This window comes from Nomascus leucogenys, chromosome 8, assembly GCF_006542625.1.
Source record: "Nomascus leucogenys isolate Asia chromosome 8, Asia_NLE_v1, whole genome shotgun sequence".
NCBI classification, from domain to species: domain Eukaryota; kingdom Metazoa; phylum Chordata; class Mammalia; order Primates; family Hylobatidae; genus Nomascus; species Nomascus leucogenys.
The window spans coordinates 88185-228792 of record NC_044388.1 but is presented as its reverse complement, the minus strand read 5'-3'; the positions used below and the strand labels follow the sequence as shown (position 1 = coordinate 228792).

General features: G+C 49.6%; 3 protein-coding genes, 1 non-coding gene and 1 pseudogene across 11 annotated transcripts; all 5 read left to right on the top strand.

Annotated features, from left to right (window-relative positions):
• Positions 1-7117: 7117 nt before the first annotated feature.
• On the top strand, positions 7118-14456 carry LOC115836302 (annotated as a pseudogene).
• ACVRL1 (activin A receptor like type 1) lies at positions 13665-28068 on the top strand. Of its 2 annotated transcripts, XM_012508353.2 has the most exons (11): positions 13665-13750; positions 14254-14452; positions 19221-19286; positions 19826-20077; positions 20286-20497; positions 20700-20799; positions 21165-21311; positions 21954-22229; positions 22787-22984; positions 26002-26132; positions 27758-28068. In XM_012508353.2, exons 3-11 carry the CDS (start codon positions 19226-19228, stop codon positions 27890-27892), a joined length of 1512 nt encoding a protein of 503 aa, XP_012363807.2. In that variant the 5' UTR covers positions 13665-13750; positions 14254-14452; positions 19221-19225; the 3' UTR covers positions 27893-28068. The 2 variants fall into 2 exon arrangements, with proteins under 2 accessions (XP_012363807.2, XP_004088654.2); XM_004088606.3 differs by lacking the exons at positions 13665-13750; positions 14254-14452 and having other exon boundaries at positions 19187-19286.
• A 30358-nt stretch (positions 28069-58426) lies between these two features.
• On the top strand, positions 58427-104352 carry ACVR1B (activin A receptor type 1B). Of its 2 annotated transcripts, XM_030816521.1 has the most exons (10): positions 58427-58614; positions 81876-82115; positions 82939-83187; positions 87931-88161; positions 89672-89794; positions 90986-91153; positions 92173-92329; positions 93772-93896; positions 99124-99254; positions 101250-104352. In XM_030816521.1, exons 1-10 carry the CDS (start codon positions 58524-58526, stop codon positions 101373-101375), a joined length of 1641 nt encoding a protein of 546 aa, XP_030672381.1. In that variant the 5' UTR covers positions 58427-58523; the 3' UTR covers positions 101376-104352. The 2 variants fall into 2 exon arrangements, with proteins under 2 accessions (XP_030672381.1, XP_030672380.1); XM_030816520.1 differs by lacking the exon at positions 89672-89794.
• On the top strand, positions 94611-94717 carry LOC115836421. Its single transcript, XR_004031505.1, has one exon. It is a non-coding gene; the product is annotated as a U6 spliceosomal RNA (small nuclear RNA).
• Positions 104353-106687: 2335 nt separating the features above from the next.
• GRASP (general receptor for phosphoinositides 1 associated scaffold protein) lies at positions 106688-122850 on the top strand. 6 transcript variants are annotated; one of them, XM_030816516.1, is made up of 10 exons: positions 106688-106878; positions 107801-107896; positions 113609-114527; positions 116454-116503; positions 118138-118192; positions 118297-118399; positions 120648-120741; positions 120838-120904; positions 121096-121162; positions 121654-122850. In XM_030816516.1, the coding sequence occupies exons 3-10, from the start codon at positions 114282-114284 to the stop codon at positions 122157-122159; spliced, it is 1188 nt and encodes a 395-aa protein (XP_030672376.1). In that variant the 5' UTR covers positions 106688-106878; positions 107801-107896; positions 113609-114281; the 3' UTR covers positions 122160-122850. The 6 variants fall into 6 exon arrangements, with proteins under 6 accessions (XP_030672376.1, XP_030672378.1, XP_030672374.1 ...); XM_030816518.1 differs by lacking the exon at positions 107801-107896; XM_030816514.1 differs by lacking the exon at positions 107801-107896 and having other exon boundaries at positions 112978-114527.
• Positions 122851-140608: the final 17758 nt, after the last annotated feature.

The window sequence follows — 140608 nt, the reverse complement described above, 5'->3', positions numbered from 1 at the left end:
GACTAATAGGGTCAGATAATATATGATTTCTCCCAGAAGGGCTCTGAAGGCCACTATGGTGGACTGGAAGGGACTCAAGGATAACTTCACTGTCTCCCACCTATTTGATCCCGAATAAGGCACTTAAATTTCTCTTGCCTCTGCTTTCACATCTGTTAAATGGAGAAAATGGGGCTATTGGAAGGATCCACTAGCTAGTATGGGTGAAAGAGTTCCATAAACTGTAAAGTACTATCAAGAGGTGACGTATTAAGGAAGAGCCCCAGGGAAGTGAGTTGGATTAAACTGCTTCAGGGCCTCCAGGATGGAGCTAGATGTCTTTCCTCCCCACCCACTGCTGAAATCATGGCATAGGAAGCCAGCCTTGGCATTGGACATCATAGACAGAGAAAGAAGCTACATCAATAGTCATGGATTAGCATCGTGGCAAAATGCCTCCCTGGGAGTTGGCCTGTGACCTTGGACAAGTTACTTACACTTTCTGAGCCTCACAGGTGTCACGTGCAGAATAGAGGTAAGAGTAACATGTTCACCATAGGGCTGTTATAAGAATTGAATGAGATGATGCAGCACTTGGCATCGTACCTGGCTCTATCTATCTATATCTATATCTATACATATTTTGAGACAAGGTCTTGTTCTGCTGCTCATGCTGGAGTGCAAGGTTGTGATCATAGCTCACTGCAGCCTTGAACTCCTGAGCTCAAAGGATCCTCCTGCCTCAGCCTCCCAAGTAGCTGGGACTATAAGTGTGTGCCACCACACCTGGATAACTTTTTAATTTTTTTGTGGAGATAAAGTCTCACTATGTTGCCAAGGCTGGTCTCGAACTCCTGGGCTCAAGCGATCCTCCCACCTCTGCCTCCCAAAGTGCTAGGATTATAGTTGTGAGCCACCATGCCTGGCCCATTTTCTTTCTTTCTTTCTTTCTTTCTTTCTTTCTTTCTTTCTTTCTTTCTTTCTTTCTTTCTTTCTTTCTTTCTTTCTTCTTTCTTTCTTTCTTTCTTTCCTTCTTTCTTTCTTTCTTTCCTTCCTTCTTTCTTTCTTTCCTTCTTTCTTTTTTTCTTTTTTTTTTTTTTTGAGATGGAGTCTCATCTCTGTCACCCAGGCTGGAGTGCAGTGGCTTGATCTCAGCTCACTGCAACCTCTGCCTCCTGGGTAGCTGGGATTACAGGCATGTGCCATCACACCTGGTTAATTTTTGTATTTGTAGTAGAGACAGGGTTTCACCATGTTGGCCAGGCTGGTCTTGAACTCCTGACCTTAGGTGATCCACCCACCTCAGCCTCCCAAAGTGCTGGGATTACAGGCGTGAGCCACCGCGCCCGGCCTACGTTTTCTTATTTAATCTGCACAGCCTTCCTATTTTGCAGTTGAGGAAATTGAGGCTATAAAGGTTAGGCAACTTGCCCAATGTCACCAGTTGGTAAGTGGCAAAGCGGTGCTTGGAGCTCAAGTCTGTGAGATTCCAAAGCCTGCGCTCATTCCACTGTAGCACATGGCATCTGCTTAGAGCCAGGGAGGATTAAACTTTGAGCCTCTGATTCTTTGAGCCTCTCCCTCCACCTCCAACCTGCTCAGGGGCAACTACTGTACCTTCAAGGCCAGGGAACTAGCCCTCTGTGGTTCCCTTGGCCCCTCTGTCCTGGCCATGGTGGATCTGGTGGAACCCACATTAATGCCTGGGTTCCAGGTTGGAGCATGTTTTCCAGCAGAGGGAGCCTCTCCGCCTTGGAGAAGACCCACCCCTCCAATCCCTGGCCATCTCCAGGACAGCTAGAGTCCCCGGACTTCACTCTAGCAACTCCCCCTCCCAGGCGAAGCCATTTCTCTCTAATCCTCTAATAGATCATGACAATAGCCTTCCCTCCCCCTCCCAGAACCCTTTCAGGCTGATCAGAGGGAGAGAACCTTGAGGCCTGGAGTCGCTCTGGCCTGTGCCTCCCAAAGTCAACCTCTCCTCTAATATCCCTGCCTCCCCCTCCCTCATCACAGCTCCTGAGGCTTCCGAACTCAGCCCCTGTCAGCAGAGGCCAGGAAATCCATAGTGAGGCCCCTGGCTGTGCAGAATTCAGGCACGGCAAAGCCTTTGGAGTCAGACAGACCTGGGTTTCAGTCCTGGCTCTGCCTCTCCCAACCTGAGTCACCTCATGTGTAACATCAAATGATGAGACCACAATTGCTGCCACCCAGGGCTGTCTGTAGCCCGAGGACTGAGGGGTCTGAGAGGCATTGGGCACCACCTGGCACATGGTCAGGGCGTGGTGGGTCAACAGCAGCCTGGGATTATACCTGATCAGCAGCGAGTGAGGGAACAGCCCAGGGTGCAGCTCCGTGGAGGAGGCTGGCGGATGTGTCCTTGGGGCCCCATGGCCTCCCCTGTGATTCTAGGAAACTATTCTGGGGCCCAGGAAATGAAAACACACATCTCTGCATCCCCACCCTAGGCCCACTCCCAGCCCACCTCATCACCACAGTGCTGGCGGCTGGGGGAGCTTCTCCCGAGTGTGCACATGTCCACCCTCCACCTGGGAGGCAGAGGGCTCCTATACCTGGGACTGCAGAGTCGGCTGTCCCGACACACACTGGGATGTCAGCCAGGCTTGTGTGGACTCCTGGGGAACCCTACTCACTCCCGTGTGGGTAGGGACCATGTCTGTGTCCCTAGCCCTTGGCTCAGCCTGGGGCCCATCCCAGGCTCAAACCATGTGCATAGGGAAGAAGCTTGTTCAGGCTCCTCTAAGGTCCTGGATGCTCAGGGGGGCCTTTATCATCTCCCTCCTTCTCTCAGGGGCTGCTCTTATCCACGGACCGGCGGTGGGCATTCCAGGGCATGCCCCAGGAAACCCCTCGCCAGGAAAAGGCAAGGGAGTACATATATGTAGGGAGGACAGAGGACAGGTGCGGGCCCACTGGTCTGTGTCCTCTTTTCTCCATACTGGGGAACCTGGATAGGATGCCCCCTCTCCAGCAGCCACACCTTCCAAGTGGTTAGGACCACACATGCGTCTTCCACCACATCAACCACCAGGCCAGCCACACCCTTACCCTGGCCTGTCTGGACCTTCCACCTATCAGATCTCAGCTGGTCACACTGAGAGAGACCTCACTGGCCACAGCTCACACAGAAGTTTACACTTGCTCTCCTCTCTCCTTTCCCACAGGGAGACCTTTTCATCCCTAAGGAAAATACCCAGATCTGAAGGAGAGGGCTTGAGGACAAGGTTTAGGCCCTCCGCAACACCCCCGCTCCTGCCAACTTCTACTCCAGACGGTTAGACAGACACATGCAGACAAGCCGTCAGCAAAGGGCTTACAGGTACAGACATCTACACAGGCCCATTGGCCCACAAACACCCAGTTGCACGTAGCGAGGCTTCACATGCAGGCACACATATACACACTTGTTCACACAGGTGCACAAACACTCACTGACCAGGAAAAAATAAAAACAGGGCCCCCTTTTCCCTAGATTCCTGGCTCATGCCCTGCTCTGCCCTCTCTGCCCCACAACACCGCATCCATTGTCCCAGCCATCCAGCTCCAAAAATTGCCTGTGTGACTGGTCGGAGTTTCATGGTCCATCTATCTGGGCAGGAATTGGGGTGCTAGGGGGGCCCAGGCCCTGCCTTTAAGTCCTCCCTTCAGAGCTTGGTGCCCTTAACTGTGAAAGGCCATGATCCCTCCAAGGGAAAGGAGAGCGGTGAGCAGGTCTAAACCTCACTCCTTATTTGTTCCTGTTTACTCCAGACCTGCCTTGGATACCCCAACCCCTATTTCCTACATCCATGCCAGTGCCCTGCTTTTGGGGGACAAGGGGCAGAGGCCTGTGGATTTGGGGGTCCTGGAAATAAGCACTCACCTGAGGGCCCTCAGTCCTAGGCCCTCTGGTCCTGAGAAGGGCAGAGCCTGGGCACGGATGCTGGAGGGGTGGGAACGGGGCAGGATTTATGGCATTTCCCCTCCAGCTGGAAACAAAGGCAGATTCCTGTGTGCAGCATAAGCAATCCGGTCCCACCCACCGGAGTGGCTGGAACTGAAGGAAATCCCGCTGGCTCTGATCTCTCCCAGACGTGCAGCCCCCCTTCCAAATATTTTCTCTCAGCCGGGGCCATTACCTACTCTCAGATGCTGGGAACCTTTTCTGGTCCACACTGCGGATGGTCGCCTTAATGCCTCAGACTCGCTCCCCATGCAGTAAGTGTTCTCTCAACACCACCCAAGAACCTGCCAGGCTCCCACCCCCTTGCCAGTCAACTCTGCCCTTCCTCATCCAAGCAAACTCAGACTTTGCTGTTCATTGGAATGGGGAAGTCTTGATGCCTTCAGGAACTCCTATGCCATCTGGAATGCTCAGCACGGCCGTCAGAGCATCTCCACCTTCAGGAGTTCCAGCTGAACACCCCCCATAACAAGATGGTTCATCTTAGGTAATTGACATGTCTTCCCTCATTGCAGCTCGGGGAAGGGCAGGGTGCTGCTATCCTCAATCAGCACAGTCAAGAGATACTTTCTAATACCATAAATAGGAACTAGAGGTTGGGCTATACTACTTAAATTTATAAAATAATAATATAATGATCAATAATTAGAGAGAGAGGAGGCCAAGGTGGGAAGATCACTTAAGCCCAGGAGTTCAAGACCAGCTGGGCAGCATAGCAAGACATCACCTCCACAAATAATTAAAAAATTAGCCGGGCATGGTGGTGCATGCCTGTAGTCCCAGCTACTTGGGAGGCTGAGGTGGGAGGATCACTTGAGCCAGGGAGTTTGAGGCTGCAGTGAGCCATGACCTCGCCACTGCACTCCATCCTGGGTGACAGAGTACACAGTGAGACCCTGTCTCAAAAAAAAAAAAAAAATTAGAGACAATCTAAGTGGCCTAAATCCTGAACCTTTTAAATCTAGAGACAGCAGTGTACACACATTACTGAGGGTTTGTTGAAGTAAATGTCAGAAAAACTAGTATTTGGAACTTTGAGACAAAGTTTGGCCCTAGCAATGCTGTCTGAGGGTGGGTACGGTTGCTTCTCATTATAAACTCTTCTGCAAAGTTGTATTTATTTTACCCTGAGCTTATTTGGGATTCTTTTAATTTTTTTTTTCAAAACAGCTGCCTCCTTCTTTGCAGCCTCTTCAGGGGCTATATTCATCTGTATCATAACCTCTCATGTAGCCAGTAGTAGAAAGGGCAATATGTATTATTCGTCTTTGAGCAGACAAGGAAATAGAGGCTCCTCCACTGTGTACGGCCAAGCCTCAGGTCTCCTGACTCCTGGTTCAGTGCCCTTCCTCCTATCCCACACCTCTGCCCCTCCTTCCTCACAAACCAGTGTCCTTGTGGGTTTTACGGCCGGCTGGTTGAGGGCTTTTGCACATAGTTTGCTTAGTTTGAGAATGTGGTAGAGAAGGAATTATCAACCCTTTCCTACAGGAATGAAAACTGAGGCTCACACACAGGTTTTCCAACTCCAAGTCTGAGCTCTTTCCACTAACTCTCCTCTTCCTCAGTGCTGAGGCCAATTTGGAGGGTGACAGTTAGAGTCTATGGGAAGCCTGCAGGGAGGGGCAATGCACAGCTCACTGCACTGCCAGGCAGGCAGTGCTAAAACAGCTTCTCCACAGAGACCAGGCTTCAGGCCCACCCACCTCCATGGCATCGTGTGGACACCGTCCAATCTTAAGACTCTCCTGCCCTGACGTGGCATCCCTTCCTCAAGAGGTTCCATCCTGAGAAGAGTCATCCTGAGGGTGGGGGTGGGGGGGAGTGGACGAGCCCATCTGGAGGAGATCTGGAAGAGCTGGAGAGGAAGAGGAAGATGACTTGGCGGCTCAAAGTCTGGGAATCTGCCAGCCTCTTCCTGAGTCGTGGGGCAGAACTCTGGCTACCCCCCACCCTCCCCAAACCTAGGCACCAGCCAAACTATCTTTCTTACCTGAGTTCTAGTGACCAGTTCTGGGACCGGGTAGTATTCCCGAATCTTAGAGCCAAAAGAGAGCATATAAGGCAGGCAAGGACCTTCAGGATTGTCTGGTCGAAACCCCTCAGTGTACAGAGGAGGAAACTGAGGCCCAGATAAATGATTTGGGCCTGCAACCCAGGCCCCACCTCCCACAGTTTATGCTCTTTCAGGACACCATCATGCTTTCTGCCCTGAGCTGAGGAAGACCTAGAGAAGTCATTTCTTCTCCCTTTTCCTCCAGGCAAAACCCAGACTCCATTTGCCCACAAAACTGATCATCTCTCCTATGTGTTGAATAGATGGATAAATGGAATTTACAGACATCTGTCCCACTTCTCCCCTAATGGAGACCCACAGTTCTTCCTCCTTGGGTACCCTGTTCTACTGTTTTCATGTTTCTTGTGTTTAAAAAATCCCTAGGTTGGCTGGGAGCGGTGGCTCACGCCTGTAATCCCAGCACTTTGGGAGGCTGAGGTGGGAGGATCACTTGAGGTCAGGAGTTCAAGACCAGTCTGGCCAACATGGTGAAACCCCGTCTCTACTAAAAACACAAAAAAATTAGCAGGGCCTTGGTGGCTCATGCCTGTAATCCCAGCTACTCGGGAGGCTGAGGCAGGAAAATTGCTTGAACTTGGGAGGCGGAGGTTGCATTGAGCTGTGATCGTGCCACTGCACTCCAGCCTCCAGCCTGGGCAACAGAGCAAGACTCTGTCTCAAAAAACAAAAACCAAACCAACCAAACAAACAAAAAATCCCTAGGTTGTCTGATATAATTCTCCCACCCTGCAATTTCAATGGAGCAAAGCCCATCTCATGCCCTGCCAGTTTTCCTCCCTTGCTGTTTCTCCTTACCCTCCCTGGTGCAGAACCAGCTATATAGTTTGTGAGGCCCATTGCTGAATGAAAATGCTGAGCCCTTTGTTGAAACATCATTAAGAATATTAAGAGGCGGCTCAGTGCGCAGGCGCGGGGCCAGGCGCCTCCCGCGGCCAGGGGCGGGCGGCCGCAGAGCAGCACGCCCGGCCGTGGCTCCGGTAGCAGCAAGTTCGAGAACCCCGCTCCCGCTCCGCTTCGGTTCTCGCTCCTCGGCCCTTGGGCCTCCAAACACCATTTCCCGGCAGTTCGTTGCGCATTGCGCTCTCCCCGCCACCAGGATGCCGGTGACCGAGAAGGATCTGGCGGAGGACGCGCCGTGGAAGAAGATGCAGCAGAACACGTTCACAAGCTGCTGCAACGAGCACCTCAAGTGCGTGAACAAACGGCGTTGGCGCTGACCTGAGCGACGGGCTGCGGCCCATGTACCGCAAGTACCATCAGCGGCCCACCTTTCGCCAGACGCAGCTCAAGACCGTGTCCGTGGCGCTCGAGCTCCTGGACCATGACAGCATCAAGCTCGCGTCCATCGATAGCAAAGCCATTGTGGATGGGAACCTGAAGCTCATCTTGGATCTGGTGTGGACGCTGATCCTCCGCTACTCCGTCTCCACGCCCCTGTGGGAGGATGAAGGGGATGATGATGCCAAGAAGCAGATGCCGAAGCAGAGGCTGCTGGGGTGGATTCAGAACAAGATCCCCTGCTTGCCCATCACCAACTTTAACCAGAACTGGCAAGACAGCAAAGCCTTGAGAGCCCTGGTAGACAGCTGTGCTCCAGGTCTGTGCCCAGACTGGGAATCCCGGCACCCACAGAAGCCTGTGGAAAACGCAGGAGAAGCCATGCAGCAGGCAGACGATGGCTGGGTGTCCCACTCCTGAAGAAATCATTCGCTCGGATGTGGGCGAGCACTCACTTATGACTTACCTATCCCAGTTCCCCAAAGCCAAGCTCAAGCCAGGGGCTCTTCTCAAACCCAAACTCAACCTGAAGAAAGCCAGGGCCTATGGCAGAGAATCGGAGCCAAAGAAGCCGACAACCTGAAAATGCCAGTGGGCACAAACAGAAAGTGCCAACAAAGCTGCCCCGTCCAGCCAGAAGACCAGGAAAGAGCAGCCCAGTGAGGCAGAAAACTTTTTTTTTTTTTTGAGACAGAGTCTTGCTCTGTCGCCCAGGCTGGAGTGCAGTGGCGCAGTCTGGCTCACTGCAAGCTCCGCCTCCCGGGTTCACGCCATTCTCCTGCCTCAGCCTCTCCGAGTAGCTGGGACTACAGGCGCCCCCACCACGCCTGGCTAATTTTTTTTGTTTTTTAGTAGAGACGGGGTTTCACCGTGGTCTCGATCTCCTGACCTCGTGATCCGCCCGCCTCGGCCTCCCAAAGTGCTGGGATTCCAAGCGTGAGCCACCGCGCCCGGCCATAACTTTTAAACACAATCACTGCTCTACTCCAGCTCCACACCACAGAAAAAGCTGTGCAGTCCCGCACTTACACCCCCAAAAGGTGAAAGGGGAGCCTAGATTTTGACCACAGTCTAGCAATAAGGAAGCCACTCCCCGGGAAGGTGTCAGTAGAGGCCATGGAGGAGCAGCATTGAGGCACTCCTACTCCCTCCAGCGGGATGAGCATCAGTGGAGGTTGAATGGAGAACCTAGACTTTTTCCCCCACTGTTAGTAACGAGATATGTACCCTCTCCTCCCCTGCCAGAATGGTATCATAAAACGCCAGCTACAACAGAACATTTACAGAAGACTCAGAGTTTCATTACATGATACCCCAAATATCCAGTTTCAAAAAAAAAAAAATCACTTGTCATACCAAGAACCAGAAAGATCTCAAACTGAATGAAAAACACAGTTGATGCCAACGCGGAGATGATAGAGATGTTAGAATCGTATGACAAAAATTTTACAGTGGCCATTAAAAAAAGGCTTCAGTAGCCGGGCATGGCGGCTCACGCTTGTGATCCCAGCACTTTGGGAGGTTGAGGCGGGTGGATCACCTGAGGTCAGGAGTTTGAGGCCGGCCTGGCTGACATGATGAAACCCCTTCTCTAGTAAAAAATGGAAAAAATTAGCTGGGCGTAGCTGGGTGCCTGTAACCCTGGCTGCTTGGGAGGCTGAGGCAGAAGAATCGCTTGAACCCAGGAGGCGGAGGTTGCAGTGGGCCAAGGTCAGGCCATTGCACTCCAGCCTGGGAAGGAAGTGAGACTCTATCTCGAAAAAAAAAAAAAAAAAAAAAAAAGGCTTCAGTAAGCAATTAAGAACAATCATGAAACAAATGAAAAAAATCAAAAATCTCAACAAAGAAATAGAATGTCCCAGCAAAATAATAATAAAAATTTAGGAGATACAAAGAACCAAATGGACATTTTAGAACTGGAAATTGCAGTAACTGAAATAAAAACTCATTGGATGAGTGCAATAGCAGGATGGAAGGACACAGAAAATAATCCTTGAACTGGACAAAAACTGGTTGTTTTGTTTTGAGATGCAGTTTTGCTCTTGTCGCCCAGGCTGGAGTGCAATGGCGTGATCTCGGCTCAACGTGGCCTCTGCCTCTTGGGTTGGGGTGATTCTCCTGCCTCAGCCTCCCTAGTAGCTGGGCTTGCAGGTGCCCGCCACCACGCCCGGCTATTTTTTGTGTTTTTGGTAGAGATGGGGTTTCACCCTTTTGGCCTGGCTGGTCTCAGGCTCCTGACCTTAGGTGATCTGCCCACCTCAGCCTCCCAACGTGCTGGGATTACAGGCACGAGCCACCGCACCTGGCCTCTATAAGTTTTTTCTATGTTTAAAACTTTTAATTTCATTTTTGTACTTAATTTTTTTTTTTTTAATAAAACACACACATTAGCCTAGGCTTACACAGCATCAGGATCATCATCATCACTGTCTTCCACCTCCACATCCTGTCCCACTGGTAGGTCTTCAGGGGCAGTAATGTGTGGAACTGCTCTCTCCTGTAATAACAATGCCTTTTTCTGGAATACTTCCTGAAGGACTTGCTTGTGGCTGCTTTACAGTTAACCTTTTTTAAAAATAGAAGATGCACACTCTAAAATATAATAATAAAAAGTATAGGATATTAAGTACATAAACCAGTAGCATTGTCATTTATCATCAAGTATTGTTTATTGAACATAGTTGTACGTGCTGTGTACGTTTCTATGGCTGGCAGCACAGTGGGTTTGTTTATACCAGCATCAGCACAAACACATGAGTAATGCGATGCATTACTATGACATCAGTAGGCAACAGGAATTTTTTGGCTCCATTTATAATCTTATGGGACCATCATCGTATGTGTGGAATATTTTTGACTGAAACTTCATTATGCAGCAAATTACTATATTAGCAAATAAAATTGAGCTATATATAATGAAGAAGTACACATTATAACCAAGCGGGTTTATTCCAGGGATGCAAGGCCTGGTTCACTATTAGAAAATCAGTCAACATAGGCTGGGCACAGTGGCTTACGCCTGTAATCCCAGCACTTTGGGAGGCCGAGGCGGGTGGATCACCTGAGGTCGGGAGTTCAAGATCAGACTGACCAACATGGAGAAACCCCTTCTCTACTAAAAATACAAAATTAGCCAGGTGTGGTGGCAGGCACCTGTAATCCCAGCTACTAGGGAGGCTGAAGCAGGAGAATCGCTTGAACCCGGGAGGCAGAGGTTGCAGTGAGCCGAGATCACACCATTGTACTCCAGCCTGGGCAACAAGAGCAAAACTCCGTCTCAAAAAAAAAAAAAAAGAAGAAGAAGAAAAGAAAGTCAGTCGACATAATCTACCATATTAACAGACTAACAAAGAGAAATTACACAATTCATATCAGTGGATGCAGAAAAGGCATTTGACAAAATTCAATAGCCATCAATGGTAAGAACACACACAAAAAAAAGAGGAATGGGGGAACTTTCTCAATCTGATATAGAGTGGCTACTACAAGAAACTTACAGCTAACGTTATGATTAATAGATTGAGTGTGTTCTCCTAAGAGAAACAAGGCAAGGATGGCTGTTCTGACCACTCTTATTCAACATAATGCTAGAAGTTTTAGCCAGTGCAGTCAGGTAAGAAAAGGAAATAAAAGATATGCATACTGGAAGGTAAGAAATAATACTGTCTCTATTTGCAGATGCAGATGACTGTCTATGTTGAAAATCCCGATGAATCCATGAGGGGTAGAAAACCCAAATACCTCACCCCCTTGAATAAGTGAGTTCAGCAAGGTCACAGTATACCAGATCAATTGTAAAAATCGATTATATTTCTATATAATTTAATGAACAAATGGACACAAAAATTAAAAATAGCATATCCTGTTTATAATTGCTTTAAAAAAGTGTAAATGTAATAAAGGAGTTAATGCTGAAAACGACAAAAACACTGATAAACAAAAGAGACCTAAATAAATGGAAAAAAAAATCATTAAGAATTTTAAGATGGCAATGACAGCGCATTAAACCAAGCATGGGGCCCTGTGCATCTGCACAGGTCACACTCCCATGAAGCCAGCCCCGCACTAGTATCAAGAGTTATGTTTGAGGCTGGACCGGGTGGCTTATGCCTGTAATCCTAGCACTTTGAGAGGCAGAGTGGGTGGATCACCTGAGGTCAGGAGTTCAAGACCAGCCTGCACAACATGATAAAACCCCGTCTCTACTAAAAATACAAACATTAGCCAGGCGTGGAGGGGCGCATCTGTAATCCCAGCTACTTGGGAGACTGAGGCAGGAGAATCGCTTGAACCTGGGAGGTAGACCTGAGATCACGCCACTGCACTCCAGCCTGGGCAACACTGCGAGACTCCATCTCAAAAAAAAAAAAGAAAAGAATGATGCTTGAACTTAATACTCATAGCTGGTCCTGAAAGGTGAAGGTGTCCATTGCCCTGCCTTCCTGACAGACTGACAGACTCCGTGTCACCCGCCTTCCACAGATGAGAATCTCCTTGAGGTTTCACCCCACACAGAGTCTCCAGGCCTCTGCTTCCTGCACCGTTGGGAAATCCTTCTGAGTATCTAAATCTAAATCTTTGCCTTTGGGCCTGTTTCCTCTTGTTCTGTCCTCACTGAATATGGGGAACAGCTGGTCCCTCTGAGTAATTAATTCTTGTAGACTTGGACACAGTCTGTAATTCCTTTTCCCTTTTCTCATTGGGATGACTCTCCAGGGCTTTCTCCAACTCTGGATCTCCAACTCTGACACCTCCCCCAGGTTCTCTGTGTGCCTTGGAAGGCATGGGGTTCACAAGAGCCCCAAAGAGCACCAGTCAGAGGCCAGAGGGCTCAGTGCCCTGGGAAGATGGGGAAGATTCCAGCACTGATGAACAGACAGACCCCAGCCCCCCGGGTCCTCTCTTCCAACTCCCAAAATGTACTCTATTTTTATCTGTTTCACAAACTCTGTCCAGATAGTCTTCCATCCCCCGCTGATGTCAGAAGTGACTCTCAGCTTTTGTCCATCTCGAAGTTTCTGTGCTCAGTGTGCCTCTCAGACTGAAGGCTTCCCACTCTTGCTTCTCAGGACAGAGATCCAGGGGTTGGGGGAGGAAAAGTTGACCAGAAGCCGTAGCGGAGCAGGGAGAGAGAGTGTGAAAGACAGACCCACGGCCAGGCTCCCAGTTCTCCAGCTCGTAGAGAGCCCAAGTGGCTGCTATAATCTGAAAGAGCAGATATCGTAATCCCATAGTACTTCCTATTGGCTGCAGGACACAGTTGTGTCCTGACACTGAAATTTGGGTGTGTCAGGGTTCTGGGAATTCACAACGCTCACAATTCGTGAAGCAGCTGCGGGGTGGGGGATGGGGAGGGTTTCAGCAGAGAAAGTGAGGTCAGTCAATAATTGATGCCTGTCTGAGCTTTTAGCCATTATCTCCCCCAGCCTCTATTCCTGTCAAAAGGTGGGGCGGGGCAGGAGGAGGGGGTCCCTGGCTCATCTTGTGGAATCCCCATATTAGAGTAAGACACCTTAGAGGTCTACTCCTGCTTCGAATACCCACGTCTTTCCAAGTGTCTCTGAGGCCACCCCCTCCCCAGCCTTTTCATTTATTCATTTAATTACCAAACGCCTTCATTGAGGGCCTCCTCTGAGTCAGGCTCAGCCAGCCAGCATCTTTGCTATGAGCTGAGATAAGCATCATTTCCTTCTATTCTCACAACCACCCTATGAGGCTGGCACGGTTTACTATGCCTATTTAGCAGATGGGGGACTGAAGCATGGAGAGGTGTCACTAGCCTACGGTAACACAACCAGCCTGCATTCCTAGTAGGTAGTTTGACTTCAGAGTCTCTGTGGATAACCAGGCGGCTAGGACTAAGACCAGAGTCCTGCAGGTACTTAGATGATTGGAGCAAAGCAGGGCAGTGAGGTCAGTGCTCCCAGCCTGTGCAGGCGCACCAGGAAGAGTCTGTATCCCCCTCCCCTGCCGGTATGAAGCCATTCTGCTTCCCTCCCCAGCTGTCTTGTGTCAGCAGTGTTCTAGGGAGGCTCCATTCCCCACCTCTATCTAAAGCTCCATTTGCTGGGGTGGGGGCCCTGCCTGGAAGGGGAAGGTCCAAGGCTGCTCCCAGCGTGTCCCTCCATTCTGACCGTCCCTGGCTGGGCGGGGGTGTCTTTGTCACCCAGCTGCACAGCGGCCGGGAAGGGCTCAAACCATCCTCAGGGCTAACCCAAGGCCGTCCCTCTGGGCCTGTATACCCCTGTGCTGAGTGCGGATGGGGAGAGGCTGCTGAAGAGAGGAGGGGACAAATGGGGGATGAAGGGGCCCGAGGGAGGGGACTGAAGGATTTGGGCCAAGTCGGGAGTTCCCGAGGGCGGAGCCAAAACGTATCTGGATTTTGCTAGCCCCAAACTCTGCCCTCATTGCTCCGAGCCTCCTAGACCGAGGACCCCCGGGCTGAGGGTGGGGTAAGGATAGGTAGTGTCCCTCCCCGTCCCACCCTCGCCTGTCCCTTCCTCGGTGGCCCCTTCCCGGCGCCCCGATTCCAGGCGGCCCCGCCGCTGCTGCCAGCCGATCCCCCTCTACCCCCGCCCACTACTCCGGCCGCCAGACGTTGCCTACACTCTCGGCTCCGTCTCCCACGGCTGTGGGTCCGGACCCCACGGGACCCCCACGGGACCCCCACGGGACCCCCACGGCCTGAGTCCAAGGCCCGCCCCCTCGGGGAGGCGGATGTGGGAGGCCCGGCCCGGGTGCGGGCCGGCGATCCGGGAGCTGCGGGCGGCTGGGAGGGGAGGCCGCCCTGAAGGGCCGGGAGCGGCGCGGGGGAGGGTCCTGGTCCTGCAGTCCCAGCGAGGGGCGAGCGGCGGCCAGTCGGCGAGCTGGGCAATAAGGAAACGGTTTATTAGGAGGGAGTGGTGGAGCTGGGCCAGGCAGGAAGACGCTGGAATAAGAAACATTTTTGCTCCAGCCCCCATCCCAGTCCCGGGAGGCTGCCGCGCCAGCCGCGCCGAGCGAGCCCCTCCCCAGCTCCGGTCCGGTCCGGGGCCGCGCCCGGACCCCAGCCCGCCGTCCAGCGCTCGCGGTGCAACTGCGGCCGCGCGGTGGAGGGGAGGTGGCCCCGGTCCGCCGAAGGCTCGCGCCCAGCCACCCGCAGAGCGGGCCCAGAGGTGAGTCGAGGCCCGCGGACGGGACCGGGTGGCGGGCGGCCTGACCCCCGCTTCAGTGGGCCCTTCCTTCGGGCGGACCCCAGAGTCACGGCAGAGTGGTCGCGGTAGGCTCAGTCCCAGCTCATTAGAAACGCAAGCTGCCCCTGGCTGACCGCGCACAGCTACCCATGACTCTACCTGACACTTGGAGGGGACTGGACGGGACCGGACTGGAAATCAGAAACTTGGTTCTAGTCGGGTGACCTGGGGCCAGTGACTTCACTTCTCTGTTCTCCTACCCTCTTCATAAAATGGGCAGTGGGATTCTTGTCTTGCTCTACTCACACAGAAGGGATCACACGTCCTCCAGGCTGCTGGGTGGACCTGGAGTGAATGCCTACTTCCACAGCTGTTGAGCCTCCCCGCAGAGCTCACCCGTCCCAGACCAGTCCTTCCAGCTGTTGCTTGAGGAATCTGATACTATCAGTCCAACCCAGGAGTCTCACCCTAGCCCCGCATGGTCAGTCATCTCCTTGCCACGACCTTCCTTCAGGATCCAGGCCAGAGGGGACCCCAGTCTCCCTCCAGGCTGGGACCCCAGATTTTCCATGGAGGCCAGTGCTGCGAAACCCATGGCTGGGCTGGCTGCCCCAGCTCCTCTTTCCTTCTCCAAGGACAGGGGCATAATGGACAGTTACTCTCACCCTCTCTATGTATGGCCAGCTTCTGGCTGACTCAGGATCTGTCCTAATACCTGTCCTCTCACCTGTCCTCCCATCTCATTGGTTTGTTAGAAATAGCTACCATTGATTGAGTACTAACTATTAGACACTTAGATATATATATTTTTTTCTCATGTAATCCTGGCCAGAACCTAATGGAAGAGGGGTTACTATGCCCACCCTACAGAAAAGGAAACAGACATGAATATGGGACTTGTCCAAAACTCCTTGGATGGTGGGGTAAATGGCATGGTTGGGGTCTTGATAACATTTAAGTGCTTACTGTGTACTACTTATACTCTGCTAAATAACTGTACTACATTTTACCTAAGAGATAACACTATTATTATTCCCACTTTACATATGATGGGAACCCTAAGCCTCAGAAAGTTTAAGTAACTTGTCTCAAATTTCATACCTCTAAGTGGCAAAGGCAGGATTTGAACCCAGGTCACCATGCTTCAGAGCCCGCACCCTAACCTCTGTGCTACACTGTGCTGCCTCCATGGTCTGCCTGAGACCTGAAAATCCAGGCTTGTTCCACTGCATCACCCCGCTGTGAAGGGCGAATAAATCACATGGATGGATCGTAAGGGCAACCCAATATGAACAGCTGGGTCTGGTCCTCTGCTGTTGGGGTAAGGCCTACTGAAGTGCAGAGTGAGTCCAGAAAGTTGTGCTCGATATGGCGCTTCTCCAGCCCTGTGACAATCACTGCTGTGCTGAGCCACTGCTGTTGATGGGAGTAGGTTTTATCAATCCTTCAGGTGTGCTGGGGAGAAAAGGATTGATAAGCACCTTTCGGGCATACCACTACTCTGGCTCTCCCCACCTGAGGCTGAGACTTTGACTAAGCCTATAGCCAACAGATGATTTCTGGGCAGCAACACCATCTTTGTTGCCTGGGTCAACGTAGTGAGACCCTATCTCTACTAAAAATAAAACTGGGCATGGTGCTGTGCCCCTGTAGTCCCTTGGGACTCGGGAGGCTGAGGTGGGAGGATCACTTGAGCCCAGGAGTTCAAGGCTACAGTGAGCTATGATTGCACCACTGCACTCCAGCCTGGGCGACTGTGCAAGACCCTGTCTCAAAAAGAAAATAAAGAGCAAACAAAAACGCTGTCTGCATTTAAACAAATCTGAGTAGGGCACCCGTTAATAACAACAGTAGTGGGCAATTCGTTCATGTCCACCAAGACCCATGTCTTTTTCTTCCTTCGAGGGACTCATCTAACCCCAGACAACTGGAGGAATAACAATGACCAAAGGAAGGATTTATTATCAGCAATTTAAGTTTATTAAGACACGCTCAGTGACTATGGACAAGAAACTTAACATCTCTGAGCCTCACTTTCCCCCATTGGACTGTTGTGATGATTAAATCAGATAAACCATTCAAGTTCAGTACTTAGCACATAATTAGTACTCAGAGAAGGTTAACTGTTATTATTAAGTATTTCATAGTGTTTAGCTAACATTTGAAATTAGTTTAACGTCTGTAATTTCTGGCCAACAATAGTGATGCTTCTGTCAGCAGGAGATCTTTCACAAAGTTTTGCTTAGAAGTGAAAGGATCCTGCCAGGCCCCAGGAGTCTGTTTGTGCTACAGTCAGATTTCAGGGCAAATCGTACAGAGTCAGCTCTGAGTTTGGACTGGTCAGGACTCAGCACCCTCCTGTACTTGATCTCACACTGGGTCCAGTTAAAAATTAGACAGTCCCAATTTTACTCCATCACATTCCCAGGATTAGACCATAGATGGGTTCTGCAGATGCAGACAGGCCTCACTCCACAGTGTCACCAAGTCCCAGCTTTGGTGTTTACCCTTGGCTGTCCCTTCTGTAGTAGACGGGGAGGATCCTGCGTGGGAGTGAGTGTCCCCTCCCTCTGCATCCCACTCCCACTCACCCAGCAGGGCCCTGTACAGCAAAATGAAAGCAGAGGAACCAAACTTAGCGTTGTGCCCACACAAACTGATCAGAACTCCCTGGGGAACTTTTAAAAAATGCATGTTTCTTGCTGATTCCAGGACTGAATCAGAGTCTGGAGTGAGGGTGAAAGCAGTGAATATGCTTTTCTCATTGAGCACTTCAGGTGATTCTGATGCATGATAAAGTAGAAGGAGGGTGGACTGGGGCACGGCCAGAGAAGTAGAGGTACAGACAGAGGGTCCTAGAGGAATGCTGGATTTTAGCCTTATTGTTAGCCACTTTTTTCTTTCCACCTCAAACCCTCTCCTTTGCAGCTTTCTGGGCTAGCAAAGGCCGCCAAGGATGGCTTCCTGCTAGTACCCCAGTGGGCAGATTCAGCTCCTCTAGAGTGCTCTCTCCATCCCATCCCACCGCTGGTCCTGCCGCACAGTGCTAGCCAGAGTCCTCATTGGCTGCGGGAGGGGCAAGGGGCAGGAGGTCAGGCAGAGGCTGAGGACACAGCTGCAGCAGCCCAGGGCTCTGTTTCCTCCCCCAGCCTGGGCCTCTGGGGCAGAGGAAGCCCAGGCAGGAAGGCCAGGCCTGCCACCAGCCAGAGAGACCTATGAAGCCCCCCTGCTCCACCCCTAGCCATACTGCCCTCAGAGCCTCAGCATCTTGGGTCTTCATCTGGCACCATTCTTAAACTATGGGCCTTCTGAAGCCTCTGTGGCCATGTGCCCAGCCCTGTCAGGCTCACCATGTCATGCCAAAGGACAGTCTCCTGCCTTGTGCCCTGCCTGAGGATCCAGTCCCCAGACACACACCTGCACACGCTCCACCATTCAGAAAGTCCTGCTGCTGTCTGACCAGGGTCCTTCTTGCTGCAGCTTTAGCCGATATCTTCTGGTTCTAAACCTCTGAGAAATGAAGACTGCGTGGCTTCAGAAGCACTAGTTGGTGTGGGACCTGGATTGGGGACTATCACAGACCAGAATTACCCCCCCAACACTCTCCAACAAACTTCTGGAAAAGTTCAACCCTAGTCAGCCATGGAACGTCAAACATTCAGTGTCTAAGTGTGTTTCACTTCCCCCGCCACATCACTGGCCCTCCACCCACCCTTTCCTAGATGGCAAGGGGAAAGAAGGGGGCCAGGGAACGGCTCCAAGAGGGAGCTTATACTCTGGTGACCTTGCAGAGAGGTTCCTGTACACTTGGCATGACCCTGCACCGTCCAAGCTTTGCGTGGTTGTTACAGCCCTGAGGGCTTGGACATGGGCTGCCACCACCGGATAGGGACAGAGTGAAGAGAGCACTCGATTAGGAGTCTGGAAACCTGGGATGTACTCCTGCTGGTGCCAGTGAGTCCTGTCTGACCTGGGACAAGTCTTCTTCCCTGTATGAGCCTTACCCCTCTCTTCTGTAAAACAAGGAGCTGGATTTTGTGATTCACAGGATGTCCACCTAGAATTCTGTCATGTGGGTGTCCCAGGCACAAGGAACTAAGGGTAGCAAGGGACTAAGGGCATATTTAAAAAGCCCCTCCAGACCTTGTGGCTGCTGCAGCCCACCCTGAAAATATGCCCTTAGTTCCCTGCTGTGCGTGACTCCTGCCTGTTCTATCCAGACCTCAATCTAAACAATCTTGATTCCTGTTCCTGGCTTGGCAGGACCCTGAATGGCAGGAAGTGAAGACAGGAGCCTGTTTATGTTTGAGGCAGCCAGGGCTGGGGGGGCACTGGGAAAGGGTAGGCAGGGGTGGAGGCTGTGAGGGAGTGGGAAAGAGACACAGAACAGAAGGGGAGCTGCTGGAGAGATGCTCCTTCTACCCCAGTTGGGTGCTCCCTGCGGCTCTCCCAACCTGCCTCCAGTCTGAGCTCAGCAGCAGGGGTGCAGAGCTAGGGTTTCCCCAAGCTCTCAGTCACTTAAACATTGCTCTCCACCCTTCACCTCTAACAGGATGGTTTCCATGGGGAAGTGAACCAGGACTTCCCCTGCAGGCCCCGCCCCAAAGCCAGGCGGCAGGGAGTAGGGAGGCGGCCTCCCTGCCTCCCCTCCAAAAAAAACTCCGTGATTTCCTCCGGGCAGGAGGGAGCCACAGCCAGCGGCTGTCACATTTCGTGGCTCTTACTCCACCTCTCTTGCTCCTCTCTGCAGGGACCATGACCTTGGGCTCCCCCAGGAGAGGCCTTCTGATGCTGCTGATGGCCTTGGTGACCCAGGGTGAGTACTGGGGGAGCAGTTAGGAAACAGGAACCTGGACAGAGAAAGGGCTATCTGGGCCCGGATCAGCTCTGCCTGCGGCTGAACTTGAGAAGCTGGGGAGAATCTAGGAGCTTGACTGGAGAGTGGAGGACAGTGAGGCCCCATTACACTCAGCCCCCAGCTACCCCAGCCCTCCTTTGCTCTCCTCTTGGTCCAGACCTACAGGCTGGAGCTCTGTCAGGCTAGGGTGGAAGCCTATATGTGGGGTGGAGGGACAGCAGGTGTTGGCAGGCCAAGCCTGGGAGAGCTCTCAGGGCTGGGGCTGGGAGGGGAGGACCTAGGAGCCAGGAGGCAACAGAAGCCTGCTTTTCAGAGTGTCAGCTGCCCTGAGGGGAGGGTTCTGAGGGAAGGATGACTGAGGATGAAAGTAAGAGACCAAAGCTTCAAGGTGTTTGTCTGAGGGGTCAGACGAGAGGGACACTGGGACAGAAATGGGTGTCGGGCTCAGCCTGTGGGAGCTGGGCCCACAGTGCCTGAGCTTCCGGTGTGTCTCCCAGGCGACCCCGTGAAGCCGTCTCGGGGCCCGCTGGTGACCTGCACGTGTGAGAACCCACATTGCAGGGGGCCCACCTGCCGGGGGGCCTGGTGCACAGTAGTGCTGGTGCGGGAGGAGGGGAGGCACCCCCAGGAACATCGGGGCTGCGGGAACTTGCACAGGGAGCTCTGCAGGGGCCGCCCCACCGAGTTCGTCAACCACTACTGCTGCGACAGCCACCTCTGCAACCACAACGTGTCCCTGGTGCTGGAGGGTACGTCCAGCTGCCCTAGCACTCCCTCCCCATCTTCTCGGACCCTGCCCTCCCTTCCCTCCTTTCCTCTCATGCTCTGGCCAATAAAGGGGCTGGGGGCGGGGAAGTGGGTGGGCAGGACTCTGGGATCTAACTGGCAGAGTGGTCTGGCCCGAGGTGGGGGGAGCTGACCTAGTGGAAGCTGAGCCTCAGTGTCCCCCTCCCCCAGCCACCCAAACTCCTTCGGAGCAGCCGGGAACAGATGGCCAGCTGGCCCTGATACTGGGCCCCGTGCTGGCCTTGCTGGCCCTGGCGGCCCTGGGTGTCCTGGGCCTGTGGCGTGTCCGACGGAGGCAGGAGAAGCAGCGTGGCCTGCACAGCGAGCTGGGAGAGTCGAGTCTCATCCTGAAAGCATCTGAGCAGGGCGATAGCATGTTGGGGGTATGGGCCTGGGGACCTGGGACACAGGGTGGAGGGGGGCAGATAGGAACTGCAGAATCAGAGGGGTCACCCAGAGATTAGAGCCGGTGGGGAGCTGGGCGAGTGAGGAGCTTGCAGTGACCCAGCAGGTCCCAGGTGGAGGATAGAGAAGGGGGCTGCGGCTGGTTGTGGCAGCCTCTCAGTGGCCTCTCCGTACCCCCAGGACCTCCTGGACAGTGACTGCACCACAGGGAGTGGCTCGGGGCTCCCCTTCCTGGTGCAGAGGACAGTGGCACGGCAGGTTGCCTTGGTGGAGTGTGTGGGTGAGCAGTGGGTGAGCCCGGTGGATGAGGACCAAGGGCTCTCATGAGCCTGGAGGGGTGAGGGAGTTCTTGGCTACTGGAATCACAGGCGGTGCCAGGCCTGGGTCAGAATTGGAATTCTGCTGGGCAGGGAGTGGGCTGGAGATGGGCCAGGGCTAGGTTCTTCTTTCTGCAGGACCAGGGTGGAACGAGAGGCAGCTGGGGGTGGCCTGCCGCTGGATTTGGGTCTGGATTAAGTTAAACCTAAGAGTCTGGGGTTCTGTGGGTGGGATGGGCAAGGGAGGCAGTGCAGCATCAAGATGTGGGGCTCTTCCAGGGCTCTGTGTGCCCAGTGTGTAACCCTCACCTTCCCCTCTGGCCATCAGGAAAAGGCCGCTATGGCGAAGTGTGGCGGGGCTTGTGGCACGGTGAGAGCGTGGCCGTCAAGATCTTCTCCTCGAGGGATGAACAGTCCTGGTTCCGGGAGACTGAGATCTACAACACAGTGTTGCTCAGACACGACAACATCCTAGGCAAGGGGAGAGGCCGGCTGTGCCAGGCCTGGGGCTTTGCCCTGCTGCACTCAGGGCTCAAGTTTGCAGACCTCCAGACATTAACAGAACCCTGAAGGACTCTCAGCCCACTTGCAGCACCAACCTCTTTTTTATTTTATTTATTTATTTTTTTGAGACAGGGCCTCGCTCTGTCACCCAGGCTGGGATGCAGTGGTGCAATCTCACTGGAACCTCAATCTCTTGAGCTCAAGCAGTCCTCCCGCTTCAGCCTCTTGAGCTCAAGCGATCCTCCTGCTTCAGCCTCTTGAGTAGCTGGGACCACAGGCATGTGCCACCATGCCCAGCTAACTTTTTTATTTTTTGTAGAGATGAGGTCTCCCTATGTTTCCCAGACTGGTCTCAAATTCCTAGGCTCAAGCAGTCCTCCTGCCTTGGCCTCCCAAAGTGTTGGGATTACAGGTGCAAGCCACTAAGCCAGGCCCAGACCCAACCTCCGACTCCAGCTCTCTCTGACCTAAGCCACATCAACCCCCACCCACAGATCTAGCTTAGCAGTGACCCGGCCCATTCTCTCTCCCCCAACCCCACCCTGACCCTGACCACTCCAGCCTCCCTTTGCCCCAGCCCCTTGGCTGAGTCACCCGACCCTTCTGCACACAGGCTTCATCGCCTCAGACATGACCTCCCGCAACTCGAGCACGCAGCTGTGGCTCATCACGCACTACCACGAGCACGGCTCCCTCTACGACTTTCTGCAGAGACAGACGCTGGAGCCCCATCTGGCTCTGAGGCTAGCTGTGTCTGCAGCCTGCGGCCTGGCGCACCTGCACGTGGAGATCTTCGGTACACAGGGCAAACCAGCCATTGCCCACCGCGACTTCAAGAGCCGCAACGTGCTGGTCAAGAGCAACCTGCAGTGTTGCATCGCCGACCTGGGTGAGCTGGGCGGGGCAGGGGCGCGCCCTTCACAGGTGGGCGGAGCTTGTGCGCTCTCCTTTCTTTTGCCTGTGGGCGGTGACCATGATTAGCACTTGAAAACTTAGAGGTGCGTGTTGTCTCAGTTCTCCTCCTCAAGACCCCACGAGTTGTCTGAACACCCTTTTCAAACCCAGACTCCTTCCACCATACCATCCTGGCTCCAGGAGTTAGGAGAAAGGAGGCAGGAGCCGGGAACCTGGGTTCTCATCCTGGTTTCGCTAACGACATCCCTCCCCATCACCAGCCTCCGGGTCTGCTCTGTGAAGTGGGCTCATAATGCCTGCCTGGCCCACTCACATCCCTCCGGGTTCTTGGGAACCTAGAGAGCACTTCACAAGCAAAGAGTACCTGGGGCCGTGGTTCTCTCTGTGGCCACTGTCTTCCAGTCCATCTCCGTGCAGGTCTCCATCTGCCTTCCCCTCTCTGTCCCACTGTTTCTCTCAGTCCCCACCTTGCCTACCCCCTGGATCCCAGGTTCCGGAGAGGGGCAGGAGTAACAGGCCTCACCCCCGCAGGCCTGGCTGTGATGCACTCACAGGGCAGCGATTACCTGGACATCGGCAACAACCCGAGAGTGGGCACCAAGCGGTACATGGCGCCTGAGGTGCTGGACGAGCAGATCCGCATGGACTGCTTTGAGTCCTACAAGTGGACTGACATCTGGGCCTTTGGCCTGGTGCTGTGGGAGATCGCCCGCCGGACCATCGTGAATGGTGAGGGCCCACCCTACACAGGGTAGGGAAAGGGGAATCAGCTTGTGGAGCCAGGGGCTGCCTGCCATGGCCAATGCCCATGGCCTGGGAGGTTTGCAGCCAGACCTCCTGGCACCCCTTCCATGCTGCCCACCAGCTGGTTCAGCTGAGTGACCTTTTAAGGTATAAACCTTAAAAACAGATAACAGGGTCTGTGAGTCTGGCTGTGAAATCTTGGGTACATGATAATAACAGAAATATTAATAGCAGCTAATGCTGATTGAGCTTAAATATGTGCCAGATGCCATGCTATGCACTTTACATGTATTATCTTATTTAATTCTTTGGTATGGACAAGGCAGTGGTATTGCTTAGTGGCTAAGAGCATAGCCTTGGAATCAGACTTCCTGGGTTCTATTCCTGATTTTGCCATGACTGTGCACAGGTTATTTGACCTCTCTGTGCCTCAGTTTCCTCATTTGTAAAATGGGTGCAGTGGCTCATGCCTGTAATCCCAGCACTTTGGGAGGCCGAGGCGGGCAGATCACCTGAGGTCAGGAATTCAAGACCAGCCTGGCCAACATGGCAAAACCCTGTCTGTACTAAAAATACAAAAATTAGCCGGCTGTGGTGGCACACACCTGTAATCCCAGCTACTCAGGAGGCTGAGGCAGGAGAATCGCTTGAACCTAGGAGGCAAAGGTTGCGGTGAGCCAAGATCATGCCACTGCACTCCAGTCTGGGCAACAGAGTGAGACCCTGTCTCAAAAAAAAAAAATTAATAAAATAAATAAATAAAATGAGAATAAAAATAGCTTCCAGTTGTTGAGATAATCCAAGTATTTAGAACAATATCTAGAGCTAAATATTAGTGGCCGTTATTGTTGTAGATGGAATGAGTGCCTGACCTCATATTGTCCCCATTTGACAGCTGAGGAGGCAGGGGCACAGAATGACAGTGGGCTTGAGGCAGCATCAGGGTCCGAAACCGGGCAGTCTGCCCCGGGGCCAGTGCTCATCATCACTGTGTGCACACAATGCATGTGAGTGCCTGCACTGCCTGCTTATTGCTGCCGCATTGTTACTGTGGGTTGCCACAGGGGACTCTGATTTAGAGGGATTGCGGCAGGTAGAGGGACCTGCCCCGGGCAGACAGCCCTGAGGTCGATGCTCTCTCAGCCCTGGAGTGGACGGAGGATGGGTGGGTCGTCTAGACTGGTGGGAGCATTGTCAACCTTTGAGGAGGATGTCCATGGTGAGGGACTTCCAGGAGTCCTGACAGGTTGGGGACAATCTTCAGGATATGGCTGGAGCCCTGCTTCTTGGGGACAAGGATGTCCTCATTTCCTGAGCATCTACCAGGAGTCAGCCCTATGCCAGACTTCATTTATCCTCGGCGATCATTGACTGAAAACAGAGGCCGTGGTGTCACCAGTCCCCTGGGGAGACTCATGAGGTGCTTAGATTCCTTAAGACTCTGGGCATGAATTGCCAGAGTGCGCTCTAAGGAGACTGGGATCGGGGGAAAGAGGAACCTGGAAGAAGCCAAGGCTCCTTGGACCAGGCTGCAGGGCAGAAAGGAAAGGCTGGGAGGAGGCTGCCTGGGGTGGAGGGGGAAGCTCCATCAGCCCCACACGGACTCGAGGCGCATTATAAACACTGTAATCTGGTGTCAGCCCCGGCACTGATTAAAGGCCCATTAGACACACTCAGCCTGTGCAGCACTGATTAGGGCGTGAGCGGCACAGGGGCCGGCCTGGAAGCTGGCCACGGGGAGAACAGCTGGCGAAGGCTCTATCGAGGTTGCGGCCTGTGTGGCCATGGCCCCCCAGCCTCGGGCTGGGAAACAGGATGGGGCACGGGGCTGTCTGCAGCTCCACAGGCATTGTTTTCAGAAAGCTAAAAACTGTGAACTGGGGACACCAAGAGGAGGGGTCAGCGCTGGCTGCAGGAGTCAGCAGAGGCCTGTGCCATCCCTGACACGGTGTTGTTACGTGGACCTGGGTAAAAAATAAGTGCAGCTCAGAGGTCAAGAGCACATGCTTTGGTGTTAGACTGTGGGCTTAAATCCTAGCCCTGTCACTTACTAGCTGTTGATCTTAGACAAGTTTCTTAAACTCTCTGGCCTTCATTTCTTGGCTTATAAAGTGGAGCTAATAGTATTACCTACCTCACAGGGCTGCTGTGAGGATTTCATGCAGAGCTCTTAGGACAGCACCTGGCATACGGTGCTCAGTAAACATTTGGTGTTATTATTATCAGGCATGTGTGATAGTTGGGGCCTGGGAGCAGTCCCAGGCACTGGGTGGAAGGCAGCTGAGGAAAGACTGGAACAAGGCTGGCCTAGGAATCCGAGATGGGTTTCAGTCTTGCCTCTGCCGTTACTAGCTGTGGAACCTTGGGCCCCACTTCTCTGAGCATCAGTTTCTTCATCTGTAAAATGGAGGTAATACTAGTACCCACCCCATAGGGCTGTTGTGAGGACAAACAGGATAAAGCACATAAAGTGTTTACAGCAGGCCGGGCGTGGTGGCTCACGCCTGTAATCCCAGCACTTTGGGAGGCTGAGGCAGGCGGATCACGAGGTGAGGAGATCGAGACCATCCTGGCTAACACGGTGAAACCCTGTGTCTACTAAAAATACAAAAAATTAGCCGGGCAAGGTGGCGGGCACCTGTACTCCCAGCTACTCGGGAGGCTGAGGCAGGAGAATGGCGTGAACCCCGGGGGGTGGAGCCTGCAGTGAGCTGAGATCGCGCCACTGCACTCCAGCCTGGGCGACAGCGAGACTCCGTCTCAAAAAAAAAAAAAAAAGTGTTTACAGCAGAATAGCTGGCACGTGCCATGTGCAAAACAAATGGCAGTCATTAATATTAGTTAGAAACACATTTATTGCATTATATCGTCCCTCTCAGGGGTAGCATGTCCAGGCCACTGGTTTCTGGCCCTTGGATAGAGGGTAGAAAAGGCTCTCCTCTGGGTGGTATTGGGCCTCCTTGGAGTCGCAAGTGATTGTCCTGTCCATTCTCCATTTCCAGGCATCGTGGAGGACTATAGACCACCCTTCTATGATGTGGTGCCCAATGACCCCAGCTTTGAGGACATGAAGAAGGTGGTGTGTGTGGATCAGCAGACCCCCACCATCCCTAACCGGCTGGCTGCAGACCCGGTGAGGCCTCTGCTGGGACTAGGATGGCGTGGGGTGGTGGCTCACAGCTGGGATTTCTGGGCCCAGGAACTTGTGTCTGAGGCCTCTGCTTCATCTCAGATAGATACTGAGTGTCCTGGTTAGGGCACCTCTCTAGGTACTCCCTCTTTCAACCCTGGCCCATGCTCCCTGCCCCCAGGGCCATCTGGTCATTCTGGGATTTTAAGAACCTTCACCTTCCCTGTGAAAAGTCAGAGGCTCTCTGTGGCTGTGTGTGTGTGTGTGTTTGAGAGACAGGGTTTTGTTTGCTCTTGTCACCCAGGCTGGGGTACAGTGGCACAGTCGTAGCTCACTGTAACCTCAAACTCCTGGGCTCAACCGATCCTACTGCCTCAGCCTCCCCAGTAGCTAGGTGTAGAGCACACCACCACACCTGGCTAATTTTTAAAATTTTTTGTAGAGACAAGGTCTTTTATGTTGCTCAGGCTTATCTCAAACTCTTGGGCTCAAGTGATCCTCCTGCCTCAGCCTCCCAAAGTGTTGGGATTATAGGTGTGAGCCTCCACACTTGACCAGTGTGGTATTTTTGTTGCTATTTGTCTTTGTTGCTGTTTTGTTGTTGTTTGTCCTTGTTTTTTCTCAAAACACTTCACTTATACAGAGACACACACACGCATATCAACACATACAAGCGTGAATATCTTTCTGAACATACACTCAGAAATATACACATATGCATATATGCCAGACTGTTGGCCCCATGAGGACAAAGAACATGTCTTTTGCTCACCCTTACATCCATATTACCTGTCATAGTATCTGGCTCACAATAGGTGCTAATAAATATTTACTGAAAGAATGAATATATTCTATACATGTATACATATATGTATACATAGACATACATTTCTGTACAACGTACATATCCGCAAAAAGCCACATGTATGCATTCCTGTACACACACACATACGCCTCACTTTCAGGAGCCAGAAGTGGGGCTAGCTCATTCCAGGCCCTGGGATGGGCTGACGAGCTTCCTGGGATGGGTTGATGAGCTTTTTGGGATGGGTTGCTCCCCGGACACTTGCATTTTTAGGGCAGTTCTCACTTCTCAAACTTCCACAGTCCCCTGGGCCCAGCCATGGCTGATGGAGGGACTGGAAGACACTGCCCTCTGCACTGGAGTCTTAGGCTGTGGATAGGGATGTGGTAGCCCCCAGGCTTGAAGAATCGGCCCCTTCCTGTGGATCTTGGCAAAGGTGGGGATGGGGGTAAGGTGTTTCACAGATACTGCTTGCCCAAGGGGGCTTGAGTGCTCCCGAAGATCTGAGTTCTCTCTTTCTGTCCTCCCTGTCTTTCTCCATCCCTTTCTCACTCTACTCTCTTCCTCTTCCATTTTTGATTTTTTGTCATCCTCTGTTCTCTCTCTCACCGCTTGTCTTTCCTCTCACTCTCCTTTCCAATCTCTCATCTCCCTCCTCTCATCCTTTCTCTCCTGCTTATGTCTCCCCATTACCGGCCATCCTCCGCATCTTCTTCCCATCTTCTCTGACCCACCTCTCTCTGCATCTCTCTCCCGACCCCCTCCTCTTCTCTGCATCTCTCTCTCTGCCTCCTCTCCTCTGCACCTCTCTCCCAACCCCCAGGTCCTCTCAGGCCTAGCTCAGATGATGCGGGAGTGCTGGTACCCAAACCCCTCTGCCCGACTCACCGCGCTGCGGATCAAGAAGACACTACAGAAAATTAGCCACAGTCCAGAGAAGCCTAAAGTGATTCAGTAGCCCAGGAGCACCTGATTCCTCTCTGCCTGCAGGGGGCTGGGGGGTGGGGGGCAGTGGATGGTGCCCTATCTGGGTAGAGGTAGTGTGAGTGTGGTGTGTGCTGGGGATGGGCAGCTGCGCCTGCCTGCTCGGCCCCCAGCCCACCCAGCCAAAAATACAGCTGGGCTGAAATCTGATTCCCTGCTGTCTGGCCTGCTCAAAGCGGCAGGCTCCCTGACGCCTGGCTCTCTCCCCACCCGCTATGGCCAGCAGGGTGCACCCCCTACCACCAGGACAGGATGCAAAAGAGGCTCCAGAGTCAGAGTGCCAAGCCGGGGAATCCCAGTCCCAGACTCAGAGCCTGGGCCTGCACTTTGCCCCCTGCCCTTGATCAACCCCACTGCCCCACCAGAGCTGCCAGGGTGGCACTGGGCCCTGTCCAGCCCTCAGCACACACTTCCCTGCCAGGCCTCAGCCTCTAGCATAAGCTCCAGAGAGCCAGGGCCCATCAGTTTCTCTCTGTGGATTTGTATCTCAGCTCCATGATGCCTTGGGCTTTCTGGTGTTTGCTCCATGTGACAAAAGCAGGCCTGTCTCAGGACCTTTTTTTTTCTTTTTTCTTCTTTTTTTTTTTTGAGATGGAGTCTTGCTCTGTCGCCCAGGCTGGAGTGCAGTGGTGCGATCTCGGCTCACTGCAAGCTCCGCCTCCCGGGTTCACGCCATTCTCCTGCCTCAGCCTCTCCGAGCAGCTGGGACTACAGGCGCCCGCCACCACGCCCGTCTAATATTTTGTATTTTTAGTAGAGACGGGGTTTCACTGTGGTCTCGATCTCCTGACCTCGTGATCCGCCCGCCTCGGCCTCCCAAAGTGCTGGGATTACAAGCGTGAGCCACCGCGCCTGGCCCTTTTTTTTTTTTTTTTTTTTTTTGACACGGAGTTTCGCTCTTGTTGTCCAGGCTAGAGTGCAATGGCACGATCCCGGCTCACTGCAACCTCTACCTCCCAGGTTCAAATGATTCTCCTGCTTCAGACTCCTGAGTAGCTGGGATTACAGGCACATGCCATCACGCCCGGCTAATTTTGTATATTTAGTAGACAAGGTTTCACCATGTTGGCCATGCTGGTCTTGAACTCCTGACTTCAGGTGTTCCGCCTACCTCGGCCTCCCAAAGTGCTGGGGTTACAGGTGTGAGCCATCGCGCCCGGCCAGGACCTTTGTTTCTTATCTACATATTGGAAGATTTGGTCCTGATGTCCTTTGAGGCTTCTTTAGTTCTAGTTCTCTGACATTTCAGCCTGTATGAGAGCTAACTTCCTCAGTCTCATCTATTCCTTATGCTCCAGCCCCTGGCAATTTGCCTCAAGATGGGGGTTTGAAAATAACTTTACCCGACTCCAGGAGTGTCTGGAGCACCTCCCAGTCTAAGTCTGCAAGCTCCAATTCTTGCCTAAAACCATGCCAGTGGCCACCCTTGGGCTCAGACAGCTCTGGGCCTTTTGACCACAAGCCAGCCCCTCGCCCTCGCCCTCTCTGTGGCATAGTCTCCTCTGCCCCAGGACTGCAGGGCGGCTTCCTCCAAGGCTTCCAAGGCGCAAAAGAAATTCAGCTATCCATCCAAAAAGCCTCCAGCTCCCCTACTGGCCCCTGGCTCAGGCCCACACCCCTGGCCAGGCCCAGAGAGTGTGTCTCGGGAGAATTCAATGGCTCTAGAGAGACACACAGAAAGTTTGGCACTTGGAAATTTCAAGGATGTATGTATGCTCACGTATGGAGCAGGTTGTCCTGGCCCCTGGGTGCAGGGAAGTGGGTTGAAGGGGAGCTTGAGGAATATAAGGAGCGAGGGTGGGGACTCAGGCTATGGACAAGGACAGCCCCAAGGTTGGGAAGACCTGGCCTAGTAGTCCTCAGCCTAGGGGCGGGGCAGTGAAGAAAACTCTCCCCGCTCCTGCTGTAATGACCCAGAGCAACCTCCCCAGGCCGGCATCTGATGTGTGTCTTCCACCATCCTCACAGTGGCACTTTTCTAGGCCTGTCTCCCAGCATTGTGCAAGGCTCGGAGGAGAACCAGGAAGTGAAACTGGGTGAAAACGGAAAGCTCAATGGATGGGCTAGGTTCCCAGATCATTAGGGCAGAGTTTGCACGTCCTCTGATCACTGGAATCCACCCAGCCCACGAATCATCTCCCTCTTGAAGGATTTTATTTCTACTGGGTTTTGGAACAAACTCCTGCTGAGACCCCACAGCCAGAAACTGAAAGCAGCAGCTCCCCAAAGGCTGGAAAATCCCTAAGAGAAGGCCTGGGGCAGGAAGTGGAGTGACAGGGGACAGGTAGAGAGAAGGGGGCCCAATGGCCAGGGAGCGAAGGAGGTGGCGTTGCTGAGAGCAGTCTGCACACGTACCTGGAGATACTGTTTGCGGGAGCACTGGGCTGGTGCCTGGCACACAATAGGTCTGCAATAAACCATGGTTAAATCCTGGGCTCCGGAGTCTTCCCAATGCCTCTGCAGTGACCCGTCGCAGAGGTGCAGATAGAACCAAAGGGGTCGGGGGAGGATAGGGTCCCAGGATACACGCCCAGCTTTGCCCTTAGACAGGTCACAGTTTCCTCACGCCCCTGCTCAGACCCCCGCGGGGGCCCAAATCTCAGTTCCTACCCCAGATTGGGAGCAGCCTGGTCGCCACGTCTGCCACGTCGCCCTCTGCTGGCCGAGGGCTGCCCAGAGGCCGCCTCCCATCCCCACACAGGGACTGCGGGTCTTTCCCGGCAGAGTGGGGCAGCCTTGCCCGCCCCCGGGCACCAGGGTCCGTGTGCTCACTGACCTGCTGTTCTGCAGGGACTGTCCCCCGAACACAACACCTAGCAAAGAGCGTTCTGCTTCCGAACCGGCAGCTTGGACCCTCCCTCCTCAATTCCTTGTTCTCACTTCCCTTCTCAAATGGGGTCCCCTTCTTGGCAGGAGTCAGTCCCCATTCCCAGCATGGGAAGATCCCCTTCCCTGGGGACCTACCTTGTCCTGGGATCAGAAAGCACTTCACACACACATCCCATTCTCACACCCAGAAATTCGGGGTGGGGACATGCCGTGGGGGAGGCAGGTACTAAAAGAAGCTGAGAGGGTCCTGGCCCATGGGACTGCCCAGCCTAGAAAATCTGTGCCTTTGTGCTAGATGCCGTCTTAGGGAAACATAGGAAAGGTACGCCTTACACCACAGATGACCATGTGGCCCCTTGCACCCCCAAGGCGGCCTCATGCCTGGAACCTCCTACCCTGGGTTCATGGATCCCCCCACAACACAGTGCCTTCCCAGAGGATTCGGGCACCCAGCCTCAGACCAGCTTTGAGGAAATAAGAGCATTGCTAGCATCCGGCAAAGGCAGCCTTTCCCCTCCCCCTGTGCCTGCCAGACTCTGTCCTTACGTCCTCCCCATGATGTCCAGGCTATGGTTGGAGAGTGGGGAGAAGGGCAGCGGGGAAATTGCAGAGAAAGGGGTACGTGAACGCTGAGCAGGATCTGCGGCAAGATTGGCTCACTGCTCTCCAGTTCTTGCAAAGAGCCCTTGGGAAGTCACCCCATCCGAGCCCCTGCCTACAAGTAGACCTCAGGGAACCTGCCTGCCTTTGGAGGAAAGAAACCCACTGCTCACTTTGCTTCTCTGCAGCTTTGTCCTGACTTCCTGGGGGACCCCAGGCCCCAATTTCCCTATCTAGACAAAGAGGGAGAGGACCATCTGTGTGGTAAAGGCCCTCCCGGAGGGGTGATAGGTGCCATAGCATGCCACAATGGGGCTGAGGGGAGCTCCTGGAATATAAGCCTTGATGTAGAGGGCCACCCCTTCCCCTGCCAAGGCCTCACCAACAGTTCTCCTCTCCACCCTCCAAGGCACCATCCTCCCTCAGTCCTGCCTTGCACCAGCCTCCAAGGAGGGCGCTGTTTCCTCCATATCCTCACCAACATTAAGATCAACAGCCCAAGAGATGGCAAAGTCCTCACGCCTAGAAGTCCCTGTCCTGGGGGAGGAGTGGGGGGTGCACGTCCTGCGTCCAGTCTCCCAGGGCTGGGACTGATGCTAGCTGTGCAATCGTCACTCTGGGTGGGCGACTCTTGGAATGAGCTGCTTCCACCAGGGCCACATTCAGTTTGCTCGAAATAGAGACAGAGGGCTTCTTGACTTTGCATATGATTTGCATAATGTCATAGACACACAGTCTATTTTCAGGCAGTTTTCAGGTTAAAGTGTTGTCACTGCTGCCCTACAGGGTGTCATGTCTGGATGAGTCTCTTCTCTGTTCTTTCTCACCCACCCACTCTTACTGACCTACATCCCCAGCTGCAGGAGCGAATGGTGAGGCAGGGGGAGAATGGGGTTGTCCAGAGAGACACATGGGCAAGGAAATAAAGGGAATTTCCTTATTACCAGCATCACCAGAAACAGAATCTGGTTGCTCAGGGTCAACTGATAGGCAGAGGGTAAGGAACGGGAAGCCAGGTAACCCATCTTCTGTTCTGCACAAACCCTTCCCACCTCTCCTACCAGGAGAACAGCCAGTTCCTGTTTCTCTATTCAGTCTTCTGCCGGTTTGAAGAAAGATGTCTAGATAGATAAACCTGTTTCTTTCAGCCACCCATAAAGCCTTGCTTGGCCCAGACATCCCTCATGGGCATTTATATTTTCAGCGCTAAGATTAGATCTTCACCTCTTGGGAAATCTGACCTGCAGTCTGTTCCTCTCCTGGGAGGCTTATCTGAGAGATAAGGATCCTAGTGTCATGGTCAATATTTTTGGAGCACCTGGCACACAGTAGGAGGTCAGTCAGTGCTGGAGTCCCCTCCTCTTCTTCATCTGGAGGTCTATACCAAGTACCTCATTGTCCCAGGCCTGGATGCTCGACACACACACTGGCCTCTGAGGGCTCAGATGCAGAAACAGACTTACAAAGGCCAGTTGAGGTGACTGTCAGAAAGTTATCTGGGACCTTGGCCAGTTGTCTGGCCTCCTCATCTGGAAAGGAGGGGGATTGGTGATTGGTGGAGACTAGGGGCAAAGACAATTCCCATATTATAGCTTGAGCTGTTTGGTGACCTTCCTTGATCACAGAGGGTCAGGGCTCCCTCCTGTAGACCCTCTGGCTTTGGGGCATGTCTGGTGTGCTGTCTTCCTGTGTACATCAAAGGATCCACCAGATGCCAAGGCAAAGAGCCTGAGAACCTTATTGGGTCCTGGGAAAGGGGTGACCACTTGGTCTGGCTGCCCAGCCACCACACACTACCCAGAATTCCCTGTCCCATGTCCAGCCCCCAGGACCTGCCTCATCCCCTCAGGCAGGCGTTTCCTGTTGATAAGAAGCTCAGTCACAAACACTGATAAAGACATGAAAAAAGGAAATCGACAGGCTTAGGTATAATGGGCATTTTGTCTGCCTTTTCTACCCCTCTTCCTTCTCCCAGCACCACCCACTCCACACCCCCACCTCATACTGCTTCCCAGAACTGAGGAGAAAGGATTCCCCTACCTCCACTGTGGGCCCTATTTTATAGTCTCCAGGAATTTGGCCTGAAGCCTTACACAGGTCTCAGAAGAGGGGCCCAGCTTGGCCTGGGTCAGGATGGGAGCCCCGAGGCAGTAAGCACTGGGTGCTGGGAGGCCCCAGGCCAGGGAAATGGGCAGCAGCACCTAGAGGAAGGACAGTCCAGCGCAGGTCTCATCGAGGACCGGCCTCTTCCCTCCTCCTCTCCTCCCAGAGGCTTGGATCCAAGTAGTGGTTAGGTGGCTAGATAGTCTGTAATTAGTGCATTTTCCTTAATTTTAGTCTCAAGCTTGTTACTGGAAAATCTCATTAATTTTGAGTCTACTAATTTAGAATCTATGATCCTTCAGGCCAAGAGGCTGAACTGATGTTTAGAAAAATAAACAAAGCAAACAAGTTTTCGAGGCAGGCCCTACCAGCCTTCTTGGGTTGAATTTGTAAGTTCAACTTGACAAAGGTAGTTGTCCTAAAGCGCTGGGCCTGCAGTTGAGATAACCTGCCACCAAGTGGGTGATGAGGCTTGGCCTGCCACTGGTGTTTTAAGTAGTCACTGCTCATGGACAGATGTTTTAAAGATTTTATATTCAATGATTCCTTCCCCCTCTTCTCCAGAGATGCAACTCCTTAATAAAATGGTAAGGCAAACATAGAAAAGTGGAATAGATGGTTCTAAGCAGCCAGCGTTTAAAAGAAAAACAACAGCCAGCATATACAACTTGGAGATTTTCTTGATTTAACTGTTTTCCAGTCCTGGTTGCCACCCAGCTAGGGCCTTATCCTGGCTTCAGGCCCTCACATCTCTCATTGCATTTTTGACACTTGATGGAAGGAGCAGAGGAGTAAAGAGCAAAGGGTTTTATCCAAGTCAAAATTCCAGCTGTTCTAGCCGGGCCCAGTGGCTCACTCCTGTAATCCTAGAACTTTGGGAGGCTGAGGTGGGCAGATCATTTGAGGCCAGGAGTTTGAGACCAGCCTGGCCAACATGGTGAAAGCTCATGTCTACTAAAGATACAAAAAATTAGCCGGGCGTGGTGGTGGGCACTTGTCATCCCAGCTACTCTGGAGGCTGGGGTGGGAGAATTGCTTGAACCTGGGAGGCGGAGGTTGCAGTGAGCTGAGATCACACCACTGTACTCCAGCCTGGGAGACAGAGTGAGATTCTGTCTCAAAAAATAAAACAAAACAAACCAAAAACAAAATTCCAGCTGTTCTGTTGGATTTTACTTACTTACTTATTTACTTATTTTGAGGCGGGGTCTTGCTATATCACCCAGGCTGGTCACAGACTCCTAAGCTCAAGCAATCCACCTGAGACAGCCTCCCGGGTAGCTGAGACTACAGGTGCATGTCACCATCCTAGCCAATTTTTTTTTTACTTTTAATTTTTTTTAGAGATAGAAGTCTTACTCAGATGTTGCTCAGACTGGCCTCAAACTCCCAGCCTCAAGTCATCCTCCCACCTGGTCCTCCCGAGGAGCTGGGATTACAGGTGCAAGTTACCACGCCTAGCCTACCTGTTGTTTCAGTAATTCAACAAATTTATTCTAAATTTATATGGAAGAGTATAAGTTCATGAATAACTAAGTCAATTTTCTTTATTTTAGGTTATTTTCTGACTATGTTATGCATTCACATGATTCAAAAGCCAATGCATCTACATTGGAGTAGTGTGGGAACAAAAAAAAAAAAAATTAAAATAAAGAAATAAAGGCCGGTGTGGTGGCTCATGCCTATAATACCAACCCTTTGGGAGGCTGAGGTGTTCGAGTCCAACCTGGGCAGCAAAGAAAGAATGAGTCCCTACAGAAAATTAAAACAGTGTAGTATTCCACTCTTGGAATGTACCAGTCCCCTATTTTTGGAAGTTTTGTTTTTTTCCAGTTTGGGGCCATTATAACCAAGGCTGCAGTGAATAAACCTGTGTATACATTATTTTCCTTTATTCAAGTATTTCTGTAAGATACATTCTAAAAAGTGGAATTCCCGGGTCAAAGATATGTGAATTTGGCCGAGTCAGTTGTAAAGAAGTGCAAAGGGGGAGACTTGCCCCAGAAGACAATAAGACAAGTCACAGAAAAATAGAATAGTACCAGAGAAGTAGACAACTAGACAAGTAGAACATGATAAAGAACCCAGGAACAGGCCAGGCACGGTGTCTCATGCCCGTAATCCCAGCACTTTGGGAGGCCAAGGCAGGTGGATCACCTGAGGTCAGGAGTTTGAGACCAGCCTGGCCAACACAGTGAAACCTCATCTCTACTAAAAATACAAAAATTAGCCGGATATGGGGGCAGGTGCCTCTAATCCCAGCTACTCGGGAGGCTGAGGCAGGAGAATCGCTTGAACCTGGAGGGTGGAGGTTGCAGTGAGCCAAGATCACGCTACTTCACTCCAGCCTGGGTGAAAGAGCAAAACTCTGTCTGAAAAACAAAACAAAACAAAACAGAACCCAGGAACATCCAGGCGCAGTGGCTCATGCCTGTAATCCCAGTACTTTGGGAGGCTGAGGCAGGAGGATTTCTTGAGCCCAGGAGTTCAAGACCAGCCTGGGTAACATCGCAAGACCCTGTCTCTACAAAAAATAAAAAATTACCCAGGCATGGTGGCACATGCCTGTGTCCCAGCTTCTCAGGAGGCTGAGATGGGAGGATTGCTTGAGCCCGCTGGTCGGGTGGGAGTCTAGGGCTCCAGTGAGCCGTGATCACACCACTTCACTCCAGCCTGGGTGACAGTGAGATCCTATCTTAAAAACAAAACAAAAAACAAAGAACTCAGAAACAAATCCATGTGCATCTGAAAACTGATATGTGATAAAGGTTGCATCAGTAATTAGTGAAGGCTGGGCATGGTGGCTCACGCCTGTAATCCCAGCACTTTGGGAGGCTAAGGCAGGCAGATCACCTGAGGTCAGGAGTTTGAGACCAGCCTGGTCAACATGGTGAAACCCTGTCTCTACTGCAAATACAAAAATTAGCCAGGCGTGGTGGCACACACCTGTAATCCTAGCTACTCAGGAGGCTGAGGCACAAGAATTGCTTGAACCTGGGAGGCAGAGGTTGCGGTGAGCTAACACCACTGTACTCCAGCCTGGGCTATGGAGTGAGACCCTGTCTCAAAAAAAAAAAAAAAAACTGAAGATGATGGCTAAAAAATACAGGGTTTTGTGAGGGGGTGATGAAAATGTTCTAAAATGGACTGTGATCATGGTTTTACAGTTCTGTGAATATACTGAAAGTCATTGAATTATGTGCTTTAAATGGATGAATTGTATGGGATGTAAATTATATCTCAATAAAGCTGTTAAAATATGGTGAAGAAAGGCCAGATTTTTTAGACAGTGTTGGAAATACTGGATCACCGTTCAGATAGAAAATGCAGTTGGGACTCTCCCTTACATCGTCTACAAAGATGGACTCCACATGGATTAAGGACCAAAGTGTAAAAGGCCACACTATAAGTCTAGTAAAAGAAAATGCAAGAGAACATCCTTGTGACCGAGGGTTGGGGAAAGACTTAAAGAAGACCCTTGGCTGGGCGCCAGTAGCTCATGCCTGTAAGCCTAGCACTTTTGGAGGCCGAGGCGGGTGGATCACGAGGTCAGGAGATGGAGACCATCCTGGCTAACATGGTGAAACCTCATCTCTACTAAAAATACAAACAATTAGCCAAGTGTGGTGGTGGGTGCCTGTAGTCCCAGCTACTCGGGAGGCTGAGGCAGGAGAATCGCATGAACCGGGAGGCAGAAGTCGCAGTGAGCTGAGTTCGCACCACTGCACTCCAGCTGGGCAACACAGCAGGACTCTGTCTCAAAAAAAAAAAAAAAGAAGACCCTTGAAGTGCAAACTGTAAAACAAAATATGAATATGACTATATCAGTTCACTCTTCAATTATACACTATATATATATTTAACATTGGAAAAATTAATAAAACTCATAGACAGATGGTAGACTGGAAGGAGATATTTACAGTCCTTAAAACTGTTGAGGCATTAATATCTACACTACATAAAAAACTGCAAATCAGTAAGACCCAAGAGAAAAACAGGCGAGAGACATGCCGAGTTAATTTACAAAAGAGGAAGCCCAAATGGCTAACAAGTATAGAATGGAATGCTCAAACTCACTAGTAATCAGAGAAATGTACGTGTAAATGACATACAAACTAACATCCATCAAAATGGCAAAATGTGAAAAGTGGATAATGCTAAGAGTTGTCAAGGGTGTGGGGGAATAAGAACTCTCGTGCAGTTCTTGTAGAAGTATAAGCTGGCATAGACTTTTTAGCATTACTTAGTAAAAATGGGTATTCCTATGCCATTTGGCCTCATGATACCATTCCTGGGTATACAGTTGACCCTTGAACAACACAAGTTTGAACTACATGCATCCACTTCATGCAGATTTCCATCCTCCTTTGCCACTACTGAGACAGCAAGACTAACCCCTTCTCTTCCTCCTTCTTCTCAGCTTACTCAACATGAAGACTTTATGATAATCCACTTCCACTTAATGGATAGTAAATACATCTTCTCTTCCGGCCAGGCACGGTGGCTCACGACTGTAATCCCAGCACTTTGGGAGGTCGAGGCCGGCAGATTGCCTGAGGTCAGGAGTTCGAGACCAGTCTGGCCAACATGGTGAAAACCCGTCTCTACTAAAAAATACAAAAAAAATTAGCCAGGCGTGGTGGCGTGCACCTGTAATCCTGGCTACTCGGGAAGCTGAGGCAGGGGAATTGTTTGAACCAGGGAGGCGGAGCTTGCAGTGAGCCGAGATCGCGCCACTGCACTCCAGCCTGGGTGACAGAGAGAGAGATTCCATCTCAAATATATATATATATACACACACACAGATATATATTCTCTTCCTTATGATTTTCTTAACATTTTCTTCTCTCTAGCTTACTTTATTTTAAGAATATAGTACATAATGCATATAACATACATATGTGTTAATTGACTGTTCATTATCAGTAAGGCTTCCAGTCAACAATAGACTATTATTAAATTGTGGGGGAGTGAAAAGTCATACACAGATTTTTGATTGCATGGGAGATCAGCACCCGAAACCTCGCCTTGTTCAAGGGTCAACCATGTATCTCCTAGAAATTCTCATACAAGTCCATAAGTGGAGACACATGATGAAGTTCAACACACTGTTGCTTGTGGTAGCAGGAAACTGGAACCAACCTTGGTGTCCATCCCCAGGGGAACAGATAAGCAAAATGTTCGGAATATGATGTCATCCATTGGAAGCAATTAACCGGATATATATGCAGCAACATAGATAAGCCTTAAAAATATGGAATTGATTGGCAAATAAAGAGAATGAGGGTTATAACACAATGCCTTTTATGTAAGTTTAGGATGCATACATATTCAAAACAACATTATATGCTTAGCAAGGATATGCATACGTTTTAGGACATGGAGCAAGCTCACTACAGTGCCTGGGGGTGAGGACAGCAAGATAGGTGGAGATGGAAAGGGGGATTGGAGAAGGAGCTGGAAAATAAAATCTAAGAGACGTCTCACTACCTTGCACAGAATAAGGATGATAACATGTTACCCCATGATTAACCCGAAGACCATAGAGGGAAAAGAAAAAAAAAAATTAACAACTGCAGAGCCTGAGATCCTGAGCATGAAACATAACAGAACCTCCAGGGACTCAGTTTCCTCCTATTCAGAAGGGGGATAATATGTAAGGCGGTTGTGAGGCTGTGATCATGTTGGGCAAGAGGGCTGGTCAGAATTGTTGTTCAATAATAAAAATAATGCTAATGATAGTACGCTATCCTTGCCGACAGTGTTCGCAGGTTCAGTTCTGCAGAGTTGCAGACCAGCTTGGTGTCAACACCTCTTGCTTTGCTCCCCAGCTCCTGGCTCTTTTATTTCCCTGGCCTCCTCATCTGGGCTGCAGCTAAATAGGAGAGATTTGCAAGGCAAGGTGAAAAGGTGAAAACCTGTGATTATATATATGTATACTTCTATGTTTATATTTATTTATTTCAATTAGAAAAAGGCTCTTCATCCTGTATTCACTGGCTGCTCCCTTTGGATCAATACTTTAGTTAGGTCTTTAGAGAAATGAAATTTATATTCATGCCCCACTGTTCCCTTAGTAACAATCTCCGGCAATCAGATCTGCTCTCTGGTGGAAATGGCCTTTGGAAAGTGTGCAGTTGCACAATCTTACCTTTGCCAGAAACTGTTTTCTGATGTAGCCAGTATCTTTTCCAGAAAAAAAAAATTAACTACATTTAAGCAGACTTAACAAGGTCTTAAAATAGATATAAAGTGGTTTCGCCCCACAAGGGGAATTCTTAAAATACTAAAGTACTGTTTTTAAGCATAGTCAAGTACTTCAGAAACACTCATTTACATTGCAAACAATTTCTATGCTAATTACAAATGATTCTTTCCCAACCACTAGGTAATATTTTGTGTTACTGTATGTACCTGAAACGAATAAAATTACTTCTCTTTCTTCTTCTTTTATTGTTTTTGATCAATATTCATTATTCAAACTGGTCTTTCCACCATTCTTCCAGATTTGCACTTTTATTGTGTTTCAGGTGTGAATTTGGGAATCTAATCCCCATAGTGTTGAGGTAAAACCACAAAAACAGATTTATCACAATCACTCCTCTAACAAGAGACTTATTGGAGGATCTGAGAGTCACAACCCTCTTTGTGGCTCTCAGATCCTCCAATAAGTCTCTTTCAAACATTCTACACTTCTCCAACAACTGAAACTCCCCACGCTGACTTTGCTTCTTCATAAATAAAATGGAAGCCCTAGGCTGGGCGCGGTAGCTCACATTTGTAATCCCAGCACTTTGGGAGGCCGAGGCAGGCGGCTCATCTGAGGCCAGGAGTTCGAGACCAGCCTGGACAACACTGTGAAGCCCTGTCTCTACTAAAAATACAAAAATTAGCCAGGCGTGGTGGTGGGCGCCTGTAATCCTAGCTACTCAGGAGGCTGAGGCACGAGAATCGCTTGAACCCGGGAGGTGGAGGCTGCAGTGAGCTGAGATCGTGCCATTGCACTCCAGCCTGGGTGACGGAGTGAGACTCCATCAGATAAGAAAAGAAAAGAGAAGCCCTAAGATGCCCTCAATGGCAGACAACAAACCTATGAACTCACCTGCATCTCTATTGCTTCCTCCTTCTACCTTTCCAGCCCCCCTTTCAGGTCCCTCACTCTTTTTCTTTTTCTTTTTTTCTTTTTTTTTTTTTTTTTGAGACAGAGTTTTGCTCTTGTTGCCCAGGCTGGAATGCAATGGCACGATCTCAGCTCACTGCAACCTCCGCCTCCCGGGTTCAAGCGATTCTCCTGCCTCAGCCTTCCGAGTAGCTGGGATTACAGGCATGTGCAACCACACCCAGCTAATTTTGTATTTTTAGTAGAGCTCAGGTTTCTCCATGTTGGTCAGGCTGGTCTCAAACTCCCGACCTCAGGTGATCCGCCTGCCTTGGCCTCCCCAAGTGCTGGGATTACAGGTGTGAGCCACTGCGCCCGGCCTCAGGTTCCTCACACTTAATAACCTTTCACTCTTCTGAATGAATTCTCAACTTACTCTTCTCCATCAGGTCCTTCCCACAAGGCATCAACTGGCTGCCAAGAGAAACCCTCAAGCCCACACCCCTCCAGCCACCCTGGACTCCCTCCTCCTCCCCTTCTTGCTCACATTTATTGGAAAAGCCAGCTTCTCACCTCCCACTCACTCCTCAGCCCACGCCCCCTGATTTTGCCATGGAAACTGATCATTTGGAGGTCACCACTGGTCTTGTTGCTAAATCCAGCGGACCCTCCCAGTCATTCCTTATTCCAGTGACCACTCTGCCTCTTGGCTTTCCTACCCCACTCAGCTCATCTCCCTCCTACCTTTCTGCAGGGTTCCTCAGATTTCTTTGTAGGTTTCTCTTTGCTTCTCCTTTAAATGCTGGTGTTCCTAGCGCCCAGTTCCTCTGCTCCCTCTCCATACATCTCCTGGGTGAGCACATCATGCCTTGCCTTTAGTGCTCATTGGTTACTTTGAGATCTGTGTCTCCAGCTCATGCCTCCCTCCTGAGCTCCAGACCTCAAGGCCCAGCTCCTTCTGGATGGCTCCTTGGATGGCTCCCAGGCCTCTCAAACTCATCGTGTCTGAAACAGAACTCCCCAAACCTGCTCTGTCCTCAATATTCCAAGACTGGTATAACTAGCCAATAAACACATGAGATTTGTTAGGACTTCCTTCTCTCTTATCACCAAAGGCCCTATCCCCAATCAATGAACACAAAGTCTTGTCCATCCTACCTTCTGTTATATCTTAACTCTGTCCACCTCTCTTCATCCCTACCCTGGTCCTAGCTACCATCATTCTCACCTAGGGTGGTGGGACCTCCTCCTGCTTTCCTGCATCCTGACCCCTCCAGTCCGTTTTTCACACCGTAGCTGGAGAAGTTCCTCTAAAATACACATTGTTGGCCAGGCGTGGTGGCTCATGCCTGTAATCCCAGCATTTTGGGAGCCCGAGACAGGTGGATTGCCTGAGCTCAAGAATTTGAGACCATCCTGAGCAACATGGTGAAACCCCGTCTCTACTAAAATACAAAAAATTAGATGGGTGTGGTGGCGTACGCCTGCAGTCCCAGCTACTCAGGAGGCTAAGGCACAAGAATTGCTTGAACCAGGGAGGCAGAGGTTGCAGTGAGTCAAGATCATGCCACTGCACTCCAGCCTGGACGACAGAGTGAGTCTTTGCCTCCAAAATAAATAAAATAAAATAAAATAAAATAGTAAAATGCAAATTGTTATTCCATAATGCTATCTGCTGAGTGTCACTGCCTTCAGGTTAAAGTGCAAACTCCTTATTAATAGGCCCTTATTGCTTGACCTGATCTGGCCTACAGCTCTGGCCACACCTCCCTCCATAGTCCTGCTCGCTCCTCATGTCCCTTTCAGCTCCTTAGACCCACAGTTCCTTTTTGCCACCAGGCCTCTACACATACTATCCCCTCTTGGATACTCTTAGCCTGGCCAACTTGCATTGATCAGCACATGAGTGGGTGGTGTGATGGAGTGGACTTTGGAGAGAGGCAGGCATGGGTTTGAATTCCAGCTCTGTTCTTTTCAAGCTGTAAAAACTTAAGGATGTCAACCAACCTCTCTGAGCCTCAGAGTCCTCATCTGCAGAGAGAGGCATCATAATATTCACCATGTCTCCATATGTTGATTTCTCTTTTCAATCACTTGACCCATCTCCACCCACCCACTCTCACCCGCTTTTTCTGAGAACTGACCCTTCTTCCCTATGCACACAGAGATGATGGTGGTTCCTGGCCACCATGTTAGTCCAACAGGATGCAGCCCACTCCCCACAGATGACTGGGCCAGAGGTTGGCACCATCAGCTGCTACATCCCCAATTAGGAATTGGAACCCAGAGGGAGTCACACTGGACTCTTTTCCCATACAGCTAGACTGACTGTAGACCCCATGGCTATATTTCAGTAGCCATATGGTCCTGTGTGGCTGGGAAGCAGAAAAAGCTGGTCTGCATAAGAGTAGATGGAAGCCAATGCACAAAGGAAGCAAAGGCCCAGAGAGGAAGACAGGGTGGAAACAGAGAAAGCGTCTTGTACATTTAATGTCCTGGTTTCAGTGACTGACTGAGGCCAGCTGCACTGAGCTTGTGAGAAACCTGCACCCTTAAACCAAAAAAAAAAAAAAAAAAATCTTCTTAAGGCCCGGCATGGTGGCTCACTCCTGTAATTCCAGCGCTTTGGTAGTTCAGAGGCTGGCCAATCGCTTGAGCCCAGCAATTCGAGCCCAGCCTGGGAAACATGGGAAACCCCATCTCTACAAAAAATACAAACAAGTAGCTGGGTGTGGTGGCTCATACCTGTCATCCCAGCACTTTGGGAGGCTGAGGCAGGTGGATCACGAGGTCAGGAGTTCAAGACCAGCCAGACCAACATGGTGAAACCCCATCTCTACTAAAAATACAAAAATTAGCCAGGCGTGGTGACAGGCACCTGTAATCCCAGCTACTCAGGAGGCTGAGACAGGAGAGTCTCTTGAACTCGGGAGGTAGAGGTTGCAGTGAGCCCAGATGGCGCCACTGCACTCCAGCCTGGGTGACAGAGTGAGACTCCATCTCAAAAAATAATAATAATAAAAATAAAAATAATTAGTCAGGAGGGTGTGGTGGTGCATGCCTATAGTCCCAGATACTCTGGAACTGAGGTGGGAGCCCAGGAGGCAGAGGTTGCAGCGAGCCAAGATCGCACCACTGCACTCCGCATCCAGCGTGGGCAACAGAGTGAGGCCCTGTATCAAAAAAAAAAAAAAAATTCCTTAAATAGCTAGCATGGATTTTTATTACATGAAACCAACAAAGTCCTAAGTAATTTACCTATTTTGTGAAACAATTATTGTGAAAATTAGAAACAAGATATGTACACATATAGTAGATATTCAATAAAAAATTATTCTCAATATATACTCAATAGACGAATGAGGCAAGGACTGAGGGAGGGATGTTGGAACTTTCTGCACCCATTTCTTTATAATAGTTTCAGAAATAGGGCCGAGTGCTTAACCCTATATCATCCCAAGAGTTTTTTTGTTTTGTTTTGTTTTGCTTGAAAAGGCAAAGTATTATATTTTGGTAACTTGAAAAGAGAAAAAATTACACATACACATAATCTCACCCCATCAAATTGAAGCAGATATTTTCATTGCATACATACTTTGCATACTTATAATCATGGTACATATTCTATTTTGTGTCTAGTATTTTTTACTTAACATATAAACATTTTAATATTTCTACACAGACTTTGCAATCCTTTTAATGATTGCCTAATATTTAATAGTGTATTATCTAATTTATTAAGCCATCCCCTATATAGACGTGCTTTCTGATTTTTCTATCATAAATCATGCTGCAACGTACATCTCTGTGGATAGATCTTTTTTTTTTTTTTTGAGACCGAGATCCCAGGCATTTGGGGGTAATGGCAAAGATCCAAACACTTAGGTTCCAGGTCTTGGTTCCACATTTCACCGGCTAAATGACTCAGGTGGTTACTTGGGTGCCTGAGGCCTCAGTTTCCCCATCTGTTAAATGAAGCTAATTGCCTCTGCTCTGGAGATGCGCATTTGTCTTGAAGGTAAAGAGGAGCAGTAAATCAATTCTAAAGCCCTACTCTAAGCCATGATTCTGTTTAGCCCTACAAGGACAAGGAAACAACAGTGCTCAGTACCGGCTCCATTTTTGAAAAGGTGCTAGAGGAATGGTGGCAGAGAGTGTTGAATCATAGGGTCTTACCCACTCAGCCGGTGCTGAGTGATTAGGGGCCCACTCAATAGCAGATGAGGCCAAGGCAGGAGTGAACCTCCAGATAAACTCCCCTTCTGGCCCCCCACCATCTGGCTCTATTCTAGAGGGCTAGAATGGTGGCTATCCCACTGTTGCAGTGGCTGCAATAGCAGTGGCAGGATTCTTTGGCTTTAATCCACAACCCCTTTCTCCCCCAAACCCAGGCGGCCTCTGTAGGTTCCCATGACAACAGCATGCCTGGGAAGGACCAGCTTGAGGAAAAAACAGATTTTACTGTAAGAAAAAACTGGCCAGAAGCCACAGGCCGGGCAGGCTGGGACAGGAGCTCTGCAGTGGGGCTGGGTCCTGGGACATGGACCAGAGAGAGGAGTGAGCACCGGCTCTGTGCTAGGAGCTGACACATTTTGAGCACTTACAATAGCCAGATACTATTAAATGTGCTGTGTATTGACTTATTTGATCCTCATGACAATGAGGTAGGTACCATTGTTATCCCTGTTTTACAGGCGAGGTGACAGAGGTATGATGAGGTTCAAACCTGGCAATCTGATGTCAGTGCCTGCATTATGGACCCCTTGGAAGTCATAATTCTCATCTCTACAGCCTTTAGCAATTGATAAATGACAGTTTCATTCTATCCTCACAACATTTTTCCAAGATTAAGGATTATTATTCCCATGTTACAGATGAGGAACCCAAAGGTCAGAGAGGTTAAGCAATGTGTCCCAAATCACACAGCTAGCAAGTAATAGAGCTGGGATTTGAACTCAGATGTGTCTGAACCCAAAGCCCATGGTTGCTACTAAGATGCCAGGAAATAGATCTGAGCCTTCCTATCCTCCCATAAGCCTGGGAGAAGGGTCATGTAGCATAGGCTAGCTTTAGAGATATGAGTGGGATACGTTTCTGTGTCCTCAGTGCCGTGCCAACCCTCTCCCAACACACACACACTCACACATGCACACACACATGCACGCATGCATGGGCGTGAACACAGGCCCTGGCAGGCAGACGCTGCCCTCCTCTCAGCCAGGAATGGGCCCGCCTACTCACAACAGGCTTCCCAGGCTGGTGAGCCTGCCCACACCTGATTGCCTCACCTGGGAGAGGCTGCTGGAAGGCATGGAAGGCATATCTCCCCACCCCAACTCATTCCGTGTAAGCAGGCTGGGGCTTCCCAAGGAAGGGAGAGAATTCCTGAGGTCTGTGAGACCCCCGGGACGTTTTGGGTTTTTTATTTCTAAACCAAGTGGGAGCCTAAACTTCAGAGCCTGGAGCCTAGGCTGCTTAGAGTAGAGTAGGGAAAGTTCTGTCATCCCTAAAGGACTCTTCCTATTGTTGTTCCAGTGTTTGTTTTTTCTTTTCTTTTCTGTCTTTTTTTTTTTTTTTTTTTTTTGAGAGAATCCTGCTCTGTCACCCAGGCTGCAATGCAGTGGCGTGATCACAGCTCACTGCAGCCTCAGATTCCTTGGCTCAAGTGATCCTCCTGCCTCAGCCTCCTGAGTAGCTGGGACTACAGGGACACAGCACCATGCCCGGTTAATTTTTAAATGTTTTTTGGTAGAGTCAAGGTCTCACTATGTTGCTCAGGTTCCAGTGTTCATTTTTTACTTAGTATATTTCATTACCTTTCCCCTGACTTGATTATTTTCTAGATGGTGGCCTTTGATTTTTTTTTTTTTTTTTTTTTTTTTTTTTTTTTTTTTTTTTTTTTTTTTTTTTTTTTTTTTTTTTTTTTTTTTTTTTTTTTTTTTTTTTTTTTTTTTTTTTTTTTTTTTGAGATGGAGTCTTGTTCTGTCGCCCAGGCTGGAGTGCAGTGGCGCAAACTCGGCTCACTGCAACCTCTGCCTCCTGAGGTTCAAGTGATTCTCCTGCCTCAGCTTCCCAAGTAGCTGGGATTACAGGTGCCCACCACCATGCCCGGCTAATTTTTGTATTTTTAGTACAGACGGGGTTTCACCATGTTGGCCAGGCTGGTCTCAAATTCCTGACCTCAAGTGATCTGCCCGCCTCGGCCTCCCAAAGTGTTGGGGTTACAGGTGTGAGCCACTGCGCCCAGCCACCTTTGATTTTTAAAAGTCCCCCACTTCCTGTGGTAAGTGCAGTGGCCCTCTATGTCTTTCTATCTCATCTCTGATAGACTAGTCCATATTTTCCACTGGGAGCTTACCTCTAAAATCACATTTGCATAAGATCAGTCATTCCACAGATATTGATCATATGGCTTCCTCTCAAAGGCAGGGTGCACATGGGAAACTAAAGACACATTCAGACCCACCCCTACTGAATTAAAGGAGGCAACAAAAGCCTCAAGTCCTGCCAGGTTCTCTTGGAGATGGTGGGCTAGTTAAGTGGCAGAGACCTGTTGACCTGTCTTGCTGCAGAAAGCTCTACACATTTGGTTCCTGGAAGCAAAGCAAAGATTCTATCCCCAACATCATCAGTCTGACCAGACTGGGGACCATCTAGTTCCCAGTGAAGCGTCTACCTAAAGTCCTTGGGGAGGACATGGAAACTATCTTTTTTTTTTTTTTTTTTGAGACCGAGTTTCACTCTTGTTGCCCAGGCTGGAGTGCGATGGCACGATCTTGGCTCACTGCAACTTCTGCCTCCCAGGTTCAAGAGATTCTACTGCCTCAATCTCCCAAGTAGCTGGGATTACAGGCGTGCGCCACCACGCCCGGCTAATTTTGTATTTATAGTAGAGACGGGGTTTCTCCACGTTGGTCAGGCTGGTCTCAAACTCCCAACCTCAGGTGATCCGCCTGCCTCAGCTTCCCAAAGTGCTGGGATTATAGGCGTGAGCCACCGTGCCCGGCGGAAACTATCTTCAGAGGCTTGGACACCCCAGCTTTCTCCAGCCTCTGCAGACCCTGCCACACCTGCACATAAACCCCATTTCTTCTCCATGCCATACTGCAAAGAATTGGAGTAGCACATTGAGCACACTACAGTTTCTCCCTGCTGTAGATGTTACCCTTGAAGCCCTTCTTTGGAAGACCCACACATCCATCCACAGGACAGCATAGACTCCAAAGTGAAGGTGGGTAAGAGAAAGAGAGGCTGCAGAGACTGAGAGAGGAGAGCAAGGAAGTGAGGAGATAGGGCTGCTGGGAGAGAGAGCAGGGAGGTCAGAGTTGGGGACCATGCCCAAAATATGTCAATACCATGTCTGGTTTTTTTCCTCTGGGGAGAGAAGGCATCCCTGCTGCCTGCAGTACTGAGCACCTGTGCTCCCCACAAGCCCCCTCCAGCCTGGCCCGGGCATGCAGTGGGCATTTAGTAAGTGCACACTAGAGCTGGTGGTTATGTTGATAAGATGACGGCACAGCACTCAGTCTGCAAAGTCCAGACTTCTGTCTCTCTCACCCCCTGGGAATTTCATAAATAAATCCCTGGACCTGTTCCAAGAAGAATTTCAAGGCTTCTCTGCATGTGTATGTGTTTCCAGAAACACAACAATTTTACATGATGCCTGGTGTGCAAACTCCTAAGCAACCCGTGGAGAAGAATGAGGACTTGGGCATGGCAAAGAGGAGGTGGACGGACCGGGTCGGGCTGGGCTGGCGCGGGCCAGGAAACCAGCAGTTGACGGCGGCAGTTTGAGCCCAGGCTCTGCAGCTGGCGGCTGCTAACCTGGCTCCCCAGACGCCCAGTCTGCCCCAGGCTCAGATTGCCCAGCCTCCCCTCCCCCACCCTTGGGCTTTGGCAGGATTCTCCATCAGGTTTTTGCAAAGTGCTGGGGTCTTAAAATAGCATAAAGGCCCGCGCGCACACACACACACACACACACGCACGCACACAGACAAACACACACATTTAGACTACAGTGTCAATTCCCGCACCACAGAATGAGGATCAAAAAAGGAGGGAGAGTAGAGGGTGGAGCGAGGACTTCAGGGCATCTTCCAGAGCTGAGCACAGTGAGAGGCCAGGCAGGAAACAGGGGTGGCACTCGGTGTGAAGAAGGGGAATGGGGAGGAGAAAACAAGATAGAGCCTGTTTTTGGGTGTGTGTGACAACGTGACAGGGCTAATAGTCACGTCTGGAATGTGTGTTTGTGTGTAGCTGGGATCATGAAAGCAAAGCCTATGTTGGTGTGACCAGTTTGGCAAGAGGAAGCTGGATTTCCCTCCTGGACTGTGAACTCCTATGGGGCAAGAACCAAGAACTACATCCTCATCATTCCCAGGGCCTAGCCCAGTGCCTGATGCAGACACTAAATACATGTTCCAAGAATAAACAGATGGTGGACGGATACATGGATTTGCTAGAACATTAAGTGGTAACCATAAGGATAGTATAATTTCAAAGAGCAAAATTGGAAATGGGCACCCCAAAGTTAGAAGATGTGGCCAATCCACAAGCACGTGCTGGATGCTGAGAAGGAAAGGGAAGTGACCGCTGCTGTGGTAGGGTTTGGGATCTGTCTGGGGAAGACGAGATGAATACAGAGAGGTAGGGAGAAGGCTTCCCAGAGGAGTCAGGCCCTGAGCTGGTCGAATTACTTGAGCCAGGGCTCACAGGCTATAAGGACAAACACTCAAACCAGTGGAACTGAAAAGAGGATTTCCTAGGAAGATAGATGGGAATCTCAGAGAACCCAGCAGTGGAATATACAGTCAGATCTCATGGGATCTGAGAAGACGCTGGGCTGGTTATATGTTGGGGATTCTGTTAGAGTGGGCGAGGCCAGAGGGTGTGTGTGCATGAACACATTCCCAGCACACCTGGGGTAAACACCAGGGGTCTCTGTCTCTCCTTTCCCTGGGCCTCTGCTCCACTCACCTCTCCTGGCTCACCCTGGCCCAGGGTAGCTTCCAGCCAGTCTCCATTGCCCGCCACCACCTAAGTAACTCGGTTTTTGTAACTTCTTAGTTCAAATGCTCATGAGAAAGGACTTGCATGGCTCAGCCGGTTTATTTCTTGCTTTCCCTTGGTTCAATGCCCAGCCCTGGTGCGCTCATCTGTGGCCAGAGGGCAGACCATGCAAACTCCCCTAGGAGAAGTGGGTATAGCAGGTGACAGTGTCAGACTCTGGTGATCCAGACAGGAGGAAAACTACATGAGGCACTTGGTTGTGGTGTGTGTGTGTGTGTGTGTGTGTGCGTGCGTGTGTGAGAAGGCGGGGAAGCCAGGACAAAAGAGGAGCTATCAGGACAGGTGACCTTGGGCAAATTACTTAATCCCTCTATGCCTCAGTTCCTTGTCTCTACTATGGGGTGAATACTACTACTCTCATGCGGTTGCTGTGAAGATTGAGTAAATAATCTGTGTCAAGTTCTTAGGAGTCAATGTTCCCTACAGCCTTTAGCAATTGATAAACGACAGTTTCGTTCTATCCTCACAACATTTTTCCAAAATTAAAGATTATCATTCCCATGTTACAGATGAGGAACCCAAAGGTCAGAGAGGTTAAGCAATGTACACGCAGTCTCTGCATGTATTGTGATGTGCAGGATAGTAAGTTCTCATCATGTAGAGGCCTCACTACCAGTTTTGGCTCTGTCCTGGGCAAGTCACACATCTTCTCTGAGCCTGGGATTCCTCATCTGTGAAACAAGGGAGTCCAACTGAATCATTCCTCAAATCCCCTCTTAGTTTAGAAAGCCATGCTTTTGGCTTGGCCATAGGGAGCCTGTGGATTCTGAAGAAGGCAGATGACAGACAAAATGAAGGAGGCTTTCTTAGAATACAGTTATGTCGCAGGGTGCCTCGTGGACTGGAAGGAGGGTGACCAGGAGGCAGGGAGGTTACACCACCAGTAGTCCCAGAGATGTGTTGTGTAAGGTTCTGGACTGTACCATCACAGGAGGGGACCAGCCAGATAGGCAAAAGCTGTGAGGTCCACAACAAAAGGAAAATGACCAGAAGAGCAATCCCATTTGGCCACTGGGCATCCCAGATAGAAACTGATGTATTAATCATCAAGGCTGAGGGCACAGGGCCTATTTCCAAGGAGCCACTAGGGAATGGATGGGGTAGGGGGAGGATGAGGTCAATGTGCAGGTTAAAAGAACCAAAGAAGGCTTGCTTCTAAAAACCATGCAATTGCCTCTGGAGTAGAAAGTGAGCAAGAAAAGCCTGGGAGGGTTTTCTCCAAGTACACCACAGCTCCGCACCATCCCATGGGACTGTTAAACACAGACTACAGGCTGCTGACCACAGCAAGACCCTAACACTGACTCTGGCCTTTGGGCTTCTCAGGCCCAGAGCAGTCCCTCTAATTAGCCCCCATCCTCAGCCACCAGCCATATCCCATCCAAGTTCTTTTCATTGCCTAACCTGCCCTCCCTCTGCTTCCCTCACCATCCTGGTCCCTTCACCAGGGCCCCACCCCTACACCTTCAACCTCCAAACGGCCCCTCTTCTGCTCCCAGCCTGGACTGCTGAGCATTTCCCGAGGAAATGGTATTATAAAAGAGGCTTGTTATGACCTCAACTTTATGTTCTGTAATCCTGCCTGGGCCCCAGTGCCACTCTGACAATCCCTTTCTGCTTTTCTATGTCCCTGGACACCACTCCCATTCTCCACAGTGGCTTTTTACAAATCCTTACCACCTTCCTCAATCACATCTACCATCATATACCACCATGCCCCCTGAGCATACTGTACCAAAACAGAGGGCCTGACTGAGAACATCAGGATGACCCTTCACGCCTATAAACTTTCTCTTGGTTTACCTCGTTCCTCCAGCTCTAGCAAGGTAATTTCCTCCTTGCCAAGGCTAATCACTGTACCTCTGGATCTTTATCCTGTGCTTCTCATCTACCCTGGGTTCTGGCTCCATTACTTACTACTTCTTCCTGTATCTATGAACTCTTCTTGGCTCTTTTATTGCAGTCTAAGCTGCAGTCTTTCTCTTCTTATTAAAGCAACAAAAGGGAGTAAACACTCCCTTCATCTTGTGTATCCTTCTGCAATCCCCTTTTCTTTTTCTCTTGTCCAGTCTGGAAATCTTTATTTTTAAATTGGATTACTTAGTCCTTTTACATTTATTGTAATCACAGATATATTTGGATTTATTTTCACCATCTTATTTTCTTCTTTCTATTTATCCCACTTTACCATAGATTCAGTATCACTTGTCTTGGGACCAGAGTGTTTTGGATTTCAGAGTTTTTAAGATTTTGAAATATTTTCATGGTACTCACCTGGTGAGTATTCCTAATCCAAAAATAAAAAATTTGAAGTGCTGCAATGAGCATTTCGTTTGAGCATCATGTCAGTGCTCAGAAGGTTTCAGATTTTGGAGCATTTTAGATTGTGGATTTTTGGATTAGGAATGCTCAACCTATATTGCCCTTTTTATTTCCTTTCGGATTATTTTGTATAATTCTATTTCTTCATTCTCTTAACCTATAAGTTATACGCTGTTTCTCTTCTATTAGTGAATACTTAACTGTTAGTAAAGTATGCATGAATTCATACATAACATATATTTTTTATTTAGCCCTTGATCTTTAAAGCCATTTCTGTGAGTATACAATTTTAAGTTGACTGTTATTTTTCTCTTGGGCCTATTTTGGATTTTTGTCTATGCAGATTATATTTCTTAAAATTTGGTCTGTGAGAATTCCTTGTAGCCTGAGTTCAATTTGGGTTCCTCTACAGATGATTTGCTCTTCTTTCTTCCACGTACTACCAGGAAGTACTATGGGCCTCAGACCACTTGAATCTAAATAGTGTGTAGTTTTTCAGACCGCCTAGATAGGGTGAATTTTGAATAAAATCACATCATGGAGGCCAGCTTGTCGTTATGAATTCTCAGGGGATATTTTCTCCCATTCTCACTCAGAGCCAAGGTTTTTTTGTTTTTGTTTTTGTTTTTCTTTTGAGACAGAATCTTAGTCTGTCACCCAGGCTGGAGTGCAGTGGTGCGATCTCAAGAGCCAAAGTTTAAGTCAGGCAGTTTTCCTTGTATTCACTCCTGGAGGAGTGAATTATTTCTTTTTCTTTTTTCTTTTTTTTCGAGGCAGAGTTTTGCTCTTGTTGCCCAGGCTGGAGTGCAATGGCATGATTTCGGCTCACTGCAACTTCCACCTCCCAGGTTCAAGTGATTCTCCTGCCTCAGCCTCTCCAGCAGCTGAGATTACAGGTGCATGCCACCACGCCTGGCCAATTTTTGTATTTTTTTTTAGTAGAGACAGGGTTTCGTCATGTTGGCCAGGCTGCTGTCGAACTCCTGACCTCAGGTGATCCACCTGCGTTGGCCTCCCAAAGTGCTGAGATTACAGGTGTGAGCCACCGCACCCAGCCTGAGGAGTGAATTATTTCTGGTCTCCCCTTAGACGAAGTGTATTACCCTTTGTGGGTCACAGCCTTGGGCACAGGATCTGTTATTGGACTTCCCACTTTGGATGAGCTTGAGCTCTGTCTCCTGTCCCCTATATCCTGCTTGCCTGTGAAAACCAAAGTCCGAGCTCACCCGTATGCAAAGGCTCTGAACAGAAAAGCCAGCTTTGGTGATCAGCTTTCCTCTTTGATTCTTAGTCTTTTACTTGAGTATTCACTTTCTTGATAGTTTACTGAGCATTTTGAGTTGTTTTCAGCCGAAGATTTGCTCAAGGAACCCGGTTTACCATTCCAAAGGAAATCCAAATTTCCCCCTCCCATCATAGCCAAGTTATTTTAAATAATAGATGATACTCAGTGTTTCTAAGCCTTCACCCCCACTTGTAGCCTCCTAAAGTTAGGCCTTCACCCCACCCTCCACTGAGCCTGCTCAGGTAAACGTCACCAATCAGAAGTCACCAAAGCCCTAAGAGACTCTTGTTCCTCATCTTACTTGGCCTCTTCTCAACATTACAAACCATGGACCTCTTGAAAGCCTCTCTTGCCGTGGCAAGATTCTATCCCTACTTCTATTACTGTTCCTTCTGTCTTCTTTTTTGCTGGTGCTGCTGTATTTCCAGAATTCTTTTGCTTCCTTGAGCTGTTCGAACAACAATGATATGCTGCTAACTTCCAAATCCACATCTCTGTGGCTCCACGTACCTTCAAACTCAGTATGCCTGACAAGGAACTCATTTTTTACATTTTTAAAATTTTTTATTTTTTGGAGATGGAGTCTCTGTTGCCTAGGCTGGAGTGCAGTGGCACAACCTCTGCCTCCTGGGTTGAAGTGATTCTCCTGCCTCAGCCTCCCGAGTAGCTGGGATTATAGGTGTCCACCACCATGCCCAGCGAATTTTTGTATTTTTAGGGGTTTCGCCATGTTGGTCAGGCTGGTCTTGAACTCCTGACCTCAGGTGATTCATCTGCCTTGGCCTCCCAAAGTGCTGGGATTACAGGCGTGAGCCACTGTGCCCAGCCAAGGAACTCATTTTATTTTCCCCAAACCTGCCCATTCTAGTCTGCTGAATGAAACTACCAGACAGCTAGTCACCTAAGATTATCCTAGAGTCATATGGGACCATCCCCTTTCCTCATTTCCCGTATCTAATCAATCTTGTCATTTCTACCTCTTTGAACTCTTGAATCTGTTTCTCTTTTCCACCTTCACATTGCTGCTGCCTGGGGTCAGGTCCACCTCCTATCTTGCCTGGGCTTTCCCTCCTCTTTGGTTTCCTTACAACCAGTCTTGTCTTCCTCCAACCAGCCTCTGTACAAAGTTCAAATTCACTTGGTTCAGCAAAGTGATCTTCCTAACACAATATGATCAGTTTACAAATATGATCAGTTTAGCCTTTCCTAAAATACAAACATGATCAATTTACACTTAGAACCCTTCCAAGTGTACTGAAGAGGGTCTCTTATTAGACTCCCACTCCAGTGTGCTGCATTTCCAAGTAGACTTCCACGTCTGCCTGGCTCACCAACATTACCTTTCCACTCTCCATCATCTTCAGCGTGCATCTTCTGGGTGTGCCGCTAGGCTGCTCACGGTTCTCCTAAACGCCAGGCAAAACAGTCTCCTGCCATTTCCTGCCCTCCTGACACAGGCCTATCTGGGGAGGACTCTTTGATCTTCCAAGAATCAGTGTAGCCTGTCTCTTCGTGAAATCTTTCTCAACTCCTCAGCCTGTCCCCTCACAGCTGAATCATTCATGTCCCCTGAGTGGCCCCCACTGGCTCTTTACAGGCTTGTGTCCTCACAGAGATAACCCGTTGTTGCTCTTTTTCTCATGCTTTTCTCTATTAGATTTTAAGTTCCATGAAGGCAAGCTTATCCACGTCTATATGTTGTGCCTGGTATACTGTAGGTGCTTAGTAAGTGCTTGTGGAATGGATGAGCGAAGATGAGCTATTGTCTTCTTGGGATGAATGACCCGCTGCTCACCAAGGCAAATGATACCCTAGGTAGTGGTGACTCTGTGTGTTGCAACCAATGTGGCAGCTGTCACACTGGCTTGTCACTCTAGTCAGTGGGACTAAGGAGTAAGACTTTTTCCTGGAGAAGTGGCTCCTGATAGCTCTGGGGACTCTCATGACAAAGAGACAGAGCAGAGGGGAAAAGAAGTTCATAGACTGTGATGTGGGTGCAGCCCTAAGATTAAGACGGTTTACAAGGCCGGGCACAGTGGCTTACGCCTGTAATCCCAACACTTTGGGAGGCCAAGGCAGGCAGATTACGAGATCAGGAGTTCAAGACCAGCCTGGCCAACGTGGTGAAACTCTGTCTCTACTAAAAATACAAAAATTAGCCAGGCATGGTGGCGCGTGCCTGTAGTCCCAGCTACTTGGGAGGCTGAGGCAGAAGAATCACTTGAACCCAGGAGGCGGAGGTTGCAGTGAGCCGAGATCGCACCACTGTACTCCAGCCTGGGAGACAGAGCGAGACTCCGTCTCAAAAAAAAAAAAAAAAAAAAAAAAAAGGCTTATGAAAATGGACACTTATTGAGGCCTTTAGGGATGGTGAGGAGAACTAGGAGGAAGCATCCTTGTGCCAGGCTGTGGGAAGGAGCGAAGGGCACAGGTAGGGATTAGGCAGTCTCTATGTAGCGCGGGACCTAAAAGGAAGGTAGACACATCACCTAGGAAAGCTCTAGTTTGGAGGTGCCCCAAACTCTCACAAATGGGGTGTGAGGTATATGATTAACCCCTCCCCTGCTCCACCTCATTTCCCACCTTCAGCTGGGTCCTGAAGACCAGTCCCTATGAAAGCAGGAGATGCTCTGCTGTTGAAGAAAGCACAGGACCAGTAGGCTGTGGCTTTAATGATGGATTGTATGTGAGCCTTGGCAAATCGCTTACCTTCTCTAAGTCTCAGTCGCTTCATCGGGGCACACTCTGACATGCCTCAACCACTTCCTAGGATTGTAGTGAAGGTCAACTCATAATGATGATGATAGCTATTCTTTTTGGATCACTTCCTATGTGTCAGAGATTATGCTAAATGCTTTACCATATTTTATCAATACTAACAACATCTCTATGACATAGAACTATTATTAGCTCCATTTTACAAGATGAGTAAATGAGGTTTACGGAGGTAAAGTATCTTGCCCAAAGTTCAATGCTGTCAAGTGAGCTGATGGAGCTGACAGAGGTGGCATTTGGTCTGTGGAGCCAGCATTCTGGTTCCCTGATCTGTATATTTAGCTGTGTGGCTGACATTATTGTCTAGGAGTGAAGCAACCACAGGTCCCCTCTGGGACCCCTGGCCTCGCAGCCACAATGGCAGAACTTAGCAAGGAATAAGGAAAGACACCTCCCTCCCCCTTGGCTTCAGATATGTGCTCCTGAGGGGTTGGCTTTCCCTTCTTAACTGCAGGGGTTGATGACTGTACTGGGTTGAATAGTGTCCACCCAAAATTCGTGTTTACCAGGAACCTGTGAATGTAATGTTACTTGGAACGAGGATCTTAGCAGCAGATGTAACCAATTAAGATCATTTGCACTCATACTGGATTAGGGTGGGCCCTAATCCAATGACTGGTATCCTTATAAGAAGAGAGAAATGTGGACAGAGATGTAGACAGAGAGGGAAGATAACCATGTGAAGACATGGGCTTATGCTTCCGCAAACCAAATAACACCAAGGACCCTGGGAACCACCAGAAGCTAGAAGAGGCAAGGAAGGATTCTTCCCTAGAGCCTTCAGAGAGCACATGGCCCTGCCAACACCATGGTTTCAGATTTCTAGGCTCCAGAACAGTGAGAGAATACGTTTGTTATTTTAAGCTACCCAGTTTGGTAGTAGGAAACGAACACAGTAACGTAGCACTGTGTGCACCACAGCTGGGTGGATACAGCACGGATTGGAAACCACTTAGAGGGACTGGGTGGGGTGTGCCTATTTGGGGGAGAAGAGGGAGAGGAGAGTAAGTTATTTACTCATCCAGCTACACTGACCAACTTTTAGACAATGCCTCCCCATGACTTTATGTGACTGTGTGTACACTGTGTCTGGTGAGTGTGTCTTCAGTTTTATTTTTTCCAGATATGACGATGGGAGTTCTTCAGGTTGGTGAAACTTAGAAGGTGAGAATTCCATTGAAGAAACTGTTCCCCCTATCTTCTCCACCCCTAGATCTCAGATGGTGAAACTGTGCTTAGAGAGGTTCAAACCTTGCCCAAGTTTTCACAGCTAGTTAGTAGGAAGCAGAATTCAGATCCAGAATTCTCTGGCTGCAAAAATTCTGCCCTTTCCATTATATCAAGCTTTCTCAAGCTAAAGAAACTGACCTCTTTTCAGAAAGATATGGAGTGATTTGTTTACTTTCTTAAGCATTTCTTCTAGATTTGAAAGTAGCATTTATTTGAAAAATATTTAGAAATTATTGAAATGTTAAAAGTAAAAAAATTATGGCAATGACTACTGTTACTATTGGGTAAATATCCTTCCAGTCTTTTTTTCCGATAAACACATATTATCAGTACAATTTGAATAATACTGTAAACAGTTTTGCATTTTGCTTTTTTAATTTAACATTATCTTGTAAGCATTTTCTCATGTCTAAACAGGATTTTAAATTACTAAACAATGTTCCATGATATGGCTGGGCCATAACTTAACATTTTCTATTATTGTCTACTTAGTTTCCACCTTTTTACAATGATAAATATACAGTTAACATTTTTCATAAACATCTGTCCTCTTATTATTTCTTGAGGACAGGGGACAATACTGGGTAAACGGATATGAAGATTTTAAGGCATTTGATGCATAATGCCAATTGTTTACCAAAAGGGTTCTACCTACCAGCCCAATCAGAGTGCCTCACACGGCACCCTTACCCATACTGTCATCAATAAAGAGCCTTGCTATGTTCTGAAAAGGAGCGTGCCGCGATTCCATCACACAGGCTGCCGCGTCCAGAGGATGGCAGGGGGCAAGGCGAGGCAAGGAAACCAGTTAGAAGACCGCGGCGATGATCCCAGGGGACGCGCTAGGGGCTTGAGGCTAAGGCGCAGGGAAGGAGGAACTGGAACACGCACGGGATTCGTAGAATATTCGACGGGGGCGGGGGATCGACTCTGATAAGATAATTCTGCGCTGCGTGGGGTGCCGAAGAGGGAGGAGACTGCACGTTCGGCTCCGGCCTCCTCCGCGCCGGGCTCGGCACCGATCCGCGAGGTTGGCCGAGGCATGAGCCCCGCCCACCCCTTTAACAGGGACACTCCCCTTTAAGGCGGGCGCCCGCGCGCGCCCCGGCCCCGCCCTTCGGGGGCGCGCGCGGCGGCCGCGGCGCCGGCTCCGCCGGGAGCGCACGTGCAGGCGCCGGGCTGAGGAGAGGGAGGCGGGAGCCGGGCCGCGGGAGGAGGGGAGGCGCCGGGGGCGCGCGCGCGCGCGCTGGGCGCTGCTGGGCTGCGGCGGCGGCGGCGGCGGCGGTGGTTACTATGGCGGAGTCGGCCGGAGCCTCCTCCTTCTTCTCCCTTGTTGTCCTCCTGCTCGCCGGCAGCGGCGGGTCCGGGCCCCGGGGGATCCAGGGTGAGTCCTGGGGCGGGGGGCGGGGGCCGGGATGGAGAGGGCCCGGCGAGGGCGAGGCCTGGAGCCGCGGCCGCTGGACTACAGCGCGCCCCCTCCCCATGCGCACAATATGGCCGGGTGGGGGGCGCACAGGAGTCGGGGTGACCCCCAGTCAGCTTCCCCGATCTCCGAGGCGCGGCCGCCCGGCGGCGACGGAGCTCACGCCGGGCCCCTGGGGACCCGAGCCCTGTTGCAGGCGGAACTGGATTCGGGCAGCTCTCAGGGGTCGCGCTCCCAGCGCCCCCATGTTCCATAGAGGGGAGTCTGAGCTTCCAGCCCCAAGATTTGGAGGTCCATGGTTTCTGCCCTTCACCGTGTCCAGGGGCGGGGGGCTTTCTTCCTTCCCTCCAGATGCTCCTGGGGGGCGCCTTTCTCCCGCCAAGATTGTGGGGTTCGGGCGGTGGGGTCTTAGCCTCTCCTAGGGATCCTGATGTTGAGAGCCCGCGCACCTCAGACTGTAGGGGAAGGGGTCTCTAACCTTTCCTTCAGGTCCTGCACTTGGCGTGTTTCTTCTCCTCCCTCCACTGCCTCCCTAATGTTCTGGGAAAGGGAGTCACATTTCCCCTTCACTCAATCCCTTGAGTTCAGTGGGGCAATCCCCCCTCCGCCCTCCGGCACTCATGCCCGGTGGAGGCTATTTGGAGGAAGTGGGACGTGGGACGAACAGGCCCCTAAACCTTTTTGGAGCCTGGCTTTGGAATCCCTAACCCTGTGGAAACGAGTTCCCCAAGGGTTGATCTGAATCTAGGTGTATTTGCTTTCCTCCTCGCCTCCCCCACCCTACCCCGGGGGGCCCATTCAGTTAATCACTTTGTGGATGCCATTCAGGTGAAATCCTAGAACCTGTCTCCAACCCCCCGAGATTATTTAAAGATCCCACCACTGGACTGTATCCCCGGCCCTTGGTCAGTACTTATTTACCTTCCTACACGATGCCTCTTCCCAGCCCGCCCACCCTCACACACCCCTTACCTTCCAATCCCCACAGTCTGCATTTCGCCTTATACCACCCTCACTCTCCTCTCTCTAGAAGCGGGTACCTTTTTGCGGGACACTCCGCTGGCTGTGTTGTTTTTGAGGCTTTGGGGGCTAAGAGCAGATGAAACCCTAAAATATTTCATTTAAGAGAGTCGTGGCGAATGTGTTTTGGCCTTGGGGTAGCAGATGAAGGTTATATTTGGCAGTTATATTGAAGCGATTATTGACCCACAGATGGATCTGGGAGAGATGATCAGGATTGTATTGGCTCCCGAGGTACAAAGCCTGATGCTTTGACTTCTCAGCAGCCCCTAACCTTCCAGCAATGGGAGATAAAGTGTGTTCTGTGGCTCGCTTCTCTTACACTAAAAATAATGATTCTCAGGTGGGTTCAGTCGTCTTTAATAAACCAGACAGTCAAGAAAAGACAGCATGCCACTTTGGAGTCTCAAAAACAAGTTCATTATCTCCGGCTTTGATATTTGTTCCCAGTGGTGGAGCCTGTGCAGCGGGGTCTTTGTTCACGGGCTAATGCTTCTCCTAAGGAGCACCTCGTGTGTGTTCTTCGGCCTCACTGCTCTGTGGCTTAGGTATCTGTGCTGTGGGGTTTGAGAAACATGGTGAAGGTGTATGAACAGAGCTTGATATTTGTGGTGAGATAATGATTTGCATGAATAAGGATGTTCCTCGGGCCTTATTAAGGGCCATGTTTTTGGAATGTGTAACATAATGTTCTCTACTGGGTAGTAAGAAAAAAAAGGGAGATTGAACGTCTAGGCTTGTCATTTTGTGTGTGTATGTATAAATCTTTAAATCTTCATATAGGAATTTTTATCCTGCCCTTAATATATCCAGGATTTTTAACAGTCATTTCCCTGCTGATTTGATGTAGTGTTTGTGGGGTTTTTCTGGTTGTGAGCCTAGTTAAGAATGTTTGATAATCCAAGTGGTTCTGAATGGGGCAGAGTTCATTTTTTTGTAACCTTCCTAAAATGGATGTTTGTGGGGGTTAAGGTGGGTGGGTAAAATAGGGAGTTCATTTCTTTTTTTGGTAAATTGGAAATTAGGTTGTGTGTCCAGCAAACATTCTCCAGGGCCTTTAAACTTCTTGGCCAGACACTACAGTTTTTTCCGGGACACGTCTAGTTGCCAGTAGTGCATGCTATGGAGACCACTGCTGCGAAGGGCTTAAAGTAAAACGTCAGTTCTGGGAAAATAGAGGCTGTGGGATAACAAGAAGTTGATTTTTTTCCCCTCCCCTGCATTTCCTATATAGTGCTCCCCTACGTGGGCTGGAGGAGTGACAGAGCCAGACAGCTCTGATGCCTGATACTTGGACATGATGTGCGGGCAGTAAGGGATAGGTGTTTCTATTAATTAATGAATTAACTAGGACTTAGTAAAAGGCCAGTGATAAGGAGAATGAGTTTCAGTTAGAAATAGCATCCGTTTGATAGGTGTACATGTTTTAAGGCCTGGCTTTGGAATTTTCACATTTAAAAATGTAAAATTCAGTTAGTAGCAGGAGAACATGACATTCATTTCTTAAGACAAAAGCAACAAGAGAGACATTTGACATTCTCATAGGAACATTTTGAAATTTTGTGAGCGGACTGAAAATTTAATTTCAAGCCAAGCCTTGTAATTTTGTTGAGTGGACATGGATTTTAAGTACAGTGGAAGTGCAGTCTTGTAGAGACCTCTGATTAGTTTTGTTTAAACAGCTCCTGGAACAGATGTGATAAAACATATTAAAATGGCTACTCTGGTTAAAGGTTAAAGCCAGATGGAGGGAGGAGGCTGGTTTTCAGCCCTAGAACTTAGCTCCCTTACAAGTTGTCCTTGAACAAGTAACTTAACCTTTCTGTGACTGCCTCAGTTTTCCCTCTGTAAAATAAGGAAATATTTTGTGTCACTCTTATTGGGACATTTGTGAGACTGACTTACTGATAGCCAGTTGGCGGGGAGGTATTTTTAGACACAGTTTCTGACTTCAGTGAATAAGCAATGCTGGGTTACTTTTTTATCTTAAGGAGCAGAAAAACATACTCTGTGATTGATAGACGTACAGCATGTCACAGTATGGTTATTTTCTTTTTGTGCTTTTTTGTAGACCCCTTTCAGATTTCCTCAAGTTAATTTCTGTCTCTGGCAGGCTCTTACGTTGTCGACTAGGCAGCATATACCTGTGCTAATCAAAGACAGTCTGGAGGGAGTGACCTGCTTTAGGCTTTATTGGTTTGGCAACGTTTTAATTCTTACGCAACTCTGGGTATGTTTATGGCACTATGTAAATGTTACATAAGAACATGGAGGCTGAGAAGTGGCCAGAATGGTGACTGTGAACACAGGAAGGTTAGACTGAGGACTTTATCCAAAAGGACCTTGGGAATCTGCAATCAGTACAGGAAGAACCTGCACTTTATTTTCCTCTAAGAACCTTTTTGGATGATTATGTCTTTCAGGTGGACTGCTGTGTTATAAATAGGTTTATTCTCCACCGGTGAGCTAATTGTAACCTTGCTACCAAAATATGAATCAGTAAACGATGAGACGTGCTGCTTCTTCCAGCATGTCCTGTTGAAGCTGCTTGTTGCATTTTGGAACATGAGTTGAATTGGGTTGCAGTCTGTTCTCATAATAGCTGAGGAGCACAGGGTGTTGAGGTGGAATGGAATTCTCAGTTCGTGGTGCTTTAGGTCATCTTAATTTTTGAAGGTTAAATTAGAATACTGAAGTAGCTCTTTATAATTTTGAAATCTTTATTGTTTACTCTTCAGTTTTTGTTGAGAGTAGCAGTGAACATTAATTCTGGGATCTTGCCTCTTTGTCTTCAGTTCTTGTGTTAGCTGTTGTAGGAGTTGGTGTAAGAGGGTCTTAATCGGCCGGGCGCGGTGGCTCATGCCTGTAATCCCAGCACTCTGGGAGGCCGAGGTGGGCGGATCACGAGGTCAGGAGATCGAGACCATCCTGGCTAACATGATGAAACCCCGTCTCTACTAAAAATACAAAAAATTAGCTGGGTGTGGTGGCGGGCACCTGTAGTCCCAGCTACTCGGGAGGCTGAGGCAGGAGAATGGCGTGAACTCGGGAGGCAGAGCTTGCAGTGAGCTGAGATCGTGCCACTGCACTCCAGCCTGGGTGACAGAGCGAGACTCCGTCTCAAAAACAAAAAAAACAGAGTGTCTTAATCTCATTTTCCTCTCTGTATTCATAGAAAGGGAATCCTAGAGTCCTTTCTCACCAGTGCTTCTGATGCTGGACATAACTGCAGGCAGCCACAGCCCATCAGTTCCACCTGGACTGGGAATGCGAGAACCTTTGAAGTCCAACTTGCATTTCTCACATTCTGCAGGCACTGCCTCATGGCCAGGTTCAGATACCTGCTCTGAGTTTCTGTTCTTCTCAGTTTTTTACTCTCATGCAGGTTTAACCTGAGCCTTGGCTTCAGAGGCACCATTTCTGTCCACGTCTGCGCTCTCTCCTCTGTTACAGAGAAATTGTGTGATAAGCAAAAATATGATTTCAGAGAGTATCTTTCTTTCCTTTACTCTGTAGAGTTGCCATAGTTTGGTTTAGCTGTGAAGTTTCCATCCCAGGCAATCTTTATCTGCTCTCTAGGGTTCAGAGACAGTGCCACTTTAGGCAACTCTGGGCTTTTTGGTTTTCTTTAGTTTCCACCCAGTCTTAAGCCTGCATTTGTCTCCCTAAATATTTTGAATTTAGCATAATGAAGGTAACTGCCTTTCCCTTTAAACCATAACAGCACCCCTAATATTTACACAGTTAGCATATAGATTTCTTTATTCATTGGATTGGGTATGTGCCTGGAACAGTTTTTGGCATGGGGAAATAACAGAGAACAAGATGAACAAAAGTCCCTAAATCTCTGCTGTTATGGAACTTATAATTGCAATGGCTTAGACTGAAAATAAATAAGTAAACACAATTATCAGTCCATGAGTGCTGTGAAGAAAATAAAACAGGATGCTGTGCCATAGTGTGCCTGGAGCTGCCACTTCACTTCTTTCTCAGCTTCATTGTTTTATCTGTAAAATGGGGCTAATACAGTCTTGTTATTTGTGGTAGTTCTATAAAGTTGAATTGTAGAACTGAATTACCAAATCTTCAACCATTGCTCCTAGGGGAAATACAGGGTTAGGTTCCTGTGAGCCTCTGGTCGCTTTTTCAACCTGTCAATACATAACCTTATTTTATGTGTTTCTTTTTTTTTTTTTCTTTTTTTGAGACAGGGTCTTGCTCTGTTGCCCAGGTTAGAGTCCAGTGACATGATCTCATTCACTGCAGTTTCTTCCTCCCAGGCTCAAGCAATCCTCCCACCTCAGCCTCCTGAGTAGCTGAGACCTCAGGTGTACACCACCACACCTGGCTAATTTTTGTATTTATTTACTTTTTGGTAGAGACAGGGTTTTGACATGTTACCCAGGCTGGTCTTGAACTCCTGGGCTCAAGCAATCCACTCACCTGGGCCTCACCTGCTGAGATTACAGGTATGAGCCACTGAACCTGGCCTGTTTTATGTGTTTCTGTTTCTGTTTTATTTTTATTTTTAATTTTTATTTTTTTGAGACAGTGTCCTGCTCTGTCACCCAGGCTGTATAGTACAAGAGTGCATCATAGGCCGGGTGCAGTGGTTCACGCCTGTAATGCCAGCACTCTGGGAGGCCGAGGCGGGTGGATCATGAGGTCAGGAGTTTGAGACCAGCCTGACCAACATGGTGAGTGAAACCCCGTCTCTATTAAAAATACAAAAATTAGCCAGGCGTGGTAGTGTGCGCCTGTAATCCCAGCTACTCAGGAGGCTGAGGCAGGAGAATCACTTGAACCTGGGAGGCGGAGGTTGCAGTGAGCCGAGACTCTGCCACTGCACTCCAGCCTAGGCGACAGAGTGAGACTCCGTCAAAAAAAAAAAAGAAAAAAAAAAGCATCATAGCTCACTGCAGCCTGAAACTCCTGGGCTCAAGGAATCCTCCTTTGTCAGCCTCCTAAGTGGCTAGGATCACATGCACATGCCACCATACCCAGCTAATGTTTAAATTTTTTGTAGAGACGGGGTCTCACTTGTTGCCCAGGCTGGTCTCAAATTCGTGGGCTCAAATTATCCTCCTGCCTTGGCCTCCCAAAGGGCTGGATTACAGGCCTGAGCTACCATGCCTGGCTTTGTTTCTGTTTAAAGACACCTCATTTAATACATATTGTTGGTTCATTAACATTGAACTTTACTGACAGCAGAACTATTAACTCATGCCTGAACCAAGCTTCTCTAACATGTATTTTCTCTGTGAGGCATATCACTATCTTCTTGCACCTAGGAACACTAGACAGCACTTCAGCACTACTTGTGGGGGACCATTTTATACAGCAAAATCATCAATGAAAAGCATGACACTAAATATACTGCAGAAAGGATAACTTGTTTACAGTATGCCAGCTGAAACAAGAAGGCAGGGTGTTGCCTTGTTTGACCTCAGTTAGGAACGCATGTGGTGGGTGTTTCAAATGTTTCACTATTCTGTGCATGGCTGTCAGTGAGCAGGAAGGTACCACGAATGTTGATATTGGGGTTACAAATAAATTTGCATTAACCGTATTTTGTTAGAACTGTATACAAAAGTGGTAGAAATAAAATTGTAGAATTTCACTAAACCAGAATTTTAATACATGTAGTTAGAAGTCCCATTTCCAGACTGCAAACTAAACATATGCATGTTGAGTACCTAGCATGGTGATCTAGGGCAGTGGTCCCCAATCTTTTTGACATCAGGGACTGGTTTCATGGAAGATAATTTTCCCACAGGGGAAGTAGGGGCGATATGGTTTTGGGATGAAACTATTCCACCTCAGATCATCAAGCACATCAGGCCGAGGTGGGTGGATCACCTGAGGTCAGGAGTTCAAGACCAGCCTGGCTAACATGGTGAAACCCCATCTCTACTGAAAATAAAAAATTAGCCGGGCATGGTAGTGGCAGCATATGCCTGTAATCTCAGCTACTTGGGAGGCTGAGGCAGGAGAATAGCTTGAATCCGGGAGGCGGAGGTTGCAGTCAGCCGAGATCACGCCACTGCACTCCAGCCTGAGGAACAGAGTGAGACTCCTCAAAAAAAAAAAAAAAAAGGATCATCAGGCACATCAAGCATGTTAGATTCTCATAAGGTGCATGCAAGCTGGATGCCTTGCATGTGCGGTTCACAGTAGGTTTCCCACTCCTATGAGAATCTAATGCCGCTGCTGATGTGACAGGAGGCAGAGCTCAGGTACCCGCCTGCCACTTACCTCCTGCTGTGTGGTCTGGTTCCTAACAGGCCGTGGACCAGTACCGGTCTGTGGCCCCAGGGGTTGGGGACCCCTGATCCAAAGGGTCCCTTGACACATATTTATTGAGCACCTGTCATAGACTAGGCATTGTTACAGCTGTTAGGGATACAGTAGTAAACCAAAGGAGACAAAATTGCCTTCTCTCAGCTTACCTTCTGCCAGGTGAGGTGGACAATAAACAAAAGTATGAAATGTAAGGCAGTTGTGCCTACCACAGTCCACCTTCTACTCCTCACTCCCCCAAGGTTCCCCATGTTTGGTGTACACACACCTGCTTCAGGTATTCAAATGCTAGTCTTTGTAGATAGAATTAAGGTCTCAATCAGTTGACCTTTAGCCATCTAAAGGAGGTTATCATGGTGGGTCTGTCCTGATTGAACTAGCCCTTTCAAAGCAGAGAGATTTCTCAGCTGATTGCACAAGAGGAAATCAGATGTTCCAGCTGGCTTGGAAGCAAGCAGACGTCCATGTTGTGAACTGCCGATCCCAACAGCCACATGGCAAGGAACTGTCAGGCAAACTCTAGGAGCTGAGAGTGGTTCCCAGCTGACAGCTAGGAGGAACATGGGGACCTCAGTCCTACATCTGCAAGGCAGTGGATCTTGCCAACAACCAGTAAGCTTGGAAGAGGACCCAATCCTAGATGAGAAGGCAGCCCTAACTGGCACTGTCCATGCAGTGCCTGGACTTCTGACCTGTAGGAACTGTGAAATAGTAACTAGGTGGTGGTTTAAAAAATGTATGCATTGGGTGGGAGCAAGTCAAATGGTGATGGTGAAAATAGGTAAAGCAAGAGAGGGGAATAATGAGAAATACCCCAAGAAAGGCATGAGGGTACTTGAGACCTGGTGCCTAGCCATCCCATCACTCACATATAAAAATAAATCCTTTGACCACATGTGGCTTTCATCTGACTATAACTTTTTTCTAGATATTTGTGAGTGGAGGGGAGAGGGGATTGTGGATGCTTTGGAAATAAGTTTTTTAGGTGCTTGGGATGTTTGAGTTGAGGAATCTGGGAATTGAAGTAATTTCTGGGTTTTTTTTTTTTTTTTTTTTTTTGGTAGTAGAGGACTCACCTTTCCCCACATCCTTGTATATTGCCTTGGTATATGTTTGCATATTACCTTTTATACCTGTAGAAGATAAGATTGAATTGTGATCAGTCAGTGTTCATTTCTGATATCCAGGACGTGCCTAGCACCAAGCTGAATGCTGAGAGGGATCCAGAGGAAAGAGTCTGTCCTTGCTCTTTAGAAGTTTACACACAGAGACCGGCCACAGTGGCTCATGCCTGTAATCCCAACACTTTGGAGAATGAGGTGCAGGGGATCGCTTCAGTCCAGGAGTTTGAGACTAGCCTGGGCAATATAATGAGACCTCGTCTCTACAAAACATTTTTAAAAATTACAAGGGCTTGGTGGCGTGTGCCTGTGGTCCCAGCTACTTGGGAGGCTGAGGTGGGAGGATAGCTTGAGAACAGGAGGTTGAGGCTACAGCAAACCATGATTGCACCACTGCACTCCAGCCTGGGTGACAGAGTGAGATCCTGTCTCAAAAAAAAAAGTTTACACACAAATGGACTTTTTTTCTGCTTGTTGGAACTACCACAGACTATGAGGAGTTCAGGTGACAATTGTAATAAAAGCATCTGATTTGCTGAATGTTTACTATATACTAAAGTATTGTGCTAAGCACCTGTGTTGTATCATTTACTCTATGTAGTTATTCTTTGAGGGGCTAGGGACTCTTATTCCCATTTTACAGATGAGAAAACTAGGGCATAGAGAAGTTAAGCAGTGGGTCCAAAGTCTATCCAAGTCCAAAACATGTGCTCTAAATATTGTACTGTACTATAAACTGTGAGTACTGTAAAAGTGACCTTCTAACCAGGCTCTCTGCCTTCAATCTCCCATTTGTTTTCCATCCTACGGCTAGATCTAACTTTGGAAATGCACCCTGTTTGTCTGACCTAGAGGTTGTGTGGCTTCTAGGATCAACTCTAGACCCCTTAGCTTAGCATTGCAATCAGTTTCATCTGGTCTTAGTCTCCCTGACTGTTCTTGTCTGTGGCTGGAACCTTGGCATTGTTGGAACTGTCAGTTTACTGTGAACCCAGTATAGCTAATGTCTTTTCACAGCCCTTTGCCTTCCCTTTTCCTTTTCTCTGGAATGCTTCTCCTCACTTCTAGCCAAACCCAGTGTCCTCTGGTGTGGACCGTCGTCCTCTTGTGTTCTCCTGGTCAGTGATTCCATCCTCTCTGCTTTTCCCCTCAGACTGTATTGGTAGTTGGAGTTGCACTGTTTATAGTTGTCTTCTCCTCCCACTCTCTCTGCCCAAAGAGTTGGTGCGGGGAGCTGGCTTATTCATTATATGGCTTTGGCCTGCACAGAGCCTTGCATGTTTTAAGTACTTAATAAGTTTGTTTAATTGAATTCATTCATTTCTTTTCCATCCTCAGTAAAATCCTTGGTAAATAATTCCAATTCTGTTTTGCTCTAATTTTATTATAATCTTGTATATATAGTATTTTAATCCTACTCAAAAAATGCTGCAACATTTGTGAGTTACTTGGAACATCATAATCTCTCTTTCTACCTCACCTCTTTCATCTCTGTTTGTCCTACCACCTACCCATTTTATTCCAGCCAAATGAACTTGATCTGTCAACCTCATTAGTTTTATTCTCAGTTTGACTGATTTCTTTTTTCCTTTTTCATTGTCCCAGTTGCCTGAAACAATCATTCCTATCCCTCTTCTCACTCAAAACTGTGACATACACTGTCTCCTCTCCATTCGTCCATATTATAATAAATAGGTCAGGAAGAAAATACCAGGGATAAATATCCTTCCCTGCTCTATTGAGCCAGAAGTATGTTTATTCAGACTCAACAAAGAAAACAGTGGTTTTACATGTTCATCATAAACGAAATCAAAGGAGAAATGCAATTTCCTGATTGTCTAAATATGACAGCTGAGTCTGCACACATAGGTCCCAGGAACATTGGACACACTCCCTCATAATGAGGCCCACTCATTTCAGTCTTAACTTGACATTCTCCTGGGCAGCAGGTGGGCCCTTGCTAGATGTTCAGGTATTTACAGTCAGCCATAAATTAAGTTGCAATGACAGGTCTCCTTAGCATAAACATCAAACGTCTCTTCTGAGTGAGAACAAAGCTTTCATTCTCTAACTGAGACTTAAGGTTGAACTTGTTTAAACAGCTCTCTAGGGCTGGGTTTGTCTCCAAGTACAATGTCAGAAAGGCAGTTTGTAGAATGGATACAGTGTGGAGCTGGCTTTCCAAACACCTTTCTCTTATGCAAACCCCATTCCAAGACCTTTTCCCAGATTGGAATTAAATACCAAGCTTATCAAGTGTCTTATTGTTAAATCTGTATTTCTCTCCACCCCCCACCATACAAATAGCTTCCTTTATTAAGTCAGTTATGTTTTTTTCATAAGTGCTTTTTACCAGTACATTTTTTTTGTTTTTTTTTTTTTTTCTATATACCCCATTGGCACCTGTAAAATTTGACTTTATTATGGCTCCTGGGTACTTGAAAGCTTTTTGTTTTAATGTATTTTTAAAATCTAATTTTGATGATTGTAAAAGGTGAAAATGTAACTTGGGTCTTTTTTTCTTTTAACCAAATAGCATGTGATTGCTTTACTGCTGCAAGATTTTTCTATTTAGGCTAGTTAGAACTTTGCTAGTACAGTATCAGTTCCTAGTTATTGCCTTCCCGCCCCCCAAGAAAGCCACACATTGCCTCTATTTTGTGAACAGTTTAGTGCCAGACATTTTTTAACCTGATTCAGATTTTCATAAACATTTTGGCAGTTGTCTAGATCAGTAGCTATTAACAATTGTCTTTCTTTTTAAGACAGTGGAACTCTTAAAAATGAAAATATAGAAATGTTTATAAAGTGAGTAAAAGCTGAGCAACTCTGGCAGAGGCCCCTCTGCCCCTGAAATTATTAGGCTGAGATCTGCTGAGTGAGGTTTATTGAGCACAGTGCTATTTGCCAGGTGCTGTACTAGATACCAGTGAGAAACTGTTGAAGAGGACACTGGTTTCCTCTTTGTGAGTTCAGAGATTCTTGGACACGGTGGAGAGTCTAGAGATTCAGGAAGAAGACAGTTTGAAAAACACTGTAGTTTTTTTTTGTTTTTGTTATTGAGATTATATCGTATATTGTTGTTTGGCAAATAGGGATTTATGGTAGTAGCTTTAAATTGTAGCAAAATACGTATAACATAAAATGTGCTATTTTAATTGTACAATTTAGTAGTGTTAAGTACCTTCATAATGTGCAAACCATCACCATTTTTTAATTTTAATTTTAATTTTTTATTTATTTATTTTTTGAGACAAAGTCTTGCTCCGTCACCCAGGCTGGAGTGCCATAGCATGATCTCGGCTTATTGCAACCTCTGCCTCCCAGGTTCAAGCGATTCTCCTGTCTCAACCTTCTGAGTAGCTGGGATTACAGGCATGCGCCACCACACCCAGTTAATTTTTTGTATTTTCGGTAGAGACGGGGTTTCACCATGTTGGCCAGGCTGGTTTCGAACTCCTGACTGTAAGTGATCCACCCACCTCAGCCTCCCAAAGTGCTGGGATTATAGCATGAGTCACCACGCCCGGCCGACATTTCATATGCATAGAATCTTAATATGTGGCCTCTTTCATGTAATATAATGTTTTCGAGTTTCATCTATATTATAGCATGTATCAGTAGTTTCTTTTCATGGCTGAATAATATTCCATCATAAATATACCACATTTTGTTCATTCATCATTTGATGGACATTTGGGTGGTTTTCACCTTTTGGCTATTGTGAATAGTACTGTTGAGAATATTCATGTACAAGTCTGTGTTTAAACATTTGTCTCAGTTATTTTGTGTATATGCCTTGGAGTAGAATTGCTCGGTTATAGGGTAATTCAAGTTTTTACTTATTAAGGAACCATCAAACTTTTTTCCACAGCAGTTGTACCCTTTTATGTCCCAGCAATGCACCAAGGGTTCCAGTTTCTCTAAATCTTCACCAACACTTATTAAATTTCTTTTTCATATTGTTATGGCCTTCCTAGTGGGTATGAAGTAGTATCTCATTATGGTTTTGACTCGCATTTGAATTTGCAATACATTAGAGATGATGTTGAACATCTTTTCATGTGTTTGCAGAGGCCATTTGTATATTTTCGGAGAAATGTCTGTTCAGGTCTTTTTCCAGTTTTGTTGGTTTTTTAAAAATTATGTTTTTTAGAGAAGGTCTTGCTCCGTCACCCAGGCTGAAGTGCAGTGGTGTATTCTTAGCTCATGGCAGCCTTGAATTCCTGGACTTAAGAGATCTTCTTGCCTCAGACTCCTGAATAGTTGGGTGCGCAGGCATGCACCACCTTGCGTGGCTCCTGTTCAGTTTTTAATTGGGTTGTTGTTGAGTTTGAAAAGTTTTTTATATATTCTGGATTCTAGACCATTTTCAGATATATGATTTGCATATATTTTCTCCTGTCCATTGTCTTTTCACTCTTTTGATATTGCCCGTTGATACACAAAGGTTTTTAATTTTGATGAAGCCCAGTTTATCCATTTTACTTTTGTTGCTTGTGCTTTGGTGTCATATCTGACAGACCATTGCCAAATCCAAGTTCCTGAAGTTTTACCCCTCTTCTGAGAGTTTTAGAAGTTTAAGTTTTAGTTGATATATTTAGGTCTTTGATCTATTTTGAGTTAATTTTTGCACATGGTGTTAGGTAAGGGTCTGACTTCATTCTTTTGCATGTGGTTATCCATTTGTTCATCACCATTTTTTGAAGAGACTTTTCCTCCACCCTGTATGTTCTAAGCACTCTTGTTGAAAATCAGTTAATCATAGATGTATGGGTTTATTTCTGGATTCTCAATTCTGTTCTGTTGGTTTGTATGTCTATACTTAGCACCATTCTGTTTGATAACTGTAGCTTTGTTGTAAGCTTGAAATCAAGAAGTATGAGTCCTCCAACTTTATTTTTTTTTCTCCCAAGATTGTTTGGACTATTCAGGGTCACTTGCAATTCCATATGAATTTTGGGATTGGCTTTTTCATTTCTGGAAAAAAAAACAAAAAAAAGGCCACTGAGATTCTGATAGGGATTGTATTGAATCTCATCAGATGTATATAATTTATATATAATATATGATCATATATTTACTCTACATTATGTGTAATTTAATTTATGTTGGTGGACAAGTTCAGTTCTCAGTTTTTCAGTATCAATTTGCAAAAAAAATTCCTCTTGAAAAATAGTATGCCTAAGAAACCCTGGAGGAATATACATCAAACATGTATTAGTAATTATCTCTGGGGCAGGAATTAGAGGGGCTCTCAACCTCTACATTATATATTTCTGTGGTGGTTGAAGTTCTTTGTAAACAAGGAAACATGGATTAATTTGGTAAGCAGGGGGAAAAAAGGTAGTAAAGATAAAGTATATTAAAAAAACCCTGATATATGATATTCATAATAGCACAACATTTATGGTTTTGGACCCCCCCCCACCAAGTAGAATTCCTCAAAATGAAATATTAGAATTGAAATGCTTAGTAGCAAGTAAGAGCTTTGATGTATTTGATTCAGTGTCAGCAGCTGGGTGGGAAGACAACCAGTAGGTTGGAGATGTTAGAGTACAGACCTGTGGGGAGGATGTGGCTGCATCAAAGCACAATGGGAGGTAGAAGCTTTACTAGATAAAGACAGTACCATGTGAGATCGCTCAGCGAGGTCCTTTCCTTATATAGATGGTATAGTTGGGCTAAGAGAGATATCATGCAGACCATCCGACTGGGATAATGAGCTTGGAGAAGCCACAGAATTAGGCCGGACGTCAGTGATTAGAGACTGATTATCCAAACACGCACAAGAGAGGAATATAGCAGTTTTGGTTAAGAACCCATCCTTAGGATACGCAGTCTTAGAACTACTTAAGGAAATACACTGAATTTGATCTTGCATATTGGATGAAATCGATTGCAAAGTAAATTTCAAGTAGTCTGGAAGAGGGAATACTTAGTCTTTTCTAGACTAAAGATGTGTGTGTGTGTGTGTGTGTGCCAAAATCTGTGTAGCTAATGGTGTTGGGTTGAGGAGGGGAGTGTGGAGATAGAGGGAATGCCTACACAGGACCTGGAAAAGTAGAAGAGGAAAACACTACTAAAAAAAAAAAAGAAAAGAAAAGAAAAAAGAATTAACATCACAAAAAGAGACAACTGGAAGTTCTGTGCCTTTGCAAGGGATGGTAGGGATGGTATTCATCACTTGTTAGTATTCTAGCCAGAAATTTGAGCCTGAATCAGATCAAACCTCTAACTCTAGCTAATAGCTTATAGAAAATACAGAGGAGAGAGGAACATGTTAAATGACACCTTGGAGAGTCAACCCAGAAAATCCAGAATATGGGAAGCTGCAGGATAAATGGCCTAGATTCTTCAACAGATAACTTGCAAGGAAAAATAACAGCACAAGGGGGAACCTATAGATTAAAAAAGGTTTTAGGAGATCTCTTAGCTGAGTGCAGTGGAAGAACCTCATTTAGATCTGGATTTTCATTTTATTTTATTTTTGAGGCGGAGTCTAGCTTTGTCTCCCAGGCTGGAGTGCAGTGATGCAGTCACAGCTCACTTTAGCTTCAATCTCCCGGGCTCAAGCAATCCTTCCACCTCAGCCTCCTGAAGAGCTGGGACGACAGGCGTGTGCCACCACACCTAGCTGATATTTTTACTTTTTGTAGAGACAGGGTCTCGCTATATTGCCCAGACTGATCTCAAACTGCTGAGCTCAAGAGATCCTCCCACCTCAGCCTCTCAAAGTTCTGAGATTACAGGTGTGAGCCACCGTGCCCTTCCTGGATCTGGATTTGAGCCAGTTGTTAATTTTTTCAAGATAATAAAGGATTTTTGAACACTGACTGGATATTTGATTATATTAAGGCTATTGTCAGTTATTTTAGGTATGATAATAATATTGTGGGAAACTGCAATTTAAAATATAACTTGCGGAAGATTGCAATATCAATGACAAAAAATTAAAGGCACTTAAAAATATTAAAGGTGGCGTGGTGGCTTGAACCCAGGAGGCAACGGTTGTAGTGAGCCGAAATCGTGCCATTGTACTCCAGCCTGGGTGACAAGAGCAAGACTCCATCTTAAAAACAAAAACAAACAAACAAAAATATTAAAGGTTGGGGGAAACCTGCTAGAGAATCGGTGGCTGGTGCTAGTGGGAATGTCTGGCATTTAATTGTACACTTAGCTGTATAGGGACTTGGCTAAGAGCTTTATATACTGATTATCTTATTCTTCAGAGCCACCCTATGAAGTTGATTCTCTTAGTTTTCTGCATTGTCTAATTGGGCAGCCCGAGTCCTGTGAGCCTAAGAAACTTGCCTAGTGTTGCTAAGCTAACAAGTGATGGAACCAGGATTTAAGCTTAGGCTGTCTGACCTCAGAGCCCAGGCTGTTGATCACTATGTAATTATATCTCCCTAAAGGTGCTGTCAGTGATAGAGGAGGTAGCAGAGAAACTAAAAGAATTATTTCTGGCCGGGCGCGGTGGCTCATGCCTGTAATCCCAGCACTTTGGGAGGCTGAGGTGGGTGGATCACCTGAGGTCAGGAGTTCGAGACCAGCCTGGCCAACATGGCGAAACCCGGTCTCTACTAAAAATACAAAAAATTAGCCAGACGTGGTGGCAGGTGCCTGTAATCCCAGCAACTTGGGAGGCTGAGGCAGAGTTGTTTGAACCTAGGAGGCAAAGGTTGCAGTGAGCCGAGATTGCACCATGGCATTCCAGCCTGGGCAACAAGAGCAAAACTCCGTCTCAAAAAAAAAGAATTATTTCTTTACTTGTATTGAGAAGCGTGCTATGGAAACATAAAAGTCCAAATTATTTCAAAGTGGACAAGTTGTAGATGTTAGATACCTCTCGAGGTAAATGTTTAAAACCAATTTTATATTCATAGTTGGCTTGTAATAAATGTTATTTTATCCTGAATTTAAGTAGTGATAAATATATGGGATGTTTTAGACCTAAAGAAGTGGGTCTTTGTGGCAAATTGTATTTCCTAAATGACTGCAACTATATTTCCTATCCCACATGTTTTTCTTAGAATGTGACTTTGACACTCTTTCCAATAGGCAGGGTCTACCCATGTCCCTTCCTTGAATTTGGGTGGAGGCTTGACAGCTTTGATCTATGGTATATGGTGGATGTGATGCTCTGTGGTATCTTAGGCTAGGCTGCTAGAAGGACACAGTTTCTGCCAGATTTGTTTCCTTTTGGGATCTTGCTCTGGAAAAGGGCAGCTGTCATGCTATGAGGAGCCTAAGCTAACCCACACAAAGGGACTACAGGTTGAACGTCCCTAATCCAAAATGCTCCAAAATCCAAAATTTTTTGAGCACCAGTGTGCTCAAAGGAAATGCTCATTGGAGCATCTTGGATTTCAGATTTTCAGATTAGGGTTGCCCAGTCAGATGTATATGAAAATATTCTAAAATCCTGCAAAATCAGAAATCTGCAATACTTTCTGGTCCGAACATTTTGGATAAAGGATGCTCATCCTGTAGTTGGAGAGGACCACATCAAGAAGAACGAAGGTCCCCAGCCAACAGCCAGCATCATGCGCCAAATGTAAGTGTGAATTAGCCTTCAGATGATTCCAGCCCCAGCCTTGGAGTCTTCCACCTGAAGCCCCAGATGTTGTGGAGTAGAGATAAGCTGTCCCTGCTGCCCTGCCCAAGTTCCTGGCTCATAGAATCCAAGCATAGATTAAATGGTTGTTCTATGCCACAGGTTTTTGGGGTAATTTGTTATATGACCATAGTAACTGGGACAATACTATTTTTCCTCCCATCTCAAAGGACTTTAATGTTGTCATCATAAATGGCCATTTTTGAGCAGATGTTTAGTGTGGACCTACTAGAATTCAGCCCTGGAGATGCAAAGGTGAATGGAACACAGTCTATTTCTTCAAATGGCACCACAGCCAGAAGACTGTTAAATTGACCTGTTACTCCTATATGTGTAAAGAGATTTTTAGAAAGACCCTGGTTGCTATGCTGATGAGACCTATAATAAAAGTTAGGGCTACTGAATCTAAGAGAACATTATACTACCCACTCGAGAGAAGGTGGCAGTATGGTTTCTCCAAAGCCCAGGCGGGCTAATTGGAATTTTTTATAGAGGTAAGTATGCATGTGAATAAAGAGAAAGACTTGATCTGGACTTTGAAAGACCCTAATAAAGTCTATACAGGTAGTTATTTTAAAGTCACAAAGGGATTAAAGGAATTTACACTGTGTATAAAGAACTATCTTAGCCAGCGTGGTGGGGTACACTTGTAGTCCTAACTACTGAGGAGGCTGAGGCAGAAGGGATCGTGTGTGGCCATGAATTTGAGGCTGCAGTGAGCTATGACTGCACCTGTAAATAGCCACTGCACTCCAGCCTGGGCAACATAGCAAGACCCTGTCTCTAAGAAAAATTTTTAAAAAGTCTTAAAAAATAAAGTAGGGATGAAGCACCACTTGTATAATATTGGTAGAGTCGCCAATATGAAGTAAGGAATTCATGGTGAAACCTTGAGGTTTCCAGTGGCATTGTTACCCCAGGCTGTAACACACTAAATTCCTGGAGATGAACTGCAGGAAGACATGGTGTGGCTCTTTGGTCAGAAAACCAATAGTGCATTTGATACGGGGAGGGTAAGAATGTGTTGAGAGTGATGTGAATGATATTTGCAGGGTGCTGAATCTGATCACATGAAAGTGTTCCTAGTGTGGCCATGGCCCTGCTGGCTCTGTGTGCCAAGTGTTGTCAGAAAGAGTGTGGTAGAATGCTGTGTGGTGTTGTGGGGAAAAGATCGGACTTAGACCCCGGAGACCTGAGTTGGAGATGTGCTCCATCGTTTTACTGGTTTACCACTTGTGAGCCCCTTAAGTTCTCTGAGGCTTTACTATCCATAAAGTGAGACAGCTATACCTGCCTCAGCTCCTGAGTTCCTGTGGGGATCACAGGAGAGGATGAAAGTGAAAACTCCTGATACAATAACACAGCGTAGCTCTGCACAGTGTTTTCTTATGGGAAACAAACTGAAAACATCCTACCTGAATATAAAACTGATGTCTCTGATCCTGCAATCACAGTTGTGTAGAGTTACGGTCTTTGTTCTATCCCAGAGAAACTGGAGGGGGTTGGGATAAGGGCCAGGGAAGAATAATTAAAATAATCATGGTTGTATTAGGCTATTCTTATCACTTTGGCCTGTTCGGTGAATTTCTCATCTGAAAAGAGTGCTGAGAAGCAGTTTATGATCAAGTCATAAAATCACGAAGAATAAGGGCAGAACTAGAAGGTTGCCCGGTGAAATTTGAAAAAGTCTAGCGTACCTGAACAGGACAGTGCTCCATAACCAGTACTAAATTTATGAAATTTGTTATTCCCAAGTAGTAATTAAGTTAAAATTCATAATTACTATAGCTTCAAAAAAGTTTGAGGTGCGCTCCTGGACCTTCATCTGTTAGGACAAACTTAGACGTTGTGTGCTGTGCGTCTTCCCTTTCACAGGGGGCGCCATCATGCTGCCCTCTCCCACACCGCTCCTGGTGAGTGTCTGAGGCGGGATGTTGGGCTAAATGGCCGTGAGTCTGACCCTGTGTGGAGGTTTTTGAGAATTCTTAGCTGGGCTATGGTGTCACTGAGTGGCCTGTCTTTTCTGAGTTCCAGCTGTGTTAGGCGCCTCTATAACACGGAGCTAGACAGTCTGCCCAGGTTGGAACTTGTCAGCCTTACTCAAAACACAGCCTGTCTCATGAATCAAATTTGCATTTACATCCTACCACAAACCACCTTCCAATCATACTTTGGAACCATGTTCAAACCCTGCCAAGGTGGTTTTGTCTTTAGTTTAAATTTGACTAACTTGTTAATGACAAAAGTCTATGCTAGTAGGGCTTTTGTTCTGACCACTTCCTAACTTGTTTATGTGTAGAGTGAGTGATTTTGTTACTCCTGTGATTTGGTTTTCCGAGTTGTGTTATTTCTACTACGTAATTCTTCCTCCTTGGAATAAGGAGAGTTTTAGGTATGTATTGTTTATATACATGGTGTGTAAAATTTTTAACCCGATGAGTCACTATGAAACAGATTCTAAGGGGCTGTTATCATTAGTCCAGATTTAGCTTTTCAGAGAATTGAATTTAGTGTGCGTGATTTAATGAACTAAGATTTACAGTAAATTTAGATGTTTTTATAATTTATCACTTTTGTTTCAGTGGAAAATGAATGTTAACAGAAGGCTAGCCAAAATGTCTGTCTTTAAAAGATGTTTAGGAAAAGGCATATAAAACAGAGCAGAATTGTCCAGTGTTGGGTCAGGGATCAAACAGTGTGAACTTAAAAACAAAACTAGATTCAAACATAGCTAGAAAGGATTTTAGAGGTCACATAGTTCAGTACCTTCTTTCTGGTTAATCATGAGAAAAATGAGGTTCAGAGAGGTTAAATGACTTGCCCAAAGCCATGCAACTAGTTCCTGATAGAGCTGAAACTTGAACAGCAGTTTCTTACTGAAACTTGCCACTTCCTAATTAGTGGTCAAGGAGACATATTTTTACTTGGGTGGCGTTTTTTTGTTTTGTTTTTAGGTTTTACATTGAGGGGGGGATTAATATTTATTGAATATCTACTAGTTGTTAAGTACTTTAAAAAATATATTTGCTGGGCGTGGTGGCACGTGCTTGTAGTTCCAGCTACTCAGGAAGCTGAGGTTGGAGGATCCTTGAGCCCAGGAGTTCGAGTCCAGCTTGGGCAACATAACAAAACCCTGTCTCTAAAAACTAGATATATATTTCTTCATGTAATTCTTACATAGCCCTGTGAAATATAGTCATGTGCCGTGTAACAGCATTTTGGTCAGTGATAGACCACACTGTTATATGATGGTAGTCCCATAAGATTATAATGCTGTATTTTTACTTCACCTTTTCTATGTTAGATACAAATACTTATTGTGTTACAATTGCCTACAGTATTCAGTACAGTTACATACTGTACAGGTTTCTAGCCTAGGAGCAGGAGGCTACACCACTTAGACTATGCCATCTAGGTTTGTGTTAAGTACAGGCTGTGAGGTTCACACAGCAATAAAATTGCCTAACGCTGCATATTAACAGCCCCACTTTACAGATTAGGAAACGGGTACAAGGTTAATACCTTGCTCAAGGTTATGTGGTTAATATTAAAGCTGGCATTTGAGCCTTTCTGACCTGTTCCTGCTATGATTCCCACTGTGGCTCCTAGTGATGGTAATTCTGATCTTTTCAGGGGTATGGGCAGCGGTGGTAGTTATCTTTAAAAGATATCTTTCTCAGACTTCTCACTCTGTAAAATATGTAATTAGACATAGATACGTGTAGAGCGGCCTTTCTCAGAGGACCCACAGCTCTTAGCAGTTGCTTGGCTAATCTTCATGCCATCTCTGTAAGATAAACGGTGTTTTCTGGTTGGGTAGTTGAGGCCCAGATAGGCTCAGGGACTCACCCAGCGCCTTATCACAAACCCACACGGCCCAGCCCCCAGTTCCGTTCTTCGTCCTGTCTAGCATAGATTTCACCACTTTTGTTCTTTCCTGTCTTACACCAAGATTGTTTAAGTACTTCCCAAAAATAATGAGCCACGTGTGGGTGTGTTCGTTCTCCAGAATGAATCACTGTAAAAGAGGTTGTGAACTAACGAAAGAAGCATAAGTATCTGGAAGCAGAGGCTCCTGACTATTCAGTCCCTCTAATTGGTGGGCTCTGGAGTGAGCGCTTTTCTGAAAGACAACTGTGGGTTTGGGCTTGTGTCTCACTGTGCTCAGAATAGTCCTCTCTTGAAGTTGTTACTTTTCCCTTCTTGCTTCCCAAAATAGAACCAATGTTGTTCTCTTTGCTGGACATCACAACACAAATATTGAGAGGTATGCTTTCCATAGGGAACCCCTTTTAAAGTGCCTGAATGTCCCCACTGCCACAAAGGGGAATGGGAGTTAGCTTTCTTGAGTTAAGATTCCAGTGTGAGTGAAAGAGGTTTGGATCTAGTATTCTAAGAGTTTCAGAAGTAAATGTAAAAGCAGAAAGAATAAGAGAGGGAGCAAACAAAGGTATTTGGAAGGGAAAATGAAGCGATTCCTTAGTCTTTTTTGTGTCTAAATGGGTTAGAATAAAAATTCAGGAGAAATTTACTTTTAAAAATCCCTTTTATCATTTGGGTCCTAGTCTAATAGGCACCTACTTTAAATGTTCTGACTTTAAGAAATAACACTACCCAAACTCTTAAGCAAGAGGCTGCATGTTTTAGAATTTTTCCCAGAAGAAAGGGATCTGATGAAACGTGAAAAAATACAACAGGCCATAAGTGAAGATCTGCACTGTCTACACTGTCTATCCACCTGCCAGGGCTGCCTCCTTGGTTTCCTCGGGTGGGACTAGCAAGGAATCGGCTCATTTATAGAAAGCCTAAGGAAGGAGGAGTTGGGCACTGAGATATTTAGAATCTGTCTTTGGATTTGAAAAGCCAAGAGATGCCTTTCAGAATATTGGAGGAAGAGACGAAGATAGACTATGTACAGCCTAAATCGGTGAGTTATGACAGGGTAGCTTTTCATGGGACTGCCCATAAGTGTCTCATCTCCAGGGGCCATAGTGTGAATGCATTCCCAGTTGTTATCCAGATAGTATTTACTTAGTGTGTGATCTGGGACTCAGTTGGGCCCGCACCACCTCCACCTGCCAGTGTGTGAGTGCTTCCTTCAGCAGTTCCGAGCCCCAGCCTCAGTGTTCTAGTGGGCAAAGCAGCACTCCTGCCCATGCCAAGAGGTCAGAGCTAGGTTAGTCTCATGGGAGACAGTGTTGGGGAGAACCAACTGCTGCTGTCTGTGCTATTCTTGTTAGTTGAATAAATAAAGGATTTCAGATTCCAGGGCTGCTGAAGAGGCTTTCAGAGGCGCCAAATTCATTTGCAGTAATTTCTTGTCAAATGGGACACACTTATGTATGATACTTACCCAGCAAAACTCATTAATCCCAGAGGTGATTGTGTACACTGCCTGTTTGAAAAAAATTTGTGTGTGTGCACGCACGCATGTGTGAACGCATGTGCATGCTATCCAGGGGCCTTTCAGGATGGGTTAAATGTATTGAGCACTTTTAATGCATTATCTCACTTAATTCTCACAATAACTTCATGAGGGAGGCTCTCAAGTTCACCTCTTTGGAGGATATCCTTTTTGCCCCTCGTGAATGAGAGGGGCACCTGACTTGGACTTCTAAAGGCAGGAGGACGATAATGGAGTGGTCAGGGAAAGCTTTTCAAAAGAAGTGACATTTGAGTTGAATTTTGAAGGATATGTAAGAATTAGGCAGGAAAAAAGCATTGCAGCAAAAGAATGTGTGAGAGCATGCATGCTGCAGGAAGCCGTGGGTGTGCTTGGTTCCTGCTGGGGGAGATAGGGCTGGTGATAGCTCCAGGAACCCTAGGTGGCTCTGCATGAAGTGGGGGGCAGCCCCACATTCTCCAAAAGGAAGATGCTTTCCTCTTGTCAGGCATCTCAATTTGAAGAAAAGGTAGTTCCTCTGTCTCTCACAGGCATAAAGTAGAGCACTTAGAGGATAATAGTGGAGCCTCAAAATCCTTGTTTGTGAGCTAAATAAACAGGTGAAGTTGTGCTCAGTTAAGGATATCTTTTTGGCCCCATCTCTATAAAAACTGTTTTGGAACATCAAGTATGCTAAGGGATTATATTCTAAGTTTGGAAAAGGACCTGCAAAAGATCTCACCATTGATGTCAATGTCTGCTCCCCAATTTCCTGCAGCTCTGCTGTGTGCGTGCACCAGCTGCCTCCAGGCCAACTACACGTGTGAGACAGATGGGGCCTGCATGGTTTCCATTTTCAATCTGGATGGGATGGAGCACCATGTGCGCACCTGCATCCCCAAAGTGGAGCTGGTCCCTGCCGGGAAGCCCTTCTACTGCCTGAGCTCAGAGGACCTGCGCAACACCCACTGCTGCTACACTGACTACTGCAACAGGATCGACTTGAGGGTGCCCAGTGGTGAGTGCATGCCCTTGTTAGGCTAGTGGCCCAGCTTGGAGGTAGGGCACCCCGTCGTTTCATTTTTTTTCTGCTCTTGCCCACTCACTTGGTTTGACGGTAAAGATGCCTTTCGGATGTTCCCCAAGGTGACAAAGGCTGGGGTTTCTCAGGAGTTGCTTTTGTAGATTAGAGGGTGAGGAAGCAGATTTTCAAGTTAGTCCCAGAGGTGCCCGCAGTGTTTTGAATAGTGGCTTAGCAGCCATAGGCAGCGGTGAGGAGTGGAAGAACCAGGCAGAGATCCCCACGGGAGGATGTGGGACTGATCCAGAAAGAGATGGCCCCAGAGCCGAGCAAAGGTGACTCCTTAAGGGAGGATGATGGTTAGATGTGAGGAGGGACCAGAATAGGAAAGGCCAGTGACCAAAGCTGAGAAACACCACATACCACCCTTTTGCAAGTCTACCATTCAGGAGGCATTACTGTGGAGCCCACAGGAAAAGGAGAGAAACTAGAGCAGAGCTTAGAGGAGCTGTGGGCAGTTAAAGAGCAGAAACAGTCATCTGTGTAGGGGCCTGAGGTGAGGATAGTACCATGAAATGCGTGAGATTACGAAGTAGGTTGTGGGTTTGACTGTGGAAAGAGGTGCCTTAACTAAAGAGGTTGGGCAGTTGAGAGCATCTAGGCAGACAAGACTAGCCAGGAAGATCAGAGAGATTAAGGGAGCCTGAACACATCGACAGGGAAAGGGGTCTTTTTCACTCTTCACTTTGAGGGAGGTGTTTTTACTCTTTCTCTTGTTTTTACTTCTCATTCTTTTCCTCTCCTCTCTCACTTGACCCAGGTCACCTCAAGGAGCCTGAGCACCCGTCCATGTGGGGCCCGGTGGAGCTGGTAGGCATCATCGCCGGCCCGGTGTTCCTCCTGTTCCTCATCATCATCATTGTTTTCCTTGTCATTAACTATCATCAGCGTGTCTATCATAACCGCCAGAGACTGGACATGGAAGATCCCTCATGTGAGATGTGTCTCTCCAAAGACAAGACGCTCCAGGATCTCGTCTACGATCTCTCCACCTCAGGGTCTGGCTCAGGTACCGAGTTCTCCAGGGCATTGTGTCTGTGGTTGGCGTTTATCAGTTTCCCAGCAGGATAGAGTGCTTATAGAGAAGGCTGGGGGCCCTGCATTTGTTTCTACCAGCATTGAGTCATTTGGTTTCCTAGTTTCCCTTCTTTTGGAGTCTGACGTGTAATAAGATAAGATAATGGGTTCACAGAAAATCTCTCTTTCCCTGGGATTCCCAAGGTATAGTACACAATTATCCACTACAGAAGTCCTGCCTCTCTAAGCTTTGCAACTGTACGTACATCTATTAAAATTCAGCTGGTTCCACCTGAGCAGTGGAGTGCTCGATTTCAGGGCCCCTTTTGAGAAACAGGAGTGTGCCAGATTCCTGTGAAGTGGTGACAGCTAATCATTGATCTCTGAGCAACCACAAGGGGAGTTTAAGGACATCCAGTAAAGCTTAGAGTTGGGATTTGGTGAATCATTGACTTGTACCAGTTGCCCAAGGGTTTTTGGTGGGGGTGAAAATAAAGGCAGTGTGGGCCTCCAGCATAGCATCAGCACTATTTCCTGTACTGCCTTTTGTTGACCAAGTCTTTCTCAGATGAGGGAAATGAACCAAACACTGGACCTTGGCATAAGACGAGAATTTAAGATAAAGGGGCTTGGGGTTGTTTAGGTCTCAGGGTATAGCTCAGCTAGCTATTAAATGTGAACATGAATGCAAAAGAATTTTTTTAACTTACTTATTTATGTATTTATTTATTTAGACACAGAGTCTTGCTCTGTTTCCCAGGCAGGAGTGCAGTGGCGCAATCTCCACTCACTGAAACCTCCACCTGCGTGGTTCAAGTGATTCTCCTGCCTCAGCCTCCTGAGTAGCTGGGATTACAGGCATGCGCCACCACAGCGGCTAATTTTTGTATTTTTAGTAGAGACAAGGTTTTGCCATGTCGGCCAGGCTGGTCTTGTGTTGTTGACCTCAAGTGATCCGCCCCGCTGACAAAGAATTTTTTTAATGAAGAGAAACCATTATTTTTGTGACAATGGTATTGCGTTCCTTTTTTTTTTTTTTTTTTTTTTTTAAGATATGGTCTCGCTCTGTTGTTGCCCAGGCTGCAGTGCCATCGTGCAATCACAGCTGACTGCAGCCTCAACCTCCTGGGCTCAAGAGATCCTCCACCTTAGTCTCCTGAGTAGCTGAGATGTCAGGCATCTGCCACCAAGCCTGGCAATGTGTGTGTGTGTGTGTGTGTGTGTGTGTGTGTGTGTGTGTAAGGTTTCACTTTGTTGCCCAGGCTGGTCTCAAATTCTTGGCTTCAAGTCCGTTCTTAAAAAAGAAAAAAAAATCCACAAAGATCACTGTTGCCATTCTAGCTAAAATGCAGAGGATCTTATTTGTGAGAACTTTGCATGTTTTTATGTATGTTTCCTTGACGTGGGACAAGACTGTTGTTCTGTGGGGAAATTATGCCATCAGTCATGCCCAGACATTCTGCTTGACACGGGAGTACTTTGAGCTGTGACATCTCCTGAATTTCAGTGGCTTTGCTTTTATTAAGCTCTGCAGTAGAGAGCACCAAAATGATGGATATATTTAAAAGCTGCATATTTTTAGAAACAGCAAAAATCTAGGGCTTGTTCCTTGTTGAAAGAGTTGGGGCAGTGGTTAGAACCTCCTGGCTGACTGTGGGAATTGATTTGCTGCTAGAGGAGGGTAGATTGGGTTTTCCAAAGTCTTTTTAAGACCCAGACCAGCTGAAGCAAGGGAAGGGCCATGGTAGTTGTTTAGTCGTCTGTAGTAAAATGGTTAATAACTATTTCCCTCTGAGTGGTTTAGTATATTCTTCATTGAGAATATGCAGAGCTTCCAAGGTGTTAGGTTTCTAATAATGTGGTTTTTAAAGTAGTGAGTCCATGCTGCTCATACGACTTTTAATTTATTTAAATAAGTATATACTGAATACCTTCTGGGTGATATGGTTTTAAACAGATTAGAAAGAGGCTGACCCGGCCAGGTGCGGTGGCTCACGCTTGTAATCCCAGCACTTTGGGAGGCCGAGGCAGGCGGATCACGAGGTCAGGAGATCCAGACCATCCTGGCTAACACAGTGAAACCCTGTCTCTACTAAAAATACAGAAAATTAGCTGAGCGTGGTGGTGGGCGCCTGTAGTCCCAGCTACTCAAGAGGCTGAGGCAGGAGAATGGTGTGAACCTGGGAGGCGGAGCTTGCAGTGAGCCGAGATCATGCCACTGCACTCCAGCCTGGGCAACAGAGCGAGACTCCGTCTCAAAAAAAAAAAAAAAAAAAAAAAGAAAAGGCTGATCCAGGATTGGATCAGAGAGACAGGAATTGTTGGGAAGAGTCTCATGGAGGAGGGCACATTTAAAGGAGTCTTGAGGCTGGGCAGCCACACCTATCATCCCAGCACTTTGGGAGGCCAGGGTGGGCAGATCACATGAGGTCAAAAGTTCGAGACCAGTCTGACTAACATGGTGAAACCTCGTCTCTACTAAATACAAAAAATTAGCCAGATGTAGTGGCGCACGCCTATAATTCCAGCTATTCAGGAGGCTGAGGCAGGAGAATCGCTTGAACCCGGGAGGCAGAGGTTGCAGTGAGCCCAGATCGTACCATTGCACTCCAGCCTGGGCAGCAAGAGCAAAGCTCCGTCTCAAAAAAAAAAAAAAAAAAAGGCCAGGCACAGTGGCTCACACCCGTAATCCCAGCACTTTGGGAGGCCGAGGCGGGTAGATCACCTCAGGTCAGGAGTTCGAGACCAGCCTGACCAACATGATGAAACCCCCATCTCTACTAAAAATACAAAAATTAGCTGGGTGTGGTGGCGGGCACCTGTAATCCCAGCTACTCAGAAGGCTGAGGCAGGAGAATCACGTGAACCTAGGAGGTGGAGGTTGCAGTGAGCTGAAATCATACCATTGCATTCCAGCCTGGGTGACAGAGCGAGACACCATCTCAAAAAAAAAAAAAAAAAAGGAGTCTTGAAGAATGAGTTGGAATTTTTAGGAGAGGCAAGAGGGCAAAGAACATTCCAGGCCAATGAAAATACCTTGAGTAAAAAGACAAAGGCCAGGCGCCGTGGCTCACGCTTGTGATCCCAGCACTTTGGGAGGCCGAGGCGGGCGGATCACGAGGTCAGGAGATCAAGACCACGGTGAAACCCCATCTCTACTAAAAATACAAAAAATTAGCCGGGCGTGGTGGCGGGCGCCTGTAGTCCCAGCTACTCGGAGAGGCTGAGGCAGGAGAATGGCATGAACCCGGGAGGCGGAGCTTGCAGTGAGCCGAGATTGCACCACTGCACTCCAGCCTGGGCCACAGAGCGAGACTCCGTCTCAAAAAAAAAAAAAAGGGCATGAAGGTCCACTGTATGTTTAAAGAACTTTTATGATAAGGAGACCAGCATGATGTGCTTGTGCTGGGGAAGCAGGGGGTAGTGTCAGGCTGGCCCACGTGTAGAGGATCTTGAGGGCTGACCTTTATCTTCTAGGTAAGGGGCTTCTACTGAAAGTTTCCATGTGGGAAATGAATGTTCATTTTTTCCTTTGGAAGGAATTCTGGCAGTGGTGTGGAGGATGAATTCATTCACTACCAGCCTTCTGTTGGGAAGGGTGGGGTGAGGCGGGCTATGTGTGGGTGCACAGGGCAAGAGCAGACTGAGATGGGAGGCAAAAGACCTGTTGGAAGTCTTTTAGAGAAGGTCCAAAAGTAGGACAGGCGGACGGAGATGGAGAGGCGGGGGCTAATTTGAGAAACATTTTGGTGGTTCTATACTGTTGTCATTAAAAGCATAGATTATAGAGTCAGACAGTCCTAGATTTTAAGCCCTGCTTTGCCACTTACTGCTCGTATGAATTTGAATATTACATAACCTCCTCTTTGAGCCTTAGTTTTCTTGTTTATAAAATGGGGAGGTAACGGTGCCTTACCTTCCAGGTGATTTGGGGAAGTGAGATAATGTATGTAAAGCCCTTAGCACGGAGCCTAATGCATAGTAAGCATGCAGTAAATGGTAGTTCCCATCTACCAGACCTAGGGATTAATAATGCATTTATTTATTTGATTGGGGGTGAGAGTAAGACAGTTAAGAGTCACTTGTGATGGTAAGGGTGATTGGATACATAGAGATATATTGAATGAGTCAAATGAAGCAATGTTGAGTTTTATAAAGACAGTAAAGTTAATCTTAGACTAAACATAGATAGTCCTCCATTCTACATCTGGAGTTCCGCTTGTGAGCAGAGCATTGCTCTCTTTGGAGGTGGGAACCCATGGGCCTCACAGCACTGCCCTCTAGTGTCTAATAAGCAGAACAGCTAGAAGGTGGCCCCCAGCACATGATCCCACACTTTCATGTCCTCTGCTCTCTTTCCTTCCTCCACCAAAAGAAAGCAGATGTGGGTGGATCGGCCCACAGGTGGCTGGCTGAAGAGTTGGTAAATCTGGTCAAACATTTACATTCAAATCTATCATCCGTGCGTACTGAGAGGAGAAATTGCTTAGATAAGGAGTAGCTAATCATACACGTTTCCTGTTTGTGTTCACTCTTTCCCATCTCTCCGCCTGGCTCAGCCCTCTGGTAGATTACCTAGAAATGCGTAGGGGCAGCAGCAGCTCTCCATGGTTAATGGACCAGTGTAGGATGAAGACACCATGTTAAGGGTCTTTCCATTGTGCCAATTAGTGTGGGAGTTGGAAAATTTGTCAAATTTGCAATGTCAGGTTTCTTCCTATTCTTTGGTCCACAGGGTTACCCCTCTTTGTCCAGCGCACAGTGGCCCGAACCATCGTTTTACAAGAGATTATTGGCAAGGGTCGGTTTGGGGAAGTATGGCGGGGCCGCTGGAGGGGTGGTGATGTGGCTGTGAAAATATTCTCTTCTCGTGAAGAACGGTCTTGGTTCAGGGAAGCAGAAATATACCAGACGGTCATGCTGCGCCATGAAAACATCCTTGGATTTATTGCTGCTGACAATAAAGGTAAGGGCTGGGCTTGGATACAGCATTCCCAGATGGAGGATGCTAGAGAAAGTGCATAGCTGTGGGGCGCACAGCTCTGTTTGCCTTCATCATTGTAACCCGTAGAAAGAAAACTTGAGTAAGGTCAAGGTTTCCATGCTTTCCTTAAAGTGTGGAGCCTTTTATTCCATGAAAAGCTTATACAGAAATCCAGGTTATCAAGCAAATAAACAAGCAGTTCTTACTCAGATAAACAAGATACATCCCCTCACCCTCCCTGCTCAATGTCTCTTTCTCCACTCCCCTAAACCCACCTCCAGTGTAGTTCCTGCAGGGGGTCCCATAAACTTATTTTGAAAATCACTAGGATGGGCTGGGCGCGTTGGCTCACACATGTAATCCCAGCACTTTGGGAGGCCGAGGCAGGCAGATCACTTGAGGTCAGGAGTTCGTGACCAGCCTGGCCAACATGGCGAAACCCCATCTCTACTAAAAACACAAAAATGAGCTGGCCATGGTGACACGTACCTGTAATCCCAGCTACTCAGGAGGCTGAGGCAGGAGAATTGCTTGAACCCAGGCGGCGGAGGTTGCAGTGAGCTGGAGGTTGCAGTGAGTCGGAGGTTGCAGTGAGCTGAGGTCACGCCACTGCACTCCAGCCTGGGCGACAGAGCGAGGCTCTGTCTCAAAAAAAAAAAAAAAGAAAAAAGAAAATCACTGGGGGTGAGGAATTGTGGCCTCAACCCTGGCAGGGAAGATAACGACAGAAAAGCCTGTAGTCCATGAAGTGTTGCCTTCAGACTCTGCTCTTGGTCAGTCCTGTCCCTGAGGATTCTTGTTTCCTTCTTTCTCTCCCTTTTATTGCTTTAGTTTTTGAATCTCTTATGTGCCAGGCACCTCCCTATGTTTGAGGACCTCATTGACTAGCAAAGGATGACGAGTAAGGGTGATTAGAGGAGGTAAACATGAGTTGTTCTGTTGAGCACAAATTGGGGCTGACTCTTACCTGAGCCCGATGGAGACAAAGGTGGCAAGAATTGGTCAGGAAGAAAAACCTTCCTTGCAGGGAAGGGTACTGCAGACATGTGTGAAGGTGAGGTTTGGGGCCCGGCAAGTAACTTGGATGGCTGTGGGTGGAGAGGCAGGCAGAGGCCAGAGTATGAGGGGCCTTTTTGAGAGGATTGTATTCCATTCTGAAGATAGTGGGTAGTAATTAAAATTTCATTCATTAATTCTATAACATTTATTGACTCCTGTGGGCCAGACCTCTGCTGGCTGCTTGGACCATCACACATAAGAGCAAGATACAGTCCCTCCCCTCACAGAGCTCCCAGGAAGAAGGGGACAGACACGTGGACAGGTAATGGCACCCGGAGCGCAGAGAGGATGCCATGAGTGGCTGGTTCGCATTGTGGAAGGGTCTCTCTAGCAGTTGTGACATGACTTGCTCCTGTGGCACGGTGCAATTTAGAAGTTAGTGTTTACAAAGCCTACAGAAGATGCTATTTGTTTTTCATTCCGGAAACAGCAGCAGACTGCTCATTCCTCACATTGCTGTGGGAAGTTGTAATGGCCTCTGCTGCCCCCAAGCTGAGAAGCCTTAGATTCCAATACAAGGGAGGAAGGGGAAGAGCAAGGTTTTTATTCCCACTGAGTAAGCTATTCCTTTTTAAACACTATCACCTTTTGATAAAATTTAAATCTTACATGTTTTAAAAGGATCAAATCATGTCTTCTGTTCGAACTTGTTAGCAGGGTCCTCAGGACTTTGGGACTGGTTAGAGTGCAAGAAGCAGTGTGTTGGGTGGGCCCCTTGTTTGTGATAAGAGAAGCCAAGATGTGTGCGTTTCCAGGATCCATTCCCTTTATTGATCCTGGCAGCTTGTGTGATAGGGATCTGGCTTTCAAAACCCACATTAAGGCCAGGGAAGGGAAACAATCGGACTCCCTCGTTCTTGCCTTTTTAACATGGTGTATATATAGTATGGTGCCCTGGAATCAGCGCCAGCCTGGAATTTTGGAGATTTCAACTCAATTTCCAGTCTTCCAGTTGACAACGGCATGGCTTAATTCGATTCCTGGCTTTGGTGTTTCTTTTTCTCCCTCCTCCTGCTCTCCTCCTTCCTGCTGTCCCTAGTGTAAAAGAGAAAATAAAGTGTATGCACTCTACCTTCCACTTCTCCTCTGAAGGATGAGATGCCTCTCTGGGAATACTTGGAAGTGGGCCGTTCATGCACTGAAAAGCATTTTTTGGCCTGGAATCCAATAATGCATAAAGGAGATCTTTCCTACTCACAGAGATATCATAGCCTGGTAAGAACAACAGACTGAAAAGAAACATTACAGATGAGACAGGTGCTGTGTTTGGGCTGTGTTCAGAGGGTCGCTGGGACACAGGAGGCCCTCCAAGGCTTTCCTGTTTGGTGGTGGTAGATCCAGCTCATTGTGGTTCTCCCGTGCAGATGAGCAAGTCTTGGTGAGGATCAAAGCAGTGCTGCAGACAAAGCTGGTGATAGCTGTTACGTTCCCCAGGCATGTGCCTCCTCTTTCCTGAGTACCTCACATTTCAAATTTGAGATAATGTTCAGAATCCTACAGCTCACCTAAAAGAAATCAGGAGCAGTCCTAAGAAAGAAATGGTGTTCCCCTGTCCTTACTGAGGTCCCAAACTGGTAGACCACTATAAATGAAAGGATGCTAGATGGGGCTTCAGGGGGCATGGAGGTGGGAAATGTGAATTCAGGAGTCTAACTGGATTTTGTGTTGTACACACTCATCCTTACCAACCTTCACCGTTTTGCTGATAGTTACGCTTTTTCTGGAACTCATCTGTGGTTCTCTGCAGATAATGGCACCTGGACACAGCTGTGGCTTGTTTCTGACTATCATGAGCACGGGTCCCTGTTTGATTATCTGAACCGGTACACAGTGACAATTGAGGGGATGATTAAGCTGGCCTTGTCTGCTGCTAGTGGGCTGGCACACCTGCACATGGAGATCGTGGGCACCCAAGGTGAGTGGACTAGCGCAGGAGCGGCGAAGTGGTGTAGGCATGAAAGGTCCACACCGTCCTGATTTAGTTCCTAGAATTCCTTTTTACTGAGGAAGTTGGGGCTGGACCTCAGGAACTGTAGTCTAATTTAAAGGAAAGGAGGGTTGAGTTTCACTTAAGTGAGGTATCTATAGGATGTTCCCTTCACCTCTGTCTTTAGAACTCCCTCAGGAACCCTATAATATCAATATTCAGCTACTTGTCAATCAATGGCTTGACATAGTCCTTTGTTATGAAGGAGTAATCATCTTAGAATCCCACAGTAGACATGAGAAAAAATGGAACTAAACAGATAAACCAGTGTACTGGGAACATCAGTTTAGTGATTCCCATGTTCATTGATGGGGACAGCTGGCTTAAAGGCCACTTGGTGGATTAGATGCTGGGCCTTACTAATCTGGGAAGGTTTTCCTGGAGGAAGAAGACCTGAAGCTCTGCTGCCTGTTGACTATCATGTCGGCTCTTTGGGAGATCCTGGATCTTGTCACAATGGCAGGTGTGATCCCTGATGCCTGGTTGACCAGGGCCACAGTGGAAAATCACCCGGGAAAGGTGGATCCTGTTCCTATAACCTGTGCAATGCCGTTCTCATCATCGGGCCTGTTTCCTTCTGAGAACTAGGCATCGCAGCAACTTCCCTTCAGTCCCTCAGCACTTCTGTACCTGAGCATATTTGCTCAGGGAAGGCGAGTAGTAGTAGTAAATATTAATACAAATATTAGCTAAATACACATGTCCTTCTGTGGTCTTAGCTACATGAATGCATTTAATCCTCACAACAGTCCCATGAAATAAGTACTGTCATTCTGATTTTATGGATGAGAAGACTGAGGTACAGAGGGCTAAAGTCACTTTTCCAGGGTCACTGGATTAGCAGGAGGCAAAGCCTGGACTCAAACCTATACAGTCTGGCTGCAGAGTCTATGCTTTTAACATTTATATCATCTTTTTGTAAAGATCCCTGTTTTTTTCTCTGCCAGGGAAGCCTGGAATTGCTCATCGAGACTTAAAGTCAAAGAACATTCTGGTGAAGAAAAACGGCATGTGTGCCATAGCAGACCTGGGCCTGGCTGTCCGTCACGATGCAGTCACTGACACCATCGACATTGCCCCGAATCAGAGGGTGGGGACCAAACGGTAGGAGGGCCTGGGCCTCTGCCCTTGCTAAGCAGCTTCTACTGAGTATCCCATCTGTGCCGTTTCCCATATGCACAGGAGAAGGAGGTGTCGATAAAGGAGGCGAGGACCTTGCTCTCAGCCCACTGAAAGTTGAATTGAGCATGCACTCCCCACATTGGAAAGTTACATCACTGAGAGCACAGCTCCATAAACTGTATGCACATTGGTGTTGGTGGTATTAAGGTCGGAGGGTAGAGAAGGACAATCTAGAGCAGGATTTAGAAGGACAGCACGCAACAGGTGTGGCTCGGGAAGAGGGAAAACACTGTCATCTCCTGTGCAGAGAGCTGTGAAGGAGGCAGGGAGCATGTTCTTAGGGACTGGAGAGCAGATTTGCCAAACTATAGCAGAGGTAACCCAGGATGGAGATTTGGGGCACCCTTCAAGATTATGGGCCTGCTTCCCACTTCATGCAGAAGTGAGGTAAGAAGTAAGGAGCTGTGATTGCAAACTGACTTCATGAGTTGGAAATGGGACTGCCTTTTAATAGAGTGGAAGAGGTGGAAATTTGCTGAATCTAAATGAATTTAATTAAGATTATCCCCTGATTTATTGTGGGGGCTGGGGTGGCTGGAATCATAGTAATTACTCATAATTACTACTCAGAGTCATCAGGGGTGCCACTGACCACCTCTAGAATTAATTTTGACATATCTACAGTCAGGTAAGATAACAAAAGAAGTTCAGAATGAAACTTAAGCTCAACCCATCACTGTGACTACATTCAATAAAGTGAAAGACCCTGGTGTCAACCAAATATTATGTGCTGTTACTGCCCCTGTGACCCACATTACAGTTACTTCTGCCAAGAAGTCAAAACATGCTTCAGATAAACAAATCTTTACTCTCTCTTTTTTTAAGATGGAGTTTCACTCTTGTTGCCCAAGCTGGAGTGCAATGCCGCAATCGTGGCTCACTGCAGCCTCCGCCTCCCGGGTTCAAGTGATTCTCCTGCCTCAGCCTCCCGAGTAGCTGGGATTACAGGTGCCTGCCACCATGCCTGGCTAATTTTTTGTATTTTTAATAGAGATGGGGTTTCACGATGTTGGCCAGGCTGGTCTCCAACTCCTGCCCTCAGGTGATCCGCCCACCTTGGCCTCCCAAAGTGCTGGGATTACAGGCGTGAGCCACCACACCTGGCCAAATAAACAAATCTTGATGGTTAAAAATAGAGATACACATCAGAGTAGCCTGGTATTGCCAAATCTGTGCTGAAGTATTTAGAATCAAATCTAAAACATGGGAGTTTGCAATGAAGAGATATGTACACTTCTTCTGCCCCAAGGGACTTTATCAGGGTGATACTCTTCCACATTCAGAGGGCTCCTGAATCAATACTTTGATTTAAAGAGAGCAGTCATCATTTTCTGTGCGTGACCATGTTTGTTTTGCTATTGCAGATACATGGCCCCTGAAGTACTTGATGAAACCATTAATATGAAACACTTTGACTCCTTTAAATGTGCTGATATTTATGCCCTCGGGCTTGTATATTGGGAGATTGCTCGAAGATGCAATTCTGGAGGTACCTTTCTTTTTTGCCTTTGCTCCTACCTCCCATTCCAGGATGCTGGATCACCCAAAGCTGTTTTACTGCCCCCTTTCTTTTTACAACCTGTTGGATGCCTGTTGCCAGAGCCTGAATCATTGTTTAAGGTTGCCATCAAAGGTGTGGAGGTAGCTGTGCTTAGGGTGTGTTTATTCTTCAGGGATCAGCTTGTTGAATAGTGTTGTGTGTTATGGTAACCATTCTGAAGGCTCGTTTGGCTTTATAAACAAACAAACATTGTTTTATTAGTCCCTGGCCGGGAGTGCCCCGGTGCGAATAGCACGGTATTCATGCAGTGGTCTCCTTCACATCAGAAGCAGTATATTCTAACGCGGTGGCTCCCAAGCCACATTCATGGGAAACCCTGCTGTTTCATTGTTAAAATAATAGTGCTAATTTCTAAATTTATAAAAGTGCATAGATTTTTCTTAAAAGTGAGTTTTTTCTCCCATAGTTAAAAATCGTTGGCATTTGCAACTTCTTATTCATGACAGAATGCAGTAAGAAATAGTATCAGATTTAGCAGAAACACTTCTTATTGTCAACTTAGTATATCAGTATTTTATGATAATTTCCACATATTCTGCCACATGATCAAGTTCCAGGACCTCTAGAGCCCTACTCTCAGCCATTTGTCTGTGATATAAGAGATTCCAGGGCAGTGAAAGTGGTTGAAAAAAAGAACTGGTGGTGCTCACTTCGCCAGCATATATACTAAAATTGGAACGATACAGAGAAGGTTAGCGTGGCCCCTGTGCAAGGATGACATGCAAATTCCTGAAGGGTTCCATATTTTTTAAAGACCTAGTATTTGATAGCACCACAGGGTGACTATAGTCAATAACGTAATTGTACATTTTAAAATAACTGAAAGAATATAATTGGATTGTTTGTAACACAGTGTAAATGCTTGAAGGGATGGATATCCCATTTTCCCTGATGTGATTATTACGCATTGCATGCCTGTGTCAAAACATCTCATGTTGTACCCCATAAGTATATACATCTACTGTGTTCCCACAAAAATTAAAATTTAAAAAAATCTAATCTACAAAAAATATGACAAGTCTTCCAGCAGAACTGTTTTGTATATTAATGCCCTCTTCCAGCTTCCATTTATGACATGTTTGGTAAAATCCAAATTACGGAAATAGTGCCTAGGTAGTATTCATGGAATTGGACCTCTAAATTTTGATCAGTATATGCAGTAAAACAGACTAAGAGGCCAGGCGAAGTGGCTCACGCTTGTAATCCCCAGTACTTTGGGAGGCCAAGGCGAGCAGATCACGAGGTCAAGAGATCGAGACCGTCCTGGCCAACATGGTGAAACCCTGTCTCTACTAAAAATACAAAAATTAGCAGGGCATGGTGGTGCACGCCTGTAGTCCCAGCTACTCGGGAGGCTGAGGCAGGAGAACGCTTGAACCCTGGAGGCAGACGTTGCAGTGAGCCAAGATCGAGCCACTGCATTGCAGCCTTGCGACAGAGCGAGACTCCATCTCAAAGAAAAAACAAACAAACAAAAAAACAGACTAAGAAAAATCTGGTCACACAGGTCTTAAACTGTGAATAAGTTTATTTCTTCTTATGACATCCAGAAATTGAGGTTAAATATATAACAATACTAACATTCACCACTTGCTATGTATAAGCTCATTTAATCTTTACTACTACAAGTAAGTAAGTAGGTGCTATTATCATCGCCATTTTACAAATGAAGAAAATGAGTCACAGAGAAGTTAGGAAATTTGTCCAAGGTCACATAACTATTTTAGTAAACGAGGGTTCAGACTCGGACAGGCTGAGGCCAGGGCTTAAGCCTGTAACTACCCCTTAGATAATTACCAAGTCCAATTCTCTACTTAAAAATATTTCCCAGAGTGGGCACTGTGTCACACCTGTAATCGCAGCACTTTGAGAGGCCAAGGTGGGCTGATTACCTGAGGCCAGGAGTTCGAGACCAGCTTGGGCTACGTGGCGAAACTCTATCTCTACAAAAATAAAAAAATTAGCCAGACATAAAGGCCAGGCATGGTGGCTCACGCCTGTAATCCCAGCACTTTGGGAGGCCAGGGTGGGCGGATCACCTGAGGTCAGGAGTTCGAGACCAGCCTGGCAATGTGAAACCCTGTCTCTACTAAAAATACAAAAATTAGCCGGGTGTGGTGGTGGGCGCCTGTAATCTCAGCTACTCAGGAGGTTGAGGTAGGAGAGACTCCATCTTTACTTTAAAAAAAAAAAAAATTGTCTCATTAGCTCAAGACAGCAGGGTTTTGTTGTTTAGTTTTGTTTTTCTTTTTCTGGAAAAGGGCTTGAGAAAAATTAATTGGCTTTTTATTTTTATTTTTTTGAGAGAGGGTTTGTCTTTGTCACCCAGGCTGTAGTGCCATGGCACAATCTTAGCTCACTGCAACCTCCACCTTCTGGGTTCAAGCCAGTCTCCTGCCTCAGCCTCCCGAGTAGCTGGGATTACAGGCGCCCACCACCACTCCCGGCTGAATTTTCTATTTTTAGTAGAGATGGGGTTTCATTGTGTTGGCCAGGCTGGTCTCGAACTCCTGACCTCAGGTGGTCCACCTGCCTTAGCCTCCCAAAGTGCTAGGATTATAGGCGTGAGCCACTGTGCCTGGCCTAAAGTGGCTTTTTTTTTTTTTTTTTGAGACAAGAGTCTCGCTGTCACCCAGGCTGGAGTGCAGTGGCGCAATCTCGGCTCACTGCAGGCTCCGCCCCCCGGGGTCACGCCATTCTCCTGCCTCAGCCTCCCAAGTAGCTGGGACTACAGGTGCCGGTCACCTCGCCCAGCTAATTTTTTGTATTTTTAGTAGAGACGGGGTTTCACTGTGTTAGCCAGGATGGTCTCGATCTCCTGACCTCGTGATCCGCCCGCTCGGCCTCCCAAAGTGCTGAGATTACAGGCGTGAGCCACCGTGCCTGGCCTGGCTTTTTAAAATTATCTTTTTATTATGGAAAATCTTTAAGTTTGTAGCTCTTAAAGATGAGGACTTAAAAAAATGCAGTGCTATTACCACACTTTACAAAATAAACATCAGGCTGGGCGCAGTGCCTCATGCCTGTAATCTCAGCACTTTGGGAGGCCGAGGTGGGCTGATCACAAGGTCAGGAGTTTGCGACCAGTCTGGCCAACATAGTGAAACCTCGTCTATACTAAAAATACAAAAAAATTGCCAGGTGTGGTAGTGTGCATCTGTAGTCCCAGCTGCTTGGGAGGCTGAGGAAGGAGAATCACATGAACCAAGGAAATGGAGGTTGCAGCAAGCTGAGATCGTGCCGCTGCACTCCAGCCTCGGCAACAGTGGAGAGACTCCGTCTCAAAAAAAGAAAAGAAAGGAGAAAAAAATGAACATTAGGGGTCAGGTGCGGTGGCTCGCACCTGTAGTCCCAGCACTTTGGGAGGCTGAGGCAGGCAGATCACCTGAGGTCAGGAGTTCAAGACCAGCTTGGCCAACATGGTGAAACCCCATCTCTACCAAAAATACAAAAATTAGCCAGGCTTGGTGGCGGGCACCTGTAATCCCAGCTACTCGGAGGCTGAGGCAGAAGAATTGCTTGTACCCGGCAGGTGGAAGTTGCATTAAGCTGAGATCGTGCCATTGCACTCCAGCCTGGGTGACAAGAGTGAAACTCCCCAAAAAAAAAAAAAAGCTTTTTTTTTTTTTTTTTTTTTTTTTTGAGACAGAGTCTTACTCTGTCACCCAGGCTGGAGTGCAGTGGCATGATCACAGCTCACTGTAGCCTCCACCTCCCTAGGCTCAGGTGAACCTTCCACTCCAGCCTCCTGAGTAGCTTGGGACTACAGGTGCACCACCATGCCCTGCTAATTTTTGTATTTTTTGTGGAGACAGGGTTTTGCCATGTTGCCCAGGCTGGTCTTGAACTCCTGTGTTCAAGCAATCCTTCCACCTCCGCCTCCCAAAGTGCTAGGATTACAGATGTGAGCCATTGTGCCTGGCAAACATTAATATCACTTAACATCTAGTCAGTGTTGAGATTGCCCCAGTCTCCTAAATTTTTAAAGCAGTTTGTTCAAATCGGGGTTCCAATAAGTTTTATCCCCTGCAGTTGATGAATACACCTCCTACATCTCTTCTTGTCTACCTGTTCCCCCTCATTTTTAATTCCCACTCTGTTTTTTCAGAGAATCCAGGTCATTTGTCCTGTAGAGTTTCCCAGGCTAGATTTTACAGATTGCTTAGGTAGAGTTCACATATTCTACTCTTCCTGGTATTTCCTATGAATTGGTAGTTAGATCTGGCAGCTAGAATCATTTCTGGGGGTTTGGGGACACGTATCCTTCACAGAGGTTCCTCTCTCCTTCTGTGACAAGTTGCGTAGTGTTGGTTCTCTATTTTTGTGTTGTTAACGTGCCATGGTGATATTGTCCAAAACTAAGCGAATGATTACTTCCCCTACATATGTATTTGGTTCCCATGATATATAGTTGGAATAGGAGAGGCAGAAAAAATATTTGATTCTTTCCACTTATTTACCATTTTTCAAAATAATGAGGTGGTTCTGTAGCCTCTCACAGAGGTGACTGAAGTTTCCTTTTTTAGACTTTAAAAATATTTGTTTCCATTGAAGTTATTTGTCTTATTGTTACTTAAAGGTTCCCATCTTTGGTCAGTTGGGAGCTTATCAAGTTGGTGCCTTTTGATGTGACCCCAGTAGTCTTTGATAGATTCCTTGCTTTGGCTGTGAAAAAAATGTTCCTTTGTATTTCTTTTTGTTTAATTGTTTTGTTTGAGACAGAGTCTTGCACTCTTGCCCAGGCTGGAGTGCAGTGGCACGATCTCTGCTCACTGCAACCTCTGCCTCCAGGGTTCAAGCGATTCTCCTGCCTCAGCCTCCCTAGTAGCTGGGACTACAGGTGTTAGCCACCACGTCTGGTTAATTTTTGTATTTTTAGTAGAAATGGGGTTTTACCATGTTGGCGGGGCTGGTCTCAAACTACTGATCTCAGGTGATCCGCTTGCCTTGGCCTCCCAAAGTGCTGGGATTACAGGCATGAGCCACCATGCCCGGCCCCTTTTGTGTATTTCTTGTTCCATACTTAGAATTAACTAACTTTCTAAGGAACCTTAGGGGGTAGTGGTATTTACAGAGCACAGTGTAGGTTTTGTCACTGGCTTCTGAGTAATCTCTTCCTGCTGTTGATAACTCAGGTAATTTTCTTTTCTCCCAGGAGTCCATGAAGAATATCAGCTGCCATATTACGACTTAGTGCCCTCTGACCCTTCCATTGAGGAAATGCGAAAGGTCGTATGTGATCAGAAGCTGCGTCCCAACATCCCCAACTGGTGGCAGAGTTACGAGGTAAGAAGCCGGCCTCCTGCGGCTTCCCCATCAGCCTGATTTCTCCACCTTAGAAAAGGGTTTCTTGACAATGGGGTCAGGCCCCAGAGGCGCCCTCTGAGAGTGTCAGTTATTATTTACTATTAGGTGCTATTATACATATCCCAAGCCCTTTGGGGCTACAGTCTCTTGTCCTGGACCCTGTAGGGTGTCATTTGGAGTTCACAGCCTAGAAGAAGAAAAGGCTTTGGGCCTGGTGTGGTGGCATAGGCCTGTAATCCTAGCACTTTGAGAGGCTGAGGCAGGAAGATAGCTTGAGCTCAGAAGTTCGAGACAAACCTGGGCAATGTGAGGAGACCCCATCTCTACAAGAAATAAAAAATTAGGCATGGTGGCACACCACCTGTAGTCCTAGGTACTTGGGAGGCTGAGGTGGGAGGATTGCTTGAGCCCAGGAGGTCAAGGCTGCAGTGAGCCATGATTGGGCCACTGCGTTTCAGCCTGGGCAACAGAGCAAGACCCTGTCTCATAAAAGAAAAAGGAAAAGGCTTTGTCTCCAAGACACAGATGAGGGAGGTGGTCAACAAGTGACAACTGAACCCAGAGCTGTCAGACACCAAACTAGGAAAGCAGCTCTGGAGCCTGAGCTGAGCTGAGCTCCATGGAAGAGTGAGGAGGAGGTGTCCATAAGAGAAGCCCTGACACCAGACAGAGGAGGAGGACATGCCTGTGAGGAAAGTGGTCTTTCCAGAAACTCCGAAGGGAGGAGGTGATGTGTATGACGGGGCTGGGATTGGGATGGAGAATGTGAATTTGGGAGAGATGGCAGATGAAATCAGGGGTGTGGGGGAAACAACATTTGGTGGAAAGAATTGATAGGAGGACATGTTTGTGACATATGTACTAATAAACATGGAATTCTAGGGTCTTAAGAGTGTTCAGGGGAACAGGCTTCGCCTAGCTAAGTGCTCATGGGTCTCCTTGTCACTTGCGGTTCTGCATTTCCTTTTACTTATTTTTTTCCCAACTCTATCGAGGTGTGATTGACAAACGAAATTGTATCAAAGGTGTACAAGGTGCTGAATTGATACATGTATGTATTGTGACATGATTACCACATTCAAGTTAATGAGCACATCTGTCACCTCACCTTGTTGCCTATGTGTGTAGTGACAGCAGTTGAGACCTACTGTTAGCACATTTCAGGTGTACAGTATTGTTGACTCTAGTCACCTTGCTGTCCATTAGAGCCCCAGAACTTACCTAGTCAAGTAGAGGTTGGCCCTGCCTTTAAAGAGTCTAACCACTAGAGGGCATTTCTGCATTTCAGAACAGAATTGCATATTAGCTGATGCTTTCGTGTTGCATCATAGAGCAGCACTTCTCACTGCACTCCTTGGAACCCTCGGGGCAGGGTTTGCTTCAGAGGGCAGGTGAGACCAAAAGAGCTGGCCATTAGCTGCAGCGTTTGCCTTTCATTTGTGCAAGCTGTCCCTTAAAAAGGAAGAGCCGCCTGGCGCGGTGGCGCACGCCTGTAATCCCAGCACTTTGGGAGGCCGAGGCGGGCAGATCACAAGGTCAAGAGAGCGAGACCATCCTGGCCAACCAATATGGTGAAACCCCGTCTCTACTAAAAATTTAAAAATTAGCTGGGCGTAGTGGCACGTGCCTGTAGTCCCAGCTACTGGGGAGGCTGAGGCAGGAGAATCACTTGAACCTGGGAGGCGGAGGTTGCAGTAAGCCAAGATTGTGCCACTGCACTCCAGCCCGGAAGACAGAGTGAGACTCCTTCTCAAAAAAAAAAAAAAAAAGAAAGAAAGAAAAAAGAAAAAGTAAGAGCCGAGGGACAAAGGGAGCCTTGCAGAGCATTTCCCTAAGGTCGGCCGGCGGGTGGAGGTGGATCTGCCGGACTCTGCACTGAGTGGGAGGTGGCAGGGAAATGAGCGAGAGCCTCGGGACCAGAAGGGCTTCTCCAGGGCACGGCCGAGCTGATGGTTCCTGGGCCTCTCTGCGCAGGCGCTGCGGGTGATGGGGAAGATGATGCGAGAGTGCTGGTATGCCAACGGCGCGGCCCGCCTGACGGCCCTGCGCATCAAGAAGACCCTCTCCCAGCTCAGCGTGCAGGAAGACGTGAAGATCTAACTGCTCCCTCTCTCCACACGGAGCTCCTGGCAGCGAGAACTACGCGCAGCTGCCGCGTCGAGCGTACGATGGAGGCCTACCTCTGGTTTCTGCCCAGCCCTCTGTGGCCAGGATCCCTGGCCCGCACGAGGGACAGAGCCCGGGAGACTCGCTCACTCCCATGTTGGGTTTGAGACAGACACCTTTTCTATTTACCTCCTAATGGCATGGAGACTCTGAGAGCGAATCGTGTGGAGAACTCAGTGCCACAACTCGAACTGGTTGTAGTGGGAAGCCCCGCGAAACCCGGTGCCACCTGGCACATGGCCAGGAGCGGTGACGGGGGTGGGGGGGGGCCTGGGAGGGGCCGGAGGAGCCGAAGTGTTGCCAGTGCTAAGCTGCGCCGAGGGTTTCCTTCGGGGACCAGCCCACAGCACACCGAGGTGGCCCGGAAGAACCGGAGGTGCAGCGCCTCTCACAGGCAGCTCTGAGCCGCGCTTTCCTCTCCTCCCTGGGATGGACGCTGCGGGGAGACTGCCAGTGGAGACGGAATCTGCCGCTTGTCTGTCCAGCCGTGTGTGCATGTGCCGAGGTGCGTCCCCTGTTGTGCCTGGTTCGTGCCATGCCCTTACACGTGCGTGTGAGTGTGTGTGTGTGTCTGTAGGTGCGCACTTACCTGCTTGAGCTTTCTGTGCATGTGCAGGTCGGGGGTGTGGTCGTCATGCTGTCCGTGCGTGCTGGTGCCTCTTTTCAGTAGTGAGCAGCATCTAGTTTCCCTGGTGCCCTTCCCTGGAGGTCTCTCCCTCCCCCAGAGCCCCTCATGCCACAGTGGTACTCTGTGTCCGGCAGGCTACTCTGCCCACCCCAGCCATCAGCACAGCTCTCCTCCTCCATCTCAGACTGTGGAACCAAAGCTGGCCCAGTTGTCCATGACAAAAGAGGCTTTTGGGCCAAAATGTGAGGGAGGCGGGTGGGATGGTCAGGGAAGGAATCCTGGTGGAAGTCTTGGGTGTTAGTGTCAGCCGTGGGAAATGAGCCAGCCCAAGGGCATCATCCTCAGCAGCATCGAGGAAGGGCCGAGGAATGTGAAGCCAGATCTCGGGACTCAGATTGGAATGTCACATCTGTCTTTCATCTCCCAGATCCTGGAAACAGCAGTGTATATTTTTGGTGATGGTGGGTTTGGGGTGGGGAAGGGAAGGGCGGGCAAGGAGTGGGGAGGGAGTCTGGGGTGGGAGGGAGGCATCTGCATGGGTCTTCTTTTACTGGACTGTCTGATCAGGGTGGAGGGAAGGTGAGAGGTTTGCATCCACTTCAGGAGCCCTACTGAAGGGAACAGCCTGAGCCGAACATGTTATTTAACCTGAGTATAGTATTTAACGAAGCCTAGAAGCACGGCTGTGGGTGGTGATTTGGTCAGCATATCTTAGGTATATAATAACTTTGAAGCCATAACTTTTAACTGGAGTGGTTTGATTTATTTTTAATTTTATTGGGAGGGTTTGGATTTTAACTTTTTTTAATGTTGTTAAATATTAAGTTTTTGTAAAAGGAAAACCATCTCTGTGATTACCTCTCAATCTATTTGTTTTTAAAGAAATCCCTAAAAAAAAAAAAAAATTATCCAATTGAACGCACATAGCTCAATCACACTGGAAATGTTTGTCCTTGCACCTGAGCCTGTTCCCACTCAGCAGTGAGAGTTCCTCTTTGCCCTGAGGCTCAGTCTCTCTCGCATTTTGTCCCCACCCCCAATTCCATGAGTGATTTTTGCTCTAGGGCCCTTTCTTGCACTGTCCAGCTGGTTGTACCCTCTCCAGGCATTTATTCGACAAATGTGTGTGAAGTGCCTGCTGGGTGCCAGGTGCTGGGAATACATCTGTGGACAAGACATGCTTGGGTCCTACTGCTGGACCACTGTAAAAAGAGCTAATTCAAGTAAGTAGATGCCTGTTTTGAGACCAGAAGGTTTCATAATTGGTTCTACGATCCTTTTGAGCCTAGAATTACTGTTCTTATATAAGATCACTGAAGAAAGAGGAACCCCCACAACCCCTCCACAAAGAGACCAGAGGCGGGTGATGAGACCTGGGGTTTAGAACCCTAGGTGAGACCTCAAATCCCTGCATTCATTCTGAGCCCCCTTCCTGTCCCCAGGGGAGGTGTATTGTGTATGCAGTCTTAGAGCATCTCTGCCTCCAACCCAGCAGTTCTCTGCCAAAGCCTGTGGAGGAGGGAGAGCCCTGTCCCTGCCCTCAGGCTCCCCAGTGCTCCTGGCCCTTCTATTTATTTGACTGATTATTGCTTCTTTCCTTGCATTAAAGGAGATCTTCCCCTAACCTTTGGGCCAATTTACTGGCCACTAATTTCGTTTAAATACCATTGTGTCATTGGGGGGACTGTCTTTACCCCTGCTGACCTCTCACCTATCCGCCCTGCAGCAGAACCTTGGTGGTTTATAGGTGATGATGGAACTTAGACTCCTCTTCCCAGAGTCACAAGTAGCCTCTGGGATCTGCCGACACACGTCCACTCCCAAGCCACTAGCCCACTCCCCAATTGGCCCTGCTGCCCTTACCCCACACACAGTCCAACTCTTCCACCTTTGGGGAAGATGGAGCAGGTCTTTGGGAAGCTCCCACACCCACCCCTGCCACTCTTAACACTAAGTGAGAGTTTGGGAGAAACTGAAGCCGTGTTTTTGGCCCCCCAAGGCTAACCCTGATCCATAGTGCTACCTGCACCTCTGGATTCTGGATTCACAGACCAAGTCCAAGCCCGTTCTTACGTCGCCATAAAGGCCCCCGAACGGCATTCTCGGTACTTCTGTTTGTTTTTGTACATTTTATTAGAAAGGACTGTAAAATAGCCACTTAGACACTTTACCTCTTCAGTATGCAAATGTAAATAAATTGTAATATAGGAAATCTTTTGTTTTAATATAAGAATGAGCCTGTCCAATTTCTGCTGTACATTATTAAAAGTTTTATTCACAGAGCTGCTCTGGTGCAATCTGTCCCACATATGTAGTGCGGCCACCCAGCTTTTGTCAGGGGAGTTGGGAATGGGGTGAATGTTCTAAGGTCAGGGTCTAGTGCTCACACCAGCTGTAGCAGACCCCAGCAAGAGGAGTGCTGATCCCAGCGTCCTGGGTCTTCCTGAGACTGTTGCTTTGTGTTCCTGGAGGGCGGGTCTGGCATGTAAGGGGCAGAAGACACCAAGCGCCCTTTTCTTGGGCTTTGTCTGAATTTGTCTTCTCATGTTTTTACCTATTTACACAATAGGGTCATGCTCCTGGTTAGTCACACTCTCTCATGTCTTAGAGGCATGAGCCCTCCTTCTAAGCTGAAGTGAAATTGTGAATTCTGGGATGCTTAGGTGACTTTGAGGAGGGAGTCTTCAGTGGTTACTCCTCTGGTATTCTCAGCATGTATTGGGTGTGAATGTCCTCTCTCTCTAGGCTGAGGGAATCTAAGATAACAAGTCCTAGAATCATAGAATCCAGTTTAGAATAGACCTGCAAGATCCCCTAGTTCACTGTCAGGCACTCGACTTCCCTACGATGTCCCGGTCAGGTGCCTGTGTGGCCTCCTGCTAATGCTGGACCACAGCTCCATCTGTAGGCTCCGTGGCTCAGTGGAAAACCCTTCCTTCTGTAGAGCTGGGCAACTTCCATGAGACTTCTACAGGGTTTTCTAAGCAGTTACTCTCTCTTCCCTTATAAGGTCCCTTAAAATATTTACAGGCAGCTGTCATGAATCTTCTGGCAAAACTTCGAGTTTCTTCAGTTAATATTAGTGAATACTTACTGAAAACTCACTGCATGCCAAGCAATGTGCCAAAATTTGCTTTACATATATTAACTGTTTTAATCTTCAGAGCAACCATATGAGATGAGCATCATTATCTTCTCTTTATGGATTAGGAAACAGGATTGGAGAAGTCAAATAAGTTGCCCAAGATCACGTAGCTCATGGGTGGAAAAGACCTTGGGTCCGGGATGTTGACCACAGAGCACAGCCCTTCCCCCACTGCACTATCCTGCTGTGGTTCCACGTTCCTCACCCAGGCTGGCTGCTCTCTTCTGAACCCAGCTAGAGTCGGGCCACAAAGGATGTGTACATAACGTTCCATCCAGATGTCTGATGTCTAGCAGACATCACAGACTAGAACAAGAACCCCACAGACTGTGCTTGATGCCGCAGATCACATCCCAGGACTGCATCTCATCTCTTTTTTTTTTTTTTTTTTTTTTTTTTTTGAGACGGAGTCTCACTCTGTCACCTAGGCTGGAGTGCAGTGGTGCAATCTCGGCTCACTGCAAGCTCCGCCTCCCGGGTTCACGCCATTCTCCTGCCTCAGCCTCTCCGAGTAGCTAGGACTACAGGCGCCTGCCACCACGCCCGGCTAATTTTTTTGTATCTTTAGTAGAGACAGGGTTTCACCGTGGTCTCGATCTCCTGACCTCGTGATCCGCCCGCCTCGGCCTCCCAAAGTGCTGGGATTACAAGCGTGAGCCACCTCGCCCGGCCAATTTTTTGTTTTTTATTTTTTGTTTATTTATTGGGACAGAGTCTCTGTTGCCCTGGCTGGAGTGCAGTGGCGTGATCTTGGCTCACTGCAACCTCCAGGGTTCAAGCGATTCTCCTGCCTCAGCCTCCCAAGTAGCCAAGATCACAGGCGCCCGCCACCACACCCAGCTAATTTTTGTATTTTTAGTAGAGACGGGGTTTCACCATGTTGGCCAGGCAGGTCTCGAACTCCTGACCTCAGGTGATCTGCCCACCTCCTCCTGACCTCAGGTGGTGATCTGCCCACCTCGGCCTCCCAAAGTGTTGGGCTTACAGGTGTGAGCCACCGCTCCCGGCCTATTTATTATTTTAAACAGAGACAGGATCTCCCTTTGATGCCCAGGCTGGTTTTGAACTCTTGGCTTCGGGGAATATCTCCTCCTCGGCCTCCCAAGGTGCTAGGGTTACAGTCATGAACCACTTCACCTGGCCCATAATTTTTAGATGGACAGAGATAGCAGAAGAAGCCCAAGTACTTTGCTAAAGTATAATTGTGGCTCTCTTTGATCTATCTACCTGTTCATTGGAAAGAAAGACAGAGTGGTTTGTAGTGAATCTCAGCCTGGTTCAAATGAAGGCCCCTTACAGGCCATCCTGTGAATAGTCAGTCATCTTGCCAGGCATGGACCTAAAATTCACTAGGCTATGATTGCAGGCTCAACTCTACCATTTTGAAAATCAGAATGGCAACCATTCTAGTGCCTCTTCCTGTGCCTTTGAAGGTTGCCAACAATGTTTCATCTTAGCAAGGCCTGTGACACAGGAGGCTTGACTTCACTTGAATGTTGTATCGCTTGGGTTATTGTTTCACATAGCTTAAATTTCTCTCCCCCAGCCCATATGTCTTCTGACCTTTACAGGCCTTAGAACGTGCTTGCTAAACACAACCAAACCAGAATGAGGAGTGGTGGAGTTCAAGAGACTCAGGAACGTAAGAGGAATGCACAGCACAGGTGAGGGAAGTAGGAGAAGCCCTGGGTCAGGCCAGGAATGGTGTTACTAGTCAGGGTTCCCCAGAGAAACGGAATCGATAGGATGGATGGACAGACAGACTGGAAAGAGAGATGACTCATGGTTGTGTGGGCTGCAAGGCAGGGTAGCAGGCTCAGAGACCCAGGGAAGAATTGATGTCGCAGTCCTAGGGGCAGAATCCTTTCTCAGGACACCTCAGCCTTTTCTCTTAAGGCCTTCAATTGGTTGGATGAAGTCCACCCACATTATGGAGGGATAATATGCTTTACTCAAAGTCTACTGATTTAAATGTGAATCACGTCTAAAATACCTTCACAGCAACATCTGGAATAGCATATGATGAAACAGCTGGACAACTATCCTGAAAGTTATTGGGGATTCCATGGTCAGAGGATGGGATTTAAGGAATATGGAAGATATCCCTGGGTTCTTCTGAGAATTCTCCTTGGAAGCCAAAATGGGGGGTTAATGGGGGTTTAGGGCAGTTTAAGGAACAATTGGATAGCCTGGGCTCTTTTAATAAGTATTTGTCGAGCAACCTTAATGAATGGAGTGGTAGGTAGAATAGAAAGCTATGGCGAAACCCCATCTCTACTAAAAATACAAAAATTAGGTGTGGTGGCGCACACCTGTAATCCCAGTTACTCAGGAGGCTGAGGCATGAGAATCACTTGAACCTGGGAGGTGGAGGTTGAAGGTTGCAGGTTGCAGGTTGCAGGTTGCAGTGAGCCGAGATTGCACCACTGCACTCCAGCCTGGGCAACAGAGGAAGAGTGTGTCTTAAAAAGAAAAAAGAAAAGAAAGCTAAACAATCCATGGTCCCTGCCCTTCAAGGAGTTTATAATCTAGACAGATAGGATTTGTACAGGCAGCAATACCAGATTTGGGCAAACCCCATTACAGAGCAGTATGCAAAGTACCATGGGACCACAGATGAGGTGTCTCGGGGAAGAAGTAACATATCCGTGCCCTCCAGTGGCTCCCTACCTGGTGGAATGGGTGAGTAAACAGATAGGATGGAAGGAGATCAGTACTCCCATAGGGATAGAATACTGTGGGAAGAGGTTGGGGGCAAGAGAGGGACATCTATTTCGGCCTGCTGACTGAGGAGAGGAGGGGGTTTTAGTCAAAAAGAATTGCCAATCAAGAACCACAGATGTTCAGTATGGCGGGGGTGTGATGAGGGAGCCTGCTAGAGCTGTTCCCATGCTGAGTTCTGAAAGGTCAGGAATTCATCCAGGGGCCAGAAATGGCAAATAGGTAACACCAATGCCATCACTTGCCCTGTGACAGCTACCTCAGACTGTACTAATCTATCAGTAATTTGTCCTCTTGAGTTGGTCTCCACATTTTTCTCAACAGCGTGCTTACTGTCCCATAAGTTAAAACACATTTGTCATTCTTGATGTAGGGAATAGGCCACTGGAGGGTGTCTTGGTCAGCTCTGGCTGCTGCTGCTAAGTACCTTAGATTGATGGCTGGACATGGTGGCTTATGCCTGTAATCCCAGCACTTTGGGAGGCAGAGGTGGGCGGATCACTTGAGGTCAGGAGTTTGAGACTAGCCTGGCCAACATGGCGAAACCCCGCTGCTGCTAAAAATACAAAAATTAGCCAGGCATGATTGTGCACACCTGTAATCCCAGTTACTTGGGAGGCTGAGGCAGGAGAATTGCTTGAACCCAGGAGGTGGAGGTTGCAGTGAGCCAAGATCATGCCACTGCACTCCAGCCTGGGTGACAGAGTGAGACACAATCTCAAAAAAAAAAAAAAAAGTTCCTTGGATAGGATAATATGGATTGGGTAATTTATAAACAATATAAATGTAATGCTCACAGTTCTCGGGGCTGGGAAGTCCCAGATCGAGGGGTCAAGAGGTTCAGTGTCTGGTGAGGGCCTGTTCTCCTAGATGGCATTTTCTGTGTCTTCACATGGTGGAAGGGGAAAACAGGCTCCCTCAAGCCTCTTTTATAAGGGCATTAATTCCATTCATGAGGGCAGAGCCCTCGTGACCTAATCACCCCCTAAAGATCCCACGTCTCAATACTATCACATTGGGTATTAGGTTCCAACATAGGAATTTTAGAGGTACACCATCATTCAGACCATGGTAGAGGATTTTAAGCAAGGGAGTGATGTGATCCTGTTTGTCTTTTGGGAAAATCACAGTGCTGACTTTAGAAAGGAATTGTAGTGGTGGCAGAGTAAGAAAAGCTGGGAAGGGGCGGGGCGCAGTGGCTCACACCTGTAATCCCAGCACTTTGAGAGGCCGAGACGGGTGAATCACCAGGTCGGGAGATTGAGACCATCCTGGCTAACACAGTGAAACCTCATCTCTACTAAAAATACAAAAAATTTTGCCAGACGTGATGGCACACGCCTATAATCCCAGCTACTTGGGAGGCTGAGGCAGGAGGATCGCTTGAACCTGGGAGGCGGAGTTTGCAGTGAACCTAGATCACTCCACTGCACTCCAGCCTGGGCGACAGAGTGAGACTGTGTCTCAAAAAAAAAAAAAAAAAAAGAAATGCTGGGAAGGGCCGGGCGCGGTGGCTCATGCCTGTAATCCCAGCACTGTTAGAGGCAGAGGCGGGCAGATCACCCAAGGTCAAGAGTTCGAGACCAGCCTGACCAACATGGTGAAACCTCATCTCAACTAAAAATACAAAATTAGCCGGGCGTGGTGGCACTTGCCTGTAATCCTGGCTACATGGGAGGCTGAGGCAGGAGAATCGCTTAAACCCAGGAGGCAGAGGTTGCAGTGAGCCAAGATTGCGCCATTACGCTCCAGCCTGGGCAACAAGAACAAAACTCCGTCTCAAAAAAAAAAAAAAGGAAGAAGCTGGGAACAACAGCAGGAGAGAGAGTGGGTAGAATACTCAGGTTTGGGGCATAATCAGATGTGAATGGTGAGGGAAAGAGGAAAGCTGACTTCAGTTTGGAGTAAAAGAATCTTAGCCTGGCAGTTCTGCATATGTGTTTGGGGGTTGGGGGGTTGGTGCACAACACTGTCCCCTGGGAGAGGGAACCAGGGATGAAACAGCTGAGCAAGTGTGTTTGCCAAGCGGAAAGAGATGCGGGCAGTCTAGGGCCCTAAGAACTGCCATTTTCTTTCTTCACTATGTGCACCTGTTCTGAAATGAGGCCGGGTAAGATAACATAACACATACCCTATGTCTTAGGAGTTGTGTGCAGATGCTGTAGGAAACCTGGAGACTTAACCTTCCTTCCTTCTGCCACTCCAGCCCGTTCATGCCAGAGATGCCCTGCCATTTTCATCCAAGAGGCCAGATGGTCCCTGGCCTTTGAACAGGACTAGACCCAGAGACCACCCACATTCAATGCAAATAAACTGCAACATCTACCTTGATCCTACTCCAAGACCCCCTGGGATCAGATCTTTGGACTGTGCCAGATCAACCATACTGCTAGATTCTCTCTTCTAGGTCCCCGAACACGCACAGACACTGTCCCATGGAAATGGTTGGGCAATAGGAGCCACGAAGTAAAACAGCCACTCCCCGCCGAGTCAGCTGCCCACCAGCTGTCCACCGCCCACAAGAGGGGATGTCATGCAACTGGGGGCCCAGCCCCTCCTCATTCCTGACAGACCAGAGAGCCAGGGCGCCAGGCCCTCTCCCTCCCACCTCCCCAGCTTAGGGGCAGTGACAGTACCCGGTGAGGAACTCCCAGTAAACTATTCATCTCTGCCAGTTCCGGGCCCTGCTGATGGACAAGGCCCATGTTAGAGCTCTGAGACTTAGGTCAGACACCAGAGGGGCCAGCACTAGCCCCAAGTGCTCTGACTTCATCATGGTACCCTAGAGCTTAAGCTGCTCAGTGGAAGACTCAGCTCTCCCAATTTCCTCCACAGGGGGCTGCTGACTGTTACATAGCCAGGCAAGGGGTTGCCCTGAAGAGAAGGAGTGTTACCTAGGCCTTGTCCTTTAGCTGCGCCCCCACCATCTAAGCCCCCACCCCAGGCCAGCCAGGAGTGTCAGGAGCCAGGGCAGGCAGAGCAAAGGAAGGGAAACCTGAGAGCTCATTCTGAGAGAGGCTGGCTTGGAAAGAAGGTACAGATTGAGTACAGATGTCTGAGGAGCCAGAGCGGTGGAGGTTTTGTGGGGAGGCTTCCTGGAGGGAGGAGGAGGGGGATGTATCCTGGTATGAAGCTGCAGGTGGTGTGCAGAATGCTTCCCCCACCGCCCAAGCTTTAAAGGGCTGCAGAAGATAGGATGAAAACAGATGCTAGCCAAGAGACTCAAGCTTAGGAGAAAGCTGTGGAGAGTTGAAGGCAAAGCTTTAGAGGCCTCATATATACCGCCTGGCATGCGAAGGTTAGTGCACCAAGAAGGCCCGCCAGCTGTCTGCCTTCTCCCTGCTGAATTTCACCTGCAGCAGAAGCAGCTTTGATGCAAAAAACTTCCTAACTGACTTGGCTGTGAGATTCCAGAATTCAGTGACCAAAGTGGAGCTTGGCATCCCAGTTGTGCCCAGATCCTCTTGGGAGGAAGAGGAGCCGTGGGGGATCCTGAAACAGAGCTGGGATTCCAGGTGGAGTCTTCCAGCCTTTCCGCCTGGCTTCAAGATTTTCCACCGAGACTCATGGCCACCAGAGGGCATAACCACTCCACAGTATGGCATCCTGGGCTCCAGGGGCGCCTCCTTGGAGAAACTGGGGAAATTGGGAGGAGGAAGCAGGCAGGGATCTCTGAGCTCTCAGGGAGCGACCAGCAGCTGAATTAAACAGTCTCTGGAGTCGAGACTTGGGTTCTAGTGGGTTCTAGTCCCTGTTGTGATTCTGTCTTTCTCTCTCTGGCTTCAGTTCCTTCTGTTAAATGAGGGCTTGGACCATACGCTATCCTTTCCAGACCATAGGGCCATTTCTGGCTCTGAAATCCCAGGATTTAAGGAATCACACAAAGGACTTGATAAAAATTGCATTTCCTGGGCCCACCCTTACTCTGGGGTTCTCTATGGCTTTCTGCCTAGCAAGAGGAGGAAACAAGGTGTGAATTTCAGTCCTCTGGTGGTGTTCACTCACTTGGAGGCCTGGAGGTGGACTGCCCTGCATAAACTGGGGAAGTCTGCCTCCACATCAGCTGAAGGATGACTGGCTCCACAGGCTGTTAGACACAGGGGCTGTGCCACACCTGTGGCATCCACTTCTCCAGGTTTCAGGCAAGGGGACATGTCCCTTAGGTAACCCTCTGTGATAGCTGGGGTGGCTCCTTCACCGAGGAGGTTGTGCAAGATGCCCTTTTGCTGGGTCCCTTTGGGGATAAGCAATGGAATGAATGGAATATATATCATTGTCTCTCCGCTTTGCGTTTCCCCCTCCCGCCCCCCACAGATGCTGTCTGTCAGGAGCAGGCAACAGACGGTCCCAGGGTCCATCTGTGCTAATGCTTCACAATAGAGTCCCATGTTTCCCCACCGACACCCCCTCGGCCCCTCAGCTGATGGCCACTTGGTGGTGCCAAGGCGGGAGGTGGGAGGAGGGAGAAGAAGGCACTAAGAGAGCTACCTCTTAGCTCCTGGCAGTCCTCAATCCACCCCGGCCCCCCACCCAACAAGCATCCTGCCATCTGGACTTGTGCAATCACTGAGGGGCGGAAAAGCACCCTCTTCCACCCACACCTCTTGTAGGGGATGGGGGCCTAGAGGACTGGGGATGGGGAGGAGAACACAGAGTCAAGGAGACTAGAGAAGAAGAAGACTGAGCCAGGCGCGAGAACTGAGACAGGCAGGAGGTAGAAAGCCTTTCCTGGCCTCGCAGGTGGACGTGGCCATTGCCCCTCTGTGCTCCTTATGCCACATGCCTAACACAGCACATGTGCAAGGTACCACTCCCTACCAGGCCAAGAGCCTCTGTAACCCCAGTGCCTAGCCAGTACCTGGCACACAGCAGGGCTTAAATGTTGGACAACATCACAGAGTGGTTAGATTGCAGGCTCTGGAACCAGGCTGCCTGGCTTTGAATCTCAGCTCTGCCGCTGAGTGACTTAGGGCAAATTACTTATCTTCTCTGGGCCTCAGTTTCCTCATCTGTAAGGGAGGATAATGGTGCTTATTTCGTAGGGTTGTTATGGAGACCAAGTGAGTTAATGCATGTATGTAAAAGGACACACAGAACAAACAGTGTGCATAGCACATGGTAAGTGCTCAATAAATGTTAACGGTGAAGGCATAACAGATTTGGGAAGACTGGGGGAGGAGGGGACAGACAGGGGCACCGCATTGCCGCCTCTGCTTCTTGGCCGATGGGTGCTGGGACATGGAGTCCCCAGCTTGTGCTGCTGACGCCCTGTGGTGGCTAGCCGCTCTTTAGACACCAGACGCTGCCTTCCACTTCCTCCTCTCACTTCTTATTCGGGCACCACTGACGACAGAGACTTCGGCTGGGCCATTCCCGCCTCTCCTACCGCCTGGCAGCCATGGTAACAGCCTGGGGGATGGTCCCTAAGATGGGGTCAGAGATGGCTGAGCATGGCCATCCCCTGAGCCCTGAACTCCCACTCAGCCTGGGCTCATCCCAACCTCCTGAGTCAAGTCCATAGTAAGCGTCTGTCTGCTGGGAAGGGGGATCTGAACCCGGCATCAGGAGCTGAGGAAAGGTGTTTCCAGCAGGGATCACTCAAGCCCCTCGGAGGGGACAGGCCAGAACTAAGCCTACTGCTTTCAGGATTTCCACCTCTTCCCTTTCTCCTAGACGTGCGAACAGGGGGCAGCCTCTTTCGGATCTTCTGGGGCAGCTGTGTCAAGGGAAAATCCTGGGCCCTCTCACTCCCTGGGGGCTTCTGCGCAGCGAGTTCAGGGAGCCTCCTCCCTCCTCCGTCGGGCCTCCACCCCGCCTCCTGCGCAGCCCCGCTGCCGCTCTCCTTGCCCTAGAGTCTCCTGCAGCCCCTTGGATGCCCGTGACTCTCCCTACCTCCCCGACTCCCCAGGCTTCTTACAGTGACCTTTTACCGTGCCCCCCTCCATGAATCGCCAGAGCTATTCGTCCCTAAATTTCAAACCTTTCGCAATGTCCCTTCACAGACCCCTCCAGGTATCACGTAGCCCCGAGCCCCGCCCCGGGGGCCTCATCCCGCCCCTTCGCGTCCGCGGCTCGGTTTCCCCCACTGAGCGCGCAGCTCCCGCAGCTTCCTCGGCCGTCGAGCGCCGTGGGCGGGTCTCCAGGGCGGCTGCGCCCCGCGGGGAGGGTCCTGCGTCTGGGGGCGAGGCCACCCGAGGCAGCTCCCCGCCCGCCCCCAACCCCGCCCCGCTCTCGGAGCCTATAAAGGGAGGCGACCCGCGGCCCGCCCGGCTGGCATCCCCCAGCCGCCGCCAGCCCCGCCGAGCGGAGCCAGCGCAGTCTCTGAGGGGCGCCCGGCGCCGGAGCCATGACCCTCCGCCGACTCAGGAAGCTGCAGCAGAAGGAGGAGGCGGCGGCCACCCCGGACCCCGCCGCCCGGGCTCCCGACTCGGAAGTCGCGCCCGCCGCTCCGACCCCGACCCCGGGACCCCCTGCCGCAGCCGCCACCCCTGGGCCCCCAGCGGACGAGCTGTACGCGGCGCTGGAGGACTATCACCCAGCCGAGCTGTACCGCGCGCTCGCCGTGTCCGGGGGCACCCTGCCCCGCCGAAAGGTGCGTCCCCTGCCCGCCTTCGGGACCTGCTCAGCCCCTCTCCGACCCCCTACACGGCCTCCTGACTCCGCAGTGCCCTCTCCTCGGCGTCCGCGGAGTCCCCCACCTTCTTCCCCGGCCCGCTGGGCGCCTCGACTCCCCGCGTTCCCCGCTGCTCCGAAGGCCGTGGCCTCTCGCCTGCACCCCGCGCCCAGGCTCAGTGGCTCTCAACTCCGCGCCCCAAGCGCTCCCCCTCTCTCCCTCCTTGACTCCTCCCAGCACCCTCCTTCTTCTACTCGCTCCATCTGGCTTTCTGCCCCCCATGCCCTGAGGGCCTCCCCGTGGCCTGGTGTCTTGGGTCCCCAGGATCCCCTCGCCCGAGGGGCAGAGACAGCCCCAGACAAGTTGAAGGTCCGAGAGCCCCCGGTGGGAGAAGTGGGCGGGTGGCTGCGCCGCGTGCGTTCTCACTCTGAGGAAGTGCGTGGGGAGCCGCTGACTCCGGAGAGCACACCCTTCCGAGGGGACTCCCCGATTCCTGGGCTCGGGGCCTGCCGCCTGGCCCCACGTCTGACGTGCGGGGCGCGAGGGCCACGGCTCCCTGGACTTCTGTCGGAACCGGACGCAGTGGGAGGGGTCGCAGGGCGCCCGCGGGGCAGGAAGGATGCGGGCCGCGCCCACCTCTGAGTCCCCTCTGCCAGCCTCTTCCTCTGGCCCCAGGGGACCTGAGGCTCAGAACCTACACAACACCAGGTTAAGGAGAGGGGACTGGTGGCCTTTCCTCACCCAGCCGCCCTCCTTCGCCCCTGGCCCCCAGCTAGCCCCCACACAATGAACAGCTTGTTGAGAATTTGCATTTTATGAAAATCATGTTGAAAGACAAAGGGGTCTCTCTGTGCTGCCCAGTCCTTCCTCCCTGGCCATTTGGGAACTGTCCCCACCCCTGAGGCCAATCTGGTTCTGACCCTTCTCTTACTTGCCTTGGGCAGCCTGGGGGGAGGGTTAGCAAAGGCACAGACCAGAAAGGCTCTGGGCTGTGCAGGCTCCAAAGAAAACGGCTGCTCTGGGACTGGACCTCCTCCAAGGACCAAAAAGTTAGGGAGGGTGAGAGACTAGTTTATCAAGGACCCTGAAGAGACAGGAATCTTCATCTCTCATCCTTCCTCCACACCCCCCACCATCGCCCCTAAAGAACTCCCAATCTCGCTCCTTTAGTGAGACTTGCTGACAAGTTTGACATCTAAGATGTTTTGTCCCAGAAAGCACAAAATATATGGCAATGGACAGAGAGACCCAGGTATAGCTGGGCACAGCTGGTCACCTGCAGCTGAGATCCACAACTGGTCCCTGAAACGGCCTGTACCTTAGGAGACCTGGCACCTCTGACCCCAAATTCTGGCTGGGATTGCCAGCCCTTCAGGCCAGGGTCCCTGACCCCAGCCCTCCCAAGCCACTGTCCGTAGCTGAGAAATTAGATGGAGAGACCCAACTGGCAGAAGGTCCTCAGAGCACCTTGATAGGTGAGCCCAGGGGACACCTATCCTCTGAATCCCACTGAGGAAGAGCCCCTGCCTCAGCTTTGGGAGTCTGGATGGCCTGAGCCTCTACAGACATGGGCCCTAGGGGTGGAGACCATTCTAGAATAATGATCTCCCCACCTGCTGCCAGTGTGGAAACCAGCAAGGGCTTAGAGATTCATGGATCTGGAACCCAGGAGGATGGTTGTGTCACTGCAGTCCCAGATACGAAGGTAAGGCCTGTAGAGAAAGTTGAGGAGTGGTGCCAGTAGTGGCGCTTGGCAAATAGTTCCACCAGCACCAAAGCAGGTGTGGATGTGGAGTTGGGAAGGGGCAGACAGGAAGTGGGTCGCTGTGTCCAGGGTAGTGCTCCCAGTGTCTGCTCAAGGACAGTCCCGCCTCACCTGCTCCTTCTGACCATCTTACTGCCCAGGGCTCAGGATTCCGCTGGAAGAATCTCAGCCAGAGTCCTGAACAGCAGCGGTGAGTCACCAGCACCCAGCCCCTGCCATGGTCCAAAGGGGTGAGGTGCTGGGTTGGGGGGTGCCAGGACAGCATCTCAGCCTAGCGAGGGTAGTCATTCTCCTAGCCTTTAAGCATGGCTCCTGGCTGGGAGTGAGGGCAGGTGGGGGTGTGGGCTGTGTGAAGGGGGTGGCAGAGAAAGGAGGTAGGGACTTTTGAGTCATTAGGTACTCTTCAACACACCCCCAGTCCCTGCCAGTTACCACTCCCTGGGGAGATCTGGATGAATGGATGTGGGAGTTGGGAGGGGGTGTAGGCAAAGTCTATGGGGAACGTCCTAACCCAGGCCTCCTGGGCTCCCCTGAGCCCTCCCAGCCTGGGCAAACCCCATGGTCCCAGACCTTAGCCAGGCTGTGTCCAGCTGCTTGGGGCTGGCTGCCCCTGCCTCCAGAATGTCAGTCCTCTTCTGGTCTCAGCCTGTGACAGCTGTCTTAGGAGGGATCTGAGTGTGGGCAGAAGTAGGTGCTGACACCAGGCCCTGGGACCCCACAGTTTCCCTTCCCTACTCATGTCCCACCCCTGATTTGGGCTTGACTTTCTCTAAAATGGATCAGCAAACTGGCCTGCTGGACAGATTGGCCTGTTTGGCCCTTGAGCTAATAATTTTTAAAGAGTTGTAAAAATAAAAACAAATAACAATATATGAGAGATCATAAGGGGCCTGCAAAGAAAGCCTAAAGTATTTACCATCTGGCCCTTTGCAGAAAAAGTTTGCTGACCCTTCCAAAAAACCCTAGAACACTGGGGTAGACGCGGAACTCCCAGCCACTCCGCTCCCTGCCCCAATAGTACAGAGAGGGGAAAGGCCTGCTGTTCAGTGAGAGGGGCTTGAGCTGGAGTGGGGAGGTGCTGCTCAGCATTTGGGGGAATATCTGGGTCAGGCTGGGAGCGGAGAAGCCTGGGCTCCAGGGCCTTTCCGAGGCTGAGCTACTTGAAGGGGCCTTTGGAGGCTGCTTTAACTCTGCGTCTGGCTGGGAGGGAAGGAAGGGGGTGGGAGTGGGCAGAGGAAACTGGGCTCCCCCAGCAGGCGAGGATCTGGAGCAGCTCCAGACCATTGTGTCCAGCGGGCAGGCCTTCAGTGCGGGAAGGGGCGGCCTCGAGGCTCCCCTCCCCCAGCCCCCACATCTGGTGGGCTGGCCCTAGCATAGCTGGGAGGAGCAGCTGTGGTCTTGCTGAGCCTCGTGACTGGCCTCTGGGGGTGGGGCCAGTCCTCTCTCCAAAGCTGTGGAACAGAGGAGGCTCCAGGCTGTGGCTGAATTTGGGGCCTTAGCTAGTCAGTAAGCGGTACTGTAGGGCTCACTGGAAAGCTGGGATGTGGCTAAAAAACTCAGCCGGCCCATCCTTCAGGGGACTGGCCCTTCTCTGTGCTTCCCTCCCACCACTAGAGGCTGGATTGGTTCTCTGTGGCTCCATGAGGCTGATTTCAGTTGGGTATGGGAAAGACATTCCAATAATCTGTGATGAGACTGAGCTGTCACTGGAGACTGAGTCCTGCTGGAATGTTCTAGACCAGTTGTCAATATCCAGGGAGGCCCAAGCTATGGGACTGCTACACCTTTTAATCCTGATTGTCTTGACCCCTGTGTCTCTTGCAGGAAAGTGCTGACGTTGGAGAAGAAGGATAACCAGACCTTCGGCTTTGAGATCCAGGTGGGAGAAGCTGCACACAGGGGTTGGGGGGGGTTGGACGGCCAGCCTAAGGGATGAACGGACTTGTCCCAACCCTGGGCTGAGGGTCCCCTTGTCCATTACAGACTTATGGACTTCACCACCGGGAGGAGCAGCGTGTGGAAATGGTGACCTTCGTCTGCCGAGTTCATGAGTCTAGCCCTGCCCAGCTGGCTGGGCTCACACCAGGTGGGGCCTGAGCCCAGGACACCCAGGTCTGGGAAGGGGATATGACCTTACTCCCAAGCAAAGGGGGTGAGAAATCTCTCCTGAAATCAATTCCTCTTCCTTTTCCTTCTTTGAGAAGGCCAGAAAGAAGAATGGATAGAATCTGGACTTTGGATCTAGGCAAATTTGCCATGTACTGTGTGATCTTGCACAGCCCCATCTACCAAATGAGGGTAATAATGCATCCAAACATCACAGTGTGGGCAAGGGGATTCCCTGGGCACAGCGCCAGGGCCTAATTAATGGTGGATGCTGCTGCTGCTGCTCTGATTCCTCCCAGCAACCTGGCAGTCAGCATGGGCAGGAGCCGGGGAAGAAGCAACATTCCATTGAGTCTGCTTGATATTGGGGATCAGGCCAATCCTGCCCCCATATGGGCCCAACGCTGAGGAACCGATGTTACTCCCTTTTAAAAACATTAAAAACTGTTTTTTTAAGAGACAGGGCCTCAGTCTGTCACCCAGGCTGGAGTGCAGTGGCATGATCATAACTCATTATAACCTTGAACTCCTGGGCTCAAGCGATCCTCCTGTTGCCTCTGCCTCCCAAAGCAATATGTTACTTCCTCTAACAAGGAAATTATGCCTCAGTAGGAGACTCCTGGATTGAGCAGATCTAGAGTCCCTAGGTTCCAGGAAGGGCAGCCTGAAACTGTATGAATCAATCCCCCCTCCACCATCTTTGCCCCTAAGCCCCTACCTCCTTCCTACTTACCAGCAGCCCATGCTAGCTATCTTAGTCCATTTTCTGTTACCATAACAGAATACGTGAGATTGGGTAATTATAAAGAAAAGAGGTTTATTTAGCTCATGGTTCTGGAGGCTGGGAAGTTCAAGACTGGGTGGCCGCATCAGGCGAGGGCCTCATGCTGCGTTCTGACATGATGGATGACATCTCATGGCAGGAACGCCTGCAAGAGTGGTGAGTAGGCACATGCAAAAGAGACAAAACATAGGTGATCTTCCTTTATAGCAACCCACCCGCCAGGTAACTAAACCCGTCTTGCCAGAGCAAGAACTCACTCCCCAAAAACAGCATGGATCCCTTCACTAGGCAGATCCCTTCATGGCCCAAATGCTTTTTTTTTTTTTTTTTTTTTTTTTTTTGAGACAGAGTTTCTTTCACTCTTGTTGCCCAGGCTGGAGTGCAATGGCGTGATCTCGGCTCACTGCAACCTCTGCCTCCCAGATTCAAGCAATTCTCTTGCCTCAGCCTCCCGAGTAGCTGGGATTACAGGCACCGGCCACCACGCCCAGCTCCTTTTTGTACTTTTAGTAGAGATGGGGTTTTGCCTTGTTGGCCAGGCTGGTCTCGAACTCCTGACCTCAGGCGATCCACCCGCCTCGGCCTCCCAAAGTGCGGGATTACAGGCATGAGCCACCGCGCCCGGCCCCAAATGCCTCTTGAAGGTCCTACCATCTCTCAATACTGTTACGTTGGGGATGAAGGCTCAACATGAGTTTTGAGGACAAATCATATTTAAATGGTAGCAGTAGCCAAGTGGTATACTACAACTTCTCAAGGTAGTTTCAGATCCACTCTCCCTCTGCATCATCCCTGAAGCATCCACAGCAGGGATCCATACCCCTTTTTACAGATGGGAATGGGGCCCTGACATGGGGCACACTGTACTTGAGGTCAGGAGGCTCTCCAGTGGTGCAGGGTAGCAGAACTATCCCTCTGGGGGCCAGTCATTCCCTGTGCTTCTCTTCCATCACCAGAGGCTGGACTGATTCTCTGTGGATCCATGAGGCCCTGCCATGCCTGGGGCCAGGGTCGGTTCCCAGCTGGGTGCTGCTCACCTGCCCTTCCCTGAATTGACTGGGTCTTAGGGCCAGCGTGGACTGGACAGAAATAACCAAATCTGAGGGCAGCCCAGGGTCCTGGGTGGGCTTAGCTTTGGGACAGAACTTCTTGAGGGTAGAGTGAGGGTGTTGGGTGTGTGAGGTCCCCGCCCTTTGGCTGGGGTGCTGGGCCTGGACAACCTGGTAATCACTACAGGCCCAGAAGAATGGCTGTGGTTCTGTGTGTTTGGATCGAGTATGAGAGATGTCAGAGGTCTACCGAGAACCATGAGGAGTTGGAGGAGGGAGTTCAGGAGTATTCCTTGGAGTTACTACCCACCCTTCTCCCCTTTCTGGCTAAGGTAGGAGGCCGGAATTCTAGCATGCCCCATGGAGCAAATCTAACCCCCTTGTCTGCCTGGCAGGGGACACCATCGCCAGCGTCAATGGCCTGAATGTGGAAGGCATCCGGCATCGAGAGATTGTGGACATCATTAAGGCATCAGGCAATGTTCTCAGGTATGTCTAGGAGCCGAGGTGCCTGAATTCCTGAGCTCAGCCTCTTGGTATTTCCTCAGCCTGTGGCTCACTCAGCCTTTGATTCCCCAACCTCAGACTGGAAACTCTATATGGGACATCAATTCGGAAGGCGGAACTGGAGGCTCGTCTGCAGTACCTGAAGGTAGGGGAACCTAGATAATGTCCGGCCTCCACCCTCCTCTTCCCAAGCCTCTGCCCTGTGGGGGGTCACTTATAGCTGAATCTCCTTTAACTGAAGGTTTCTTCTGTCTACTCCCCGATCCCTCGTCTGTACCCACGTCCTGCTAGTTTCCTGCTAGCTTGTGACAGTGGGGTGGGGACTGTCTCTTGCAGCAAACCCTGTATGAGAAGTGGGGAGAGTACAGGTCCCTAATGGTGCAGGAGCAGCGGCTGGTGCATGGTGAGTAGATCCCGGGGTGTGAGGGGCCACTTGTTCTGCTACAGACACCCCATCTGCGCTTCCCCCTCGGAACTGGCGGGTTCTAGTAAAGAAGGGTTTACTAGTAAACCGCCACAGTAAAGCAAGGTTTGTTGAGCTACTGCTACTGTGGGTACTGCCGCACCCACGTTTCTGGTTATTCTCACACGAGCCCTCTGCAGGTAAGTAACAGACAGTGTCATCTTCACGTTACAGAGGGCAACACCAGGGCTCAAAGAGTTTGTGTCCATTCTTTCCGAGGCCCGTTTGTGCTAAGCGGCCCCCATAAGGATCTGAGTGATAATTCCTGATTTGCGGGTGAGGGAAGTAGGGTCTCAGGTTTGTGCCTGGCCAGGGCCACAGAGATGGTCAGCAGGACGGAGCAGGGATGCCCCGCCCATGCCCTCGACCCTTTGCGGAGGACACCACGGCCCAGGCCTGACCCGCCTCCCACCTCTCCCGTCTCTGCGCAGGCCTGGTGGTGAAGGATCCCAGCATCTACGACACGCTGGAGTCGGTGCGCTCCTGCCTGTACGGCGCGGGCCTGCTCCCGGGCTCGCTGCCCTTCGGGCCTCTGCTCGCCGTTCCCGGGCGTCCCCGCGGAGGCGCCCGACGGGCCAGGGGCGACATCGACGACGCCGTCTACCACACGTGCTTCTTCGGGGACTCCGAGCCGCCGGCGCTGCCGCCCCCGCCGCCCCCGGCCCGCGCCTTGGGCCCGGGCCCCGCCGAGACCCCTGCCGTGGGGCCGGTCCCCGGGCCGCGGGCCGCGCTGAGCCGAAGCGCCAGTGTGCGGTGCGCGGGCCCTGGCGGGGGCGGAGGCGGGGGCGCGCCGGGCGCGCTGTGGACTGAGGCCCGCGAGCAGGTCCTATGCGGCCCCGGCCTGCGCAAAACCAAGTACCGCAGCTTCCGCCGGCGGCTGCTCAAGTTCATCCCCGGACTCAACCGCTCCCTGGAGGAGGAGGAGAGCCAGCTGTAGGGGCGGGGGCGGGCAGGGAGGTATTTATTTATTTATTCGCAACAGCCAGCACTAAAAGAGGGGGAGGCCGAGCCAAGAGGACCCCAGGAGCCCAGAGCAGCGGGAGAGGGTCCTTGCTAGCCTCGGCCCGCCGGGTCGGTTCCTGGCTGGTGTCTGCTGAGGGAGTTGGGGGCCCAGCCCCTCCTCTTCTCCCCCCCCAAACCACAGTGGGAGCTGGAGCAGGGGGAGAGCCAGGCAATCGGGGGCCAAAGATGGGGGTGCTCGCCTACAGTCTGCATCTGTAGTGCCTTGTGGGGTATCCAGGAACACCCTCCCAGCAGGGGATGGGAACCCTATCCCATGCAGCCCTCTCCTCAGCTTTACTTGCTCCCCCGCCCTTAGCCTTGGGGAGAAATGGCCCGTGGTGGGCTGACCCCCCACCCTCCACACTCACAGTTCCATGACCCAGCGGGCCCCCAGGGGCATCAGGTGCTGGTCCTCCTCCCTCCTGGCCTCGACCCCTAAGGGCTTCGCCCCTCCCAGGGGCCTGTAACTAAGTCGGGTCCTGCCAGGCAGGGGGCCTGTGTTCTGTGCCCCTTGGGAGACAGGAACCGGCAAGTTCAGGTGGAGTGGGGACAGCACAGACTGTTCCACCGTTCAGCATATTGTTGCTTCTGAACCACAAACTGTATAAAATGGATGGTTTTTTGCATCTGTGTCAGTGTGGTGACTGCCTGAGGGGGAGGATTGGGCTGGGGCAAGCTCTGACTCCACCATCCCAACCCCCGCCCAACGCACACACACATCTTGTTTTCTTGCAGCCTGAAGCCAGGGAAATAGGCTGGGAGATTTAAACTTACATGTATGGGCCTGAGCTGGAGGCCCCACGCTTCTTCACAACTTGAGCCTCCCTCCCCAAATACCCAAAGCAGGTGGTGGCCAAGGCTTGCCTCAAGTCCTTAGCCATCCCTGTAGAAATACGTGTGCTCGGCATTTGGCATGCCTTTCTTCCCAGCTTCTGAGGTCTCCCTTGAGGGGCACAAGCCAGATCTGCAGGGACCTGAGGCATTACCACCTGGCCTGTGACGGGCCCAGTCACGGATCACTCTTGTTCTAGCAGTCTTCAGCGGTTTCCCATACTCCCAGGATGAGATTTTTTTTTTTTTTTTTTTTTTGAGTTGGAGTCTCCCTCTGTTGCCCAGGCTGGAGTGCAGTGGCCCTATCTCAGTTCATTGTAACCTCCGTCTCCCGGGTTCAAGTGATTCTCCCGCCTCAGCCTCCTGAGTAGCTGAGGTTACAGGCAGGTGCCACCACACCCAGCTAATTGTATTTTTAGTAGAGACCGGGGTTTCACCATGTTGGCCAGGCTGGTCTCGAACTCCTGACCTCAGGTGATCTGCCCACCTTGGCCTCCCAAAATGCTGAGATTACATGCGTGAGCCACCGCGCCCGGCCTCCCAGGATGAGATTCTGACCCCTGCCAGCCTCTGCTTCTCACTCCCTGCTCTGGCTGCGCTGCTGGCTGTACCTGGCACACTTCAGACTATCAGGGTCTCTGCTCTTACCCCTCCCACAGGTGGCTCCTTCAGTCCTCAGCCCTGCCTCCCAAAGGCCTTCCCACTCAGTGGTAAATACAATCATACCCTCCCCTGTGACAGCCCTGTTTTATTCCCATCAGACTATGCATCGCCATCCGAGACTGTCTTGACTTTTATGGGTTTATCTTTGCCTGCCCTCCCCACCCAGGAGGATGCACGCTTCTGGCAGCAGGGCTCAGGAGCCTTTTCTGTCTTCACTGCTTTATTCTTGCCTGACGCTAGCGCGTGGTAGACCCTCAATACAGTATGTGCCAACATGGCGTGTGCTCAAGCATCTCCAAGTGGTGGCCGCGACCTCTTTGAAGTGCCTGTCTGGAGTCATACAGCAAGCTAGTGTCAGAGCTGGGCCTGGGACTTGAGGCCCCTGCTCCAGTGCTCCTCCCGGGGAGTAACCAGCATGCAAAGGGTGGCTTTGAGAGAGGTCTGAGCAGACCCTCCCGGCCTGGCCTGCACCATGGTTCTTGCTTTTTGAGTGGGTCCCATTTCTGTTTCTTCTTTTGCTCCTTGAGCATCCCTTCTGCACACAGCAGTCAGCATGATCTTTTCAAAAAGGAAACTGGATCACAACCCTCCTCTGCTTAAACTCATCATGCCTTTCCCTGGAATAAATGAATAAGGTCCAAACACTTTACCATGGCCATAACATGTCCTTCTGGGGAGACAAATAACGACATAGCATCCCTTTCTCCAGGCTGACAGCAGCCACATAGCCCCAGCAGTTTGGTAACTGGGAGCCTTTTGTGCAGTATCCAACCTCTGCAACTATATCCTGATGCCCTCCATGAATCCCTCTAGAATCTGGTCCCTGCCTCTCCTTCTGATCTCAAATTGTTTCTCCTTCCATGTCACTTGTTACATCTAAGCACACTATCCTTTCTGCTCCTATTCCTCAAGTATGTCAAGCTCTCTACTGTCTCTGGCCTTCACCCATGCTGTCTTCTCTGCCTGGAACACTCTTCTTCACAACTCAGCTGAAACATCACCTCCTCAGAGAGGTTTGCCTGATCAAATAGGAAGTAGTTCCCTGAGTTCCCATTATTTACTTATTTATTTATTTATTTATTTGAGACGGAGTCTCGCTCTGTCGCCCAGGCTGGAGTGCAGTGGCACAATCTCGACTCACTGCAAGCTCCGCCTCCCGGGTTCACGCCATTCTCCTGTATCAGCCTCCCGAGTAGCTGGGACTACAGGCGCCTGCCACTAGGCCCAGCTAATGTTTTTGTATTTTTAGTAGAGACGGGGTTTCACTGTGTTAGCCAGGATGGTCTCGATCTCCTGACCTCATGATCCTCCTGCCTCGGCCTCCCAAAGTGCTGGGATTACAGGTGTGAGCCATCACGCCCTGCTGACCCCATTATTCTTTATCTTGAGTCCTCTGGGCTTGTTTGCTTGTTTGTTTGCTTTTTGAGACAGAGTTTCACTCTTGTCACCCAGGCTGGAGTGCAACCTCTGCCTCCTGGGTTCAAGCCATTCCCCTGCCTCAGCCTCCTGAGTAGCTGAGATTACAGGCGCCCACCATGCCCAGCTAATTTTTGTATTTTTAGTAGAAACAGGGTTTTGCCATGTTGGCCAGGCTGGTCTCGAACTCCTGACCTCAGGTGATCCGCCCGCCTTGGCCTCCCAAAGTACTAGGATTACAGGCATGAGCCACCGCGCCTGTCTATTTTCTTTTTTACTTCATAGCACTTTCTCCCAATTGGGAATCGCACTGACTTCTTTTGTTTCTGTCTTGCCTTTGTGAGGGCAGGAACCCAGCCTTGTTTGAAGTTGCACCTCCAGGGTCTAACAGAGCCTGGCACACAGGAGGGGCACTATTAACTCATGCCGATGAGTAAATGCTTCCTTGGGGCCAACCCTGCCTAGGGGGAACCACCACCTCCTCACCTCTGAGCCCCAGGGACTGGGTGAGACCGCCCCTCTTCTGCTCCATCTGTAGCTGGCATCTGTAGGCCCTTCTCTGAAAATCCCTTTGGGGCTGGGTGGTGGCCCCAGCCAGGGGACCTGCACCTGGCCACCCTGTCCTCCCTTGTCCCAGGAAGGGAGGACATTTGATTAAGAAAATGGAGCTTCCCCAAGCTCCCTGTTTGAACAGCTGCTCTGTGGCGATGACAAATATTGGCTCCCAGAGGCTCAGGTCTAGGGGAGGGGCCCCCTCACACCTTCGTTCCCAGATCCAAGGCTGCCAGGAGACCAACTGCCTGGGCATAGCCTGGCACCTTACAGGGGGGTGGAAGGCTGCAGGGGCCTCCCTAGATTTCTCCTCCGAGTAGAGTCCAAGTCCCTTGGCCACCAGTCTGTCCCCACCCCCTGCCATGTAGCTAGTCCCAGGAGTGATGTCAGTGCCCCCTCACCCAGGCTGATGGGGACTCCTGGCCAGCCGTGAGTTCGTAGGGGAGGGTGAGGGGTGCCCAGGGCGGGGCTAGATCCCACCTCTCAGCTGATGGGATGACGGCACCAGCACAGCAGCCTCCTGCCGTGTAGGTGGGTGACAGGGAGTGACTAATGTGCGAGCTGCGATGCTAAAAATTAACCCAGGGATCGTGTTTGGCGGAGGGGGTGGGGGTGGATGGGAAAAGGAGCAGGGACTCAGAATATTGTGTGGTCGGTATTCCCCCTGCCCTGCCGCCCCTCCTTTGCCTCCCACCAGCCTTCTGCTCCTCTCAAAGCCTCAGGGAACTCTGTGGGAGCCCCTCCCCCATGCTAGGCCAGAAGGGGCTCCCGACAATTCCAGGGAAGGACAGAGGCCTCCACTCCAGGCTTCATGCATGGTCATGGGAGGGAATGGCCCTGCTGATAGGGTTCTGGTCTGAGGTCCCCACAGAGCCCTGCAGAAGCAGCCAGTGTGCCTAGCAAGGGCAGGTTTCCATCATCAGGCTGGGGGTGGGCAGTGGGGGTGGCAGCTGCACCACAAGAAAAGAATAGGTGGCCGGGCGCAGTGGTTCATGCCTGTAATCCCAGCACTTTGGAAGGCCGAGGCAGGTGGATCACCTGAGGTCAAGAGTTCAAGAACAACCTGGCCAACATGGCGAAACCCCGTCTCTTTTAAAAATACAAAAATTAGCCAGGCATGGTGGTGGGTGCCTGTAATCCCAGCTACTTGGAAGGCTGAGGCAGGAGAATCGCGTGAATCTGGGAGGTGGAGATTGCAGTGAGCCGAGATAGCACCACTGCACTCCAGCCTAGGCAATAGACCGAGACTCCATCTCAAAAAATAAAAAAAAGGACAGGTGACTTCTGTGTCCCTATGTGCTGTGCTAACACTTCCACACCCATTACCTTACTGAGACCTCACAGTACATCTGAAAGCTCTCTCTATTTGACAGATAAAGAGACTGAGAATTAGGTTAAGGCAGCATAGCTGGCGCCTGGCAAGGCCAAGATGTTCTCATGCCTGTTTGTCTCTATAGCTTAGGGTGGTGAGAAGGAAGTCTTCCTGGAGGAAGGGGTGTGAAGACAGGGTGGAAGAGATGGTGAGTAATGAGCTGAGCCTCTCAGGCTAGGGGCCTCGCCTGTGGAAAAAGTGGTGTTGGCATGGTGGGTATATGAGAGGTAGGACCCGAAAGAGCAGGTCCAAGGTTTGCCAGGGAGCAGTAGGAGGAGGGGCCAGCCCAGAGAGTTCCCGGTTCCACGCATGCAGGTGCTGTGCTGGAGGGAGGGAGAGCATTCCCATCTAAGGGGAGCATAGGGGGGCTCTGGAGACTTGGTGGGGTCCACAAAACAGGGGAGGTGGGCTTGGAGAAGAGCTTTGCTAACACATGTGGGAAAACTTATTAGAAGGAGCGAACCTCTGAACCCTCCCATTTCCCCTGGAAACCAAACCAGAGACCTTGCACTGAATGGCAGCAGGAGAAGAGGAAAGACAGCAGGAGGCCCCTTCTGCTGCCCAGCCCAAGCTCATGAGGCTGGGAAGTGAGGGAGGCTGTGGGATTCCCCAGCTCAGGAGAGACATCAGGCTGGCTGGCTGGGAGGCTGCCTGGTCCTGCACTGACGGGTGGATGAAATGACGGTAACTGGGGAGTGATGGGCTCAGAGAAGTGGGACAGAAAGGAAGCTAGGGGCTGTGGAGGGGCCAGGGAAACCCAGGAGAGTTCCTCAAGAGAGTAAAACAGCCAGAGTGCAGCAGTGTGCTGACCCCTGGTGGGAAGCCGGGACCACACCAGGTGAAGAGGGGCACAGAGCAGGGCTCTCCCATCAGCCAACCATTGGGAGCAGCCTCCCTCCCTCCTTAGCGCCCACCTCTTCAGCCCTTCCTCAGCCTGCTGCAGGCTTGTACAAAGTGGAGCCTCCCCTGAACCCCACAACCATTTATCTGAAGTGCTCAGACACCCTCCCACTACTCCTGGTCCCCAGGGCCACTCCTCACCCCACCACCCAGATTGTGGGCTCCCAAGGGAGTGAACCCCATCTCACACCAGCACTGATGGAAGGGAGGTACGTCTGAATGAATGAATGAATGAATGAACAGTTGAGTTCAGAACATCTAACTACATGACTAAATGACTCCAACCAACAGACCTTCTCTGCACAGAACCCTGCGTGGTATGAAAGCTCATGGACTGTGGTTGATAGTGGAGAGGAAACATACTTTTCAACTGCAAGATGCAAAAGTGTTTTTATTATTTTTTTATAATTTATTATTTTTAGAGATGTGTCTTGCATGCAATCAATATGGGGAGCTCCCAGGAGCAGAAAGCCACCAGGTTGCCTAAGACACATGAATTTTTGCTTTCAGGGACACCTCCTAAGCTTCAGTGATCCTTCCATCTTGGAGTTGGCCTTTGTGGGGAGAACACACAAATTTATGCAAAAAGTAAAAATGCAAATACTGCCTCTGGGTCTCTTTCCCAGCTGTTCCCCTACAGAGTCACTTAGCCTTTAGTGACTCACAGTTGATCTGGTCCACTCAGCAACCCACAGAGTGACAGCCCACCCAGGTCCCAGCATACATAGCTTCTTCTTCTGGAGCCCCCCCAAATCTCACTCTAATTGAGAGCTTGGCACGAGCCACTCTCTCTGAGGAGTGTGGTCTCTCGGCAAATAAGGCAAGACCAGTGGCTGGCAGCTACGGCAGTCAATAGGGTGGGGGACATTTAACAGCAGATAGGGCCGTACTCCTACCCTTGCCATTCTTTTTTCCCTTCCCCTCCCCTTGCAATTCTTTTCTGGTTTTTTTTTTTTTTTTTTTTTTTTTTTTTTTTTTTTTTTTTGGTTTTTGAAACAGGGTCAGCTGGGTGCGGTGACTCACGCCTGTAATCCCAGCACTTTGGGAGGTTTGTAGATCACTTGAGGTCAGGAGTTCAAGACCAGCCTGGCCAACACAGTGAAACCCAATCTTTACCAAAAATATAAAAATTAGCTGGGCGTGGTGGCACATACCTGTAAACCCAGCTACTGGGGATGCTGAGACAGGAGAATCGCTTGAACCTGGGAGGTGGAGGTTGCAGCGAGCAGAGATTGGGACACTGCACTCCAGCCTGGGCAACAAGCGAGAGTCTGTCTCAAAAAAAAAAAAAAAAAAAAAAAAGAAAAAGAAAAAGAGAAAGAAAGAAACAGGAAACAGGGTCTTGTTCTGTCTTCCAACCTGGATGCAGTGGTATAATCATAGCTCACCGCAGCCTCAATCTCCTGGGTTTAAGCGACCCTCAGCGTTCGGAGTAGCTGAGACTACAGGCGTACGCCACCACGCCAGGCTAATTTTTGTATTTTTTTAGAGAGAGGTTTCGTTATGTTGGCCAGGCTGGTCTCAAACTCCTGGGCTCAAGCAATTCTCCTAACTTGGCCTTCCAAAGTGCTGGGATTACAGGTGTGAGCCACCACTCCTGGCCCCCTTGAGATTCTGATCCAGGAGTTCTAGGGTGGGCTGGGGCGTTGGTATTTTTAAAGCACCCTAGCTGCTCAGTGAGTCTTTATTGAAAGGATGTTGACTGAAGATAATTCTGGAGATCTCTGAGCTCCGTCCCACACAGATCCTTGGGACTCTAAATACTGGCGGAACTCGGTCCCCTGAGGCTGTGTCTTCTCGGGGAGCTAAGGACCTGTGCCTCCCACTGGCCCGGAACCACTTTCTGCTGCCTGGTGTAAGCTTTGGTATGGATGGTGGCCGTCTGCCTACAGACTGGGAGCTGTTAGAGGGCAGGGATCCTAGCTGACACATCTATGTCCTCGCCTTGGTTGGAGGGAGGTATGGGTGGGGGCGAGGGAGGAGATGGGGGCGGGGCTCAACACACTGCCCAGCCCCTGCCGGCTGGCTGGGTATCGCCAGTGCTCAGGGGCGAGGGGAAGGGAGAGGAGTCGGGGCTGGGGCGCACAGCCGGCGGGGGATCCCTGCCGGAGTCTGCTCTTCACGGGTTCCCGTCTAGACCAGAGTTGGGGCTCAGCTAGGAGAGATGGGACAGGTGGAGGTGCTGGGGGTTGGAGCCCCCCGCGCTGCTCAAGAGGCTGCAGGCTGGCCTTCAAGGCCTGGGCTAGACTGCGGCGGTTGGGGGCTGGCGGTGCCGCTCGTGTGGAGTCAGCCGGGAGCCGCCCTCCCTCTCCACCCTCGTCCGCCCCGAGCCGCCCTCCCTCTCCACCCTCGTCCGCCCCGAGCCGCCCTCCCTCTCCACCCTCGTCCGCCCCGGGGCCGCGAGGCTGTGGGTTGAGCTGCAGAGGCGAGCTCCCTCCTGGGCGTGCCGCCGCCGCGAGTGGGGTGGGAGCGCAGAGCGGGCCTCGGGGTTATGCTTTGCTGGGATCTGGGAAGGAAGCAGGTGGCAGCGCCGGGGCGAGTAACCGCCTCCCGAGGCAGCCAGTCCCGCCGCCTCAGGAAGTCCTGGCGCCGTAGCGCACCGCCGGCCGCCACACTGGGACCTTCCCCTCGCACTAGCCCGCCCCCACCCCGCCTCCATCTCGCGATCCCAGCCGCAGACGCGGGCGCCTCTGCACGCTCAACCCCTCACCCACGCAGACCCTGGCCCGCCGGTGACCTCCCCTGCGGCTCCTCCTTCTGCCCCGGCCCAGCCCCTCCCCTGCTGCTCTTCCTCCTGCCGCGGCCCAGCCCGTCCACTGTCCTCTCATCCCCATGGCCTCGAACCCCAGCCCGCCGAGCCCCTCCTCACAGGGTGCTGTGGCTCCCCGGGGCAAAGGGGCGGGTCCTGCTAGGGGGCGTGGCCTGGCCGACTTGCGGGGCGGCGGCGCCCTCTGCCGGCAGACTCGGGAACGGCCACACTCGTCACCCCGCCCCCGGCCTGGCTCCTGGACCCTCCTGGACCTCCCTGTCAGCTCTCCTCTCTCCTGGAAATGCGCCTGCAGGACTCAGAACGTGCAGAGGTCGGTCCTGGCCCCAGCCGTGCCACGGGGTATCTGAGGGAGAGTCGCGGCCTCTCTGAGGCTTGGCTTCCTTTTCTGTGAAATGGCTGTGGTGAGGAGCAAACGCTCAGCAGTGAAGAAGGACACTTTGTAACCGCAAAGGAGCCTGTGAGTGTGAGGTATGGTTGTTATCAACGCTAAGGGCAGTCTCTTGCCTTCTGCGGGGGTGACGACCATCCTTCTCCCTGCCCCAGCCCCACAGTGGAAGGAGAACATAAGTCACCTCCAGAGATTATCACATGCAGTGGATTGCCTTCAGCCTTTTTTTCTGGATATAAAATACACATATATGTATTTGAATACAATTGTGGCCATTCTCTACGTGCTGTTCTGTGCTGCCTTTTTCTCTCTCTCTCCAAGTGCTTAACTTATGGTTAAAAGCCCAGATTCGGCCAGAGAGGTGGCTCACCAACACTTTGGGAGGCCAAGGCCAGAGGATTTCTTGAGCAGAAGTTCAAGACCAACCTGAGCAACACAGCAAGACCTCGTCTCTACAAAAAATTTTTAAAAATGATCTGAGTGTCTGTAGTCCCAGCTACTGGAGAGGCTGAGATGGGAGGCTCGCTTGAATCCTGGAGTTCCAGGCTGCAGTGAGGCGTGATTGTGCCACTGGCCACTGCACTCCAGCCTGGGTGACAGCGTGAGATCCTGTCACAAGAAAGAAAGAAGAAGAAGAAAAAAGAAAGAAAGAAAGAAAGAAAAAGAAAAGAAAAGAAAGAAAGGAAACAAAAAACCAAAAAGAAAAGAAACAACCAAAAAACTAGAGTCAGACAAACCTGGATTTAGGTCCTTGCTCTGTGACTTTATATTTCCATCCTTGAGCAAACCACACAACCTCTACCTTCCTCAGCCTCAGTTTCCTCCTCTGCAAAATGGTGGTAATGCCAGGAATACCCACTTCACAGGCAGCGGTGAGGCCCCGCACACAGCCCATTGCATGCTGGTTAGGGCTCTCCTTTTGCTTCCTGAGCCTGCATGAGCTCTGCCTTCTTCACACACCACGTGGTAAGGAAGGAGCTGGAGGCCTCCGCCTCTCCGACCTTGCTCACTGCTGCTTTTTTTTTTTTTTTTTTTTTTTTTTTAACAGAGTCTCGCTCTGTCGCCCAGACTGGAGTGCAATGGCACAACCCCGGCTCACTGCAACCTCCGCCCCCCAGATTCAAGTGATTCTCCTGCCTCAGCCTCCCGAGTAGCTGGGATTCCAGGCGCCCGCCACCACGCCGGGCTAATTTGTCATATTTTTAGTAGAGATGGGGTTTCGCCATGTTGGCCAGGCTGGTCTCGAACTCCTGACCTCAGGTGATCCACCTGCCTCGGCCTCCCAAACTGCTGGGATTACAGGGGTGAGCCACCACGCCCGGCCTCTTTCGGCACTGCCCTCAACCACGTGGGCCTCATTGTTCTTCCGGCATACCCAGACTTTCCCCATCTCAGCGCCTTCCCACTTGTCCTGTGTTTCCATGGCCTTTCCCCGGGTAGGAGCCTTTCTTTTCCTAGCTTCGCTCAGGTCCCTGCTACATTGTCGCCTCCTCGGAGAAGCCGTCTCTGGCCGTTCCGTATCGCTAGCGCCCTCTATCATTCGCTAGCAGCTCACCCGGCTCTGTTTTTCTTCATTGCACTTCTCGTTATGTGCCGTTCTCTTATATATGTTTTTGTCTTTATCCCTCCCATAGAAGGCACCTCCATGAAAGGCCAGGGCTTTCCGAGGTTCTTTTCCTCTGTGGTTCCTAGAAGAGGGCCCGGCACATAGCCGGCCTTGGCTAGCTTTTTGCGTAAATGTGAAGGGATCCAACTTCCTCCCTTATAAGAGGTAGCAGTACCTCCTGTTACCAGCAGAGGGAACCACCGCACAGCACTTGGGGGCCGCAGGGGCTCCTGCTGGAATGGGAGGTATTTAAAAAGCCCACAGGCCTCTCCTCCCATAATGTGGGCGCTCCCACAGCTGGGACCGGAAGCAGGAGGGCCCCCTGCGCTAATCTGCCCTGGCAGCACCAAGCTGGCACGCCCTGGGTGCATCATCCGGTGTGCTCTGGTGCCCAAGGTCGGAATACCCTCACTGGTGGCTTGGACACACCCCTGAGCAGCTGATGCTTCTGGACAGATCACACCCTGTCCCGGGCTCTCAAAATGAGGGCAATGACATGAGCCGCACTGCTCCCTCACGGGTTTGCTGTGAGGTCGGGACAGGAGTGCATGGGAAATGTTTTATGAATGTAAACATGGGACAAATATAATTTATGCACGCCTTTATTGGTAGTGCAGCAGATTGACAACAAAAGAGGGGAGAAGATAAGGTATTTAAAGGGAATTGCAAGGCTAAATAAAGGTGGGAATTAAGACAGTGAAGGAGAATGAAGAAGTTAAAAATAACTACTACCTTTCACCAAGAGCTTATTAGGAGCCAAGGCAGAGGAAAGTGATCTCCAAACATTGTCTAATTATAGCCAACACTTACATGGTGCTGACCTCATGCCAGGAACTCTTTAAGTGCTTTATGCATAAAAACTCACTGGATCCTCACAACAACTCAGGGAGGTAGGTCATATCGCTGTCCTGTTCTACACGAGGAAACTGAGGCCCGGACAGCTTAAGTGACTGGCCCAAGGCCACACAGATAGACAGGGCTGGGCAATCTGCCTCCTGGAATGTGCTCCTAAAGTCCCACAGTCACAGCCACACCAAAAGGGAGATATTATTATTATCATTCCATTTCCCAAACAAGAAACTGAGGCTCAGCAGATATACAAAGCCTGCCTAAAGCCACACTGGGAATATGCGTATTTGAGCCCAGCTTAACCACCCACCAAACTAGGCCTGCAGGAGCTAGGAGGGTCTTCAGGAATGTGCACAGGTTCTCTCGGAGGGGCAGCAGCAGACATACCCACTCTTCCTCTGAGGCGGGAGGGGAAGGTGAGAGCACAGAGACTGGGCAGGGCTGATGGGGTTGAGGAAGAGGCTGCTTGGTGGCCTCAACTCCATGGACAGAAGATGGCCAGGCATCTTCTGGCCAGGAAGTGAGGGGTGTGTTGATAGGCACAGTGGCTATCCATAGGGATTCCAGCCAGAGCTGTGGGCTCCCCACAAATCTCCATAGGGAGACTAGGGATTGGGGGGGGGCTTACAGTGGGAGGTGGGAGCAGCCCCATCCTTACCACAAGTGCCTCTTAGCCCAGCAGCGTCAGCTGACTGCCCTGTGCTCCTGAAGTGACCTGAGGGCCTGCCAGCAGCTCCGGTTACCCAGCTCTCCCTGGGAGGCAGCCCTGCCTGGTCTGCTGAGGATGGCTCTGATGTGATTCTGTGTCTGGACATTTATGGTTTGAGCTCCTGTGGGGTGGTCCCTCTCCCAAGCCTGAGCAGCTAAGGCAGCTCCCAGCCACGCCGTGCCCACTGGCAGCCTCCGGATGCTGGGAGCCAGGGCCTTGCCCAGAGCAAGCACTTGGATCTCTGCAGACAGTCAGCACTGGGAGGGCTGAGAGCTCTGCTGCTCTGGCTCCTGTGCTAAGGGCCCCCAAGAAAAGAGGAAGAGGAGCCTGAGAAACTCAGGGTGCACGTGGAGGCTGCAGGTGTCATTCCAGGGCTGCACTCCACCCACATCCCTATGCCTCCTGTTTCACGGCCCACTCTGTTACTGAACTGGTGGCCCTGGACACAGGGGGGCACCCACACACTCTGATGCCCACTGCGGAGGGCAGAGCCACACACCCCTCCAGGGACTAGGCACATATACCCTTACTTCTGAGAGTACCATGGCTAGGCTCAGGAGTGTAGGAGGGCGTTCTCCCAGCATATGGTGATCATATGTTAAGAATTATGATTATGTTGGTCGGGTACGGTGGCTCACACCTGTAATTCCAGCACTTTTAGAAGCTGAGGTGGGAGGATTGCTTGAGTCCCGGAGTTTGAGACCAGCCTGGGCAACATGGTGAAATCCTGTCTCTACAAAAAATACAAAAATTAGCCGGGTGTGGTGGCATGTGCCTTTAGTCCCAGCTGCTCGGGAGTTTGAGGTGGGAGGATCGCTTAAGCCCAGGAAGTTGAGGCTGCAGTGAGCCAAGATTGTGCCACTACACTCCAGTCTGGGTGACAAAATGAGACCCTGTCTCAAAAAAAAAAAAAAGGACAGAGAGAAGTATGAATGATTATGGCCATGCCACTTCTGTGCCTTTAAGATACCTGCTTAAGGGGCTGGGCGCAGTGGCTCACGCCTGTAATCCCAGCACTTTGGAAGGCTGATGCAGGCGGATCATGAGGTCAAGAGATCGAGACCATCCTGGCCAACATGGTGAAACCTTGTCTTTACTAAAAATACAAAAAGTAACTGGGCGTGGTGGCTTATGCCTGTAGTCCCAGCAACTCGGGAGGCTGAGGCAGGAGAATTGCTTGAACCTAGGAGGCGGAGGTTGCAGTGAGCTGAGATTGAGCCACTGCACTCCAGCCTGGTGACAGAGCAAGACTCCATCTCAAACAAAACAAAAACAAAAAAACAAAAAAGATACCTGCTTAAAAAACAAAAACACCAGGCCGGGCACGGTGGCTCATGCCTGTAATCACAGCACTTTGGGAGGCCGAGGTGGGTGGATCATGAGATCAGGAGTTCAAGACCAGGCTGGCCAAGATGGTGAAACCCCGTCTCTACTAAAAATACAAAAATTAGCTGGGCGTGGTAGTGGGCACTTGTAATCCCAGCTACTTGGGAGGCTGAAGCAGAGAATTACTTGAACCTGGGAGGCAGAGGTTGCAGCAAGCTGAGATTGTGCCACTGCACTCCAGCCTGGGTGACAGAGTGAGACTCCATCTGAAAACAAAAACAAAAACAAAAAGACCAAAATTCAACCTCTCCCTAAAAATATTAATGCTTTAAGTGAAATTATCTCTCTAGTATTCCCCAAATCCTTTAGTGGAATAGGCACAATAGGCACTCCCAGGGAGCTAGGACCTGTTTACTCTGATTCCAGGACCCTCTGACAGGTGGGAAGCCCCCAGCTGGAGAAGTGTGGGACATTTTCTAAAAGAGCAGTGGAAAGTGAGTGAGTTGCCCCACCTGCCTGACCACAGATTGCCTGTCCAATGATGGGAGGGACACACACATGCACACACACTCCGCCTCTCTCCTTGGTGCTCAGATGTGGGGGCAGAACTCCCCTCCAAACACCTGCAGCAGCATTCCCTGAAGACGCTGCCTGTGCCCAGACCCTGCCCATGCCTTTGCACCCTCCTTGTGTGCCTGTGGGTCCTGGAGTTCTGAGCCCATGGCCAAGGCACAGGGGAAACAGGCCCCTAATGTACTCCAGAGACGGCCAGTGTGGTGGCCCACACCTGTAATCCAACATTTTGGGAGGCCAAGGTGGGCGGATCGCTTGAGCTCAGGAGTTTGAGACCAGCCTGGGCAACGTAGTGAAACCCTGTCTCTACAAAACATACAAAAATTAGCCAGGCATGGTGGCATATGCCTGTAGTCCCAGCTACTTGGGAGGCAAAAGTGAGAGGATCACTTGAGCCAGGGGGGCTGAGGCTGCAATGAGCTATGATTGCATCACTGCATTCAAGCCTGGGCAACAGAATGAGACCCTGTCTCAAAAAACAAAAACCACACACACACACCAGAACACCAGAGAGCTAAGGAATACCTACCCCTGTGCCAGATAAACCTGTGTGGGGAAGGGCTTGGCTTCCTTCAGTTGCCTCCTACCTGCCTCATGTCTCTCCAGGCACCCTCCCTTGAGGGTTGTCACCGGTAACCAGAGCTGGCTCCGCTGGGGAGAGCAGGAGCAGCGTTACTTAGCAACCGGCACAGCACACAAAATCCAGCTCATCTGGGCTGCCCCAGCGGCCAGCCCTCCCACAGCCTTCAGGGCGGTGGCTGCTGGCCAGAAGCACACCCCTAGAAGTGGACACTTACAAACTTCTGCGTCTTTCTACCCCAGCAAACCCTGAGTTCCAGCTTGGGCAAGAAGGACTTTTGCACACAAAGGCGCAAAGGCATGGGTAGGGTCTGGGCACAGGCAGGGTCTTCAGGGAATGCTGCTGCAGGAGCACTTTCTCCACCCTCCCTGTCCCTCTCCCCTTTCTTAGGCCCTGTCTCCCTTCACAGTATCTACAGAACTCTCTGAAGCAGGGGTCCCAGCTCTGCGGCAAGCCATGAAATGAAGGGCAAATCTCTTCGCCTCTGGGAAGCTCAACTTTTTCACTGGGAGGCAATAACATAGCAGCTCAGTGTAAGGACTTTGAGGCCACACTGGTCTGGATGCAAATCCATGCTCTGCTACTTCTCAGTTGTGTGACACTGGACATATTTACTTAACCTTTTATTTATTTTTTATTTTGTATTATTTTTTGAGACGGAGTCTTGCTCTGCTGCCCAGGTTGGAGTGCAGTGGTGCAATCTTGGCTAACTGCAACCTCCACCTCTCAGGTTCAAGTGATTCTCCTGCCTCAGCCTCCCAAGTAGCTGGGATTACAGGCATAGGCCACCATGCTGGGCTAATTTTTGTATTTTTAGTAGAGACGGGGTTTCACTATGTTGGCCAGTCTGGTCTCGAACTCCTGACCTCATGTGATCCGCCTGCCTTGGCCTCCCAAAGTGCTGGGATTACAGGCGCAAGCCACCGCACCTGGCCAACTTAACCATTTAGAGCCTCAGTTTCCTCAATACTAAAATAGTGCCCACCTTCGATGGCTGCTGAAAGAAGAGACAAAGGAAAAAAGTCATCAGCACAGAGCCTGGCACAAGGGCCTGTGGATTGGGCTGAGTGCTCCTCTCGCCGCATCCCCAGCTCTGTCCCCCTTAGTCACTGGGCTCCAGCCGCTTGCCTTACTCTGCTGCTCTAACAAGCTGGCACTTTTTCATTACTGTTTCCTCTCCCTGCAACTTATCCCTTTCCCCTAACTCTCCACTGACAAAACTCCCCTCAGTTTATTTATTTTGAGACAGAGTCTCACTCTGTCGCCCAGGCTGGAGTGCAGTGGTGCTGTCACAGCTCACTGCAACCTCAGACTCCTGGGCTCAAGTGATTCTCTCACCTCAGCCCTGAAGTAGCTGGGACCACAGGCCTGTAATACCAAGCAGGCTATTTTTTTTAATAATTATTATTATTTTTAGTAGAAACAAAGTCTCTCTATATTGCCCAGGCTGGTCTCAAACTCCTGAGCTCAAACAATCCTCCCATCTCGGCCTCCCAAAGTGCTGAGACTACAGGCTTGAGCCTCCAGTGGTGCCCAGCCTTCCCTCAGTTTAAAAGCTACTTCCCCCCAGGCACAGTGGCTCACGCCTGTAATCTCAACTTTGGGAGGCTGAGGCGGGCAGATCGCATGAGGTCAGGAGTGTGAGACCAGCCTGGCCCACATGGTGAAACCCCATCTCTACTAAAAATACAAAAATTAGCCAGGTTTGGTGGCGTGCGCCTGTAATCCCAGCTATTCATGAGGCTGAGGCAGGAGAATGACTTGAACCTGGGAGGCAGCGGTTGCAGTGAGCCGAGATCGTGCTACTGCACTCCAGCCTGGGTGACAGAGTGAGACTCGGTCTCAAAACAAACAAACAAACAAACAAAAAAGCTACTTCCTTGGAGAAGCTCTCTCTTATCCGTCCCTTGCGAAAATTATAACTACCTGTTAAATATCTCACTGACATCCTCCATTTCCTTTTCTCTTTATGGTTGTGATGGTTTTTTTTTTTTTTTTTCTTTTTGAGACGGAGTCTCGCTCTGTTGCCCAGGCTGGAGCACAGTGACACAATCTCGGCTCACTACAACCTTCAGCTCACTGTAACCTCCATCTCCTGGGTTCAAGCAATTCTCCTACCTCAGCCTCCAGAGTAGCTGGGATTACAGGTGCCCGCCAACACGCCCAGCTAATTTTATATTTTTAGTAGAGACGGGGTTTCACCATGTTGGTCAGGCAGGTCTGGAACTCCAGACCTCAAGTGATCTGCCTGCCTCGGCCTCCCAAAGTGCTGGGATTACAGGCGTGAGCCACCGTGATGGTTAATTGTAAGTGTCAACTTGACTGGGCTAAGGGATGCTCAAACAGCTGGTAAAATGTTATTTCTAGGTGTATTTGTGAGGCTGTTTCTGGAAGAGATTAGCATTTGAATCCGTAGACTGAATAAAGAAGACCGCCCTCACCGCTATGGGCAGGCATAATTTAATCTGTTAAGGACCTGAATAGAACAAAAAGGCAGAAGAGGGGCGAATTTGCTCTTCTTTGAGGTGGGACATCATATTCTCCCTGCTTCAGACATCCATGCTCTGATTCTTGCACCTTCAGACGCGGACTGGAACTACTCCAGCTTGCGGAGGGCAGATCCTGGGGACTTCTCAGCGTCCATAATCATGGGAGCCAGTGCCTCATAATAAATCTTTGTCTATATCTCTGTATATCCATCCTATTGGTTCTGTTTCTCTGGAGAACGCTGGCTAACACCATGGCACTTACTACTTATGTGCAAGATTGTTGAACATTCATCTCTCCTACTTGGCTGTCAGCCCGGGGACAGGAGCTGTGTCTGTTTTGTTCTGTGCTGTGTTTCCAGTGAGAGGGCTGGCCTAGGTATTTCTCCGAAGTATGTTCCAGCTTTCCGTACCTCTTTATTTCTTATTTCTTCCTTTCCCTGCTCTCCAAGTTGACCTAAATAGTTTTTGCACCTTTTCTTAGGTTCACTCAATCTCCAAGCAGCGAGGTGTATCTGCAAAGACAGCTCAAGAATTAAGGGCGCTCACCCTTAATTACACTCCATTTTCCCCAGGACAGGCTGGAACAGATTTGGGATGGCGAGCCCCCAGACCAGCACTCTACAGATTTCAGGACCCCTCTTAACTCATTTCCCCCATCCTCCCAATGACGTCTATTTGCCTACGACGGACCCGAAGGAAGCTTCGGCTCAATGGTTCATTTGCATGCGCCCGTGCTACTGGTCGGAGGGGCGGCACGGTAGCCAATGGTGTGCAGGGGTGTTGACCGAGCCTCAGCTCCGCGCTGCCGGGTGAGGTAATGGAATCCTGGCCGGACCTGCTGCGGCTCCCTCCGGACTGGCTAGTGACGTAGCGGCTTCCCCGGCCCCACCCCGCCCAGCCGGGCCTGGCGCAGCGCAGCGCAGCGCGGCCGACCCCGGGAGCGCAGCTGGGGCTCGGCCCTGTTCCTTCCGGCCGGGCGTTCCGGTCGCGGGCCCCTCAGGGAGGACCGGCCGGGCCAGATCCCATCTCTGGCGACGCGGAGAGAAACCTGGAAGCCGGCGTCGGAGGATGACCAAATTCTCGCTCCTCTGGGAGTGCGATTACGGGCCTCTCACTTCGTAAATCACGCAGGCCTGCAACGCTCACATTTGTTTACCACGAGCATGTTTGATTTTGTAATTTAACAAATAAAATTGCAGAGGATTTTTAAGAGCCCTGGCCTGGATTTAGGGGAAATCTCGCATTAATTCCAGCTCTGCCATTTCCGGTCTGGAGACCTTGGCCACTTTCTCTTGGGGCCCTGACGCCTTCCATGGCAACTAAGTAGAGCAAACGTGGAAGTGCTTCGAAAACACCAAGT

Bases quoted from the DNA above. Each gene is read 5' to 3' on its own strand.
- ACVRL1 (XM_012508353.2), top strand. From the start codon at position 19,226: ATGACCTTGGGCTCCCCCAGGAGAGGCCTTCTGATGCTGCTGATGGCC. The intron at 20,800-21,164 runs GTGAGCAGTGGG...TCTGGCCATCAG, and splicing joins TGCCTTGGTGGAGTGTGTGG to GAAAAGGCCGCTATGGCGAA. The intron at 22,985-26,001 runs GTGAGGGCCCAC...CTCCATTTCCAG, and splicing joins CCGCCGGACCATCGTGAATG to GCATCGTGGAGGACTATAGA.
- ACVR1B (XM_030816521.1), top strand. From the start codon at position 58,524: ATGGCGGAGTCGGCCGGAGCCTCCTCCTTCTTCTCCCTTGTTGTCCTC. The intron at 58,615-81,875 runs GTGAGTCCTGGG...AATTTCCTGCAG, and splicing joins CGGGCCCCGGGGGATCCAGG to CTCTGCTGTGTGCGTGCACC. The intron at 88,162-89,671 runs GTAAGGGCTGGG...CGGAAACAGCAG, and splicing joins TATTGCTGCTGACAATAAAG to CAGACTGCTCATTCCTCACA.
- GRASP (XM_030816518.1), top strand. From the start codon at position 114,282: ATGACCCTCCGCCGACTCAGGAAGCTGCAGCAGAAGGAGGAGGCGGCG. The intron at 116,504-118,137 runs GTGAGTCACCAG...TGTCTCTTGCAG, and splicing joins CAGAGTCCTGAACAGCAGCG to GAAAGTGCTGACGTTGGAGA. The intron at 120,742-120,837 runs GTATGTCTAGGA...CCCCAACCTCAG, and splicing joins GCATCAGGCAATGTTCTCAG to ACTGGAAACTCTATATGGGA.